Here is a 121,896-nt window from a genome sequence, read left to right as displayed (position 1 = left end):
AAGTTTAGACTTTGAAGTTGTTCACAAAACTGGCTAATCAGTTAAATCCTGTGGCAATTATATGGCAGCCAACTAAGTAGACACAGGCAAACCAAAGGACAATGAAAGCTTGAGCCTCAGCCCTAGCTTTCCTTCACAAGTCAAAGATACAAGGTAAATCACCAGAGCTGGCCGGATCAATACAAGCTGTATGGTTCAAGTACAAAAAGCAACAACAGCCACAATATCTGCCAGAAAGCAGAGCACCGTTCCTAGCTCAGACTTTAATGTGTTAATTTCTCAGCATAGATCTTGGCTTAAGCATTTTGAAAGAATTGCCCACCCCTACATTTTTCAAACAAAGAAGCTGAGATTTCCTGCAAGACTATCTTGCAGTGTGGTGGATTTTAACTATTTCATAGATTCTACCAAAAAAGAGCTTTAAAGAAGTTTTTTTTTGACATGTGATATCTTGAAAAACATCAGACTAGATGTGGGAGTGGGGGGGGAGCTTTGGAAAATATTGTTTTTACTTTTCTCATGTAGACATTGTTCTGTTTGATTGTCAATTTTGATGATTTCCCCTATATGACCCGCAGTCACAAATGCATTTGCAAAAAATACCCCTGAAAAGATCTCACCTGGCTTGAGTCATATTGGTGGAAGTTTGTATTTGATAGAAAACTGCTCTATGAAGCTGTGGTGGGAGGTTTGCAACCAGGAATGGTTTTTGTAGGCATGTGCTTTTAAGATGGTCGCTGATTAATTTCTGCATTTTCCTAGTATGAATATTTTCATTTTGAGGAAAAACCATACATACCAAACATTCATAACATTTTAGGCAAGATGTTGCAAAATCAACCCTAAAAGTAGAAGCAAGCAAATAATCTTCCTTTATTCAAAAATACATTTGAAGAACAGCCCCCCTATGTTTGTTAACAAAAGTAGCAAGTTATGCCCAACAACATCCATAATCAAATTAGGGTGTCGAACTTGGTAACTATGAGACAAAACATGCCTCCATGAAGTATGCCAGTTGCAGAGGAGAAATGCTCTAATACTTGTCCCTGTTTAGAATCTGATGTCCAAAATCTTGCTTATAAATAATTCCTCTACATTTTCAGAGGCCAGTAGATAACACAAAAACTCACTGTGATTTTATAAATCTTTAGAAGAGAACATTCACAGTGAATAACTGTGACCACCTTTTTTCAAATAAATCTAATGTATTATTTAAATTAAAAAAAGACTGACTAGAATCTTGTAATACTGGCTACTGTTGGTTCAGTACTTTCGTTTTTAAGAATTAACTTACTTTGGCCTGTATACATATAAACTATTCAAATAATTGTAGTGTATTACTACCTTTTAAAAGTACTTTGGCACCTGTCTACTTTCTGCCCCTTTTGCTAGAGTCTTCTTAATGGTAAGGCTCAACATCATCAATGCCAATAACTCCTTCAATACAGTAGTTTAAATTTAAAGTCGTAGGGCTTTTTTTTCCTTTCTTTCTTTTTTTGCTAGACTGTGCTACATTATAATTTCCATTGAAATAATTGCATATTTGATGGTAAGGTTTTTGTTTTTAAAAAAAGAGTCTGTATTTTTAATTTTTTAGTGACCACAAGTTAAACCTATGCATCACTGATCAATATTACTCTGACAAGCCGGCACCAAAAAATCAAGTGATGTGCAACTACAAAAGGTAACACATAGAAAGTGTGGAGTTCAGGGTAATGAAGCTTCCTGAGGTGATCCTGAAACAACAACACAGTGGAAATAGAGTTATGTCCAGTCCTAGACCCATGCATTGGGCGGTTGGAAACATTCTTCCGGCCTCCTCCTTCCCACAGCAGCCCCCAAATAGCTGGAAGAATCTCTGTACCGCATTTGCACGGAGCAGGAGCTGGGTTGCTGAGGGGAAACGGAAGGAAGTTAGCCTCCACCATCTTCCTGCATGTGTCTCTGTGTGGATCAACCCACTGTGTCCTGTTTAGTGAAATAGAAAATAACACCAGACAAAACATACATAAAACAGCAAAAGCTTCTTTAAAAGAATTAAAGTTAAGAGCTTTCCAGTGCCAGAGCTCAATAAAATAATAATAATAAAAAATCATGCTTAAATTTTCAAATTCCCATCAGACACAGCAAACCTAAATATTTAGTAAAATAAATGTATATGCTATTTTGGGAACTGGAGATAAAGCTTTTAACTAAAAATTGGGGAAGTTTGTCATTTAAAATGCAATACATTTTTAATACATAAGCTAGAACAAGGAAAGGGTAACACACCATTTTAGGAATGGCCATGGACTGTTGGCATGAAGCACAGCTTATAACCTTTAAAAAATACACCATGAATCTGTAATGCGTCATTTACAAAATCTGGATCAATTTATTATTTCAGTTTTATTAGTGTTGTCAATTCAATTTAGCATAGGTGGAATTGAGGTATACCTTGTTGAGGGAGGTTAAGTAATGCTTGGAAGCCTTTTTGCTAGATCCCACTTTGATTACATAGAACAGCAGCACACTAAACATTCACAAGCTGTGTCATATTGGCATTACAATAGTCATTTATATAAACACAACAGCAAATGCAATAAAAACAAGTTACCCTTTTTCTTAAATCTGAAATGAAATGTCTGATTTAAAAAAAATAGCAGTAGTTCATTTTAAGGAATTAGTCTGACATGTTAAGAAATACAATGTCAGTTTTTAAAATGTCTGACAAGCCGAGATAGGTCCATGTTCTTCAGATAAGTTTAACATTATCTTGCCATTTCCTCAGGCATATGCAGTAAGTCTCCTGGATCCATGTCTGGAGAAGTACAAGGAGGAATCTTCCTATTGACACTTCAGAGATAGACTTACCATATTTCACACTGAAAATTACTGACCAGAAACAGGCCAGTTGACTTGGCAGTTCCAGTGCTGAGTCTTATTGGTCAAGAAGTGTGACCAGTGCTACTATCATAGACTGGATTCTTTGGGAGGAAAATCCACATTTGTCACCATAGTGACCACAGTCACAATGTCTTCTGTTGTTATAATGTTTGTTAGTCTTTGCATCTGAATAATCCTTTCCTCTACACAGCCTGCTGATAATCGGGCTTCTGCATCATGATCCCAACACTCTTCTATTGTTTCACAGAGCATTGCCATTCCCTAAAAATAACAACAAGAAGGGATACAGTTTTTTAATTCTTATGCAACAGATATAAATGTAATGTCATGAAATACATAAATAGTGTCTAAGTTATATCAAAATGAAAACAAAAAGAACAAAAAATCAGGTGAGTGATATTAACACTTTCTACGTGACGCTGACATTGAGAAGCTGCAGCAAGTGCCTAATTGTGAAATCCAGAATCGCATTTGGAATTAGTGCAGGCTGAAGAGACCATCATACAGCACTTACTGTTTATCTGCCCTAGCTATCAGCCCAAATATATAAAATAGGTTCATGATTGTTACTTCTCTAGATACAGGACTAGATCCTGTATATCTGAAAGGCTACTTTAGTATAGTTAACAGAAATGACATTGTTTCAGTTTCTTCTCCTTTTCAAAAGTTGTACTGATGCAATTTCAAAAAAGTATTTTGTAACAGTTGACCCTGCTCTTCTTTCTGCCCAGAGACAGAGACTTTCACCTACCTTTTTTAATTCCTTCCACAGTCTTGCTAAAAAAACTATTACTGTAAAAATCTGTAATTTTACCACTAGAATGAGCAAGTTTCCTGCTAAAATGTGATGCTCTTTTTTTCATAATTAAACTTTGGTTTACAGTATTAATTAATACTAAGGAGTATTAGTAATTTAATTTTCACTCAAGAAGCATTCTTGCAGACATTACAGCTGGATTACTACAGTTTCTATTTATATTTGCCAGGTCCTTGTTTCTCTTCCAAAATATTCCAATGCAAATTTGTAAAGCTGTTTAAAATATGGCAAATTATATGAGAAATATTTTTTCATTCCACAAAAACATCAATACAGTGGAAAGGCAATGCTAAGTCACAGAATTTCCTTAACATTAACATTTATTAGAAACCTTTTCAGGTTAAGCAACTATAGTCAATATGTAATAATCAGGAACCTAATTTGAGTGTTCATGAAGATAATGATGCAGACCTCTACATATCAAACAATACTACTAGAGGTTTATCAGTATGAAGTCACAGGACATTAGGTTTGCACAGGTTTACAAAGAACATGTACAACACCGTCAGCCCCAGTAGTTAGACCGTACCAGAAAATCAACTCCACAGAAGACCAGAACTATAATTTATTGACACAGGCTATAATAACAGAATCTTGCAAGTCCAACTGTGTAATCTGACTGTATTTTTTTTCTTATAACCCAGTGAATCTGATATGCTTCTGAATATTCATCTTGCTTCCCAGGACTCAGACCTCTTTGCCTAGATAACTTTTTTGCATATTACTGTCAAAGTCATATCCCTTGTTGTCTAGAAATGATCAAGTTTTACACATTGTGGGAGGAGACCTGTTTTAGTCTATGGTGGCAAAAATTCAGGAGTCTGGTAGTACCTTTTCTGACTGACCAATTTTATTAAAAGACACAAGCTTTTGTGAGCTGCAGCTGACTTCATCAGATGCAGACTGGCTATACTGATGTAGGATTTAAATGGGGTAAGACAGGGAGGGGGAGGAGAGGAAGACAGATTGGCTATGCAGATATAGGTTGTATGTGAGATAGATTAAAAGAACCTTATCAGTTAATAATTGTAATGTGTTAAAAAGCCATTGGGATGTTGAGACCTTCTGAGATTGCCTGAAATCTTTTGATGTATGTGATTTCAGCAATCTCTCTCAATTGTGGTGTTTAGACTTCTTTTTTCAAAATGGTCATTGACGTCTGCCACAGGGTGTCCTGGGAAGCTGAAATGCTCTGGTATTAATTTTGAGTACATATCATGGAAATACTTTAACGGACAATTACCATGCCCTTCACGTAGTGGCCTGTAACCATAACAAATACACAACCTATCCTATTTTATACATGGAAGTCAAATAAGAAAGTATTGAGTCCTGTTAGATCTCAGAAGGTATGGAACAAGTAGCTAGCCACATCTGCATTAAATGCTTTCTTAACTTTTTTGACTATCCAAAGTTCACCACCTCAAATAGAAGCAGTGCAAAACTGGGATGAAACAGTAACAGATCACCTTAAGGATTTATAAGAGAAGCCTACACTGATTGACCAAATTTCCACCCAACAAAAACAATTAGAAAAGTGATTTGGTTGCAAAAATATCCTAATTTTGGAACCACCATTCACTATATATGAAAAATTCTGTTTTCAATAGTCTTGTAATATTAAAGACGCATGTCAATTATATTACATTATGTAGATACTGTAACTATCTGAAGTGAAAGTGAAAAGATCGAAAGTTAAGTTAGTATTATCTTTCCTAGATATAGAGAATAATATTAATCAAAATTCTCTTCACAATTTTAATTTCTATTAATAGAATCCATGTTCAAACTTAACATTGAAGTACATATAAATGTGTCAAGTTATAACATCTTAACAGATATTTTTAAACTAGCATATTGAACAGGATTTTATGGGTACAAGCCTCTCTTACATTTAGTGACTGCAAAAGTGTAACAACTTTTTGCTAAACAGTTGAGCTCAAATCTTAGAAATAGCACGTGAAATTGTATCATATGACCATTCATTAATCTTCCTGTGAATAATTATGATCACAGATAACTAATAATATATTTATTAGAAATGACAAAGATGGATAAAACAAACTCTGGAAAGTGCCCTAAAGACTGTATTAAATAAAAGCTTATCACACTTGAGAAGTTAATTTTTCTGTTAGCTAGAGGTATCACCAATGATTTCACTATCATCAATTGTGAAATGAAATAATTAAAAAATTATCAATGATACATTTCCACTGATTTCATAAGCAATAAAATGCCTCACATTCCATCACTGAATGCAGCCACCACTGAAATGCTTTTCAGGAAATATATTAAACGATTTATCTACATAAAAAATCCATTAAACCAAACAATGGATTAACAAACAACTCATCCTTTAACTTTCTGAACAAGAGTGTCCAGTGAAAAGTGGTTTCTATTTTATGCCATAAAAGTTTTCTCTTTTTGGACTACAGTAAAGCAAAGAGCTGAAAGTCAAATAAAACTCTGAGATGAGAATATTATTTCCAATATTTGGAACATTCATTCAGACCTTTTTGTACCTAGATCTCTGCAATTCCAACTGCTCTTAAGAGAATTCAACAGTTGAGTTTTCCTCTTTTATAGAACAGCATCTGGCAAAAGGCAATTATATTAAAATCAAAAGGATTTTAAGTTACCTGCAGCAATATTCTATTCATTATTTTAATGAAGAAGCAGTTTCACTGTCCATTGAAGGGAGGACCTTCCCACAATTCAAAAGGTTACTTTGAGCTAACAGAATCTCCATTCTAGAAAATTCCATAGCTTTGCTTCTTCAATGTCTTATTCCAAAGAATGCAAAAAGGGTATATTTTGGGATCAGAATGGAAGTAGTCTTGGATCCACAGAATTGAATTACTTCCCATACTGCCAACGCGCCTCTCACTGGTAGCAAAGCTATTGCAGTCAATGGGAAGAGGCAAAACAAGGTGGTGGTGGTATACTTAAAAGGCCACTTTTCACACTTCTTGTAGAGTTTGGCGTATCATAGAAACAAGCAGTTTTCTCCAATTCAGATTCTTCCTGCCCATGTAAGATTGAAGTGCAGATAGTTTTGCTGGATTATATTAATATTTTTAAAACATAAAAATATTTTTAAACAGCATGATCTTAAATTTCAATTTCTCCATTGGACTTTAAATGTATTTTTATAGGTTAAAAAAAGTTTTACCTTCTAAAGAAAAGTTTCAGTACTACCTGCATTATTTGTTACTTACAGCATGTTTCTGCCAACACTCTCTCAGAACAGGCCTCTTCTTTTTATGTACTACAACTTCCTGCATATCTTCAAGAGAAGGATGTTGACCCACTTCTTCCTCAAAAGGCAACATATACTCATCCACAGGTCCTGCATTGTAGGAAATAATAATATGTTACATAAATTCTATTAACTTCTAGTTTAATGCTGCTCAGGTTAAGAGACTAGAATGAAAGCTGGTAACTGGTTTATGACTGTCCAAATAGATTATATTGAACAAGGGTCAGATAATGGGGCACATCTAGTTTATTTCTCCTTATGTAAGTCAGGTCTAGGATTCTAAACTGTGGTTTCCAAGACTCTACACAATCTCCTCTCTGTATCAACTTTGCCTTTTGTCATAAAGGCATTTGTTTATTTACTCAAAATCAAGTAGAAAAGGAGTAGCAGACTAAAATATTGAATCTACTTCAATAGTATAGAGTTGATTAATCCCTATTAACACCTTCAATGTTAATAGGGGATTACACATATTCAATGAATATTCTGCATGAATTTGTTTGCTATGATTGGGCATATGATGTTTGCTGTATTCTGTACTAGTAAAACTGGATAGTCTAGTTTTTCTTTGTACATATTCTGTAGTATCAAGTCTATATATTTTGATATAACACTCTGATATCATTATGTAAGTTATGACTTCATAATGATCTTTCTTTAAGGCTAAATATTATTACATAAAGCATCTTCTTCAATGGTTGCTCAATAACAGATCTGTACACAAGGTACATATCAACAATGACTGCTTTTGGTAACTATGACAAAGTCTGACAAAACAACCATAAATATTCAGCATCGTGAGTTATTCATAATATTAGAAGAATTAACTCAACTGTAATTACAGTTCTTCAAGTAGCCATCTGTGAATTCACAAATGAGTATGTGCCTGCCCAGAGTCTCCTTTAGAACCTTCCACAGCTTAGATAAATGTTTGGCCAGAGACTTGTCCCACATGTACTGTGTGAGTAGATCTGGCTCCTGAACTGTTTCAGTTCCTAAGACTGCCACAGCAGATCTAACAGGATAATGAGGTCACCTGAGAGTAAGCAAGGTGAAGGGGCTGGTTGTGTGAATTCAGATGACTACTTGAATAGCTGCAATTACAGGTAAGGTAAGGAATCATGTTTTCTGTGATTCACACATGGGTGACTAGCACGTTTTTTACCTGAAGGACACTCTGATACACTGCAAGTGACCAAAGATACAACTCTTCTTCCAAAGGTTACATTCCTCTGGGTATAAATTACAGTCTAAAAGATGAATGAACATGGAAGGCTGAGCCCATATAACCTCCCAGCATAGTTCTGGTAAAGGAATGTTCTGGAGTAAGGCTGCATCCATCAGTGAAGGCTACATTGTAAGGAGGGCTAGCAAAGCAGCAGTACACTGAACTAATTAGCATACTGCACCCTTAACTATCTGAGAAGATAGTTGAATACCATGCTCAGATTCAAGAGAATGAACCATCATACCAATCTGTACACTGCAAGAAACAAAAGCCTTACAAAGAACAGCTGAATGCTTAATTCCCAACTTGTGCATAGGTGTCAATATGGAAGAAATCAAATAAACAGAGGCATCAGCAGCATAATCATTTGGTACAAAAAGAGCAAACTGTATTCTGCTTGGAGTGAGATGCAATTGTTCATGAGAGGCAGTGATCTCTGAGCAAGAGGGCCTGCCAGGCTAGTGCAAGATTTGTCTCTTGGAAATGCCTAGAGGTGAGAGATGAGATCTGGGAGCAAGAAGGTAATGTTTGCAACAGCTGCCTGTTACAGGGAGGTAAAAAGGATGTTAAGGGAGAGAATCCAAGAAGAACATGAAGTGTTCACTAATAATTCACTAATATGTGAAATGTTTTGCCTCACTGTATCTCATGCTGTTCTAGGGAGTTTGGGAATAGAATCATGAATAGCTTTGTCTTGTAGAGGCCAGTGGATTATTCTAGAGAGGGACAGCACATAATCAACAGAAACTGGGGAGACCACCCCTTGAAAACAGTGGACATGATGTGATTGACTAGGGATGCACAAAGCACTCAACTCTAAACATCCCCATCGAGAAGATGGCAATCTGGGGAAGCAGATCTTAATGGTCATCTATCCCAAACCTCTTTCTGAGAAAGATTTCAAGACTTAAAAATCTAATAAGCCATTCATGGATGGATGGATGGATGGATGGATGGATGGATGGATGGATGGATGGATGGCAGGCAGGCAGGCAGGCAGGCAGGCAGGCAGACTTCCAAGACTGAACAGGAACCAGCAAGGGCTGGACTGTATAAACTGGAGTGCCCATTCAGCAGAGGATTCAGAGAATGCTATCTTGCAGTTGAATTTAAGGCTGCTGGAGCCATAAACTTGGAAGTGACAAGGCTCTGCTCCTATTCTAATTTACCCTACCCTACCTTACCCGTCCATCCTTCTTTCTTTCTTTCTTTCTTTCTTTCGACCTGGTCAGAACTGAATGGAGCAGGCATTTTAGATGGCTTTCAACCCTTAATAGGTGATTTCTTCTCAGAGCCAAAAACAATGCAGCAGTGCAGTGAGGTTCCTATAGAAATGAATATGATTGACTGGCCTTTCAAAGAGACAACTGAGCTGCCCAACAATTTATGGGATATGCTTAGAAGCTGAGGCAAAGGAGCTACAATAACTCTGGAGTCTGCTGTCTTTAAAGCTTGTTCCCAGAGAGCACCTCACCAGCTAGATGAACAGTTACAAGCAGCCTGCTTTGTAAATGCCTAACAGTCTTACACGATTCTGTGGGGAATAGTGATATAATTTATGTAAATTTGAGGGGGGAATTTTGCTTCTGTAGCAGTGGCAGTTGCCCATGGCAGAAGGACAAGAGTCCTAACTCTTTTGTGTCACCTTAGAGATAATGAAAATCAATAGAAATACAGTGGGGCAAAAAAGTATTTAGTCAGCCACCAATTGTGCAAGTTCTCCCACTTAAAAAGATGAGAGAGGCCTGTAATTTTCATCATAGGTATACCTCAACTATGAGAGACAAAATGAGAAAAAAAATCCAGAAAATCACATTGTCTGATTTTTAAAGAATTTATTTGCAAATCATGGTGGAAAATAAGTATTTGGTCACCTACAAACAAGCAAGATGTCTGGCTCTCACAGACCTGTAACTACTTCTTTAAGAGGCTCCTCTGTCCTCCACTCGTTACCTGTAGTAATGGCACCTGTTTGACCTTGTTATCAGTATAAAAGACACCTGTCCATAACCTCAAACAGTCACACTCCACTATGGCCAAGACTAGCTGTCGAAGGACACCAGAAACAAAATTGTAGACCTGCACCAGGCTGGGAAGACTGAATCTGCAATAGGCAAGCAGCTTGGTGTGAAGAAATCAACTGTGGGAGCAATAAATAGAAAATGGAAGACATACAAGACCACTGATAATTTCCCTTGATCTGGGGCTCCATGCAAGATCTCACCCCGTGGGGTCAAAATGATCACAAGAACGGTGAGCAAAAATCCCAGAACCACATGGGGGACCTAGTGAATGACCTGCAGAGAGCTGGGACCAAAGTAACAAAGGCTACCATCAGTAACACACTACGCCGCCAGGGACTCAAATCCTGCAGTGCCAGATGTGTCCCCCTGCTTAAGCCAGTACATGTCCGGGCCAGTCTGAAGTTTGCTAGAGAGCATTTGGATGATCCAGAAGAGGATTGGGAGAATGTCATATGGTCAGATGAAACCAAAGTAGAACGTTTTGGTCTAAACTCAACTCGTTGTGTTTGGAGGAGAGAGAATGCTAAGTTGCATCCAAAGAACACCATACCTACTGTGAAGCATAGGGGTGGAAACATCATGCTTTGGGGCTGTTTTTCTGCAAAGGGACCAGGACGACTGATCCGTGTAAAGGAAAGCATGAATGGGGCCATGTATTGTGAGATTTTGAGTGAACACCTCCTTCCATCAGCAAGGGCACTGAAGATGAAACATGGCTGGGTCTTTCAGCATGACAATGATCCCAAACACACCGCCCGGGCAACGAAGGAGTGGCTTCGTAAGAAGCATTTCAAGGTCCTGGAGTGGCCTAGCCAGTCTCCAGATCTCAACTCCATGGAAAACCTTTGGAGGGAGTTGAAAGTCCGTGTTGCCCAGCGACAGCCCCAAAACATCACTGCTCTAGAGGAGATCTGCATGGAGGAATGGGCCAAAATACCAGCAACAGTGTGTGAAAACCTTGTGAAGACTTACAGAAAACGTTTGACCCCTGTCATTGTCAACAAAGGATATATAACAAAGTCTTGAGATGAACTTTTGATATTGACCAAATACTTATTTTCCACCATGATTTGCAAATAAATTCTTTAAAAATCAGACAATGTGATTTTCTGGATTTTTTCCCCCATTTTGTCTCTCATAGTTGAGGTATACCTATGATGAAAATTACAGGCCTCTCTCATCTTTTTAAGTAGGAGAACTTGCACAATTGGTGGCTGACTAAATACTTTTTTGCCCCACTGTAAATTAGCAATCTGTGGATTCCTTGGTGCTGTCTGAGCTTGGTTGGTTGTTTGCAGATGTTTCATTACCCAACTAGGTAACAGCATAAGTGCGTGTGAGTGTGGGGTTTGCTCCCTGTTTATATACAGTAGCTTGCCCTGCTAGTTTTGGAGGGGGTGTGGTTTTTCTCCTTGGTGGTTCCTTGATTAGGATATTATTTTCTGCTTGATTGTTTGTCTGGTGTTAATCTCTGCTTATCTGGATGTAGGCTGCTGGAGAGGATGTGTTCTGCTCTTTTTGTTTCTTCTTAGCTTTTATTATTGTCTCTTTTGAATGGTGTGTAAATGTAGTTTATCTCTACGTATCTATTGATGGCTGATTTGTATGAATGGCAAGCTTCCAGGAATTCCCTAGTGTTTATGGATTTGGCTTGGTCTGAGATGCTAACAGTTTCCCAGTTGAAACTGTGGTTGAGTCCATCCGTGTGTTGTGAGTTTTCATTGTGTCTTCTGATTGTTAGTTGGTGTTCATGGATGCACTCTGCTAGTCTTCTGCCTGTCTGTCCTACATAGTGGCTGTTACCATCTTTAAACTGTCACTGTCAATTGAAATTTGCTTACCATCTGATGCTGTACATCGTGATGCTAATTCCCACAGAACTAATCCCATGGCATACATGTCTATTCTCAAAAACGCATCCCGCTGGAAGTTTATAGCACCTTCTAACACTTCAGGAGCCATGTATCTTCGGGTACCAACCTTGAAAACAAGATTAACCACTAGGCTTACAAACATGAAAATTCAAAGTTTAAACAAATTACATACCAGGTATTCTAGAAAAATAATAAGTAACAACAATTACAGCCAAAATCACTTCGTACTTAGAATTTGGAGCCTACAATTTATTTTGGAATAGCTTACCATCAAAACCAAAACCACACTGAACAATATTTCTTAAGGAAGTCAATAGCCTTTGGAACATTACCTATTAAAAAAAAGTATTAAAATCTCTTGAAGCAAATAGTTTCAATAGCTTTCATTATTTTGAAATGGCCAAGGAACTAAAAAGCTTGAAAATTATTGGCAAGGACAACCCAGTTAAGACAGAGAGATGTGCTTTCCAGGCTTCAGTGATCAAGTCAGTGTTCACTGCCAAGTATCCTATATGAGTCACATTAGAAAGTAAATACAAAACACCAACCCTAAGATGTTACAGTTTCATACTTAGTAATATTTTTTCTTCTTATTCTGCTGTTCTATAATTTAAACTGTTTATAACACCAAGTGTAATAATCTGCACCTCATGGTCTTTGAAGTAATGGGATCTTCACCTGCATAGAAGAGCATTTTGGAAACTTTGAGAGCTTATTAGAACTTGAAACCTCTAGCATTAAGTAACACAGGGACAGGACCAAGCCCATCTTCCTGAACAGTGCCTGAATTGCAATGAATTGCACCGCACGCGGTGGCGCAAGGGCTTAATGACGCGGGAGTTGCCAGTCAGAATGATTGGCTCTCCAGCGGTTCGAGCCCAGCCCCGCGGGACAGGGTGAGCGCCTGTCCCTTGTCCTAGCTCCTTGCTCACCCAGGAATTCGAAAGCTATTCCATCTGCGAGTAGATAAATGGGTACTCCCGTTTAGATGGGAGGAACCGGCGGTGCTGCGCAGGGGAGCAAAATACCGGTGCTGGCCGAACTCCGAATGCAGCCGGCATGAGCGGCAAGGAAGATCTACGGAGGAGGAAAAAGCCCGGATGACCCCCTAGCGACCCCTGCCGGTCACATAACGTAATTAATTGTATAATTGTAATTGTATGATGGGATGCGGTGGCACAGCGGCTTAATGACGCTGAAAGTTGCCGGCCAGAAATGGTCGACGCTTCAGCGGTTTGAGTCCAGCCTTCGTGTTAGCAGGGTGAGTTCCTGTTTCCTCCCCAGTTCCTGTCAACCCAACAGTTCGAAAACTCACGTGAGTAGATAAATGGGTACTCTCACTCCGGTGGGAGGAAAAATGCTGGCGGCGCCTTGCAAAAAAGGAGTCGGGAGCAGTTGCCAGTAAGCGCGAAAAACCGCGCGTGCCCAAAAAGGGCGTGAAGCAACGGAAACCCCGCCTTCTGCGCTCACCAGCTGGGCTCTGCTCTAGGAAGGAGGCTCTGGCAAACCACTTCCGAAACAATTGCCGTGAAAACTGCAAGGACTCGTCCAAGCAGTCACTGCAGAGTTGGTAACGACTGAGCGCAGAAAAAAAAATAAAAAAATTGTATGATATGTACTTTGTGAGCCGCCCAGAGTTCCCCATTGGGGGGAGATGGGCAGACAATAAATCGAATGTATAAATAAATAAATATAAATAAAATAATGAGATAATGTATTTCTTCTTTACTACTCCTTCCTTAAGTGATATTGCCTCAGATTTTAGCTTGCTTTATTTCAGTCGTTTTAAAATTTAGGTTTTTGAGATTTGCTAAGTGGATTGAGAGCAATGTCAAGACTGGTCTTCAGGCAAGATATATTAATTAATTTTGAACGAGTGCATCTACTTGTATATGTAGTGATCACAATGTTGACTGGGAGTGGGGAAGCTCACAAGATGAATGGGCTTGTCACTCTCTTTCAACCTCATCTACTTCACAGAATAGTTAAGCAAAAATTTGAGGGTTTTATATATAAATCACCTGAAGGAAAGGTGAGATATAAATCTAACAAATGGTAATAACTGATGTCTATGTCAAATCATTCCATTCCAATGCTACTGGAATATCATACCAAAGTGGCTCTAAAGCTTCCATTATCCTACCCAGTGCTAGCAAAAAGTTCCCCGGGTGTATTTCTGCACCATCAGGTATGTTCTCCATCTACCTCAGTTGCTACATAATTCCAATAATCATTTGTTGATCTTCTGGCCTGAAGGATCCAAAGCACTCTCTAAAATAAATAATTTTCAGGGTTCTTCTATAACTGTTTGTCCATAAGATGCTCCATGTCCAAATCTGCCTAATTATATTCAGCCGCTTTTAGTATATTCTCTATCCATATGGTTTCTAAGAATCAATGGCACATAATCAATCAATCAAAACTTTTCAGTAGGTGTACACTGTAAAAATGGGGCTTCTGTAGTCTCTTTGTTCTTGTATCTCATAATCAGCCCTCCCCAAGATCTGTTCAAAAAAAGATGGGCAAATCCACTCCACTGGATACCATTCAACTAGCAGATGGATGGATACAACTGGATGGTGCGGTATGTACCTAATCGAGGGTTTGTATATGCATACATATGCATACATAAACACATATAACCTAACAAGCAAGAAAGCAGATATCTTTAATCAGGAATCACATGTCAATTATCCTGATCATAATTTCTTCTTTTGTTAGATTTATTAAATATTTCTCCTCCCTGGAATATTCTGTATTTACTAATTCTTTCTCAAGGCTCATCTAGGAATCTTAACTTTTACTTGCTGGGTACCTGTTACCACAACACTTGTTAAATTATTGTGCTACCATTTTAACCAATCAGTTCCAGTTATTTGTAGGCTTAATCATTAGTTACCATTTTCTTTGTTCAACTTATCCTTCAGTAGCATGATCTCTCCCCATGTGCCTGCATGATTTTATAGACTACAGAGGGAATACAAATTAATAATTTTACGGCTATGATGTCTCACACAATTTTTGGTTGACACATTCTCCATCTCTAAGTGATCAACCTATTACTCTTCCAAATATGGAACTACATAAAGACCAAAAAATGTCTTATCTGTACCTGTAATTTTTGAAATGATCTGTGCAGTCTTTTAAGTATAGCATCTGAAAAGTGAATGTTAATCTTGCTGTTTAATGTTATTATGCTTAGGGTCTCTACAAGAGTAGGGGCTGCTGAAGATTCTACGCTGGTACAGATCTGGTGCTATATGACTCAAATATCATATAATTAGTTATAGAAAAACAACTTCCCTTCATGAAGATGAAGTACTAGCCATTTTATAAGGAATGCTTTTAATGGGAAAAGGGAAAAAGCCATTTTATAAGAAATGCTTTATAGGGAAAATATGGCAATGTAGGTAATAAAAAGAAACTATTTTAATTTTATTTTAGTTTAAACTTACCTGACCATGGGTATCACCAGCTGACTTCCCAGCCTCAAATTTTAAAGCAAGTCCAAAATCAGCAATACATGCTGTAAGATTACTTTTCAATAATACATTCTTGCTCTTGATGTCCCTTTAAAAAATTAAGTACAAAATTTAAAACTGTCATATTTAAAAGTGATCAGAATAATATTTGGATGTGTTTAACCAACAGATATAATTTATTCTTTGATTATAGCTGGGGGATGTGAAGGAATTTTGGCTTGGTGACTGGACATAGCTACTATTTATAATTAACAATTATATTACCATTCACAGCAATATAGAGAACATAGAGAATGCTTTGGAAATGGAGGAAAAGGTGCAAAAGATTGATAGGTAAGTTGCACTTCTAGTGCTGCCTCTTATAAAATCCCAGTATGATGCAAAATACCCTTCTCTACCATGCTCTGTGGAGGATGAAACATGAGTATAAAAGTGATTTCTCTATTGTGATTTGGATTTTTGTATGAGGTGGCTGCTGCATCTAGCAGAACCATCATTGTTCTCTTCTTGACATGAATGAAGTAACAGATAATTTTTGCAGATCACAGAGTGTTGCTGGTGTTCTTTGCAAAACCCAAACTTTCAGGAGAAAATAATCTGTTTGTTTCTTCTCCACAGAATGACAAAAAAGAGGGGTGCCTTCTTTCCTACAGCCACACAATGTACAGGAAAGAACTGTCACTGCTGGGTAAATGAATGATATAGGACCCTAACTGCAAGGTACATCACACAGATAAAGCAAGTGGCCTATTGAAGTGCCATATATAACTATAAACCAATAAGTAAATCCTGCACTTCATGCCACTGTATAATTAAAACAACACTTTCCTTGATCCAGGTAAAGGGGGAATAAAAACAAAGGAATACAGTAGATGTATTTCAAACAGAGATGTGATTGTCGATTTTGCTTCACAACCTGCAGAAATTGAGGTGAGACCAGAAAAACTTGAAAGGGAAAATGCTTTAACAAATAGAGAATAAGCGTTATAACCCTTCAATCCCACAAGTATCTGTGTGAATGACATCTGAATAGCAGTCCATCAAAATTAGTATTGGTTTGTAACGTGTCACTTCTTTGCTTCTATAATGAAAACTGTATTACAAATTAATTTTGCATTCTGAACACTGATTACTTTTCTTACTTTTACAAAATGGGTTGCGTCCAAACTTAATAGCAGAGGTCTGATTTTGACAAGGCAGAAATGAGTGCTCCCAACTTCTCTACCTTGCAAGTACCTAAAAGACTGCTTTGGAGGACAGGAAAAAACTCAGAAAGAGCATGAGATGACCACTGTACCTGGGAAAGCAACCAGAACTATAGCCACAGCCCTTTTCCCTTAGATTCCAGCTTCCTCTGCTCTTCAGCAGTTGTGAATCAACTGGACTAGGATACATTATAATGGCTCATCAAGGAGGAATCCAACCAATTTTAAGCCTCCTATTACAATTGTTAATTCTATGTTCTCTTTAAAGACCAGGTTTGCTTGTTTATTTGTTGAGAGAAAGAGAGAAATGTACCTGTGGGATATAGCTGGTTTATGGCCATCTTTTAGACCAGGGATATCTTCATGGAGATAAGCCAAACCTCTTGCCATAGTTTCAGATATGTGACATAGTTCATTCCATGAAACTACATTAGCCTTCAGGAAGTCAGTAAGTGAACCCTAAATAATAAAGTTTTTTAAAATTGCAGTTTATTCCCCTTAAAAACTTCAAAAACTCCCAAGAAGTTTAAATAGATCTGTATAACATATTTTCCAGGTAACACAAGCTTTTCTGGATTTACTACATACAGTGTCAAAACAGTGCCATATGAGTACTCAGGGTGCATGTACAAAATAGTTCTGACTTGATATGACCCTATTTCTATAACTTGCTATAGCAGGCTTCCTTCCATTTCCATCTTGTTCCATCTTATTTGCATGCAGTTCAGGTTCTGGATCCTCAGTTAAGGAATCCTCTTCTCCCACTAACTCCAGATCCACATATCCTTGGATATGTTTAAGAAGGAAATAAATCTACTAATTCAATAAAGGCATCTGACTTATGGAAGTGGTTGCAAGCAAATGCAGTAGATTAGTAGGGCTGATTCACTATAAATCATATGAGTAAAGTTAGATGATATGTAGGTTTAAGCTTTTACAATTGTATAGTATTATTTTCATTATGATAGTAAATATATTCTGTGTAAATTTAACTCTGTTTAGTTCTTATTTGTTAATTTTTATTCTGGTCGGACTGCACCCCAGTGGGGCCACATAATTTTTTTTGTTTCCAATATTATAAGTATATGATCACATATTGCATATAATAATTGTGATTTTAATTGAATTAGATTACAAAATAATTGTTAAATTTCCAATTGTGATATACACAATTATCCTGTACCTACTCTAAGTTAAATTTCATACTTACTATGATATGAGAAATTTATAACACATGCTTTGGGGAGAATATTCCACCTGCTATTCTAGAATCAGGGATATCCAAAATTCATTGAAATGTGATCTGAGCTTGGAGGAGAAGAATGAAGACACAGGGACAGGTTTCACACATCTCCAGTATCAATTAAAAAAGAATTCAAAGTAATGTTATCATTACCGTGATAGAAATAATTCAGTTGGCATCCTTTTAAACAAAGGTATGGGCAGACAGTGTTTGAGGAGTTAGGGGCTACAAGAAGTTACCCAGTGCTGTGCTGTCATAAGGGACAGGGGCAATTTTTTTCTGTGTCTTGATTTTTTCTTTTTTCTTTTAATTTTACAGGCAGACATAGAAGAGGAAGGCCTCTGGTAGGCAAATCACTCCCATCCCCACTCTGAAAAGAGGCCTAAAATTACTGTCTTGTGTTGAATTCTGTCCCCTCTAAAATTTAACATTGGTGTGAAAATTGACCATAAAAATGAGTCTACTGTACTAAAGTTCAAAAGCTTAAAAAGTACGCTCAAAATCTGCTTCCTTTAGAAAATATTCTATTTATACACGGTGAAAAGTTCTAACAGTTAAGAAAACTGTATTACATAAACTGATACAACTAAGGCAATCACCTTTTCATGAAACGCTGTTATTAGCCACAAATCAACATCAATATTAGTGCCTCGTTTCTCAGCACCAATAAACTGTAGTATATTTTCATGCTTCATTCCTGGTAAGCTGTATATTTCATATTCATTTTGCCATGACTCTTTATCCTAGAACAAAAATCACATTAATATATTTAAAATAAATATTAAACAACTTGTCTGCATGTTCAAAACTGTTTCAATTAATCAAAGCCATGCCTCATATGCTAAGCCTGAAACTTGCCTGAATACATGAGGTATTGAAAAAAATAAAAAGAGTAAGATGGGGATTATACAAATCCAAGTCTTGGCTTGGAAAATTCTCATTAACAGAAAACTCTTGCTTCTAACTATTTCCGATCTGTGCACAGATCAGCCCAATTTAGATAAATTCCTTAGATCAACAACTAATAATAATACTTGGCAAGCTAGTTCTCTGGAGTACTCTGGAATGAAGATAAGGATTTTTCCTGATTTGCTTCATCAAATAATCAAGTGTAACAATGAAGTGAGGTTAACAGTTCAATGAAGCTCATCTGGCAGCAAGACAGAATTAAATAAACAGCTGCTTTTTTTTTCTTTATCTGGTTATTTTTCCCCAGATTTTGGACTGTTCTTCGTGTTGTTGGTATAGATGGCACAGCATTCATAAGCAGAAATAGCAGTGTGTTTAAATAAGAATTATAATTATTTACTTTCTGCAGTTTGACTCCTTTGTTTTATAAGTTTTGTTTTTATTTTTTCAAATTTTGGGATTTTATCTGAAAGTTTTAAAATGTATTTATTCCTACATTACTATAAGAGTTTTTTCTTTTGAATTTTTAAAACAGCCAGCCTCAGTTTATTGAATATAGTTTTTATTTTCATTATTATGGACTATTAAGTCTTCTTTTTTAAAAAAAGATACATGAAGGTTTTGTATTTATATCATTTTTAACCAGTTAGTGAAAAGTTAAAGACTTGAGATTACCATCTTCAGAAGAAGGCATCTGGGTAATCTAAAATCTAAAGCATTTTATTGCCAAACACATTGTTACTGACAAGGAGGATTTTTTTTATTAAGGAGATGGATTAGTCATATATGTATCAAAAATGGCTGGAAGGGTAGAAATTTTGATTAACAGGTCTTCAAATTTGGTTGTGGCACAAAAGTATGTGATATTGAAGGATTTTTAAAAAATATTTTGTGATTATATGTTTGAACAATCAGATAGCTTTTTATTGACTGCCACAAAATTACTAAGAGAGAATCCAGAATCCCTGCACAGATGCTTGGTTCATCCTTTTACTTTAAAGATAGCCTATATAATCATACTGGTGATTTTAATCAAATTTTGGATTCTTTAGCACTATTTCAAATAAATTTTGATGACACACATGAAAAATATTCCAGGACTATTTACTGAAATCTAATTTAATGGACATCTGGTAATATTTGAACCTACTGCCACAACAGAATATTTTTTTTCAACTTGTTGAACCTGTTCTCTATTTTTTAATATCTTGATACTCAGTCAATCAACGTAGATAAATGTAACATTAGTTCTATTATTATACCTGGTTGTGCCCCTGTTGCACTATTATTTAGCTTTAGGAAAATTTGTATTAAATAATTTACATTTTGTGTATTGTCGAAGGCTTTCACGGCCGGCATACAATGGCTGGTGTGGGTCTTCCGGGCTGTGTGGCCGTGTTCTGGAAGTTTTGTTTCCTAACGTTTCGCCAGCACCTGTGACCGGCATCTTCAGAGATGCCGGTCACAGAAAACCTGGCTACCAATCCTGAAAAATACAGCCTGCAAAAGGTCAACGAACTCAGCTCAACCACCAGGACATGTGAACAGTTCACACAATGAACTTGCTAATCACCCCCAGCAGCCCCTCGTTAACAATTCAATAGAAGAAAAAACCCTGCCTAATCTTCAGGAAGATACACACACACTCTGACACCAAAACAAGCAGCCACTCAGTAAACCAACCCCCCCCCACACCCCCCAATCCCCCCCTTCCTCCCCCCTCAGATCTCTATAAATACCCACAAAAGGGTCACATCACCCTGGGCACAGAGAGAACTGCTCCTGTCTGTGCTCCTGCACTCTGAAGATGCCGGTCACAGGTGCTGGCGGTCACAGGTGCTGGCGAAACGTTAGGAAACAAAACTTCCAGAACACGGCCACACAGCCCGGAAGACCCACACCAGCAATTTACATTTTGTTAACCAGTTAAAGCAACCAATTTTATTGACCATTTGGAATGCTTTTAAGGCAGATATCCAAAGTCAGATTTTTTTCTTCATGGAAGAAAAAAATTCAACCCAACCTGTGAAAAAAGTCAAAGAACTTCTAAATACTAATGTAAGAAATCTTACTTCAAAATGTTATAAAGCTTTTACATCTGCCAAATTGGAACTGGGTCATTTGTATGCTTAAGATATTAAATACCTATTCAATTATATATAACAGAACTACTGAGAACCAAGTGAAAAACCTGGTTAGATTAGCAGCCATTAGACTGAAACAACAGCAAAAAATATTATTCCTATATTCAAAGTTTGTAGCATTGATTCAATGGTTTCTGAAGAACAAATTGAAGATATTTTGCATGGGGGAAAAAAATCTCCCAAAGATCTCACAAAATCAAACTGCTGACTTGACAGCACCATTATCATAGAAATAAGTATGATTAAATCAATGACCAAAGAGGTAACTGGCCCATATGGTTTTCCTATAGAATGATGTTACATGAAGATTTTTTTTTGCTGCTATATGACTGAGATATATAAACAAGCTATTGTGAATAAAATTTTTATTTCCTCTTTTCATAAGGCTTATATAACACTAATACTGAAGTAGGCAAGCTATCGCTATTACTTTTCCCCCCACAATTTCTTTGTTAAATGTTGATGCAAAAAACGTAACAACTTTACACTGAAGGTTGCAAAGTATATTACCTCAATAATTCATCCTGGTTTTATAAAAGAGTGACAAGCTTTGGATAAGATTAGTATGTGAATTAATATTTTAGAAACACAGTAAGAGAAACCTGAACTGGCAGTGGTGTCTTCACAGGATGTAGAAAAAGCTTTTGTTATGGTACAGGTTAAATTTCTGGAACATAGGTTTACAGGTAGCCCTCACTTAATGACCCTAATTGGGAGCAGCAACTCCGCTAAGCGAAGCAGTTGCTAAGTGGGAAATTACATGACTATGCTTTCTGACTGGAAAGAGACAAGACTACTCAGTTTCACACCTTCGGTTTTTGTTTGCTTCCTAACTACACCCCCACCCTTTGGAATGCTTGACTGCTTGCTTATTGTTTTGTACACATTGAAAGCAATGAGATTGCGCTGCAGCCTGGGGCTGGGACCCATGGGTGCAAACAGGTTACTCTGTGTCTCCAATCTCTCTGCTCTGCGGGGGGGGGGGGGGAAGCAAGCAATTTCTAGCTCTCCTTTGCCTGACCTTTTCCCAGTGCCAGCACAATCACATTGCTTTCGATGTGTACAAGAGCAAATAGCTTACTTTCTTGCAATCCTTTTTTCTAACCTCTCTGCTCTGCAAGGGGGGAAGAAAGAAAAAACCACAGGTTAGGCATAGGACAAGGCATACTAACTGTGAGTACTGACTGTAATGGCGATCACGTGACTGAGGGATCACGTGACTGAGGGAGGCTGCAAAGGTCATAAATGGGCTGTGAAGTTATTTTTTCAATACCATTGTAACTTTGAATGGATGCTGAATGAATGGTTGGTAAGTGAGGACTACCTGTATCAGTCTGGGACTGTAACCAAATAATCTGATTTGAACATATTTTGATTAAAAAGGGGTTTTATTAGTATTTAAATCCCACAGTCTGAGTTATTACAAATGGAATTATTTCTTCACCCATCAAGATGTCTCACTGGATTCATTAAGGATGTCTTTTATTTCCTCTCACATTTAACTTGGTCTCAGAACTACTGACATGTTTTATTAAGCAATCATATGAGATTTTAGGCATGATGTCAGATATCACCTGATTTCCTTGTTCTATCAGTATTTTTAAAAACATAAAAAACTGTCTTTCATAGTACAAAACTTGGTTGTTCGTGTAATATACCTGCACTGGAAATATTTTCACAGCAACATATTCATTTAACAACTGAGCTTTCCAGACACAGCCAAACCTTCCTCTAGCTCTGATCTCTAGTAACTGCAACGGCTTTAGGCCCATCAATGGTGATGGAGGTGGTGGTCCAGGGTCCTAAAAATAATAATAAATAATAGTCAACAAAAGTCCATTTTTTATTAGTCTCATTCACCAATTCAAAGAAGGGGACAATGTATATTTAGGGAGCACATTCTGTCAACAAAGCTTACTAGAATACAAACAAAAATGTTAATACAGCAATCTCACAATTTTTTAGCAATTTTCAAATCTTTCTCAACAAAAATGAAATGAGTAAATCCAACAATTAAACTATATGATTCCAAACAATGCATACATACACAATAGGAAGGGAACTAAATTTCTTTAAATCGGTCCCATATCTTTAATCTCCACATATGGTCAAAGAAAATAGTTTTTTGCAGCATACACCTACTAAAAATGTTTCCCTAAAAATACTTTATCTAAATGAAGTATTTAAAAGGTATTAAATACTCTATATTTTAACATTATCATTCTTGTATAGGAAATTTGAGGGCTTCATGCAGCCTTGTGGTTGTTCTCTGTCCATATACAGAATCCCTGAGGATCCATTTCTACTTTACTCATCCAACTACTGACCAAATATCACTTGAAAGATGGGCAATCACTTTTAGTAGTTAGGTAAGACTCATCTTTATTAGCATTACAGGAGAGGGTTAAAGCCATCTATTATGGCAATTCTGATCTGGAAGCCTTTGTTTCACTTTGAATGCTATGGAGAATCAGCCATCTTGTCTTCATTGGGACCTTGCAGGCGAGGAAAAGTGAGAGGTACATATGTGTGATTATACTTCCTGGTCCCCACTACCTTCATCTACTTTTATGAATACTAAGGCATCTACAGGATGTAAAAAATTTCCATACTAAGCTACACCTGAAGTGAACAATGATGAACTGGCCTTAAAGTTACATGTGTCAGGGTATAAACTGAGGAGTCCTTGTGGTTCTCTGTACTTGGTTGTTTTCTTGCAAATCTTTCGTTACTTGGCTAGGTTACATCTTCAGTGCTAGAATGGAGTGGGGTTTGCTGTCTGTTTATATACAGTGGCCAGTGTTGGTGGGGGTGTTTCCAAGGGTATTATTTACCCCTTAATTGTATGTCTGGTGATAATCTTGGTGTTAATCTCTGATTGTCTGGGTGATGATTGCTGGTGAGGAGATGTTCTGGTCTTTTGTTTCCTTTTATTGTCTCTTTTGAATAGTGTGTAGATGTTGTTTATCTCTATGTGCCTGTTGCAACATCTACACACTATTCAAAGGAGACAATAAAAGGAAACAAAAGACCAGTACATCTCCTCACCAGCAATCATCACCCAGACAAGCAGAGATTAACACCAAGATTATCACCATACAATCAAGCAGTAAACAATACCTTAATCAATACCCAGAGGGAAACACATACCCCCCCCCCATCCTTACACAGTGCTTTAAATAAGGTATATCTTAACTTTTTCACAAGTTAGCTTCCCTTAAATATATATACATAACTATATCGGTCCCTTTGAGTAAATTTTGACTCTTGGCGACTGCTTGGACAAGTCCCTGCAGTTTTCTTGGCAAGTTTTCGAAAGTGGTTTGCCCTTGCCTTCTTCCTAGGGCTGAGACAGAGTGATTGGCCTAGGGTGACCCAGCTGGCTTTGTGCCTATGATGGGAATAAAACTCAGTCTCCTGGTTTCTAGCCTGATGCCTTAACCACTACATCAAACTGGCTGTCTCAAAATTATCTTATCTCATTCTTATTCTTAAACCTCCTAAAACAAAATCTAAATTTGTGTTATATTTTTACTAACATTAATCTCATTAAACTTGACTCTCTCTCTACTGTTCTATATCACAATGTAAATGTTAACAAACTCTTCATGCAAAAGACTCGACTTTTCTTTGGTTTTGAATGATATACTGAGGAATATACTATATCAATGAAACAATAAGATTAAATGCAAATTTGCCAAAATACTTGATGAAAAAGTACTCGGTGTTTTTTTAATTACTGTCTTTTTTTTTGTCCCAAAGTACATCAGATGTTAAAATACCTTAAAATCTGATTTTAACTAACCTGTTGAGTTCTACTTATCTTTCTCTTTTTAAATTAAATTTATATGTCTCCTGACTCCCAGCAACTCTGGGGAGGGTTTATAAATGGTTAAAAACAAGGAACCTCTGCCTATCTGGACAAGATTCTGCATAAAAGAGTATACAATACAACTTTTAAATCATGGAATTCTCATACAGAAGTACATTAAAATTTCGTGAAACAGAATAAATATTCATGGTTTTCTTTTGTGCAGCAACATTTTCTATGTACACTAAGGGGATATACAAACTACTTGGGATTACTGTACATTTCCCTTTAAAAAATTAAGTGAATTTCTAATTAGAAAGTAATTACTCTCACTAGCATGATACATGGAAACTAATAATTTACAGCAGCTATAAAACAGGAATAAATAATTAATACCTGAAAAGAAGGACTCACACATTTATTAATGGATGTAAATGGGAACGGAATAATTTCTTATTTTGGAAAGACTTGTACATTAAAACAGATTCAATTTCTTTACCTTCAGGTAATGTTTCATGATGAAAACTTTTTGGAGCTTTAACAAAGCTTTCTGGAAAATATGTTTAGCTAAATGTGAAAAATCTGTACAGGTAGTCCTCGTTTAGTGACCGCAATTGGGACTGGCAATTCAGTCGTTAAGGAAGTGATCACTAAGTGAAACATCACAATTTTACTTTAGTTTTCTTTTGCTTTACAGACCTGCGAAGATCATAAATGTGAGGGGATTGGTTGCAAAACTACTTTTTCATCACTGTCGTAACTGCAAACAGTCGCTAAACAATGCAGTTGTTAAACAAGGACTACCTGTAATGCTGTATATGTCAATTTAATCCCACCATTCCAAACATAATGTGAAATACATACTAGAAAAATGTATTTAACAAAGCAACAGATAAAGTATTAAATAAACAGTGCTCAAGATTCAAAGGGCTACCTGATAAACTCCACATATATAGTGGGTCTTCAAGACCTGTGCTTCCTAAATGGAAATCCACCATGCCAGCTGTTATACCACTTCTGATTTTGAGGAAGCCCTCAAACGCAGACTGTGATATAGCATGCAGGTTTGCTATTTAATATCCCCTGATATTCCCAAGTCCTTAAATATGCCAGAAGTAACTCTCTGAATCTTATAATGCGTTCTATTTTGAGAAGGAGAATACTGATTTTGAAACAACATAAAGTAAATGGATGTAAAAAAGTTATCATTCAAATTTCCAAAACAGAATCAGTGCAAAACATTTTTCTCCTGCATATGTAGATTCTCCATTTTAACAGACACCCATGATGGTTGTGAAGATAAGTTTTCGTGTCAATACAAAATTTAATTCTATGAAGTCCAGTATCTCATGTACTTGGCACAGTATTAGATTTTCCCACTCAAGCTAATGAAATATCACAATATTTGCCATGATAGGCCATAGCCAAATTGTTCTTTGACAATGACATGATACACTGTAGAAAATCCAACAAAGGAAGAAACTGATACTTCTGAACACGAATACAAAGATTTTTCCAAATGTTACTCCTACAATCTATAACTCCACAAATTCATGACCATAAATAAAACAGTGCATCTTACCTCTATCATTATATGAAAGGCGTGCTTGTAAAAAAAACACAGGCAAAAGGGAATTATTTCATATAATACGAAGTATAAATGCATCTTAGGAAAAGTGAGAGTTGGCAATACTGAAAAGTTATAGTTAAGATTCAGCAAAGATGTCTCAAAGAAAATATTTTCTGTACTGATCCTCTTTTGACAATAAAAGACAGCAATGTATATGATACACCAGTAACTGACTTATTTGAACATTAACAAATCTGTAACCAAATGTTCAAAATAGTACTGAAGCTTTCAAAAAATGACTTCCATAAGCATAGTGCAAGTACTGTAGAAAGCTCAGGGAAATGTAGTAATTTAGTTATTGAGCTATTGGTTTTATGCTATCAAGTTCTAGCTTTCCCAAAGATGTGTGCATAAAATATAAGTTGCTACATTACACAAGAGGGCAGTATTGCATCATCTAACCTACAAACTTTAAGTATAACTATGAAACAAAACACATGCACAACTACCCTCATCCTAATCTTACTTCATTTAATTATTAAACTCGCTAAACATAGTTTGCTTTTCATTAATACTTCTTTGGTAGTTAATTAATACTAGAAATATCATCCCTCTCTTTGATTTGCTACCTCCATTTGGAAATACCAGGATATAAATTAACAGTTAATTAGTTTTTATTTTAACACTCATGAAACACCTCAATTTTTTTATTCTTTTTAAAACTGAAGAAAGACAAACCTTATAAAAGTAACTAGAATATGCAACATGTAATTACTAATAAATTGTATTAGTTTACAAAGCATTTTCCTCAAAATTCACTAAAAAGAAGCAAAAAGAAAACCTGGGGTGGGTATTGGGAGGAGAGCTTTCTATCACCAACATTCATACCAGTCTATGATTGAACTCTACCCTCACACCCCCTGTACCTGAATTCTAAGTGTAGTTCTTTCCCAGGTACATACTTAGGCAAGTTGTTATGTTGCTGCCTTTTCTAGAATGGGGATTTGCCCCCATTCACCAGGAATCTGGTTGGGGCTGAACAGTAAATCTCCCTTCCCTTCCTTTTAAATAAATGGCTCCAGATTTCCCTTTCAACCCAACAAGGTAGTCATCAAGAAAAGAAGGACTTTTATTTTAATAAAAGCAATGAAGTAGGTATTTAAGAATAGTTTTAATATAAATTGCACAAGGCTGAGATCTGTATTTAAAATCCAGCGCTCAGTAATCTGCAAACAAATGTACAGATAACTAAAGCAGACACGAAATTACCTCCAAATCATGTGTGCATCACTGAGCAGAAATTAAGGTGCAGTAGTGCAATAGGGAAAATCATCCCTCATATGATAAACATTCCCTGTCAACCTTATTAGCTTCCATTCTCCCAAGGTTTTTTAGATTTGGGCAATCTCAATCCCAGTCTCAAAATCTCTTTCCTTTTGGTACTTCCTTCCTGCATGGCCTTTGGCTAAAACTCACTGAGAACAAAGCAATTCCTGATATTCTCTTCCCTTGAATCTTCTCCTCCCAAATAAGAGAATATTTAAAAGTCTAACCAGGAGGTCACTAATCCAGTATATCAACACTAACTGTACAAAATCAGAAATCTTCCATTTTATAAAGGTACAGATTCTCTGATGAAGAAAAATATACAAAATGAGAGAAAGAAAGTCTCCTTCCACTTTACTAGTGCAAACATCTGGATGTAAATAAGTCAATGTTTTTTCTAATAGTTTATATTGGTAATGAGACTATAAAAATAACAAAAAGATGACAAAACCTTAAAAAATCCAGAAAAAGAAGAAGAATCAAGAGCAAAATAACTGAAACAATGTTGCCCATATAATAAACTGTCCTGATAATAAAAATCATTTGTGGCCACATTGTTTTTCAGGTTTGTATGGTTGCTTTGGAAGCTACTTCCGAGCTTTATTCACATATGGATGCCAGTTTGCAAAGTGAAATAGTCACACAGGCATACAAATTGGGCAGGAACAGTTTCTAATGCAGCACACAATATTAAAAAAAGGGTACACCTGCTTTAGTAATTTGAAGAGGGGTGTTTGTTCCCACTCATTCCTAAGCTCCTCTTTCAAAGGATTTCCATAGCCCTATTGTACAACAAGCAATAAGAAAGTGCTTATCAGCCTAGCATATAACTTCTCATTCAAAGTAAACAGAAATTATTTCCAGTGCTTATCAACTTCTTGACGTTAGGAATGTCTGACATAAATTACCAAAAATCAACTTATTAAAGGATCTGCACTTGTGTGAACTTGGCTATCAAAATATGGTGTGCATATAGGTGTAAAATTAAATAGAAGCTGAGTAACTGTGCCAACTATGCCAAATACAAAAGGATGGTCAAGAAGTATTGAATCCATCTAATCTGGTAATAAGAAAGTTGTTAAGCACTGTAGTCGTTATACTTCTAATTTGGAAGATACTGCTTTTCAGTGCATATTTTGCAAACATTAGTGTGATATTACCATTTTCTGGGGAGCTAACCAGTTGCTATGCAATTCACAGATTTTGAAGTCTGTATATACTGTTTCCTAAAATATTGATAATATATTAACCAATACTGCTTGTTTGTGAAGAGGACATAATAATCACAACCAAATTAGGCCAAATAAATCAAACATTTATGCAGAATTAAGCTTTACAATAAATTTGTAATAAAACTATATAAACTACTATATAAGTAATTCTTACAACAATTAAAGTTGCCTTGCAGATTTATCAGCAGAAAGGATAGGGTTAAGGTTATATTTTAACTAAAATAAAGAAAGCAGAGACTACTTGGTTACTAGTTTTATTTAACATCTAGAACCTTGCTTACAGAAGAAAACAAAATACTAAATCCCTATTTGTATTACAAATCGTGCTGTCATAAATTAATAGCAATAAAAAATTATGGTTCATTTTTTGAGTAATTTATTTCTCACATCGTAGATAGTATTTGAATCACAAATTATTACCATACAATATGAAAACTAAAATACTTCAAGGAAATACAGTGTTCCTTCAGATTACTTCTACAGTAAAAAAAATTGAAGACTACATATGTATTCTCCAATATGGTAAAATTATTGAAAATTATGACATATTATGCAAGCAGGGCTTTTCTTGTACAGGAAGTCTTTTTCTGCCATTTCCCTACACTGTGGTGCTCTAATCATCCACCCAACTTTCTGCTGGGCAAGCAATGATCTTTAAAAGCCACCTGCATGGGACTGGAAAAGCAGTTCTATCATGAAAATATTCTGCTCATATGGAGTTCTTTGGATGAAAGAATTCACAGCACAGCAATAATATATTTGTGGGAAGCTGCGTGCAGGAGAGACAGCAATTCATTTAACAAGCCTGAGAGTGGGATGATGACAGAAGAGAGAGTTAATGCACAATTTGGGAAATGAGGAAGTGGAATATCTGACAGCATAATATGAGAAAGGCACTTCACCAAAATGGTGTTTCTAACAATTTCACATTGCAACATGCTTTAACAAAAATAAATGGAAATGCTGTTCTTTTAAATTAATAACACAAAGAATGCTGACTTATTATGTTGGGCAAGGGGAAGGAATAGGGATTTTAGAAGGAGGGAGATTTAGATAAACTGAAAATGTCCTAATCTAAAGAATGTCATCCTCAGGTGAATTTCAGATAAGATTGATTACAAACAACATATACAATAAATGATCAACTTTATCATTGTGGTGGGCAAAGCCATATGTTGATCAGCGTACTAGTAGATAAGGCCACTTTTCTTTCACATCATGTGATTGCTCGGTACTCAGTACAATTCTCTTTCCCTGATCAAAGCATGAAGACTGACAACTTATTTCTCTGCTACAGAAACAATAGGACCCTCCTTTCCCAGTCAAGGCAACAAGAAATACCTTATGACATGAAGATGACCAAAGATTTCTTGTCTAAGACTAAATGAACCTATTTAATTTTACCATTACCATTTTAATTATAACCATGAACCATTTAATTTGTTTCTACAAATACAAATTAGGAAACAAGCTCAGACACATTTAAAGGAACACTAAGCATACCACTCTCAGAAATAAACCGTAGTTGCTACCCCTTCCAGGTTTTTAACTTTTTTATTATCTGACTAGTAGTTGATAAAGAAAGACAGAGAGCTGCATTTCTATGTTGCGTACAGAAGAGGGGCTTTCCTTCCTCCAGCAATCAATGGCTCCTATGCTTGAACACATTATTCCTCTTGCATCAAGTACAAGAAATGCCTAGTATTCTAGTTGTCTAAATGAAAAGTTGAAGTAAATTTTGGTCAACTGAGACAGAGATTGCACATTACATTTAAATGGCAGATGCTATGCAATGGCATATGCAAGCAGGTTTTATCAATGTGCAAAAAGTTGAGTCATGCAAATATATTAACTGGTTATCTGGGAATGGTTTGAACCTGTTGGGCTTAATGAAGTTGACAGGGTCCTTAGGCATGTGAGCTTAGCCACCTGCTCTTTACATCCATGCCCCTCCTGGGTTGAGTGGGTTCCAGTGGTGATGAATTCTTGAGTGAGGAGGTTGTTCCTTTACCTCTTCAAGAGACCTTGGTTCGCCGCCTCCTCAAGAAGCCATCACTGAACCTCATGATACTTTGGATAATTTGTGTCCAGTATTTAACTTTCCCTTGAATGAAGTGGATTATCTGGATCCTTTTCAGTCAGGATTCAGACCAGGGTATGGGACAGAAACAGTATTGGTTGAGTTTTGGATGATCTCTGGCATGGACGGGATGGGGGTTATGTGGCCATCCTTGCCTTACTTGACCTCTCGGCAGCTTTCAATACCATCAACCATGGTATCCTTCTAGATCGACTCAGAGGACTGAGGATGGGTGGCATGATGCTGTGCTGGTTCATCTCTTTTCTCCAGGGTGGATTCCAATCGGTGGTGACTGGGGGGGAGAGATCCCGCCTTTGGTCCCTACTGTGTGGGGTGCTGCAGTGCTTTTCCTCTCCTATTCAACATCTGCATTAGACCGCTGGGTGACCCATGGGGTAAAGGTATCAACAATATGCTGATGACACCCAATTGTACAATTCTGCCCCTGGCAAATTTAGGGATGCCAAGGCTGTCCTATCCTGGTGTCTGGAGGCTGTGAGGGTCTGGATGGGGAACAACAGGCTTTAACTGAACCCTGGCAAGACTGAGTGGCTTTGGTTTTTGGGGGCCTCCCATTCTTGGACTGTGCCATATTTGGTGCTGGATGGGGTTACACTGCCCTAAACAGACCCCATGCGCAATCTGAGGTCCTCCTGGATTCATGACTCCTGCTCAATGAGCAGGTGGCAACTGTGGCTAGGAGGGCCTTTGCATAACTTCATATTGTGTACCATTTGCACCTGTTCCTAGATCAAGGGGGCCTACTCATGGTCACTCATGCCCTAGTCACCTCCTGGTTGGACTATTGTAATATGCTTTACAGGGGGCTGCCCTTGAAGAGTATCTGGAAACTTCAGCTGAGGCAAAATGCAGTGGCATGGGCAGTTATGTGTGTTTCTTATAGAACACAAGTTACATCTTTGCTCTGTTTTGACCTTTAAAGCCCTACATGGCATGGGACTGGGTTATTTGAGGGACCGCCTCTCCCCAGTCACATCTGCCTGTCCGATCAGATCTAGTAGAGAAATCATGCTACAGATTCCGTCATTTAGGGAGCTATATTTTGTGGGTCCTAGGCGGCGGGCCTTCTTGGCTGTGGTGCCTGTGTTGTGGAAATATCCTCCCCCCTGAGGTGAGGCTGGCACCATCACTCTTGACTTTCTGAAGGTCCCTCAAGGCAAGGTTGTGCCATCAGGCCTGGTGACCCCATGGAACTGGTGAACTAGTGAGGTGGCTCCATTATTATTAACATTCTTTCGCCCATTATTTTTTTAGCTGTGTTTTATAGTTCTTAATGCTTTTAAAATAATAATAAGAGTTGTTATTTATTAATTATTGTTTTTTATCTTTGTTTTATGCCACCTAGAGTCACTTGTTTTGTGAGGGGGCTGCTATATAAATTTGATAAATAAATAAATATTTTGCATTGACATGTTTTATTCTTCAAATTACATCCTCAGATTCTATGAACCTTTTGATTCATAGAAAACCACCTATACAATTATAATCACATACTATGGCAAAGAGAAAGCACACTTTGCTGGGTTTAACTATCTTTTCAAACTAGTAAAAATAGTAATTGATGATTTTTACTTCATAAAAGAAATAGGAGCCAGGAAAACGAGGAAACCCTCTCATAATTTTTGTGCGCATAAGAAATTAAATTAGAGCTGCTCACTGAAACATTTGGATGAAAATTTAAATAAGCAATTTCTCCATTATGCTTTTTGAATGGATACAGCCTTGAGTCATACTGTAGTTGCTGAGCAACTATATGACTCAAATTAGTTCATTTTGCAGCAGTTAGTACTGACAGCTATTTAATTACTTCCGTGGACCTAAAGAAATCTTCCAAGACTTTGCATTATGTTCTGCAGCAAGGTAGATGTGACTAGTATGGATGTGGATAGGATTTTTTTGGTAGAAAGCTATAGTGGTTAGCCTGCCCTACCACCCTTCATTTTTACAAAGTATTTTAATATTATCTACACTGATTTTCCAAAGTAGATGGCAGGACCTGCTCGATCTTGGCTGATCTTGAAAAGCTAAGGAAGTTCAGACCTGATTAATACTTGGGGGATCAAAAGGAAATCTCAGGACAGAAATACAGAATGGAAAGTAGAAAAAAAAAATCCCAGAGTAAGCCAATGGCAAAGCACTTCTATAATGTTGCCAAGGATATCCTGTAGGTATGTCCATGAAGTCAATGGGAGTTAAGCTCCACTCAAATGAGACTTGATTTCACTAGACTGATATATCAGATTTACTTTGCATTTCCTTTTTAAATTGTATTGATCTTTCATTACAAACTATTTTGGAAATTTTTTCTAGAGATGATATAAACATATGTTTAATTTAGAATAATTTGAATTATTTATAATCAGCTATTTCAATTTTATGAAAATGAGCCTTTGCTGATTTTCAAGGGGAATCCTTTCAGCTATAGGTTGCTTATAACATGAAGAAATGTCCTTGCTATCAAACATATGTATGCACTGCTTGTACCTACTTCAAATATGTTGATAATCTGGTTTATACTCCACATTCATAGGTTTATATTAGAAGTTCCTAATCTAGCCAGATCATGATTTTTCTGCTCAAAACTGCCTAGCTCTACATCTAGTGCAGAAACACTCATGAACCACATTTAAATACAGTAAACACTGGCACCAATATGTAATGATCATATTGTACATGTAAACTTTTCATACTATACTCTGAATCCATTGAGTTTTTACAAATAATCATGATTAAGGGTATTGACAAACATGGTAAAGCAACAATTACAATTATGGAATAAAAACAGAAGAATTTATGAAAAGGATCTCATATGCCTTATATATACTTCCTTGCAATGTTTGTATAATATGACTGGTCACAGCACTTTTCACACAGGACTTGAATCAAATGTTTAATTATATTCAAACCTCTCTGCAGTTGCTGTTGCATGCAAATTCCTCCCTGTAAAGTCAGGGGGACTCTTGAGCAGTATGGACCATGACATGAGGGGTTTGCAGTGGATGAAACCAGTTATATATTGACCTTCAACTCTTCAACCTTTGAATCCAAACTTCTGCTTGTAGTTACTTGTCATATTAATCTAACATAGACTATTCCTTCATTCCAGGGCATGCAACATTTAAATGCTTTAATGTTTCAATTAATGTATAATTTAATATTTTAAAAGATGCAGTAAAACATGCTTAGTTTCCAAAGATACTTTATCAGTATTCTAAATATACCTTTATCAAAAATAATGATCAGCAGAGATAGGAAAAAGATTAAATGCAAATATATTCAAGGCAATGTGTCTAAATAAATAAATAAATATTTCCACTGAGCAAAAATACATTCCCTAGTAGTACTGGGGAAGGTGACTTATGAATAAAACACAGTTTCACCAACACTGTCTCCTTCCTTGCTAGAAGTTCCTTTCTTATGAAAGAAATGGGATTTAAGACAGCTATGAGTATTTTTGTTTAATTTATTTAGCTCTGGGGATATCTATTCATGTACTGAAGTACATCAGAACATTTAAAATAAATTATAAAAATGTAAAATAACTTCTCCTATAATTATTTAAAAATCTAATCTAGTACAAAATGAGTGGTTCAGATTCAAATTATTATATCAAAGTTTTCACCATGTAAAAGTAACTTACTTTGATCTCACTTCAGTAAGCTTATACCTTAGCAAGCTAGTGCTTTTATATTTATTTATATATCAAATTTGTCACCACCCATCTTGTTAAAAAGCAACTCTGGGCAGTTTACAGAAAAGATAAACTCAATTAAAATAAAATATAAAATCTTAATAATAAATAAATTCCAAGAATGACAAGAATTGGCAATTAACTCAGGGAGCGTCATCATGTTTATGTTTATCAATTTACAAAATGCAAAGTGAGCGAACAGAAGAAAAACCCAAATCAAATCAATATTTGGTGTGACCACCCTTTGGCTTCAAAACAGCATCACTTCTTGCACTTGCACACTTTGTACACTTGCACAAAGTCAGGGATCTTGTAGGATTAGAGTCAGGTGTATGATTAACCAATTATACCAAGCAGGTGCTAATGATCATCAATTTCATATGTAGGTTGAAACACAGTCATTAACTGAAACAGAAACAGCTGTGTAGGAGGCTTAAAACTGGGTGAGGAACAGCCAAACTCTGCTACTAAGGTGAGGTTGTGGAAGACAGTTTCATGTTACAGGTTACACACCATGGCAAGACTGAGCACAGCAACAAGACACAAGATAGTTATACTGCATCAGGGCGCTAGCCATCCCCAGGGATGATGAGAGCTCTTATTACCCCATGCAAGCTGGCAGAACCAGGTCTTTAACCCTTTCTGGAAAGCTGGGAGGGTAGGGGGGAGAACATTCCAAAGGGTGGGGGCAACAGCAGATAAGGCTCTCCTCCTGGGCCCTGCCAGCTGACATTCTCTCACTGACAGGGTCCGCAACATGCCCTCTTTACCTGACAGGGTGGGATGGGTTGATGTGAAGGGGATGAGCTGGTCCCTCAGGTAACCTGGACCCATGCCATTTAGGTCTTTAAAGGTAATAACCGGCATCTTGAATTGGACCCGGAAGCAAACTGGCACACAATGCAGCTCCCGCAGTAAAGGTGTTATATGTGCCATCCTTGGGGCACCCAAGATTGTCCACGCAGCCGCATTTTGAACCAGCTATAGCTTCCGGATACTCTTCAAGGGTAGCCCCATGTAGAGTGCATTGCCATAGTTTAACCGAGAGATGACCAGGGCGTGAGTAACTGACCACAGAGCCTCCTGATCCAAGAAAGGGCATAACTGGCGCACCACACAAAGGTGGACAAAGGCCCTCCTGGCAACAACTGCCACCTGCTCCTCGGGCAGGAGTCATGAGTCCAAGAGGACCCCCAGATTACGCACTGGGTGTCTGGGGTAGTGCAACCCTGTCCAAAACCAAAGATGGTAAGTTCCTGGATACAGAGGGGTTTCCAAGACAGCCACTCTGTCTTACCAGGGTTCAGATGAAGTCTGCCCATCCAGACCCCCACAGCCTCCAGGCACTGTGAAAGGGTGGTCACAGTATCACTCAAGCCACCAGGGATGGAGATGTATAACTGGGTATTATCTTCATACTGATGATACCTCATCCCACGGTGGCGGATGGTCTCACCCAGTTGTTTCATACAGATATTAAAAAGGAGTGGAGAGAATACCAAACCCTGTGGCACCCCACAATGGAGGGACTGTGGGCTGGACCTCTCGCTCCCAATCAACACCAATTGAGATAGACCTTGGAGGAAGGAAGAGAACCAGCGCAAGACTGCACCACCCACTCCCAACTCCCTAAGCCAACCCAAAAGGATACCATGGTCGATGGTATCGAAAGCCCCCGAGAAGTCAAGAAGAACACGGATAGATGCACTACTCCCATCCTGCTCCCACCAGAGATCATCCATGAGTGCGACCAATGCCTTTTCCATCTTGAATCTGGGCCTGAAACCTGACTGAAAAGGGTCCAGATAATCCATTTCCTCCAGGATCCTCTCCTCTGGAGCTGCAACGCCACCACCTTCTCAACCATCTTCCCTAAAAAGGGGAGGTGGGAGACTGGATGAAAATTGTCCAATATGGTGCGATCCAGTGACAGCTTCTTGAGGAAAGGATGCGCTTTTCCTCAACTGATTTTCTAGGTTTTCACTTTACAGTTTTAAAACAAGTAAAAAAGACAGCATTAAATTTTGAGTGAGAATGTTTCTGAAGTGTGCATATACATTTCTGTGTAAGTTATGGATATTCACAAAATTCATCATCTTCAAAAATAAGTTTGAAATGGGCTTCTAGGGAAGCAATGGTGGACTGAAGATAGCTCCGCAACAGTAGAGCTGATGGCCATGGCAGAAAGAGGAGCTGGTGAATGGATTGGCTCCTCAGAACCCCTCTCGGGATCAAGGAAGGGACTAGGATCACCCACAGGTATGCTCTATACAGAGGTTCACATGCAGACAGACAGCAAAATAGCAATCTCTGGCGAGTTTGAGAGTTCTGGGAGCCAGGGGAAAATCATCCTGCCTAAGCTGCAGCTTGGCGCCTTCAAAAAGACACTCAGTTCACCCACTTCCTTTCTTAACTATCTTAGGAAAGTGCTCGTTATTGATCTTTTGGATGTTAAGAACCTTCTGAAGGGCAAGTTTCTTTATGCCAGGAGAGTTTCCTTCTATCCTGGATGAAAGAAGTTTCATGTAAGTTTAAGGATTAAAAAGAAAAGTTTTAATTTCTGGAAAACAGCAACAGAGGAACTAGATTGTTGATTTTGGAAAGTTAAGGGCCCAGATGGATGTGAAAGAATATTTCCTGTGGGTTGTTTAAAATTTTATAAAAGTATATATGAAGATTTTGAAATTAACTGTAAGAAATCCTCCCATGAGAGTTTGCTGATTGGAAAATAAGCATATCATAAGAGAGGACTTTGAAGATTGACTAGATTATCTGCTACTATAAAAATGGATTTAGCAGAGGTTACAGAAGAACAGATTTTACTGGACTTACTGGAAAATAGAGACTTGAATGTGGATTTGAAAATGGATTAAAAAATAAAAATTCCAGACTACAAGATTGATATGGAAAAAAATGTGGATTTGAAAACATTTAAAAATGACAGATTATAAGAGTGATATGGAAAAGGATGCCACAATGGATTTACAAATGCAACTGTTGATATTTAATAAGTAAAATATACAAATAATAAATCTCCATATCTTGAATTTACAAAAGGGACGTGTTAAACTACTAAAGCTGTTCCTGAGAGGAGACAAAGAGAAAATGATAAGAAATCAACTTGTGAGAAATTACTTGAGGGGATAAAGACCAAGCTTTTTAAAAGTAAACAGAAGAACTATAACATGAACTTATTTGAGCAGGGTTAAAATATATATGTTGTGGTTTCTGGTAGATATTAATGGAATTTCTTCTTGATCAGGACTGAATGACGAGGCTTTGAAGATTTGCTTATAAATGGGGAGAGATTTCTTTTGTTTTATTCCTCAGAGAAAGTGATAAGTTGGACTACAAAATGGATTTATTTGATTAAGGTTAAATATATATATGTTATTATTTCTGGTAGCTCTTAATGGATTTTTGCAGAATAGAACTGAATGATTTATACTTGGTTATTGATAAGAGATGAGATATGGGAAGAAGAGATTCTTTTTATTATTGAAATACTAGAGAAGGTGTTAAGTTACTGAAGTTGTTTATATTTGTCTAGAGGGAGGAGGGTCATTTTTTTTATATTTCTCCTTTTCTCCTTTTCTTATTTTTTTCCTTTTCTTTTTTCTCTCTTTGCAGTTTTCTTTTTCTTTACTTCACTTTTCATATTTCTCTTAGTTTGTATTAGTCTTTTTGTATTTGTAAACTTCAATAAAATTATTACAAAAATAAGTTTGAAATGTTGTAGCCAATTTCAACAAGGACCATTATTCCTAGATTTTCTAAACAATAGGATCCAGTTCAGAAACTCAAAAAATCAGAATGGAACCTGGCAATATAATTCAAATGCCAATGATTTCCTGCAGACAGTCACCCATGGTGCAAATGGCCGCTGAAAAATAGCCTTCATTTCTACATGCAAGACACTTCTCTCCAATATCAAGATACTGACTTACATAGACACCACTGCATGTAAAGCAACAGGCATGAAGGCTTTTCTCCCAGACATAATTTGAGTGATGGAAGGAGTGACTTGCTTTGATTATTTAGATACCTGAACAAAATTAGCATACAATTGAATATTCAACCCAACTGTTATTTCAAAAAATGATTTTTTCAAAATGAGAAAAATAAGAGTTTTCTTAATTTTAATATGTATACTTTACATCCTGTTATCATAGATAAGTAATATTAACACAATTCATTCTTACAACTTCAAAATATGTTCTAATAATATATGGACATTAGCAATGTTGCAAAGTTTTGAAGTTTAAATTACAGCATTACTGATACTAACAAGTTTTTGACTTTTAAAAATTCTAAAAATATAATATTCACTTACTGAAATAATCTCAGGGAAGAGTTATTTACTCTAAACTGCACCTTTTGCAAAATGTTTGATGCAAGATCCTGACAACCTTTTGATTAATTGTGGAACAGGGAAAGAAACCAATTTCAACTAATTCCTTCCTCTAGCTGCAGACTCTCAGATTACATGCCAACAGTTTCCCCAAAACCTTCAAGAGGTCAAATAGCAGCTGTCTAAAGTAACAGCAAAAAAGACTCACACATTCCATTAGATCCTTGTAACTAATTTAATTATTCAAGTCATAGTGCTTATATATTTAAAAATATACAATATATGCCCATACTTAAATAAAACTTCAATCTACTGTGTTAAAGATAACGATATAACATAATTTTATAACATGCAGGGTGTACTAGTTAAGATGGTGGACCAAGACTGGGGAGACCACCCACAGCCATGGAAGCTTACTGTATGCCTTTGGCTGAGTTATTATCTCTCAGTTCAATCTATATCACAGGGTTGTTGTTGCAGAGTATAATGTATATTGACTTGAGAAAGATAGAAAAAAGATGGGATATAAATCTAGCAAACAAACAAATCTACTTCCATTCAAAATAATCCACTTACTTGGGTTGGTACAAGTACTGGAGGATATGCTAATTTGTGGTGTCTGTACATCCAAAATGAAAAGAGTACAATCACTGCTATTCCCATTATAGGCCCGAGAGAGTAAAGCAAGGTACTAAACAGAGGTGGTTTAGTTGGGACAGGATTGGAAGTAGCTGCAAGGAAAAAAAAAATTCTTATAATTCAATATTAAAGCAGAAAATATGAGCAATTCTTAAAAATTAGAGAAATTAAAGTTATCTATGATGACACATTTAAAGTTTAAACATTTACATTTTAGATTCTCATTTAAGATACTTTTATTTTTGCCTATTGATTATAATTTAATCATAGATTGTCTTTATTGGATACAACCATATAGATTATTGTTGAGAGAAAAGGGAGATATATAAGGTTAAAATTTTCTTTTCCCATCTAATTCAACTATGGTTTAGTATTGTGTTTAAACAACGCTACTGTGTCCAGATCCCTTCCTATGCTTCCTCATTTACAGTGATTATCATTCAATGAGGATAATAGAAAAATACTTGTTACCTACAAGCATCTTCAATATTAAAATATATACAGTGAGATTTAATACAGGTTTTAAAATCTAAACATTTTTTTCTGCAAGACTCTAGGAAAAGTATATCACATACGTTGTGTGACTTCCATCTCTGGAAAGTAGAAAAAATGTTCATTGCACATGTTGCCCTCACAGCAGCAGAAAAACACTTCAGGGCTATCTTTCCTTTCTATACAGTCAGTTCTGAAAGAGATTAAAATCAGTTAAATATTAAAATATTACAACTATATTACAAAACTCCAGCGAAATTGCTAGCAATAAGGTAATACAGACTTTAAAAGGTTGGCATTCTGGTATCTACATTTGAATATCCTAGTAATTATCATTTTGTGCAAAAATGCATCAACTTTCATTTGGCTTCCATAATGAAAGGGAATAATACAGAAGGTACAACACAAAAAGCAGCACAAATCACTCACAGTGCATCAAGAGAGCAGTTAAGTGATACCAGCAGATATCAGACTGCCTATTGCTTCTTTTAATGTGGTTGCTAATCATGCTATGCATACTGTTCTGGGGCATCTCTTAAAATAACACTACAAATCTTCTAAACTAAGGTGTGAGCTTCTTGGGCTTTTGCTTAGAGAAAAGGTATACAGGAAATTGATAGGTAAAACATAGAAAGGACTGATGTTTCAGCTCACTCCCAATTTAAATTATGAGTCCAAATAGCATTTAGCCTGATTTTAATACTGCATTAGCTACAACTAATGCAGTTTATGCAATTAGCTCAGTTATGCAGAGAATGTCTCACCAGTCACATCTGTGGATCTGAAAAGAGTTTGTCCCTTGTCAGATCAGTCCAGCACTAGTCTGTTTCAATTTGATTACCAAAACAGGTTTGGAAAAATGGACCTTTACCCTATCTTTATTTATTGTGGAAAAAACAAACACTTGCTCATCCTCCAAAGTGGTATTGGCTATGATCCATCAGCAAAGCCTCACCAAAATTTACATAAAACTAACTAGCCAATCTCTACACAGAAGACTAAACAAACAAATCTGGCATCAAAATAGAAATACCTAAAAACCAGTGTGACATTATCCCCAATTAGTGGAGGATCATTCTGTCATTGACCTTAAGGTGACTCTACCTCAGAAAAGGAATTGTATTTTACTCTGTGTAAATCCTGTGTAATAGCCTATGCTTATACACATAATCAAATGCCTGGAGTTTTTAAAAAAAACAAACAAGCAACAGATTAAATATTAGTTTACACAACAGGAAATATGAAAATAGTAGTGTTTGCTTGCCTGTCATAACAATTAATATCATCCAACCAGCAACCCTTTTTCACAATTTCAATAGATCCAGAAATATTCTTCCATGTTGCAAAGCAGTGTCGTCTTTTATCTTTGTCACCATAGCATTGTTCAATGCCACTACGATTTGTCTTATCATTTTCCCAATTAGCATTGTAGAAGATGCACTCCTGTGTTTCTGATCTGCCTAGTATGGCACCTGCAAGGGATTAGAGTTTTTAAGAATTAAAATTCTGGATAATCTTGGAAAAGTTTAAATACTGAGAACAAAGCTGTATTTAAAAAGTCTTGTAATCTTTACTATATAAGTATTATGTTTGTATTTCAATTTGGCATGCATTCTAACAGTTTTTTCTTAAGGTAGAACAACAGTTGCTTTTATTTACTGCTTCTGATTTAGCAATGCAATCTTTTGGGATGCCAAAAACGAATTGTTTTTTAGAGCAAAGTATCTGTAATAGTCTTCCTCTTAAGAAACAAACAAAACATAATCCTGTGTCTAAAATTACTTGTCACTTGCCAACCTAGTAAAATCTCTGCTATAAAGGATGTTATCAAATGTTGATGGAAGAATATGGTGTTATACAGAAATATCACCTGTTAGTTTTACTGTATGATACTGAAGCATTCTAATAATTTCTTATGCCATGTAAAACAGGAAAGAAAATGTATGCTATATTTCTTGTCCTCTGAAATTCTAGCATAAAATCAATGAACATCTATAAATGTGGGCATAAGCTTAAAATGGTTGGCAGCTCTTTAATACTGAATCAAAACTATGACACTAGGTCCATAAACCTATATTAAATCATTCTGTGTTTCTCTCTTCTATGTGTCTTTATGTTTTACATTAAAGCATATTTGCCTATGGCTATCCTAGGACCAAAACCTGTCTCAGATGCTACATTTAAGTTTCTAGTCATCAATTTTCTTTCTTTTCACACAGCCAAGAGAGACAAATAACCAATCTCTTCTATTACCTTTACATATATGGATGACCTTAAGAGTCCTATAAATACTGTCACGTTATCTGAACTCACATTTGCATTTGAGATTCATTTAAGCATGTCTGACTAGACTTCATACTTCTAACAGAAAACATCATTAGCACACTGTATTTTATACTCAGAATTACTGCAGGCATACCCTTATTCTGCCAGAGAAAGGAAGAGAAAGAGTAGACAAGAGGAGGAATTGGATTTTGAGGTACCCACCTCCATTTGGCTCAACAATTTTTAAATGACCAAACAAAACCACATGAATAACATAAAAACAAACAAACATTTAAACAAACCAAAAAGCCAGGTCTTAACAGACTTCCAGAACATATCCAGAGCATTTGAAGAGTGGGAACCATACTGTACATGGAGGGGGGGGAGTGCACAGGTTCTCCTGTTCATTGAACTAAAGTAAGCTAATCACAAAAATATTTGATAAGTTCTAAGCAGGGTGAGGGCACATGAGAATGCCCATACTAGCAATTTGTTCAACTGAGCAGCCACGCAGAGTCTGATATTATTTGTGATAACATGCTTATGCACTTGAGAAATCTACTATAGTAGTGATCACTAACAGAAAACAGAATGAGTGAGAGGGTATATGTTTACAGAAATGGTAGGTGAGTAAGAAATACTAAGCTCTACTGCATCAATGTAATCTGGAAAGAGATGAAGAGTAGGTGACACCAAATATAACCTCATGATTTTCTAAGTTAAGGCTGGGAGAGCTAAGTGAAAATGAGGAGGTAGTCCAAGGAAAGGATGCTGAAGAAACACTGAACAACTAACTCTTCCCTTGGCAGTCATTAATATTTACTCAGTTTGGTTCAATAGACAAGAGGAATTTTTGTGCCCTATTCATCAATTTCTGTACACAAATCTTTTTGCCCTAAGAGAAGCTTTAAAATGGCTTGTAATGAAAAAAAAAAAAGACAATGTTTAAAAGAAGACCTACAATCATTTCTATAATAATTTTCACCCTTCTGTATTTGTTGTCTTTGTCTTTTGATGTTAAATTCAACATTCTTCTAAATAATCCAAAGTCAAAATTAAATCCTGTAAAGCACTGAACCTTTAACGCAAATTTTACATGCTTTAACAGCACATGAGCACTGTTTTGCTCATATTCTTCATTTTATGCAAAGTGATAGTAACTTTATCCCATTTTTACAATCTTTCTAGACAGTACTTGAGCAATTATCATGAAATATTTCAGGGTTGAAATATTGATTTGATTTGGGTTTTTCTTCTGTTCACTCATTTTGCATTTTGTAAATTGATAAACATAAACAATTATAATATATATTTTTGAAAGCATTCTTACTTTACAGCATTTTTTCACACCTGCCTAAAACTTTTGCACAGTACTGTACATTTTTACTTTTAAACAGCTAGTCCAAAGGGAAAGGAACATCTTTTTCTCTAAACATGGAAGACATTTTAGAGATAGTTACCTGACAATTACTCTACAAGGTCACTATGAAATTTGTTTCTATGTATTATGAAGTGCTGAATGCCAATATGCTTTCCATTAGAGCATTTCAAAAATAATCTGCAAATAATTACCAAAAGATAATCTAGGTTGCATCTAAATGTGGATCCAATTTTTCTTTCCATGCACTCCGAAAACTGTTCAGAGGGACTGAGAGATCCACTAGAACAGATTTCAGAGATGTAAGCAGTGATGCAACATTAGGTCACAAATTACAAAGTTTACTTCATAATAATCTGAAATGGGATATAGTACATTTTTCTAATCTATATGTTATTTTGATCTTGTATAAAATCAATATATCACTGATATATTTTTTTAAAACAGTTGTTTCAAATTTGTGCTTATGAAATGTTTATGTACAATATCTACTACTGAATTTAAACTCCATTTGATACGCTTAGACTTAAATCATTTTCCCATTTATACTGGTATCTTCCATAGCTTCTGTTCTATATATTTTAATTCAAATTTCTTTATTACGGTCACAGACCAGAGTTACAAATAAAAGTACATTAAAGATGTATTAAATGCATTAAGAATACATTAAAATGAAATGAAACAAAACATAAAAATATATTTACAGATTGGTGGGATCATCAATGGGCAGTCAAAGTCTGCCTAATTTTACAAACAGTATAACAAAATTTAGCTACATTCAGGGAAACTAAATCATTCTGATCAGATAGCAACAGCTGCACATAAAAAAGATCAGAATTTCCTGGGTATTTTACCATATGAGGAGTTATTAAATGGGTCCGTGAGTCCTTATAGAAAACACAGTATAGCAGGACATGTGCGTAGTTTCAATAGCTCCTTGTCCACAGGGGCACAATCTCAGCTCATATGGGACTTTTTTGTATCGGCCCTCCAAAACTGCTGTAGGAAGAGCATTACAGCATGCTAGAGTTAGTGGCCTCTGAAATGTGGAGACAGTTATGTAATTTAGGTATCTTGCTGGCTTATAAAAAAAGGCTTGACTGCTCAAAAAAACACTCTTAGGTAGAGCGGATTGGTCCTGCTGGACTTCCAGGTCTTTGATACGCTGTTTGAATTCACTGAGTGCACGCTCATAGCCCATCATTAGGAACGCCTCCCTAGAAAAGCCAAGATGTTGGAGTTTTTGTAAGATAGTCCTGGACCATACTGATTTATAATTATTCTTAATAAGGAAAGAATCCAAACCTATATGGAAAAACAGTAGTTTCAGCCAATGTGCTATAATACAAATCCATGCACCTCTTTCAACTTTGGACAACCCTGCTTCCCTCCTTAATACTACATTTGGAATGCAAGGGGCTACCTGAAATATGGCCCTTAGGAATTTGGATTGAACCCTTTCCAGAGGAGTAAAGGAAGGGTAAGGTCCTAGCTGGGCACCAAAGAGTAATTGTATGCGAACCTTAGCTGAGTATAGCTTCAGTGCTGCTGGGATATGCTGTGCTCCTCTGGTAAAATGAAAAGATTGGATTGCAGCCACTGTTTTTTGAGCATTTTGTATAACGTAGTTTTGGTGCACACTGGGTTTAGTGGAGCCATGAAAAACCATGCCCAAGTATTTAAAGGATTTAACTTGTTCAATATTCTGGCCGTTTATCCTCCAGATGTGCAGTTTAGGTCTCCCTGTAAAGGCCAAAATCTTGGTCTTGCTATAATTGATTTCAAATGCTTCCTCAGAGCAATAACTGGCCAGAGCACTCATGGCTTGTTTAAGTCCAATTTGCATTTCTGATAGGAGTATTATGTCATCTGCATACAACAAAGTTGCAATATGCCTGTTTGCCAATTTTGGAGGCTGATGTTCTGATTGATTCATTTTGGCCACAAGTGGATTTATATACAGATTAAACAACAGAGGAGCTAAAATACAGCCCTGCCTCACTCCTCTGTGAGTTGGAATCTCATTTGTGTGATAGCCTTGTGTACTGCATCGAACTTTGATTCTAGAGTTCTTATACAGATTATGCATGAGCAACAGTAACCGTCTATCAATGGTAGTGTAGAGGAGCATAGACTAAAGGTTTGCTCTGGGAACCAGATCAAATGCAGACTAAAATCAATAGAAGTGGTGTATAGTGTTTAACCTGTTTATATTTTAATAGATTAATCATCTTTACAATCAAACTCTTACTAATTAGTAATGCTGTATTTGCCCAAAAGAAAGGTGACCCTAATTCTGATTCCTACCATTCCTAAAAAAAGAACAATAGACAGGATTCTGGGAAAGAAATGCCAGACTGAAGACGGCTCTGCAAAAAGTGGAGCCGATGACTGCGGCAAAATGAAGAGCCAACGAGTAGACCGGTTCTTTGATAATTCCTCTCTGGACAAGGAGAGGACTTGAAATCACCCACAAATGCTCCAGATAGTTGCTCCTCATGAGGAGACCACAAGACAGTGGTCTCTGGAGGATTTAGACCTCTGGGAGACAAGGAATAGCCATCTTGCTCAAACTGCGATTGGCACCTTTGAAAGGACACTAAGTTTGCATATTTCCTTTTCTAATCACTTTTGGAAACTGCTTTTCAGCTATTAGGAACCTTTGGATCAACAAGTTGTTACAGCACCAGGGAAGTTTCCTTCAATTCTCACTGAAAGAAGTTTTAAATACAAGTTTAAGGTTTTTTTTTTTTTTTTTTTGAGAATAAACAGCAAAAGGATGATTAAAACTTTGATTTTAGAAAGTCACAAACTGACTCAGGGTCCAGATAAATTTGAAATAAGATTTTGGAATTAATGATAAAGAACTAATTGTTCTTTGCTTTTGGGAAAATGCTTTTCTTTTGAATTCTTTTAAAACAAACATCATAAATTAAGACTTTAAAATTTTAATACTAGAGGGAACTAGAAGGAACTAAAGATTATAACTGAAGGAGAAGAACACTCAAACTCAACTCACAATTACAGAATGAAGCAAAGTATTTTAACACTGAACATATTGAAGGATATTTCTAAACGATGGACCCGGAAGTTAATTTTAAGAGTATCTGCCACTATAGATAGACTATGTTTAAAAGACATTACGGAAGAGGAACAAGTTTTACCTGACAAGACCAAGACTGATTTGAAAGTGGATTTAAAAATGGCAGGCTACGAGAGTGACATGGAAAAAGATGTTACACTGGACATGCAAAAGAAACTAGCTGATGCCTTATTAATTAAAAGGGATATACAAATAACAAACCAAGAGAGTGACCTGGATAATTTTCCTATATTGGATTTACAAAAGAAACTTGTAAAAAACTTTTGAAGAATTTGCAAAAAGGGACAAATGAAAAATGAAAAGAAATCCATCTAGAACTTGATTGTTAGAAGGAACTAAAGATCAAGATTGTTAAAAGTAATAGGAAGGAATATAAACTTGGTTTATTTAATCAAGGTTAAAATAGATATGTTGTTTTTTCTGGTAACCCTTAATGGACTTTTGCTGATATCAGGACTGAAATGACAAGGCTTTATGGATTTGTTTATAGATAAAAGATGGGATATGAGATCTTGAGGTAGCTCCCTTGCTGATCTAATCTCTTTACATTTTTAAAATATGACTGTTTGTCATGTTTACTGTTTTATATATTTTGCTGTACACAGCCTAGGGCAGGGGTTCTCAAAGTACGGCCCACGGGCTGGATATGGCCCGCCAGGGTCATTTATCCGGCCTGCATGCCTGATTGGCCGCCGCTGTCTGTCAGAAGCGGAAGTGTCAGGGCTGTGTCGGGATCTGCAGGTGATGCACAAGGAGGGAGATCGCAGAGCCAGACTATTCTACATGATAGGTATACCGGGTCATGTTTTTTTCAAACTATAGTCCGTCCCCCCAACATTCTGAGGGACCGTGAACTGGCCCCGTTTAAAAAGTTTGAGGACCCTTGGCCTAGAGTCACTTCTTGTGAGATGGGCAGCCATATAAATTTGATAAATAAATAAATAAAATATGGGAAGAAGAGATTATTTGTTGTATTTTAAAAGGTGATAAGTTACTAAAACTGTTTATACTTGTTGTAATGAAGGGGGAAGTCACTTCATATATTTTTTCTTTTCTTTTTACTATATTATTTTTTCTTTCTTATTTTTCTTTCTTTCTTTTTACTGATTAAAAGTAGGTATTCAATTTAATTAATTTTCAGAGGATGATCAGCAGCAAGTTGGATGGGCCCAGTTACAGTGGTGATGAATGCACCATTGGAAGACCTGAAGGACCACGTTAGAGACAGATTGTCATGGAGAAAAATCTATCTATGTGATCACTAAGAATTGATACCAACTTGATGACAAATAACCTATCTATAAACAATTCTCTCTCATACAAAATACTGAAGATATGTAAACACACATGTATATCCATGAAAATATAGATGCCCTCCGCTCTTTTTCCACCAGAAAGAGCAAAAAGAAGAAACATGGAGATGTAATGAAAGGAGGAGTTAAACAGGGAAGGAAAATTAGTAATAAAATTTTGTCAGTGATGAGATTTCTCAACAATATTATTCATTATCTTGTACTCTATCTAGAATCAATGGAAGTCAGTGTAGTTCATGTAAAACCAATGTTATGTTGTTTCTACTCTTTGTATCTAATAGGATCTGCCACATTCTGTTTAGGTGCAATTTCTAAGTCATCTTTAAGGACACCTCCATTTAGTATGCATTACAGCAATCTAAAAAGCAAGTTTCTACAACATGAACTACTGTAGTTAGATTATCTTAAAGTAATAACCAGCTACAAATTCAACTCCTTGTTAAGCAGATAGTGTCACTCAAGACTATCAAAAACCTGCTTTCCATCTATGAATAAAAAGAGTTTTCCTTGTGTTTTATTTTTGTATTTTATGAACAGCATCATTTTCCTTACATTATATCATCTATTTCCCATGAATACTGCCTCATATTTACCTATTATCTTGAGGGACGGGGTAATTGTTGTTTGTTTTATCATTCCAAGAATGCAAATATTAGATTAATGAAGAAATTGTGTGATTTGTCATCATTTCAATTATATTTTAAAAATTGAAAGTGTAGTTTATTTTATAGAATTGAGAAACTTGATAAACTTCTTTTTCAGATCCTTGAAAGATGACATAATGTATTTGAAATACATTACTTTTAATATAACAGATGAGTAGTTTTACATTTCTTAACAGGTTATAGCCTAATCCCCTCCCCCATTTTCATCCCTACCTAAAAACCTGTCAATTTTATTTTTTTAAGTGCATTCTCAAATGCCTTAATTATTCATGATTTTCCTCAATATTTATAAAGTTTTATTGTTATAATTCATGTGTAAATTATATATGCAAATATTGATTTTCTGGCCCTGATTTTTTGGTTTCAACTCTAGCTTCCTGTTATTTCTGCTTGTTTCCTTTTCCCAGAAAACTAGCTTTCTGTGTGCAGTTCCCCAAATAATGGTTTTTATCTATTTCATAGCCTTTTAAAATTGATGTCCTCTTCAAACAAAACATATTTATAAGCAGACAAAATAACACAACATACTGAATTTTAGTTCAAGAAAATTGAAATCATTTGCATAGTTTTGTTTACATAGCTCTTAGTTCCAATGTACAGCTACTGCATGATCAGCATATAAAACTGAATAAAACTGTGTTCTAAGTATATTTGAAAGAAAGATGGGGATTTCCAAGAGTAAATGAGAGAGAAGTCCTGCTACATGTATAACATTGGATAAAACTTAAAATATCTTGTTTGATGAGCTATTTTGATACTGAAAAAGAGAAATTATTTAGTAACATTAACGTATATACTTTTTTCATTCTAATGATACATAAACTTGTCAATTATTATCTTCAACAAAATGATGTAAAGCTGAAAGGTTTTTAAAAATATTTGATGCTTATTTATAATAGTAAGATTTTGTCACTTTATTGATCCTTTAGAGACTTATCTATCTTCCTTGTCCCTGAATGTCTATTCAGCAATTTAAAACAAGCATAATGACAAAAACTCAGTGTTGCCACTCTCTACTAACAGAATGAAATATGAGCAATCTATCCCCAAAAGTCCCTCAAGTGTCATTATTCTGCCCCAACAAGTCCTTAAAACTTTAAAGGAGATTTTGAGGCTGTATCAGGAATTGCATGTGGAGGAAAAACTAGCATTCACAGATCATAGTTCTAATGGGCTATTTAGTACATAAGGTCTAATTCCTTGCTCTGAGTAGAAATCCAAAGTAAAAGATACCTGACAGATGGCTATGCAGCCTCTGGCAGAACACATAGAATAAAGGGAAGCCTATTACCTCTCTGGCAACTGGTTTTATTTTAAAATTAAAATACCCTTTAAAATTAAAATTAGCCTATTAAAAGGAAATTTCAAGGCTGTATTAGGAGTTATTGGTTCTAACAAAAGTTGTGCCACAATAATAATCATAATCATAATAAAAATGCCTTTGAGACAGCGTTGATTCCTGGCAACCACCTGGACAAGTCCCTGCAGTTTTCTTGGCAAGATTTCGGAAGTGGTTTGCCCTTGCCTGCTTCCTATGGCTGAGAGAGTGCGACTGGCCCAAAGTCACCCAGCTGGCTTTGTGCCGAAGGCAGGACTAGAACTCCTGGTCTCCCGGTTTCTAGCCTGGTGCCTTAACCACTGCACTAAACTGGCTCTCCATATATAATAGTAACCAATATAAGTTGAGTTCAATTAAAATTAAATTCCAATTAAAAGGAATTTGCCAAATATATAATCAATCCTCAATTTAGAGAAATACAATATATACAACTGCAGAATAAATTTATCAAATATTAAGCAGAGTTCAAGGTGCTAGTCATCAGCTATAAAGTTCTCCTTGGCATAGGGCCAGGCTACTTGCGGGACTGCCCTTCTCCTACTGTTCTTGCTCATCTCACCAGATCTAGCAGACAGGGCATACTCCAGGTCCCTTCTATTAAACAATGCCATCTTGTTGGACCCTGGAGTCATGCCTTCTCAGGGGCAGTACCTATCCTGTAGAAAAGCATCCTGCCGGAGATTTGGACAGCCTCAACGATGTTAGCCTTTCACTTGTTTTCCACGCATTTGGGTCAAGCAGGTAGATAGCTCTCGTTACTGATGTGTTTGTTCAGTTGTTGTTTTTCCTTGGGTGCCAGGGTTATATATGGTCAGTTTTCTGTGTTTTAATCTTCGTAAGACACCCAGTGTCACTTGTGTGACGTGGGTGGAGCCACCCAGAGTCACTTGTATATATAAATAATATAAACAAGCAAATAAATAATGTACCATATAACTCTTTCAAAATTTTGCACAGAAAAATGTTGTGTGTGACCCAAATTCGCTGAAATGAAGCGCATCTATGCATAAAGGTCAAAGCATACTCTCTTATTTGAGCAGAGGGAAATACTTGTAATAAGTTAGTGATTCCAAAGTAAACACAACTCAAATTCTGTAAAAACAAGGAGAAGGATGGGGTGTCATTTAAGGCACCATGAGTAAGTCCAATTCATTAGGACCATTAAGGTTTGTTAGGCATTTTAAATGAGAATTTAAAATTCTAACTTTATATTATGTTCTTTCTATGTATTGAATTACAATAGAATGCAATAAATTTATGTTACATTCACCTTAAAGTTGTACATAATAATTGTGTACAGGACGTATTTAATATACTGTGTCTAGATAACAAGGTGAAGATTAATGCTAACCAAACAAATGAAAGCTTAGCTTGTTTATATGATGAGAGTGTACCCCAAATAAAACTACCCTAACACAGTGGTTTAAAGAATTTAAAAACACGACTTAATTTTTCTTGAATATGATCCAAAATGTGATCAATCCAAGTTGCAGTCAAACTTGATAAAATGTTGCTGTTGGGAATTACTCCTGGACAAATTTCTAATGGAAATTTTTACATTTTAGGAGGCTTTCTGTTTCAGTATAGACATAACCTTCCATCACCATCTTCATAGTATAAAACGAGTGTGATTGAATCAAAAGCAGCAATAAGGAAAAATGAAAAAAAGAAATAAATTATTCAAAATAGTCCTGGAAATGGAGAATTCATATCCAAGATCCTGAGTCTAAATTCAAAGCACTAGTTCTTCCCAATAGAACTATACATTTCTATATAAATTACACAACACTTTGATCACCCCAATAATAGAATATACCTAAGAACCTTTCTCCATAATTTGCTTAAAGTTTAGATTGCAAGATACATTTATTCTAAGACCAGAATGTTTGCAGAGCATCACATGGGAAGAACAAATTCTTACAATATTTTGGTATATGTATAGTCACTACACTAATTACAAATAGGGGGAAAGTTCAATGAAGGAGAGGTCATATTCTATATAACATGTTTTCTTCTTCTTCTCCTTCCTCCTCCTCTGACCACCACTCAAGGGTGGTAACAATTTGGGGGTATTCTTGGACTCAGCTCCTGCTTGATGAGCAGATGGCAGCTGTGACCAGGAAGACATTTGCACAGCTTCATCTAGTGCACCAGCTGCACCCTTTCCTAGATCGGGGGGTCTTTCAGAGAGTCACTCATGCCCTGATCACCTCATGGCTTGACTACTTCAATGTGTTCTACATAGGCCTGACCTTGAAGATCACCCAGAAGCTTCAACTGGTCCAGAATAGGATGGCATGGGCAGTGATAGGCATGACTCAATATGCCCATGTAACATCTCTGCTTCATGAGCTGCACTGGTTGCCAGTTTGCTTCTGGGTGTGATTCAAGGTGCTGGTCACTACTTATAAAGCCCTACATGCAACAGGAGCTGGTTACTTGGGGGACCACCTCTCTCCATAGTATCTGATGGGCCTATCTGATTTGGCAGGATTGGGGCACTCCAAGTTCTTTCAATTAAGCAATGCCATTTACAAGGACCCCAGGAGCACCCCTCTCTATAGCAGCCTCTGCCATCTGGAGTGAAGTCCCCCCAAAAACTGAATGGCCCCCACTCTACTAAACAAGCAGTGCCAAAGAAGATAAAAGTAAAAACCTGCTTAAAAAACAGAAAGCAGTTTAAAAAGGACCCCAACATAAACACAGTAAATGAGGAAAGTTAAACTGCATCACACTGATCCTATTACCTAGATGGGTAATGAAATGTCTGCAAGCAAACAATCAAGCTCAAGAACTCCACAGTTCAACCCTGAGCTACGGATATTCTCTTCCATTGAAAAGTTAAACTCCTAAGCAGACTATAAACTGAAACTGGTCTGTTACCTAAGTCACATAATTATAGAGCTTGCATAGAGAAAAAATAAAAGAGTAAAAAATTTCAATCTATTTAAAAAGGAGCAAAAATAGGCATCAGGGAAAAATATGAAGAGGAAAAATGTTCTGAGCCCTCAGATCTTTAGATGACACATATTAATATACTATGTACAAATATCATGCAAGCTTATGACTGGCAAGGTTTAAGAGTCAACACTGTTTACAGATTTATTTCCATTGTAAGGCAGTTAAAAACTAGCTAAATAACACCAGCTTATATGAGATATGTATGAAGGAACATCACATGAGATCACAACTTCATATATTAGACATAGCACGTATATCAAATTTATAATTTATTCATCTATTTGTGGGTTTCTGCTAATTTTTCCAAAGAATGGTACAAGTCAGCTAATGATAAGAACAAAATTTAAAAACACAAATTTTAAACAAAATAACAACGTTTAAAAGAATAATCATGTAAGAAATCATTAATGCAAAAATCTAAATTAAAAACATGAGCATTTACATCAGTTCCGAAATCAGAGAGCACACAGACCAAAAACATATCCAAAGTAGATATACTTTTGATTGGTTAATTTATTTAGACAGTTCTCACAGTCCATCAAACTAAAAAAATTCTAGGCAGTTACTAATTAAAATTATAAGCACAATAATAAAATAAATCAAAATTGCAAGGACAACAGTAACAACAAATCAACAGTAAACCAAACCTCCCCAAGATGGACGCAAATAAAATTTAGCTAGAAAAAAACCTGCATTTAAACATCTTCTAAAATTCATAAGAGAAGAGAGCTTTATGAATCTCTGGGGATAAAGAGTTCCAAAGAGTGGGGGTATATTTAGAAGGGCCTCTGAAATCCTTTTAATACTTCACTAGTTGCATTATACATTGATTATGTGCTATCAAATTGGTGTCAACTTCTCGTGACCACACAAATAGACTCTGTCCAGGATGATCTGTCCCCAAACTGGCCCTTAAGGTTTTCCAATGCTGCACCCACTGGTGCTGTAATCAAGTCCAGTGACCTTACTACTAGTTCTTTGTTAGACTGAATTCCTCCAATATGAAAATCACATCAATCTTCCAATCCAGTCTCCGTCAATACATATTCAGCATATTGACTGAATAAATAAGGAAGAGTATGCAGCTTTGTCTCACTCCTTTGCTGACCTGGAGCCAATCTGTTTCATCGTATCCAGATTGTGGCTTCATGTCCTGAGAATAAGTTTGGCATGAGGACAATGAAGTGTTCTTGGATTTCCATTTCTCCACAGCTTGACAATGGTTGACACAATTTAAGGTCTTTCTATAAATCAATGAAGCACATATTGACTTCTTTTTGGTATGGTGTTGTTCTCCAGATTTGCTGACAATTTATTTTTACTGATTCTACTTCTGCTGCTCACCATATTTGTCGATACTCCATCAATTTCTGTAGCCTTCCAACTTGGTAATGATTTGAGTGCTGATCTAGCTTCATCTTCTAGTACTAGAGGTTCTTGTAAATAGATAGTATTGTCTAAGGTATCTTGGATGTTGACATTTCTACTATACAGAATTTCAGTATATTATTTCCATTTTTATTTGATGTTCTTTGAATTGGCTACAATCTGTCCACTGGCATATTTTACCATAACAGTTCAGGACCGGAACTTCTTTCTGAGTTTGGACATCTTTTGTAAGACTTCCCATGTTTTTCTCTGTTTCCATCTTCAGATATCATTGTAAAACTGCTCCTTGTCTCTCCTAATAGCTTTCTAAAATTCTTTGTTAGGCTCTTTCCTGGGATCTCTCTTTCCTGGCGTTGGCTTCTCTTCTAGGCAATTTCTACCATCTGTTTTGACATCCAGTTTACCCTCTTCTTACCCCCTTCTGTTTCTTGATCTTTGGCAGTTTCTTTTTACATTCATCCTTAATAATTTTTAAAATTTCATTCCATCCCATAGTTCCCTATCAATGAGATTTAGGACTTGATTGATTCCTGGTGTTCTCCTTGCAAATGGTGGCTATATGCTTAAGACCATATTGTAGAAACAGACTGGCTTTATTCTTACATTTTAGCCTGACTTGAAACTTCCACATGAACAATTCTCGCTCTGTTCCACAATCACTTCCTGGTCATGTCTTTACTGTTGTAACTGAGTTTTTCCATCTCCTCTACCATTAACATACAGATGTGGTCAAAAATATTGGTATCCCTCCACTTCTTCCCAAAGAATCCCAATTTGCCATGAAATTAATTGAAACTAGCACAGATAAATGGCACCCACCATTCTTTATTCCGTAGTCCATAGAGCAGGCACTTTGCTTTTGATATATAACTTAACATATTCTTGTAAATAATAAAACAAATGAAAATGGCATGAATGTAATTATTGGTAGTCTTAGAAGTTAAAAGACATTATTGGATTTTAGTTCCCTCTCAAGCAGACTATTTACTTTAATTAGTATCATAGGTGTCTTCAATCTCATAATCAGTCACTCAGCCTATTTGAATGGAAAAAAGTACTCAGGTGTTTTGTGTCATTGTGTGTAGAATAGTGAACATGGACAAGAGAAAGAAAAGCAGAGTGTTGTCTGAGGAAAGTAATAGCCAAGCATGGTAAAAGTAAAGGCTACAAAAGAGCTTCATGTTCCTGTGACCATGGTTGCTAATATCAAGAAGTTAAAGTCCCTAGTCAACCTCCCTGGACATGGCCATAAGAGGAAAACTGACCCCAGACTGAAACTTCCACCATTATTTGGAAAACTTGAAAAGAGATTCTGGCTGACCTCCTAGATCAAGGTACAATAGTATCAAGCTGCACCATCCGTCACTGTCTTGAAGTGGTGTCCATGGTAGAAGACCCAGGAAGACCCCACTTCTGAAAGACAGACACAAAAAAGCCAGACTGGAGTTTTTTGAAATGCATGTAGACAAGCCACAGTCCTTCTGAAGGAATGTCCTTTGGACAGATGAAACAAAATTAGAATGTTTTGGTAAGTCACAGCAGCTGTATGTTCAAAGAAAAAAACAATGTTTTTAAAGAAAAGAATATCATCCCTACTGTAAAAGATGAAGTAGGCTCTCTAATGTTATGGAGTTGCTTTGCTGCCTCCAGCACCAGGTGCCTCAAATCAGTGCAGGGCACAATGAAATCAGAAGATTATCAAGGCATACTGGAGCAAAACATAATGCCCACTGTTAGAAAGCTCTGTCTCAGTCACAGATCCTCCAGCTGGATAATGACCCAAGACATACATCTAACAGAACCCAAGAATGGTTGAAAAGCAAACACTGGACTGTTCCGAAAGTGGCCTTCTATGAGTCCTGATCTGAATCCAATAGAAGGTTATGGAAAGTGCTGAAATTTACAAGTTAGAAGAAATCCATCAAACCTAAGTTAATTGGAGCAGTTTCCTCAAGAAGAGTGGGACAAATTGCCAGTTGATAAGTGTAGAAGTCTTATTCAGAGCTACAGAAAGTACTTGATTATAGTTACTGCTCCAAAGGGTCTGGTGAAAAACTATTAGATCAGGGGTACCAATAATTATGCGCATGCTCTTTTCATAATTTATTTTTTTATACAATTTGATTCACTTATTCTAATAATCTGGCCCTCTTGCTTCGTTCCAGGTGGCCTTCAAAACCTTTTTCATGCCTTTTTTTGGAGAAAACAAGATTCCTGACCAAAAAAGTTACAGCAATTTCAACAGAATAATTTGCACAACTACACATGTACAGACTGCCAAAATCTCTGAGTATTTCTGTAGTAAAATTGTTACCACATTTCCCCCCCAATACATCTCAATTCAGTCAAGGCCTATCCTATTAGAGTAAATATCTGTTCATCTGAACTTGGTTTTGAAGGAGTTTTGAAGCCAAACAAAGGTTTGAGGAGGTAATCCAAAAGATCCGCTAATCTCTCACTGGGAGACAAAAGAATGAACAACTCAAACAATGTAATATTTCCTAGATTATATATTTCAGTTTAACAGCTTGAAATGGCAAAACATTTTTCCCCCCAATTTGGTTTGGTAAAGAATAGGCAGAATGTAACTAATACAACTTTGTAGCTCACAAGCATTTTATCTGCCATATTTGATACTAACTGCAGTTTCCTTTTTCAACAATCTAACCTAAATGTAGTAAAGGGATCTGACATTGCAGCTAGGCATCTATAACTGAGGCAAGCTAATTAAAATTCTCCTAGAAATCAACTACCATTATGTTATTGGATAATGTCAAGTCCAGGAAAAAGTTGTAGACTGTATACCCGGTTCTTTATTGTTTTCTGAATTTATATCCTGCCTTTCTGTCAAAGAATGGTACTCAAGGTACCAAGAAAGAAGGAAAAAAAAAAAAGATGTCCAAAAGTTATTTTATGAAATTAACAAATCCAAGCCAAAAACATTAACTTTCTGAAGCACATAGTAGACATAGTTCTTCAAGCAATTTTCAACATTCTATGGCTGCAAAAGCTGAAAAGTATACAAACTGTAAGTATAAAACTGTGTAATGGCAAAATCCATTTAGGATTCAGTCAAAATTATGGCACAAAACCTGTGCAGTTCTGTAAAATGTAATGCAACATGATCATAGTAAGCTTTTGTGTCTTTCAAGGGATGATTGATTAGGTCTCTACAAAGTAAACCCCGAACCATGCGAAACAGCTTTGCTAGCTGACATTAAGCAGAGGCAGTGGGAGTGGATAAAAAATCTTTTTTTCACTGTCAGCATTACCAAAGACTAGGCCCATTTAAGGCAATATACTGTACAAGTTGTTTCTCTACAAACTATGCAGTAAGCTGGTACTGCATAATAAATCTGACAAATTTTAAATAGTCATCTTTGGGGGCGGGGGAAGGATATGAAAATGTTTCAAATTTTATTCCAGTTTATTTCTGTTATCTGAAATTGCCCCATCTCCTGAATGTACTAGCGAGTATATATCATGCACCAGCACCATTATACAATGAATTAAGATTACAATGATATTGAATTCAGCTAAGACAAAATTTAATGAATATAGAATCAGGACAGATCTACTTGCTCCAGATAGGATTTCAACTTCCTTAAGATCAGGTACCAACTAAACCAGAATGTATCTGGATCAAGTTGTACTCCTGGATGTTTAGGCAAGCAATGATTATGACTAAATATTTTATCCATCCACCAATGTATAATCTCATAAAGACAAATTGGACACCCGAAGAGTCCATTCCCAACCATTATCTCCCAATGGGCTAAACATTTTCAGGCAATCTCTTCCTGAAATATCATCTTGGCTTCCTATGGCTTTCCAGAAGATCAGGAAGCTGGGCTGCTACCTCCATCCCCTCAAATATGGCCCATCCCAACCTAAACAAATCTGAGGTATACAAACAAGTCCTGATGAAATACATACTTTAATGGCAATGCATTCTTTAAAAAACTGCATTTACATTTGTAAAATTCCATCTTTCCAACCAGATGCATAGGTAGAAAAGAAGATACCGAGGTAGATGGTGTATTAGCAACATTTTCTAACTACCATTAACTTAGTAATATCCAATTCAGCCTGCTTCCTTTGCGCTATCACCAAGACAACAAATTTCAGTTTTAATGTAAAAGAAGGAAATAATCTAATATGCGGAAATTAATTATTTTAATTGTACCAAATTGATTTTAGTTAAATTTAAATTATATCAAGTTGATATTTTGTCCTGGCATCCATTTTTTGGACCGTAGCTTTAGCCTAACACTCAAAAATAGCTTTCAGCCCAAAGGAGACTGCACACATCAGCGTTAGCTGATTTCAAGTTGACAGGGTTTTAGTAGTCATGATATATTACTCTAGTATCATTCTATATGTTCTGATTACCACTTCTGTCCAGAATCCAAATATCTTAATGGCAAATTCCATCCAAATAAGCTAATCAGAATGCTTTTGTAAAGAGATTTTTCCTCATGTTTTTGTCAGAGTATAGGGGAAAAGACACGAAGGTTACAATTTCTTCAGTTACACAACTGCATTTGCTGGTAAGCTCTCCTGAAAAAGCCTATTTCCTGCCCATCTAAAAAAAGTAAAATAAAATTAGCATTTTACCACAGTCAGTAGAGGTCCTGTTTTAATAATAACTTACTTTGAATCCTGCTGTTCTGGTAGTACCTCATCTCCTGTGCTGATCATTTTCTTCAATATATATAATTATTCTTTTTTAAAAAAAACTGATAGCAATCTTTTTTTCCAAGGCACAAGGGTGAGCTAGAATTTTAATAATGCTTTGCTATGCTGTTATGAGTGTCTTCTGCAGTTTTTGTCGTATCATGTGATTTATATTGCTCATTGCTCTGGGCACACCTAGGATGGTAGAGGCTTTCTTATAGTGATTAAAATGAAAGTTGAGGGTAACTGACAGCGTTTTTAAAAATGAGTTTATGAAGCAAAACCTAACTTGGTCAAATATATAAACTTGCATATCGAAGGGTGCCTTCAAGACTACATCCTCAAACTAGGATCTGAGATATGGAAGAAACTCTTAGTTGTGCCCCACTTTCAGGAGGGGCTGAGGCTCAGAGGCACTGTTTTTCCATTGTGACCTCGATCCTCAAGAATGGCCTCTCCATAGAAGTAAGACTGGCTCCATCATTAACAGCTTTCAGAAACTAGTTAAAACCAAGTTATTCTGGAGGGATTGGGAGTGATCTGTGACATCACTGGGGTTATGCTTTGTGATTTTAATTTAACTTAATTTTAATTTCAGCTTACTGTTGTATTTTGTCATGAATCATCGAGAGTTATGAAATGTGGTAGTAGAAGCCTGTTCATCCTGTATGTTCAAGTTATGAATCAAGAGCCTCTATCAAAGAGCCAAAAGAAAGCATTTTTAAGGCAACTGTTTCAACAGCCTTCAACCACTTCTTTCATGCCTTTCTCTGTCAGTGCATGAAAATTTAACTTCCCCTCCTGCTTGGACTTGAAAGAGATTAAACTCCAAAAGCTTCAGAAGCTCAGTTCAAGCCACAAGTAAGATCTTCATCCACCTAGTTCCAACTGAAGAAGCAACTCCTTATATGTGATTGCATGGTAGGTGAGGAGTTCTCTGGAAATTTGTTCATTGCATAAACAATTCCCATCCTTTTTCTCCAGTTCCAGAAGTGAAAATAGGACTTATTTCTGAGTAGACACATAGGTGATATTGCAGTGAAGGGAAGGAATAACTTCTTGTAAGCAAGCATTGTTTACTGCTATTCATGCCAGCCAAAACATGCAGATTTCCAATTATGATTCAAAATAGAACATAAACCCACATAGCAACACACACACTTGGGACCTTATACGGAAATAGAGGCTAGCAAATCATCTCAGGCATTGGGATCTAGTCTTGTTTCAAAGATTTATCCCATAAGTCGCTAATAAAATCAAGCATAATGCACATCTGGAATTTTTGTGCATTTTATTTTCCTCTGCAAATCTTCAACAACTTCAAGCGTGAAATCTACAAAATTAGAAATATGTCCTCTTAACAAATACTGCTTTCATCCAATAAGTAAACTGCTTTACTCAGGAAGCATTAGCCTCTCTGGAAATTTTTGTGCCATTTGTGTTCTCTCTACATGAGTTGAAATTTGCAGGTTGAGATGCTAGCTATTTATACAGTAAAATCTTTTTAGTCATAAATTAACAAACTTTAATTGGAAAATAAAGTTACATGTTTTAAGCTACCAATGGAAAACTTAATTCTTAAACTAACTGCTATAGTTCATGATTTACCAGCTAATATATTTGTAAACGCTGGACTTCTGGATGATACCATGCAGTGAAATCTATAGCTCATAACTTTTTGTTTTTCATCCTGAGGCAATCTGCTATGAAAATAGGTAGATTGATTTGGAAAGGGTGGACTGTTCCCCCCGCCCCCCGGGGAAGGTGTATATAGATGATGTCTGAAACCAATTTTACCCATGCACATAATCTACCACATTATTCTATTGTACCTTAGTTGTACACTAAGTTTTAATATGAAGCAATAAACAGCTAGCTTCCATAATTAGAAAACTAGACTGGGTTTATAAGAATAGGGCCTATTTAAAACTTCTAAATATAATACAACTATGTTATAGTCTATACTCATAATACCTTAGAACTGAGTTCACAACTATTTATGAAACAAAAATTCAGTTCTAAGATCATGCCAAATCTTTAAGCTTCTAAAAATACAACAGGTTTAGACCTGCTTTTATTTTCTATTCTTTCAAGGTTCACATTACGTTTACTAATATGTCCAACGTATACAGGTAGTCCTTGCTTAACGTCCACAATTGGGACCAGAATTTAGGTTGCTAAGCAATGCAATCATTAAGCAAATTATCACGTGACTGGACCTGATTTTATGACCATTTTTTACCACGGTTGTTAAGCAAATCACCACAGTTGTTACACAAATTGTGATTGGGGCTTGCAGTTTTCCTTCCGTTGTTAAGTGAACAGTGCAATTGTTAAGTGAAACAAGAGGTACTGTACAGTACTGGGGGGGGAACTGTGATAGTCATATGTTTTCCCCAAAACAGTTTAAATTAATACTGTACCTTAATAAAAATCAGATTTATACAGTAACAAAAGCTGCAAAGTTTACTACAGCAGAAAAAACAGTTAATAGCTGTACCTTTAAAGTTACCACTGTAGAACACAGATTCCAATGAAGACCTTAAACATTTTTAATGATCAACCACTAATATTAACTGAAAATAATACTGTAGCCACAGAAGTATTTCCAGTTTAGCATGGTTCTTTAAGAAGAATATTAGAATTGTGCTATAATGTGCAATATAATGAGATCAGAAGGAAAACTCAGAAAGGTATCTGAGATTACTGTACTGTACAGTATATGGTTGAAAATGTAAGATAGACAAATGATCTGTACATATGACTGTATTTACTGTATAGTATGTACAGTACTGTACTGTATTTTAGAATGAAGCATCCTACATTTTAGGTCTTTGAGTGGTGTGCTAAGGGAATTTCCAAAGGTTGATAGGGCCAGAACCAAGAAATAGAGATGGCCAGATCAAAAACGAAATATGATCCAATACTGTATGTTATTAATATTAAATTTAATTACTATTTGTATATGTAATTTTACAGCTTTGACACTGTGACACAATTCAGCAGCAAGTTGTGGAGGAAGACTGCATATTGTCCAAGGGCTTCAGGCTGTGAACCTCTGCCATATAGCCAGATGTGCCCAGGAAAGTTATTTGCACTTACAGTACTATATAGTATAGGCTCAGATTTCAATGGCCATGCTCTTGATGATTCAGCATGAAGGCATTTAATTTAAAATGTGTATTAGCTTGCTTTCCATTTGGTGTACTGTAGTGGCTGAAGGTACCAGGCTAGAAACAGGACACCATGAGTTTGAGTCCTGCCTTAGGCACATAGCCATTTAGGTGACCTTGGGCCAGTCACTCTCAATCAGCTCTAGGAAGAAGGCACTGGCAAACCATTTCCAAAAAGTGTTGCCAAGGCAACTAAATAAACTTGCCCAGGTACTGAGGTCACCAGGAGTCAAGACTGACTTGAAGTTTTGGTTTTTTTTAAAAAAAGCTTGCATTATCATCTGAAGCCACAAAAAAGTTTCTTTTCCCCCTTTAAAGTACTGTAAATAAGCCACAGCTAGGAGAGATATGAGGACTGACAAAGTATAGCCCATCCCTAAAATTAGGATGTCTTGTACTGTACTGTACCTGTAATATGAGTTAACAGAATTTTTTTCTCTTGGTGGCACAGAGCTGCCATTCTTCTTCACAGTGGGAGCAGGGAAAGTATATTTCATCAACAAATGATTGTCTAAAAAAACTGTACAGTATCTAAGATTAAATACAGTACTACAGTACAGTACTTCACTGTAGGTAAGGTGAGAAATTAAAATGGCAGCTGAAAGCCATCTTTATAGTTGTTATTGTCAGGCTAGCTGGAAAAGGCATTTTACTTAGCTCTCCCAAACCCAAGAATTGGCCCTAACAATACAAGCTTGCCAGCTACTGCTTTTTATTGGCAGTTCTGATTACAGTATTATTTTGACAATAAGCTGTAATCGATATGTGGTTCCTTCTGTTGCACAGAATCCCCCTTACCAGGTGAGGCTGGTACTGTATGTTAAATGTAAATCTACCTGGATCCATCTGTTAATGTTCAATTTATACTACTGAACAGTACTCTAATGCAAAAGTTCCCAAAAATGTTTTTGGTTCATGGCACTATATTTCCATGAACTGTGTAAGTGTGATGTGAGTGAATGTTAAGGAAACTATTGTATTGTAATTGTTGATGTTATGTACATATAAAATGGATTACTATACTTTTTTAAAAAAAAAAGTATAATAGTTGCATTTTTTCCTAGATTGTTACTGTATGTTTTTACAAGAGACTAATAAAACACTCTCTCACATCCAGAATGCTTGTAAGGAACCCTTTTCCCTCCCTTTGGTATGAGAATAGGATTGCAAACAGCCTTTACATGGATTTAGCCCACCCTTGAACTGAACAGGACTTCTGAGTCATTCATGCAGTACAGTGAGGACAGTGCTTAAATGACTACAGCAAGACTGTTATGACATATTGTACAGTACTAGGGAATATTACGCATTGAGCTCAGTCAGACATGCATGTCAATTGATATGTTTGGAACTGCAAGTGCCCAGCTTTATGATTTCCATGTACTGTACTGTAATGAACAACAGAAAAATGAACAGTTCCCTAAGGAGGATATCTGGCCCCAAAAGTTAAAAAGCACAATTATATAGTATTATGAAACTGCGGTTGCAATCCAGACATGGTTGCAGACCTGGGCCATGACAAGTAGTGAGATCCATAATGGCTAGAAATTCTAGGACTTGAAGACTTCTCTGGGGGGGCACCAGGATGGAGAGGGCTGATCTGAACAATTCAGAACACTTTTCCCCCTTAAACCATCTTTAATTCACTAATCAATTTATGTTATCCTTCAATGAACTGAACAACATTTTTAACATTATAAAACATTTTAATAACAATACATTAGTGACGTAATACATAACATAACAATACTTAATATAAGTATTATTACTGTGTAGGCATAATACAATATTGCATTACAGTACAAAAATAAAGTGCCTACTGATATAAACATACAGCAAGATTAGTATTTTCCTGTGTCTTGAGTACAGATGATGTTGGATAGGCTGGCATAGCTGTTTGATGGCTGAGGATCATCTGGGTCTTCTGTTCCTGTGGATGAGGAGGGAAGTACAGTTGAGGAAGGAGTAACTTTCCTAAAGAACTCAGTAAGTGTGCTCTGCACAGTTTTTTTCGTTTTTCTTCATATATTTCACAATGATATCTCATCAATTTTCCTACCTACTTTTCCAACACATTGCACATTTGGATCCACACTTTCTAAAATCAATAAAGTTTTGTTCATGCTTGAGAAAATTCAGCCAATCCTTTCAGAGTTAACTTTTTAGGCTGAACTGCTACATTTTCTCCTCCTCCTACAAAATCTTCTTCCTCTTCCTTTTCTCCCCCCACAACCCCTCGTCCTTCCAATTCTTCTTGCGGCTCTATTAAATCTTTGTTTGAAAGCTTTCCCTCAGTGCAGGCTATCAAATGTTTCACATCCTCAGCATCAACTTCTAAATCAAGGGATTTCATGAGTGACAAAATGTCCTGATTTATTTCTTGTAAATCTTCATTGTGGTCAAAACCTTCAAAATTATTTACAAGAGCAGCAAAACGTTTAAACAGTTTTTCCAAATGCCTTGCATACATTTTGCAGTGACATCCTGCCATGCTGATGCAATGGAGGATACTGTAACCTTTCCAAAAGTCACACAACGTTACTCCCTCTTTCTCCATTGTAGCTATGGCTCTGGCAAACGTTGCATGGAAATAGTAGACCTTGAATGTTGCAATAGCTCTCTTGTCCATAGGCTATAGCAGAGGTGTGGTGTTTGGGGGGAGATAAAACTACCTGTACATTTGGGCAGAGATTGCCGAGATGCAAGGGATGTCCAGGTGCATTGTCAAGGAGGAGAATCTTAAAAGGAATTCTGTTTTCCAAGCAACATGTCTTTACTTGGAATGCAAAACAAATCATAAACCAATCCTCGAAGAGGATTTGCGTCATCCATGCCTTTCAACTGGATCGGTAATAAACAGGCAGAGTATGCTTGCTGATGTTTTTGAACACACAGGGGTTCTCTGATTTGCGGATCAGAAATGGCTTCAGCTTGAATCTAGAGACATTTCCGCCCAAAAAGGTTATTCTATCCTTGAACGCTTTATATCCAGCCACTACTGTGGCCTATTTGCATATGTAGGTCTGCTCTGGCATTTTCTTCCAAAATAACCCAGTTTCATCCATGTTGGATATCTGTTCAGACAAACAGTTGCCTTCTGCTACGATGTCATCAAGTTCATGAGAAAACACTGGGCAGCTTCTTTGTCAGTGCTTGCGGCTTCACCTGGTGTGTCTATGTTGTGATAATTAAATCTTCGCTAAAACTACATAAACCGGCCATGGCTGACAGTGCATATCTCAGTGCACTTCTCACCTGCTCTTTCCTTCAGCATTGTGAAGATGCTGCATGCCTTTGCCTGAATGAGAAGGCTAATCTTTTGGATCTGATCCTCAATCCAAAGTACAAGCAGTTATTCTGTTTTGTGGATGAGCCCTACTTGGTGTCTTGTTATAATGGCATCCATTGCTGGTGCTCCTTTAATCGCCTCTCTGATCCTTTCCTTATCCTTCAGGATAGAGGAGACGGTGAAATGGGCCAGCCCTTCTTCTAGCGCAATAATGTTCACCTTCTTCCCCTCATCATGCACTTTGATGATCTTCATCTTCAAATCCATATTGATGCTTTTTCTTCACTTCTTGACTCCTTGCTTGGCTGAAATGGAGCTCAGTCTCTTTCCCTTCGAAGACATCACCAGCCAAACTAAGATATGATTGCAGAGTAACTGTCCTGTAATGAAAGAAAGAGAGAGAGAGAGACTGGTTCAGAACATTTTATCTTCAGTGTTAGGGTTGGGGGAGACAGTACTGTACAGTAGCGCAAGAATGTGTTTTTTCTTGTCTATTAAACATTTCTTTCCCTGGACAAAAGCATATGAATGGTCACTGTTAGCAGCAACATAGTTTAAATTCATTTATTTACTATATTAAATATTTGTTTATACACTCCATCTTTGTTCTTAACTGGCTCCCAGCCGCACTCCTCTTGATCATTTTTTTCTTGACAACTGGAGAGAGTGAACTGTGAAGGCCAGACTCTACACATAGTCCATTTTGTGAGGAAAAGCCAGGGTTCATAGGAAGGGATAAAAACCTCATAAAAATAGTTTGCAAAGTTGAAAATCAGGAGTGTAGGGAAGAGTTAGACAATACATATTGCTTCACCAGCATTTTATTCTCAGTCTGGGTCTCTGCATCTGCATGATCCAGTCATTTTTTCTCTTACACAGAAATCACTGCCACATATGCAATATGTGTAATACACTATGTGTGTAATTAAATAAAAATAAAATTATTTTTATTTTCCAATACTTTGGAAAAGTATTGGTACTTTGACTTCTCTTTATAAAAGAGGAAGAGTGATACAGTACTAGTAGTACAATGTGCAAAATAAACAACTTTAGGAGTCTTCAACACATTCCCATCTGCTTTCTTTGTATTTTCCAACAGCAGCAGAGGACCAAATACTGTACAAGGCTATCTAGCTATCTATGAAAAATACAGTACAGTAAGCTAAATCCTGTCCTGGCTGATACTACTATACTGTATGAAATTAGTTTTGATCAAAATATAAGAGCTAACATAACTGTCTGTATGCATCCCTCTTTTAGTTTTCTTTTTATCGTCTTCTTGCACTCAGTGACCTTTCTTTTTTGCATGGAAAATAATTTTAAAACTTAAGAAAAAAATTCTGGCAAATTGTGACTTAGCATCACGCATGATCCAAGTCAGTGATAAATCACCCTCTTGTTGGGTGCCTTTCAGACAAGAGGTGAATGCATTTTTATCTTGCCAATTTTTTAATGCATCTTAACATTGTTGGTGAAGGAGTTGCCCTCTCTGCTTTTTTGAGAGTAACTGGATTGAGATGTTGGAAGCTACAAGGGCTGTGCGTGGGTGTGTATCTGCATCCCCTTTATCCTAATGCAGCATTGCAATTACATGCCTTTGTCACATGTTGATGGATGAGATGGCATGGAGACAGGAAAAGGCTTAACCAAATCTGCTGATGGCCTCTGTCCCCAATCAACTATCCTCAATTGTTTTAAAAATCAGCAATTCCATTCCTTCCATGATTGTGGTGGTCACCAGAGCAGAGCCTTTCAGATGCAATGGGCCACGTGATTGGCAGCAGCTTGTGTCCAGGCAGCTGTTCCTTAAGTCCCACCCCCAAAGGCCAAAATCAAATAAAAACTTGATTTTTATTTTCTACTGTTTTTTGGGGGGAGGGAAAGAGAGACTGGCAAGACAGTCTCCCTTCACTTCCATCTTCTTTCTTTTCTCTTTACAGCTGTTTTCCATCTTGGTGCAGGAAGCATGTTTAGAAGAAGAGAAAAAAAAAAGCCATCCAGTTGTTATCCTCCTGGAGTTTGCTTTATGAGAAAAAAAATCTCATCCAGGATGCTGGGGTTGTAAGGGGTGGGCAGGGAACAGCCTAAACCAGGAGGAGCCTAGGGTTGACTCTGCAATGGAGGGCTTGCAATGCCCTCCTCCCCTGCTTCTTCTTTCCTTCCCCCTCTTCCTGGACCCACCCCAGCATTAGGATACTCAAGGCAAGATACTTTGCGAGTTTCTCCTTCTCCCTGCTGCTGCTCCTTGAAACCATCTTTTGACAGCATCCCACTGCAAGTAGAATGAGAGATGTGGTTTTCTAATTCCCTTTTTCAGTCCTCCCCCCACCCCAATGTGGGAAAACTCAGGAAGACAGCTGTAATAATGTTAAAGGATGGGGCTTCTTTCAGGGCTTTTTTTTATTTGGCTGAGGTCTTCGATAAGGTGATCAGCATTTCAGGCAGTTGATTAACGCAGCTTTGGATTATTTGCACCCAACATTGATTTAAGTTTCCACTGAAAAACTCATCACCTGTACAGTATTTAGGCAGGTGGCAATTTTGGCTTGCTATACTGTACTGTACTGTCTTAGTGGCTGTGTTGATCTAGGTGGTTTATTTTATTTTATTTTAATTTTAATTTGTTTTATTTTATTTTAATTCTTGTTTAAATAAAAATAAAACAAAGAAAAATAAAAATAAAACAAACCTCCTAGATCAATAACAGCCACTAATACTAACACACTAGTGTAAATAAAATGCTTACCTTACAGCAGTAGAGTATGCACACACAAGCTTTGCTCCGCTGGCCCTGCACACAACAGAAACGAGGGGAAGGAAGAAAAGGTGCGCTGGCTGCAAAGTCCCCAGATGTCGCTTGCTCACATGACCGTGGGAAGAAAACGCACGCCAGCTGCACAGTCCCCGGATGTTGCATGCTCACGTGAGCCTGAGAAAGAGAAGGTCATAAGCGCGGGTGGCTCCCGGGTACCAAAGGTCAATCACGTGAGTACAGAGGCCTTGAAAGGGCTGAAAATGGCCTCCGCTTCCAAAGTGGCTGAATCTTGGTCGTGTGATTGCAGAGGCCTTGCAGGAGTCGCAATTGCAACTCCGTTTTGGGGTGCCATTAGTTTGAACAGACATTAAGTGAATAGTCGTTAAGTGAGGACTACCTGTAATAGGTTCTGCAGAAGGCAGGCTGTACAAGATGATTGCAAACTTTCTTCAAACTACTGTTCTGACTTGTAGGTAAACAAATGATTGTAAGGCATTTTTAAAAATTTCATATTTGGCACTATGTCAAACTATAAATTTCTAGCAAAACTTGAAATACCTAAATTAAACAATTTATTTAAATGTTGCTTTTCTAAAGTTAAACAAAGGGCAAAAATATTACTGTTGATGCACATTATAAATATGATATAGTAGGACAGCTACTGTATTATCTGCCAATATTAAGTTCTCAATAGTACAAAGTATTCCTAGATTGTGTAAAATGTCTAGGAGCTTAATAAGTAACCCAGCATAACAACTTTTATTTACACAGCCAAAATACAATATATAATTTTGTAGTTGTTACTCTTAACATTCTATTAAAAAAGAGATAACATAAAAAACAGGGGGCCTGCATGACTAGGAATTTTGTACTAAATAATAACAGCAATTATTTTAGTTGCAGTTGTGATAGCAAATACTTAGAATGCATGGACACTCAGAAAAGATAAGTTCAAAACTTGTACACAAATTTTAATAATATAATCATTATTTCAGTTATTTACAGTGCCTTGATTTAACTCATTGTGTGTATGCTTAGATTGGGTTTATACAGAACTATTAAGTATTCATTAACCTACAGCATTATCTTATGCTTCTATTCTCAGAAAAAAAGTTATATTGCCCCCAGTGGGATTTACTCCCATAGTAGTATAACAACTACTAAAGAGCAGACAAGGTATTAGTAAGTAAAGTACTTTATTATGGTCTTAGATCAAAACATTAGTAGTTGTATTTATACCAGGGAGGGATGCACAGAAGATAATAATGGCATGTTGTTTTAGGACCTCTCTTCTTGGTTCATAAGCCTTCAGCTTTGTATTAGTATGTTTTGGAGCTGCACACACTTTGAAAATGATTTGGAAGAAATGTTTTGGCTCTCTTACAAGTAATGCATCCCTTTGTTATTCATTAAAGCAGGTCACCTTTTTTAATACCTCTGTATGAGCCTGAAAAAAGATGTTAAGCTTTAAGGAGTCCACTTACAATGTATCCACAACTATTTTTCAGACTTGCTCAGATACTGAAAAAAGTCAGACCTCTCTAATGAATAGCAGAGAAATGTGCTTGTAAGATATTTGGAGTCTATATGTTACTATACGAAACAAGCCTGCATGTTCCTTGTATTTAAGAGATCTAGGCTCAATCATACATAAATTTAGCATAATTTAAATTGTTCTGCCCCATTTGTCAGAACATAGGTAACTTTTTTCCCTCAACTGGAGTTGATAGTTTCATTTATTTAAAATGTTAATGCAACCCTAAATAAAAGTGCCTCTGTAGATCATCCAGAATCTGCAGAATGAACTGCTAAGGCATGTTTTGTTGTGATATTCCACTGTGCTTCTGAATGTGCAGAAGCCCACTTATGGTGTACCACCTAAAAATTACTATATGCTGAAACCCATAATAACGATAAATATGTAAACTTTTAATTTGCTATATTTTAGTTACTATTTTCACAAAAAGTCCTATCAATTTCAATAACAGCACAATTAATTATCTTAATCTGCATAAAAACAAAGCTAACCAGAAAGAGCAACATGTACTCATTGAAATCTTAAGGAGGTACTGAGAACTAAACAGTTTACCAATGTAGCTTGCATATAAGACCATCTCTGTGCAGTCTCACCCAACAATTTCACATGGATGGAAAGGTACAAGATAAAATTTTATGGAAGCTATAAACCAAAGACTCTAAAATCAACTCTCTGCAGCTCAACACTCTCTCTTCCACAATCTACCTAGACAAAAGAACAAGCCACTCAAGGACAGTGTCCAACATATCCATTGCAAGAAGGCATCCCAGAAGTATGCTATCAAATGCAACAGGGCTAGGGTCTTCTAATGCAAACAACACATATAGGCAAAGAATAAAGATAAATCAGTTTATATAATCATTCTGATCTGATAAGACCTGAAGCTAAATTATCACTTCATGCTTAGCCCTTATCCAGCCTATAATAATATTTAGGCACTCATTCAACAGACGGAACCAATGATCCTGGATTTCTTGAAAATAGCAACAGTAATTAGCATCAACATGATAACTAAGACCATGCAGCATTTCAGATTTAATTTCCAAAAGGCACTTGGGAGTGTGGGTTAGTGCCTGATTACAACTCCTTAAGATGGCTGTGCCAAGTAAATAAAACAAGTGCTACATTCACACTCCCATATACTCTGAAGCACTTTTTGGAGACTGAATGAGAAGTGCTGTACAGTTCTAATAGTGACACAGCAATTAATGATAACAAATGATCTCAAACAGGTACATAAGGAAAAAGAAAGAACCTTGTGGCACTGCATTATCTGCACTGAATTAAAAAGAAAAATTACTCCAAATAACCCCTAAGTTGTGCTGTGTCATACACAGCTATAAACTAATGCCACAAGCCAGATTTTATTCTTGTTTAACTGAGTTCTCACAACTCCTACAAGCTACCATGTTTCACAGATATCAGTTAAGAAAAAAATCAAGAATGATTATACAGTACTAAAAAGTTTGGAATTGAATAGTCTGGATCACATGAAATAGCCCAAAACTAAAATGTTTCATAATATCTATCAAGGATTGCAGAAGAGTCTGAGGCCAAAATACTGGAAGAATAAAAGGTGATGCTGCCATTATGGCAGATGTTTTCACAATACTATTAACATTATCCAAATCACCCCTGACTTAATACCAAATAATGCTGTGGGGGTTTTGCCATATACCATATATAGCATACTCTATCATTCTGTATTTCTTCCACAAAATCAATTATAGCAATTAAATTACAATGGAAATACCATAAAATTTCAATCCATGGATTTTGTTTATTAATTAGGCTTATATATTACTTCAACCATAACTGAGTCAGTGTTTTTTATTAAGAACTATATCAACTGTCATACTTGTTAATATGTGACCAGACAGAATACTCTCATATAAATGTATGAGATTTCTCAATTATATCCATCATAGCAATGGATTTTTTAACCCTACAAATATCTGTATTTGGTGTGAAAAGAGAAGATTTTGAGTAAAATCTCATGTGCAAATTAAAAATCTAGCAAGTCTAATTTTTTAAAAATCACTAAGTCACAACCCTATAAAAAGTGAAGCCCACGGGGAAATCCATATAGGATTGTAAACTAATTCAAACTTATAAAATCTTCCAGATTTATTCCCAAAACAATTTCATGTTGTCTAACAGTTTCTGGGGGAGATGCATCTGAGGAAAGCAAACACCTTGTGTACCTAAAACATATCTTGACAATTAACAGCTTTTTGCAATGACCAACCTAAGAGAAGAAAATATACAGCTACCTTTCTTGCCTGTAAGAACATATTTCAGGACTAGGTCTATAATGGAACCAAGAGATAGGGGTAAATTCTGTGATGAACTTATGCTTCCTTAAAGAACCACAGACCTCTCTCGGAATAATTCTTCATACTGATCATCATTATATAGGTTCTCCAAAATCATAATTGGGGTCTTTGAAAGGACTTAACAGTTATTTGCTGCCAGATTACTATAAAAAGCTGATATCATAAGGAAGTCATTTGGAAAAGGCAAACATCTTTAACACAAAAATCCCCTCAAAGCGGACAGATAGATATGTTACTAAAACTCAAGTATTTCAATGAAAATATGCAAAACTATGTTTATATTTCAATAAGTTATTTATCCAGCATAATTACCACTGATAATAGTATTCACTACTCAATTTAAAAAAATCTGAATTCCAAATCTATAGAATCAAATGTAGTATCATACAGGCTTTCTTGAAAGATCAAATGTAGTAATACTTACTTCATAGGAATCTCACACCCCCTCTAAAAGCCAATCAATATATTGATAGACACAGAAAAGGAGAAGTTATTCCAGTTATAAACAGTCACAGTTTCATCAGTTTGTGACTAAAGATACTTCATTTTCTTTAAAATCAGCATATTTTGAGCACTAAAACATTGAAAGTGCTACTGGAAAAAAATCAAAGCAGCATTACTTGGCAATTGCTGTATTATTGTTGAAAACTATCAAATGTATCACAATCCTTTATCTCAGTTGTTCATAACAGGAGAAAGAAAAAAATGGGTAAGCACAATACAAACATATTGTTTATTCTTCCTAAATGCATACAAATAATAGCTCAATTAATATAATATGGATTTGACAGTCTTTGTGTTCAGCAACTTCAAGTTGTAAGGAGATCCTACAATTAATAACTAGCAACACTGGCATTACTTTTAAAGTTCATGACAACTACAGCCAAGTAACTATGCTCTAGGGCTTCTGATATAAATCTTAATTACTGACAAAGTACACAAATAGCTTTAATAAATATTCCGGGGGGGGGGGAAGGATTCCATCTGCTTTATTTTCTTAGCTTGATCAGTTTGACTTGACTGAAATATTATACGAATTCATATACCCAACTATTGTTTCTGTAGCAAAAACACATTCTTTATCCACTATGTCACATCAAGACTATATAATATACTGTAAGCAGTTCATTTTCTTGTAAGATTTTTTTCTATACACAAGATATTCTCAGGAATGTTTCTCTAACTTTGGTGTAATGTAAATAGATTATCTGTCAAAGCAATTTAGTGTCTTAAGGGATTATATACAAAGAAGCTGTTAGCTTTTACAACTGATATTCTGCAAAACAGAACAAAACCTAAGTTATAAATAAGAGTGATTATTATAGACTATCCATATTTGATGAAAATTATTATAGACTATCCATATTTGATGAAAAGTTTTATTCTTATATACTTCAAGCCAACAATTATAACATTTTATAACAAACAACTCTATATTAGATGAGATTTTATTTAGAAACAGGCATTTTATTAAATTAAAACTTCTGAAATTAAAGCTAATTACACAATGTACAATTGTTACCTTATGTTGTGACCACTCCCAATATTTTACCCTTATTAATTTTTAGAGTTGCCTACTATAAATGAGCATTCTAGTTTTTCAATAGTTTCTCAGTATGTGTACGTTTTCAGTAACTCACTATAAAAGTACTGCAGAAATCATTCCTAAATTTACTGTAAAAATATCATCCACAGTGATAAGTAATTATTCTTATGGTGCTTTTTCAAGCTAGTTCTGGTTTCTGAAAATTATATTTACTCAAAAGTAAACCTTATTTACTAGATTTTCCCAGCTTTCTAAGCCATGTCATTTCTTGGAAATGTGTGAAATTCATGATGTCGTTATGATTGATGACATCAGATTATGGCTTATTCACTAAAACTATGATCATAAAAATCCCAGTTTAGCATGTGTGAATTCAATCTATTGTGGCACGAGGCTAACTTTCCATCAATGCTTAAAACTTGGAACAGCAGTGTAAGATGATTTTTTTTCTTTATATTTATAAAACCCAAATGACCTCCATTACTACAACAGCAACACACTTAAACCAACAGGGAAAGAGAAATTCTAGAAAACAAATGGGGAAGCTGGAGAAAATACAGATATTATCCCAGTAGCTTATTTAAGAGACATTTCTCTATAGAAGTTTTCCATTTTCATTTCTGCAAAAATAAAAAATTAAACATAGCAAGGAACTTAATATGTTGGCCTAAATTTCAGTTTGCTTGGAACAGGTCTAGGACACATTCACCAAGCTTACTGAACAATAGAAGCATTATTTACTCTCTGCAACTTTATAATCACTACATTAATTCATGTCTAATTCTATAATAAAGCTAACATGAACATATTGTATTGTTTGTGCAAATGTATGATTTTTCATATGAATTATAAAAACTTGTAAGCGATCTGATATTTATTATCTTTAAAATGTCATCTCTCTCATAATCAGTATTATTAATTTTTACCAATAGTAAAAAATAATTGTACTATTTAAAATAATTTAAATAATTAATAATTTTAAAATTATGTACTAGAATAATTTTAGAAATAATTTAAAATTGCTAACTGTCTTGAGCTGCTTCTCCATCAATAGTTAAAACACATTTTAAGGGTAGATCTTGACTGAAATTAATAAAATGCAAACATAAGCAAGAAAGCACATAGGAAGTACATCTCAAATCTTACTGTCAAAAAGCAGCTGAAGAAACTGAATATCCTAAGAAGTATTTTACCAGAAAACTAAAATGGTTACAAGTTTACTAGTATCAAAGTTACTAGTATCACTTATATAAAATCCATTATAACTTTGACAGAATTATTACCCAAAACCAAGATTAGCCATTTCTCTCTAAGCAAACTTCAGCCTGTTCAATTTCTCATAGTGATCGCCATTTCACAGCAGTCAGCCCACACTGAACAGATCAATAACATTACAGACACAAGACTAGACTGCATCCATTTAATAACCACAAGAAAAGTGTACCATTCAGCAGAATCTTACACATAGCCCTCACTAGCAGATATGCAATATGAAACCATAACCAGGTGTATCAATTCATTTATAATTTTCAATTAACTTAGAACTGTTCTGGTAAATGAAATAAAACAGAACAGATATAACATTTTAAATAATGAAGAGAAAACCCAGGGTGATAATGTCCATTGATGACTTGTCCCAGAAAACAGTAAGTCTAACTAGTTGCTGTCCAGAAAAGTACCTCCCTGTGACTACAAACCGATTTAAAATGCAGATTTTCTGCTGCAAAACTCAGGGTTTATTACAATATACACTCCCCAATATTAAAAGGTTTTTAAAAAATTCTAAACCCGAATGAAACTATATTCTAATGATACATTTTTCATACCTCATTTAAGAATACTATAAATATAAAAAAAAGTTGATCTCTTTTAATTACTATAAACCTGAAAACAGTTTGGCTTATTTGTATAATTCTCCAAATAACTAGCTTGCAGAGGTAGTTTACAAAACATGTTTCAATACTTCACCTGAAGTAGTACTCAACTTAATTGTAATATTCCAACAATAATTACTTTTGTTGAAAGTACTATGTAAAAAACATAAATCTGCATTTGAATCTAGTTAGATTGTTATGAAATAAAACAGATATTCAAAATGAGGACTAATAGAGGGGAAAAAAGCATATACTTGCCTGAAGAACAAGATATAAGAAAAACAGCAAACACCAGCTTTGTAGCAGCTCCCATTTTCCAAATAGTTGGAATCAATAGGAAAAAATTCTATATCCAGCTTCTAGGATCTTTCAAACATGAAAATCCGTCTTTCACTTCCTTAAAGTGATCTATAATAATGCATTTGGAAAATAATGCATCCATAAGAATGAAATCCAGCTTCTATAATATAGTGTCTCTAGCTCTTTTTCAATATACCCTCCAGTTCAGTGGTGTATATATTTGGAAACACGCACATAATTTGGCTTCCGTACTAACAATGGCAAAAAATCCAATTCATAAGAGCATGTTAACTATCCAGTTTAAAAGATAAACAATGCAGTAGTTGAATGTTAAGCTAATAACTGTCCTGAAGCACACTATATTTTCTTCAGTTTGAAATCGTATTTCCCATGAGTCCTGGACACAGGCAAGATGCACAAATATTAGTAAACAATACTTTCTGTCTTCACGCTTCTTTTACACAACATAGTATCTGGATGAGAAATAGTTCCATCTTAGTTTCAAGTGTCAACATAAATATGCCTTCAGTGGAACAAACAATAGGAAACCAATCCATTAATTTGAAAAATTTGAAGAAATTTATGAAACACTGATGTTTCCTATTAACAAATGCTGAGAGCAAACAAGAAGAGGGCAGAAATAAGAGGTAATCCGTCCTCTTGACACCACAGATCTAAGGAAGGAGTGGAGAGTCCTTATCTAGGCAAGGAAAAAATGCATACTTCCACTTGTTTACTCAATCCCTTTTTGTTTCAGGATCTTTTCTCATTTGACCAACAGACTTCAGACACTCCCCAACTGTTAAAAGAACTCCCCCATCCTATTCAAGAGCCCAGACTATACTGAAAACACCTTCCTATTTGGTATTTAAAATCACATGAAATTGATGAGGAAGGCGGGAAGGCAATGTTGTTTCCAGCTGTTAAAAGGTGAATTTTTTTTTTCATGATTCTAAAAATACATAAAAAAAAACTCAAGGAGCTTCCGAGAGGTTTCCCGAAGTAGTAGTCTGAAAGGTCTCAAATATGGGTGAAGTAGGTGAAGCGATGCTCTATAACCACGGAGATCAAATACGGGTACATCGGTCTTTTTGAGTGGCCAGGCGGGTGAGTAGGTAAGATCTTTACTCCTTGATCAATAAAACCCTCTTCAAGCTTGTCGATACATGTGTCAGCGTACACTTCTTCTTTTTGCCCTCCGCTCTAAACCTTCACGGGCTCACCATTTCCCACCAAGTCCCCTTCGACCTGTTTAGAGGCAGGCAGATTTTTCGTACGCGGTCCAACTTGGCTTTTGTTTGCTTCTCCTCCCTCTTTTTCCTTCTCCTTTTCCTCCTCCTCCTCCCTTCACACCCGCAGCGAGTGGATGAGAATGGGGCGGGCGAGGGCACGGAGCCTGGTCAATCCTTGCTCGCCTTTTTCTCTCCTCTTGTGCCTCCCATACAGCGTAGACGAGACGAGCCTGTGCGGTGAGAGCAAGGGAAGGCAGGCAGAAAAGCGGGCGAGGAGCCCCTCGCCTTTCTTCTCTCCCTAACTCTTCCTCCCAGACTGCGAAAAGCCTGCTGCTCCTGGGTCTAACCCCCTGGTCTCCTGGCTGGCGGCGAAAACGCGGCTAAGCCCAACTTTGTGCTCTAGGTAGCGAAGTTGAGGAGCCGCCGAAGAGGAGGAAGGGCCCTGCCGAGATTTTCCCTCGGGACGGCGTCGGAAGCAGAAGAAGAACAGAAGGAGGGGGAAAGAACCGGTTTTATCGTCCCCCAGGCCCGGCTGGTAGCGCTGAATAGCCCTCCGTACCTTGCTGCGCCCCTGTGGTAATTTCATAGCTACCCATTCACTTGCGTGGTGGAGAGAACGGACCCAAGATGGCGGCGCCCGAGCGATTGTTTTTGTTTCTTCTCCACCTCCCTTTTTTTTATCTCCCCCCTCCCCCAACAGCTCCCTGCTAGCGCACGCGCGGACCTACTCCCCCGTCCGCTAATCTTAAACCGCTGCCTCTTCAGGGACGTGCGCGCCCGTGGGCTGGACTTTCTCTTGATTGGCAGTTGGCACTAGCCATTTGGAACAAGGAAAAGCAAAATCAGGCCGAATGGGTGGGGTTTGGCTCACGCCCTTCTCGCGACTCGCGGGGTTCGGTGGCGGGATTCTTCCTGTTTTATGTTCCAGGTGTGGTGGGGGAGTTGAGTTGGTAGCTGAGCTGCTCGGTTTTTTGCGTAGTGTAAACGTGACTTGAACTCCTGTTCTTTGGGGCTATAGGATCTTTTCTCAAGAGCGACACGGTGTCTGAATCTATGTATGTTTTTGTTTTAAGGAGCGGAGCTCACGTTCTTAAAGATATGCGCGTGTGTGTCTGTGTGTGTGTACACACACAGACACACACACAGGATTTTAGTCTTGGGGGTATTATCAGGCGAAGGCGGAAATTATTCCTCACACTTCCTTAGAAGTAAACCCTATTGAGTTCCGTGGGAATTACTTCCGAGGACGCGTGTTTCGGGTCCCTTGAGAGGTCGAAGTTTGGGTTTCCTGCGATAAGTCGTCCCCAACCTCAGGACCGTCGTGTTTTCAGTCGAGAAATTGAGAACGGTTGGGTCGTTCAGTGCTACTTCATTTGGCTAAATTAACTGGAAGTGAAAGCATGCTTGTCTGTTTATATTATTTTAGCTATAGTGCGGATTAAAAAAAAAAGTTTTTTTTGAAAACACTGAACCCTCTCAGGATTCTGATTTGGAAATATTTGCTATGTTCCAGTAGAACATTTTTTGGGCTAGGCGGTGGGGGGAATGCTGAGAGTGATTGAGATTTTACCCGACAGTTCTGTCCTTGCTTTAAAAATTGACATTACAGTATGAATGGATAGCAGTTGTATCTTTTGGACACAGTCACAACTTCTGTTCCTATTAGGTGCTCAAATCTGCTTACAAAGGAAAAGTTTGTTCTGTTTCAGAATTCCTTAACTCCAGAATAAATATATAGGGTTGTTAAGAGTTTTCTGCAACTATATTAATGTGAGTGCTGCAGGATGAGTGTCCTACTTACTTCAAGTTATTATGATGGACCCTGACTGTACAGATTATTATTATTCCTTAACATGTATCCCATCAGAGTTGTAATATAGCAATTTTTATTGTGCAAATTTCATAAATAAAAGTAAATCTATACTTTTGAAAAGTGTACTTACGTTACACTTTTCACTAGGCAAAATCAGATAAATTATAGCACAATTACTTGACAGTGATTTTTTTAACTCATTGAGACTGAATAAATATACCCATTACTTGATAGTATGTCCATTAAATTAAAATAATTTAGTTGATGGGATTGGACTGTAACATTCTGCTATAGAGAGAAGTTCAGTAACTCTGTATAGAGAACCATTTTAGGTGCTTCAGAAAGATGATAATCAAACGTCTGTTTGGACTTGATGTGCAATTACATGTATAAAACAGTTTGCTCATTTGAAAAGTCAGAATCTGTTCATTAACTTCCTTATATGATTAAGGATCAGGATGCTTCCCAGAAAGTATATGTTGTGATATCATTCAGTATTACAAGCATTAAATCTATTTTTCCTTGTGATTTGAACTAAGACAGAAATAATATTTTTTCCACTAGTAACCATAATTCAATCATTCTTAAACTGTTTTTTTCAACAACAACAAAAAGAGGTGATGGTGGAAAAGCAAAAAAAAAAAAAAAAGTTACAGAACAAGATCTGTTCCCTCTGACTAATAATGTCATACCTTTAAGATCATATATCTATATAGTCATATCAAGATACTATATCATGAGGTAAACCTCAACAAATAGAAATAAATCCCAGGACAGAAGCTTTTATTCTGAATATAAAGGGGCCTGAAATGTTATACAATCTTAAGACAGGGCTAAATGTATGAACTTACAGTCTTTTATAAATTAAATACCCTTCTGGCACATGACATCTGAATTGGGCTTTTAAAGCTCTGCATGAGCTTTTGAACTGCATTTTGAGAAGCTGGCATGCAGATTTTCAAATCATTTTACGACTACTCTTAACAAAAGACTCATCTGGTATGCAGTTTTTGTTTCTGGCCACTCTTACATTCTACTTATTATCACCTTTGTGAATATTACAGATAGAAAACAATGGAGAAATCTAAAATAATAGTGTAGATCCATTCCAAACAAAAGGTGACAGCAAAGACAAGGCTACCTGAATTTGAAATGTGAACCCCAAAATGCCTTCCCCATATACAGGATGAGTTACTTTAGTTTTATGCCTCTTCAACTTCATACTTGTCTTGAAAGTTTATGAGCCCTTACTGAACCTTTTGTTTTTGAGACCATTACTTGAAAAATGATTATGGCCTTTTCTAACTAAATAATGACAAATGAAAAGTCCATTCCTTCTGCACTTTGCTGCAAATGTAGTAAATATTCTGGAAATGTTCCAGTTGATATTAGTCACAGCATAACTTTTGAGGGCTGTATTTACACGAAGGCAATTGGAAACACTACTAAAACTTTCTAAGTAATGTGAGTTATTCATCGGGTGAATAATACAAATAATAATACCAGGTGGAACAGCTATTCTATATATGTCTTTTAAACAGCTTTTCATGTGTTAGTTGTAAAGTAAGAATCCACGCTGAACAGAGAGTGATGTCCTGACAAATACCTCAAAGTACTAATTATGAACTGACTTTCCCTTTTCCTGGTGCATTCATTTTTATGATAGAATACACAGTACAGTATTTCAGAAATAGTGCACAAGGAAATGAATTTTAATTCAAAAGGCTGTTGACAGTCTTAGTGAAAGATGCAACACAAGTAAATGCTTGACTATAGAAATATAGGAAAACAGGTTTGTTCTGCAACAGTGAGGACTTAATTGCGCTACTCTATAGGCATTGTAGGGTGGGAATACATGGCAAAACATGCACCATGAAGGGAAAACAGCAACTTGTGTACTTGGTCAGACATTGAGATGCAAGTACGTAAGGAAGAGGTTGTGTTGTGATGTCACCATATGTACAACATTTGACACCTGCATTTGTTTTGGGTATCTATGTACTTAAGTACCTTCAAGAAATTCCTTTTTCTCCTTTGGCAAAATAATGTTCCTAACAGTGATGTTGTGAAAACAGTGAATAGAATCCCTCATTGCTTGTGGGTTTTTTAATGTATATGCTTGCCTCTAAAATATTGGCATATGCTGAAAGACTTAGTAGCTGTGGGTAGTGAGGTACCATGACAGGGAAAAAGGGTGGCAATACTAAGGAATATCTCTGGGGAAAAAGAGCCTGCACAAAAAAAGAAGGGAAGGGTTGAAAATGTATAGGAAGATGTTATTATATTAATGAATATTTAGACTTCTATTGTCAGAAGTGGCTCAAAACAACTTAAGAACTTTTTAAAATGCAAACATTAAGTACTGTACTTTTATTACAGTTCAGATAATGTAAACATAATGTTTGTATTCACATTTGCAAACATGTCACAAGAATTCAAACATTAAGAATTTGGGCATGGTAGTCCTATTATTTCTCTATCAGAATATTCTACACTTGGACTGCAACCACATTTCCAAAATCTTTTAAAAATCTGCTCCTGTTGTTTGCAGTTGGAATTTATTAATGTAGTGTTTGAAGAAGTGTCTGAAGTGTTTGGTGAAGAACTGGGTCAGTGGTAGGTATGTTCCACTATTGTTTCTTTTTCTTGTTATGAAGTTGGTCTGCCTTTATGCCTCAGTTCTAGTTTTTGCTACAAAAATCTCAGAAAGTTAGCAAAAATTTGCTTGGAGGCTTTAAGTTTATTACACTGTGTAACAGTATAATCCTATACTTGAACTAGTGCAAATCAAAACATCAAGCAATTCATAGGCCTTTATCACTATTAAATCTGTGTTTGGAATGTGCTAATAGAAAATGGACTTTCCATCTTGTTGAGTTGTTACAGGCCCCTAATCACAAGCACTGGCTTGTCATAATAGTACAATAGTATATTAATCCACAGTTATGCTCAAAGCAATAGTACAGATCAAATACTGGTCATTCCCTCTGGACTAAAATGTATGTAATAACTTATGAAATGATCCTGCAATCCCAAGTCTGTCATGTTTAAAAAGCTGTACCTTGCCCTTGCTTTCCTTCCTTTGAATTAGAGTATTTGACATTTTGTTATATAGTTATGCAGTTCGGGAAATGGTAGGATATACTGAAATACTTTGGCTGCTGCCATTTCTGCTTGCTGATTTGGATTGAATTATAAATATTAATTAAGTCTTGCAACACCTTGTTTAATCTGCAATTTTTAATATACTTTATCCCAACATGGAACCTCAACTTGTTCTACAAGTTTATATATAACTGCATCAGGTCCAGCTGCTTCTGAATAATCATCACTTTCACTTTGGGTTAAAATTACAGACAGATTTATCAGTTATTATCAATCCCAGGTATCATTTTTTCCTACCCTAGTATGCGCCAAACATATTGACTTCAACTCCTGTACCTTCCAAACAGCATGGGAGTTCTGGGAGACTGGGATATGAAGTCTATACATCTATAATCCTTAACCTGCATGGCCAGAGCATGGCTCTGCTGGTTAGGAATTATTAGAGTTAAAATCCAATACAGTTGGAGGGTAGCATATTGGGGAAGACTCAGCTGCCATACATCATTTTTGCCATATAGTATTGTTGGTCCCTTTAATGTCTGTTTGATATACATGTATTAAAAAGAAAACGTGAAGATGGAATTTTTAAATAGATATAATGTCTTTGAATTATACTGAAATAGACTTATTCTGGACGTTAAAAATATAAAACACAGCTTTTCACAATTCATTCTTGTAAATAAACTCATTTTTATGGTTTTTGCCGATATAAAATACTTGCTCTTCACAAGGGTATCTGATATTTGTGTTGCAGAAACAATATAATTTTATATAAGACACTTTCAATAAATTAAAACATACTCAAATCTATCTTAATGGAAATACTTCCTTTAGCAATACAGTACCAGTTTTGTTTGATGAATGAATAGGCACGATGAATTCTTTCACAAAGCAGCTATCATATATGGCAAGCATGTTTGCTAGTGTATGGCAGTAGCGGATATTGTCAAATGCCTTGCAAAGTATCTGTCAGATACTATTTCATGTCCATAAACAGAAATTATCCAGTGCCAACTACTATATTGTAGTTGTTGTTCACAAAATATTATGCAACTCTGAGTCAAGTTGTAGTCAGTCTTTCCTCCTAAAAAGTTGCTATTGTATCTCTGGTCAGATACTGTAAAACTGTGAACTCTTGCAAAATCTTTGGATATCAGCTGATGATGCAAAATAGCTGCTAAATAGTAACGCATCAGGGGTGGGGGGATATTCAGGTAACATGTCATCAGATTCTGCAAACAATTATTTAGAACCCATTAGCTTCATGTTAAAATATAAGGAACTTTTGAATATATATGAATACCATTTCACCCATTAGTTTTAGCCCAGCTGTATAGTTTGTTTGAGATGTACTTTTAGACAGGCATGCTTTTTATCATCTTTATTTACAGGGAATTGGAAGCATGAATTAGTCAAAAACATCAAGAAACCTTACAAGCAAAGTGAGATGTGTACAGTTTTGTTGTGAGAATCAAAGATTTTAAAATGTGAGTGTGCAGCTTTGCTACTTTACCACTGCACTACTTTTGTGTCATACTTTTGGCATTGTTTATCTAGGTTGGATTGACTTATTCCAAGTCTATGATCTGGAAATGCAGGGGTCTAGTGAGATCAAACTACATTTCAACAGGACTGGTAGGTTGCTAGATTCAGTGTAGTGTGTAGTGTGGGAGAAATGTGGTTTATATGATCTCATTCTTAATTATAGGTAGTCCTTGACTTATGATCATTTGAAAAGTGACTTACAACTGGTCCTCGCACTTATGACCATCGCAGTGCCCCTGTGGTCATGTGATTGTGATTCAGGCACTTGGCAACTGTTGTGCATTACCACAGTTGCAGCGTCCTGCGATCAAGCAATTGCCATTTGTGACCTTCACCGCTGGCTTCCAACAAGCAAAGTCAATGAGGAAGCTGGCAGTGAAGGTTGCAAGTGAAGTCTCACTTATCAACAGCAGTGATTCACTTAATGGCTGTGGCAAAAAAGTCGTAAAATTGGGTGTGGTCATGTGATGCCTCACTTAACAACTGCACCGCATAATGAATGTTCTGGTCCCTATTGTGGTCGTAAGTCGAGGACCACCTGTAAGTAATTTCTGGTGAGAGTTGCTGTAATAATTAGCTTCATTATTTAAGAGTTCATGGATTTTATTTTCCAATTGACATCAATCCATCCACATATTTTTTTTTCCTTCCTGGAAATGTTACCTTTATATTTGGTCTTGCTTAAAATAGTTCAATTTTTCTCTCTATCCCTCTCTCTCCTTCAGCTGAACTAGTTGAAACCTAGCATGATCATATGATGGTCAGTGTATATCTCAATTTCAGCAATGGTTCCATTCCATCTTTGGGTTAATAGGAAAATAACCCCAGCCATTTTATAAATGAGAGTTTTGGATTTACATTTCAAATAAGCATATTCTGTCACTATAGGCTTTAATTAGGAGGCTTGAGTTCTAGTGTATCTCAGGAAGTGGTAGCACCTGGCTGAGTTTGTGTAGACTCACAAACTAAGGATCAGGCCTGATTAGTACATTCTGGAAGAAGGCAGTGTCCCTACCGTTGTGGAGGACATTGTGTGGATGCAGCCAGGACTTAGCAGCAACCATAGACTGCTGGAGGGGCAGATGATGAAAGTAATGTCACCCTGTCACAATCAAGCTCTGCCCCTTTGTATATCTGTTGCAACATCGCATGCACAAAATGGACCATGCTTGCAACACAGTGATGCAACACTCTTATTTTTGACAAAAGCATCGTATCCTGCAGCTGCTTCTTCCAGGAGTCAGAGTCAGTGCAAGGGTGCCTAAAATCCCAGCCAGGCTGATCTCAAAAGGCTATGCACTGCCAGATTTGATTCATAGCTATATGGGTGAACACAGGAAATTCAAGGGTGGTTAGGTAGTCTTAAAAATTGGGGGGAAAAAAGTCCTAGAAAATGAAATGGCAAATCCTACTGGTGTCTGTCTGTCTATCTCACACACACAAACTCTCGTGTACAGTGGTGCCCACCGGAATTCGCTGTATTTGCCACAACAATGAAAGCAGTGTTGTGCTGCAAGCTCCACTCCTCCACATAGAAAAGGGGCAAAGCTTGTGTCCCTATGCTGCTGACATTAGTCTGGCCCCCCTTGCCCGCTCCCCACCCCCATGGACAGTGCCACTCATACAGTTACTGGAAATCAAGCTTGGGTCAAAGACTTCTTGTATCTTAGTTGTACAATGAGCAACCCAGAGATTCCAGGTGGCATCCAGGCTCCTTTTTTAGTGGTCTCAGTCTCTTCAAATTTTGTACCACTGAAATTCAGCAATAAATCACCAAGAAATGATGTCATTGCCCACTACAGTGGAACCTCAGTTTACGAACTTAATTCGTTCCGTGACTCTGGCCACAACCCGAATTGGTCGCAACCCGAAGCAAATTTCCCCATAGGGTTCAATGTAATTACCGTTAATCCGTTCTGGCATGGAGGACAGGGAGGCGGCTATTGCTTGGAGGGAGAGTCCCCCTCCCTATGACCACATGTCAGGGGCGGAAAATGGCCGCGGACCACATGTCGGGTGGAAAAATGGCCACGGACCACGTGTCGGGCAGAAAATGGCCGCGGACCACGTGTCAGGGGTGGAAAAATGGCCGCGGGCCACGTGTCAGGGGCGGAAAATGGCCGCGGGCCACGTGTCGGGCAGAAAAATGGCTGCGGACCGTGTCACAGGAGGGAAAATGGCCACGTATCCTGCTCGTACCCCGAGGCAGAGTTCGCAAACCGAGGTAAATTTTTGCGGCCGGAGCTGGTTATAACCCAAAAAGTTCGTTAACAGAGGCTTTCGTAACCCGAGGTACCACTGTATTTTCTTTCTAAGGAAAAAAAATAAAGAAAACTTACCACCCTTTTTAAAAGTTTAAGTATTCATTAAAAAATAAACTTACAGAGTTCCCAGGACAGGTAAAACTCCTGAAAATCCCAGCAGTATCCATTTGCACAATATGATTTCCCTAGCCACTGTGGTCTTTGCCCCTCACCCCACCCCCAAAATAGAGATTATCCACCCCTGCTTTCATTAGATGAATATTGTGGCCAGAATGTTAGGGAAGAACTGCCATCCCCACCGCATGTTGCTGTTGTCAGCTGGTCTCAAGGTGCCTCTGCCCATCTCACAGAGGCTATTAGAACTGATTTTCCCATGAGGAGGAGTGAAAGGCCGGCAGGCTCTGAGGGTGGGAATGTCAGCAGAGTCTTCCTAAGCAGCCTGTTATTGTAACCATAAAATTCTCACCTCCCTTACAAATTATGCTTGAACCATGCAAGGCAGATTTAATCCTATTGTTCAGATCTGGCTTCTGCTTCACTGCTCACAGGGAAAATACTAGAAGAATAAACACATTATCACACGCAGACATACATGTGGGCACACAGAGTTTTAGATCTGCCTGGAAAAAGACATGCTGACAGATTTTACTCAGTGCTTACATTTTGTTCCTGAGCAATTAAGAAGAATAACATTTTTCTGGCACATGATGAAAAACATGGCAGTTATTTTCTGCCTGGTAAAAAAAGGTGATATGAGAAACATGGATGCATAGATTTAACCAAGGCAGATATAATGCGACATAAAGAGAATCTTGTTCCAATGAGCTGGAGAAGGGCCCTCCAGCAATACTAAAATGAGAGGAAAAAGAAAACCCTAAATATCAGAATAATGTTTATGTTTGTGTCATCTCTTGTAAAAATCACTAATCGTTTCTGATTAGCTCACCTTCCCTATCTGAGATGTGTTAGGATCGCAGTTCACAGCATTCTTGCGAATGTTGAGAGCTGTAACCTTGGCACATCTGGAAGGCACTAGGATTGGATAGAATATCTATGTTTTTATGATACCGCTGGATGAAGGTTCTATCAATAAAGAAGTTTCAAAACAAGTTTAAAAGCCATGCTTTAGATATTGCAAAGCCATACCTTATGTATGTATTGGATTTAAATCCTATATTTTTATTCAAAGAGGTTGCTGTTAAAATAGTGGATCAGAAATACTATTATTCATTCTCTGCAATGCAAGAAAAGGCGCAGCTGTTTAAAAGAGGTGCCAACAGATACAGCAAGGACATCTACAGCCTTTCCAAAGTTTCATTTCTACTTTGAATTCAAATAGCTACACACTATGTAGCTTGCCAATGTCTGATGAAAAAAAATTATAAATTGAAGACTGCCAAGTTTAACTGATTTTCTTGTAGTTAGTGACCACTTTAATTGCCAAGTTTAGTGTAAAACCCTTTCAGTGTAGATGGGTCTGATTATATTCAGAAAAACTTCTAAATATTAACATTTCCACTAGACAGATTTTTCCATGGTTTATTTCCACCAGGATTGTTTATTTGCAGGATTGATTTCTTTTTGTCTAAAAAAGAGGTATGTATATTTTTGCATATTTAAATAATGACAAACTCTTTTCAGTACTCAAAGTTGCCTTCATGTGCTCCTGTTTTATTTGAAGAAAACTTGAATAAATTTGAATATAGACCCTCTCTAATTGTTTACTTTATTGGCAGAAAAGATACTAAATGCTGAAAAAGTTACTTTGTATACAGATACCACATTGTTATTTTAAAAGAACTTTTTTACTGCTTGTATTTTTTTTAATATTGGCAAATATGAAGTTATGTAAAACAGATTTTTTAAAATTTATTAGTTGACAGGACATACACCACAATCCTAAAGTGCACTAGAATGGGGAAGGGTGAAATAGATGTTATAATAGTTTTCCCCAATCTGGCAACTTTTGGTTGTTTTTCACTTTGATTATGTTTGGCAGGAACTCTGGCAATTGTAGATCAACACACATAGAGAGCTGTGATTAAGAAAGACTTATGTTGGGTTGTAGGAGTTATCTGAGCTGTTCGTTTGTTTTCATTTGCTGACATTTCAATATAGTTCGTTATAGCCATAGCATAGATCTTACCTGTGCAGGTAATGAAATAACCTGCAAATAAAAAACCAAGCTCAGAAAACTTCTACAACCCAACAGTCCACCCCTGAGCTACATGTATTTTCTGTCATCTGTTGTGTATGGAATTGCTAATGAAATTTTTATTTATTTTATTCAATTTGTGCATTGCCCAACTCTCAACTACTCTGGGAAATGGAAAAATGGTATACTGTACATGTGTCTACTTCCAATTCTCTGTAACATTTAGAATAATTTACCTATATATCCTTACATCACAACATAATGAATGTCCCTTTCCCTCTCCTGTACAACTTGCTATTATTGGTGAGATGCATAAAAATATGCAATGTCATGGTATTTAAACAATGCAAAAGGGGACATTATTTAAAATAGACACATAATTGCCTTATGTAACAGCCATGTGTACTGTATATGATACTGTAAAGTCTGTTTCTTTCCTTATATTAGTTGTCTGTTAAGTGTTAACTATTTGGATCTATTTGAAAAAAAAAAGAGTACATTAAATGTAGTACTTAGTAATGCAGTTACCAGCTTGTTTTTAAAAATTAAAATCTTGTGTCCAATCTGTTCTTGGAACAGAAGAAATCAATACATTGAATCTCTACACTTACTTTTTAAACATTTATATTTTGTGTATTTATGTATTTAAATATGCTTAGTTTTTAAACTCCTTCCTTGCTAGTGAACCTATTGAAAGAATTGTGATGAAATCAGTGCTCCCAACATTTTTGAGATGGAGAAAACAGTGCATATGTAATATACATTTTTGTTGCACAAATAGACAGTGAAGGAGGAAGTCTAAGACAGTTTTCCAGGCTAGTTTCAATGTATTTTGGAGTATATTAATTGCTAGTAATGTTAACTTGCCCAACAAGTATCCATAGTTCAGTGATACATTGAACAGTACGCTTTATATGCATGAGCTCCAAGAATCTTTCTTATTACCTCTAGTTCCTTGATTGATGTGTACCCATTGTTGTCTGTTTCTGAGATTGATAACTTACCCAGGCTTAAAGGAGGCCATTAGAAGAAAGGTATTTTACATATTATTTCAGATGTCCTACAATCAGAGGATAAATACACCATTCCTTTTTAGCTTGCACTAGATTAAATTCATATCTGTGTTCCTACCTCATATTTTAGCCAATCTTTTATATCACCCAGCTAGCAAATGCCCTTGGAATGTTTGTCAGCAAAAAACAATTAAAAACTCTATTATTGTCTAATACTGTAGAGGCAACATTCTTTTTTAAACCATAACTAAAAACTCAAAAAAACTAACAGCAACAAAATAATACTGTTCTAACCCATAGATGATAAAATCAACAATTTATGAAATATTTACTTTAAATAATAACATAATCTATACAATTTGCTTAGTTTCTGTCACCTTGTTCTAGCAGCAGTAGCCACAAACAGGGCTGTATTTACTGCACAGTTTTGGTTTGAAATACCTGATGGAGGAATACCTACCTGTCTCTGCATAGGTGCTGAATATAGGAAGTGAAGTTAGGTCGATTTCCCTAAGGAGACCATTCTGTAGAGAGGAAGAAACTAGATAATGTTCTTTGTGTGACTGGCATCCACTGCATTATTAAATATTAGGACCCAAAAATTATAGAGTTGGAAGGGATCATTTTAGGCCATTTTGTCCAACCCTCTGCTCAATGCACGGATTCAAAGCATCCCAGGCAGATATCTAGCCTCTGCTTGGGCATTATCAGTGAAGGGGAAATTAACACCTCTCTGAATAATAGTTTTCAATATTGAATAGCTTTTATTGTTAGGAAGTTTTCAACAATATTGAACTGAAATCTGTTGTCCTCTGGAATGATAAAAAATAGGACTTCACTTTCAGAAGAACATCTGAAGATGATTTGAATAATTAGACAGCAATTTTTGAAAAGTGTTCCTTCAGGTACATTAGAATTCAAATTCCAGAAGAGAATTGCATAATAGAAGACAAAAACAATGCTGAAGTACACATTCTAATTCAGGTGACATGAACAAAACTGTTAATCTGGATACCTGGATACATGTGATTTGCTTAACACCGAATTGAAGCAGAACTTATGACAGACTGAGTAGATGTTGCATAACTGTTTACACCCACAAGCCCATGATTCATGTTGAAAATTTGAGGAAGTGTGTGCAGATCTGAGGTTTTATCCTGCATTCCCACCACTTACAAACAAGACTTGTTCACTGCTCAGAAAAACATTCCTGGACAAGAGAGGCTGGTCTTGTGGTCTTTCCATGTCCAGAATGCATTGTGTCAGAATTCTCTTAGCTTGTTCGTATCCCAAGGAGAAGAAGGCCTCCTGTGAAAAGCCATAAAAGTGCAGTTTGTCTAGAAGATATCTCTTCCACATAGCAGTAAAAATATCTGCTAGTGTGTGTGTGGGGGGTGTTAATCCTATGGGGAAAGAGATACAGTGGGGCAAAAAAGTATTTAGTCAGCCACCAATTGTGCAAGTTCTCCCACTTAAAAAGATGAGAGAGGCCTGTAATTTTCATCATAGGTATACCTCAACTATGAGACACAAAATGGGGGAAAAAATCCAGAAAATCACATTGTCTGATTTTTAAAGAATTTATTTGCAAATCATGGTGGAAAATAAGTATTTGGTCAATATCAAAAGTTCATCTCAAGACTTTGTAATATATCCTTTGTTGGCAATGACAGAGGTCAAACGTTTTCTGTAAGTCTTCACAAGGTTTTCACACACTGTTGCTGGTATTTTGGCCCATTCCTCCATGCAGATCTCCTCTAGAGCAGTGATGTTTTGGGGCTGTCGCTGGGCAACACGGACTTTCAACTCCCTCCAAAGGTTTTCCATGGGGTTGAGATCTGGAGACTGGCTAGGCCACTCCAGGACCTTGAAATGCTTCTTACGAAGCCACTCCTTCATTGCCTGGGCAGTGTGTTTGGGATCATTGTCATGCTGAAAGACCCAGCCACGTTTCATCTTCAATGCCCTTGCTGATGGAAGGAGGTGTTCACTCAAAATCTCACAATACATGGCCCCATTCATTCTTTCCTTTACACGGATCAGTCGTCCTGGTCCCTTTGCAGACAAACAGCCCCAAAGCATGATGTTTCCACCCCCATGCTTCACAGTAGGTATGGTGTTCTTTGGATGCAACTTAGCATTCTCTCTCCTCCAAACACAACGAGTTGAGTTTAGACCAAAACGTTCTACTTTGGTTTCATCTGACCATATGACATTCTCCCAATCCTCTTCTGGATCATCCAAATGCTCTCTAGCAAACTTCAGACTGGCCCGGACATGTACTGGCTTAAGCAGGGGGACACGTCTGGCACTGCAGGATTTGAGTCCCTGGCGGCGTAGTGTGTTACTGATGGTAGCCTTTGTTACTTTGGTCCCAGCTCTCTGCAGGTCATTCACTAGGTCCCCCCATGTGGTTCTGGGATTTTTGCTCACCGTTCTTGTGATCATTTTGACCCCACGGGGTGAGATCTTGCATGGAGCCCCAGATCAAGGGAAATTATCAGTGGTCTTGTATGTCTTCCATTTTCTATTTATTGCTCCCACAGTTGATTTCTTCACACCAAGCTGCTTGCCTATTGCAGATTCAGTCTTCCCAGCCTGGTGCAGGTCTACAATTTTGTTTCTGGTGTCCTTCGACAGCTAGTCTTGACCATAGTGGAGTGTGACTGTTTGAGGTTATGGACAGGTGTCTTTTATACTGATAACAAGGTCAAACAGGTGCCATTACTACAGGTAACGAGTGGAGGACAGAGGAGCCTCTTAAAGAAGTAGTTACAGGTCTGTGAGAGCCAGACATCTTGCTTGTTTGTAGGTGACCAAATACTTATTTTCCACCATGATTTGCAAATAAATTCTTTAAAAATCAGACAATGTGATTTTCTGGATTTTTTTTCTCATTTTGTCTCTCATAGTTGAGGTATACCTATGATGAAAATTACAGGCCTCTCTCATCTTTTTAAGTGGGAGAACTTGCACAATTGGTGGCTGACTAAATACTTTTTTGCCCCACTGTAACTTCAGCCAGTAAGTAAAGAAGAGTAGCCAGATCTTTGACTGGATCTTAATCCAGTTTCACAGTAGAGAGCAACATTAGATAGATTTTACTTTTTGCCAACTTTTGTCTTCAAATCTTAGTTTTATGTCACTAATATTAAGTAATGACACTCTGTTTCCTAGCTTTAGAGAGACATTTTATACTGGTAACAATAGTGGTAATAATATTCTGTTCTACCCTTTTTGGTAGTGTTTTATATCTGGCCCTCCTCTTCTCCTTTTAAACAGTTTGTTGATTGTTTTTGGTCTTTGACTGAAATAAACTTTGAATTGAATTGAAATACTTGTTCACTGAGGTACAAACTGCATGTAGGTATACAGATGTATCCTTTCTTACTCTCGCCAGCATCTAACAATAAAAAGTAAGAGTACTCTTTCCACTGGAATAGTCTGGAGATTCACAGGGCTGATTTGCAGAGAGTAGATGAGGAAAGCTGCAACGATCTGGAAAGAGAAGCTGAGCTTCATTTTAATTGAAATAATTTCTCTTAGAATGTGTGTGAAAAGGTTATTTGAGGTGTCCCATTCATTGATAACCACTATTGTAGAAACTGTTGTAGTGAGGAGGTAGACTGACTATCCTCTCTTGCCTTCTTGCCATTCAGCTGCCCCCATTGCCCCTGCAATTGAGAATATGGCAACTGATTGTCTGAGGTTGCTGCTGTTCTCACAATGGGGAAAATCAGTGAAAATGGTCCATAGCTACAGCCTTGGCTATCACTTTGCTTTGCAGTCCATGCCAGCTCTTAGGAGCTCAGCAAGCCTGCCAGCGTAGCAAAGAGGGAGGAGAAAAGAGTCAATCCACAAAGATTGGAAGGAAAAAAGAAGGGCAGTAATGTTAGAGGAAAGAATAGCTTTTTCCCCATTGGTGACTAATGCTCAGTGACACTGGTGGGGCAGAAGATAGTCCTTTAATAGGTAGAATCATGAAATCACAGTAGAGTGAAGAGGCTGCAGTAGATGGAACCAACTATTCTTTCCCCCTCCCTTAAAACAGACCAATTTGCACAACACTGACATAGCATTTCACTTGACTGAAAAATAGTCTTTTACTGAGAAAGGTGTGTGATATTTATCACATCTAATCTTTCCTGACGAACAGTTAGGTAGACTAATCCTTTGGACAAGGAATCTGACCGCAGAATTTTCAGAAGCATAGCTTGTCCAGGTTTAGAAATTATGCTTCTCAGTAAAACAAACCCTTCTCCTTCCCCATCCCTTTCCCCTTGTATATCATGTCTTTTATACTGTAAGGCTTATCACTAATAATCACGAACTGATTTGAGAACTTTTTTGGGGGGTTAATGAAAAGAATAAGAGTGCTAATGATAAACTAGCTAAAATGGGTCTTGGAAAGGTATTTAAGGTAGTTATTGTTTAGAATAAAACAAAAGCTTACAAAGAAGAAAAGACAAAAATTCATGCCCAGAATACAAAGCAGTTACCCATTGCCCAGAAAAGGCTAACTGAGAAGCAAACATCAAACTCATGACTTCAGTATAGAAGGTTGGTGGGTGATCAGCATATTAAAAATTGCCTTCAGAACCTTTTTTTTTTTTTTTGGCATTCCAGCAGCTGAGAAGCACAAGTGAAATGGCACAGAAGAAACTAAAGCAACCCTGAGTTAAAGCTGGGGGAGGAGCATGGATAGGAATAAGCAGTTTATTCCAAGTTCTGTTTCAACCTCAAGAAAAGAGAGTTGGTGAAAAAATTATTTACATACCCTTCTGTATGCCTGCCTTGCCATGTCTTTTATTATTCTTTCAAAACTTCCCTGAGAAAAGCCAAGAAGGCTATTCATTCAAGAACATAACTGCTGAGGACATGTGTATCTAGACAAGCACCTCTGATCCCTGCTATGGAGACCCTACGTGCAGCACTCATTTTGTTTCCTCAGAAGCTGCTCGGTGGCCTTTGATCTATTCTGGGAGTTCATTGCCAACAATTTACAGGAATAAATGTGAGGAGTGCACTGTAGTGTTGCCTTTCCTCATTGCTTATTGGATTTCAGCACACAAACCCATTGTGTGGTGTGCATGCTCAAAAGCGGGGGGGGGGGGGGACTAAGAGCAGACAAGGTCAGGGGCCTCCTTAAGAAAAAATTCTGCAATGCTTACAAGTATGCCCTTATTAAGAAATCACCTTCGATTACTCCTAAGCAAAAGCAGCAACAACAAAAATAAGGCAGCATTTGGGAACATGGAACTCAACTTTTGAGTCTTCTCAACTGGAAGCACCCCTCAAGATGCTGTTGCTCCCTCCCCACCACTTCTCCTGGTTACTTTCTCAAATGTTTGTTGCAATGGAAGTTAAATGTAATATTTGAAAACAGGATGGCAATGACAAAGTTTTTTTTTATTGGCATAATAATCCTTAGGGGCAAACGAGTGACTCATGCAAGTGAATGAAGCAAATGTGATAATCTCCATCAAAAACCAAGATGATCCTGCATGTGAATAATGCATGTCTGTCCACAGTATCTCAATGAATAGAATGAAATATTGATCATGCAGAAGACTGGAAGGTACAAAGACTTACTTCAGCGCTAGAATATAATCAGCAAAATGTGACCTTAAAATGAAGACAAAACATCGCTGAAAGACAGTATCTCCATAATGTAATTATACTTTAGATTTGCTTTGTCTTGTTGAAAGTTAAATTTAATCGGAGTCTTGATTAGACTTCTTCTTAGCAGAACCATTGTAGGTTATACCTTAAACTGGTAGGGCAGAAAAAGTGGCATGCCTTCAACCCTTCTCTTGCATTTTTTTGGATTTGGGTGAGGAGATGAAGGACAAAATGGGACTTTAAATCTTGCTCCCCAAAAATGTATGTGGCCGTATTTGAGTGTGGATCTTAACATGCCACACAAACTTGATATGCCCTTTGAGTTATCAGACTTTGCTACCCCTACTTTAAATATCCATATATTTGGGTCATCTTTCACAACATCCTCTTGATTAAAATGATGGCATAAGCTTGATAAGAATTCTGTATAATTCCTTTTACTGATGGGTATTATGTTAAATGTAATTATCACACAATAAACATATTTTTTTACAATAAATAATTGAGATATTTCACATAGTTACATTAGTGGGTTTGTGGATGTATATCTGTGTATTTTACATATGGTAACAGTCGCGCTCTCTCAGCTCCCAATGTCAGGCTCAGGCAACAAGCCAGTTGGTCAATTCCTGTCGCAACCAACGGATCAACATTCGGTCAAAGAAAGTGGATCCCACGCATGCAGGAAAAACACTAGGAAAAAAAATAATGCAAGTGATTGAATTGGTAACATTCCTTAGTATCAATTATTTATACACCTTGCTCACAGTAAAACGCTAACCTTGACACAAACCACATCATGAATCCATAACATGCACCAAGGAAAAGGAGAGTGTGGGTGTCCAAATTTAGGATATTGTTAGTTCAAGGCAGCTTTCTGTATCTAAGCTAGTAGATCCCACTTAAGCAATTTGTTATAAAAGCCCTTTAGCCCTATGGAAGTCCTATGGAAAATAAGAATGAAACTGGCTACTCAAAGATATTTACAATTGTTTGAGTGGCTGGAACCAGCTTTAGGGCTGATGACAGGCTTTTGTTTAGAATCATTACTAATACTTTAAAGACATTGTGAGGATAATTCTCCCCCCCCAACCAAAAAAGAGGTATAACATCTTCCAATTCATAAGCAAACAATTATATAATTGAAATGGTAACACTCTAAAATATAAGCAGGATATTTTGCAATGAAGTTCCGCCCTTTGACAACAATACTGACAAGAATTGCCAGATTCCTGATAATCTGGATTTTCCTGGAGGTTAGTCAGCAACCTCATTAGATCCTGATGCTGTTTTGACACACACATGCTATTTTTCTCACAAAGCCAAGAACAGATACTCAGCTGCATTAAGAATTTCCTTCAGTTTTCCTCAATCTGAAATGTAGAAATGACATTCTGGTTGAACAATGTTTTTCATAGACTGATGATAGCTTTATCTTAACATGTGCACTCAGCCATTTAAAACAACTATTTATCTTATTTGGCAATCAGAAGAAGGGTGCCAGAGTGTCTAGTGTTTCAATATCAGGCTGGATTAAAGTGTATTAGGGAAGCTTATGCAGCTCTCAGGAGAGAGAATCTCATAGTTTGAAGAGTTCATTCCAACTAAGCAGTTGCTTGCTTTCAATTTGGGTTGAACGTATAGGGCGACTCTTCTAAAAATGTTTGTGGTGGCCAACGAGTGGATGGAACACATGACCAAGATGGGCAAGCTTCGGAAGAGGCGTTATATATCAGATATATGATAGCCTTACTACTCAGGTTTGTAAATATTACAAGCCAAAGTGCAATTTCCCCTTAACAATTTAGGTGCTTCAAGATTATGTTTTACAAGTTCTGTTTAAAGTTATTTGATGCACATAAATGACTGTCTTTTGCCACAGTCCCAAGTGAGTGGATTTGGCACGATTGATTGATCATCTTTGTATAGCTGCCCATCTCACAACAGAGTGACAATATTTCCTGAATGGAGTAGATTTGGCATAATTTTTAAAAAGGATTTTTAAGTCATTGTTCTTCCTACCTGGAAACTGCTATGGACTTCGTGGGGCAAAAGATACAGGTCTCAATGTGATGATTGTATGTGTCGGTCTTTGCAAGTGAGGATTCTGATTGGGATGGCTGATCTTGATCATCCACCTTTCATGATTTGACCCTTCATTTTCAAATTATTATTATTATGCCTCCCTTTCTATTAGGCTGGAAGTTCATATATGAAAATTAAAGAATAATATTATATCTTTTATTCTATATGATTTCCTAAAGATTGCTGGATCCAGGATTGATCTGTTGTGAACTACTCTAGAGTGGTCATACCCCTGAATAATATTTCCATTCCGCTTTCATTTTTTCTGGTGAATGCTTTTAATAGATCTGGTGGCATATTTCTCCTGTTTGTTTGTTTTTTCCTCATTGGCCTTGTAAATTCTTCCATTTGGTTTGCTGGGTGTAGATTGTTTTGGTTTGCAAATATTTAAATTAACTATTTTGCCACAAAAGGCAAACTAGAACTTCAAAAAGTAACCCAATTGAAAATGAAGAATTTGGAAATTTAACCAATAAAATAAAATAACCAGTAAAGCTTTTTGCTAAAGTTTTCTAAACATTCTTCCAATTTTTAGGCATGCTACATGCTACTCTTTTTTTAGAAGACCAGATTTAAATTATTTAATAAATCAAATTAACCTGTAAAATTATTTTTTCTGATACAGATTCATAGAGTTTGCCTGACAACTATCTAAATAGTTTTTTCTGTTATTTGAAGAAAAGGAAGAATTAAAAATAAGGCTTTGGAATAAAATGCTAAATCAACAGGGGGGGAAAAAAGATACACATTGAAAAAGTCTTCAGCTTATGGAAAAACAACTTAGCATATTTTCAGGCAAATCAGGAAAACGGCCATCACCAATTATCTTTGTGCAGGTAAGGCCAGTTTATGGAGTCTTGTTAAACTTACTTCCCCCTTTGCTTGATCAACTTGCACAAGAGAAGAGAGTTTTCACAGATGGTTAAACCTGTTCTCTCCTAGGCAAGGTGGGAATGCATGTCTAACCATCAGATAAAACTCACTCCTCCTTGGCCTATGCAGGCAAAATAGGGAAAGGGGGGGAGAGTTGTGACTAATGACTAAATCCACAACTCCCATTTTTGTAAGTTGGTCAGGATGCCTGGACAGAGTGCAAACAGAGACAAACCCTGTCAAACCAGAATATAAGATAAGCCTAGGTTTGACAGGGTATCTAGGATGAAAAGAAGAACTGTCTAGCCTTACACTATCTAATAAGTTTACAACTTGAAACATGGGAATGGGAATGGACTCACCAGTCTCATGTCAAAATCAGATATACAAGCCAAAAAGCTTACCTATAAAATATATTTCATACATAATTTATTCTTTACATGAAAGAAAAATTATCCTGTAAAGCTATTATTTATATTATAGTTTAGACTTGTTATCACAGCTTTTTGCTAACACATTTTTTAGAGACAATTCCTAATACTTGCACAAGAAGCAGCAGGCAGGGTAAGTGTCCTGCATATGGTCAGCTGCTGCAATAAACTTCCAAGTAAGCATTGCTGTTTCAACAGCATCGTTTATTCAAGAAATTATCTGGAGATAAACAAAGAACTGCTTTTGTTTCATACACAACTGGAATTACAGCATATAGAACTAATGAAACAGCATCTCTGCTTTGCCAGACTAAAGCATTTTTCTGTGCTCTGTAAGCAGCTTTACCCAGAAAGATGAGACGGGGTTAGCTTCCCCATTTTAAATTGGGAAAGGAATATATTGAATATAAAGGAGCCTTAGCCATTGGAAGACAAGATGGAGAAGGCAGGCAACTCTGGAATCAGCAGCATGAAGCTGAGCAGCCACCGGTACTATAAGATCTGGGCCGGGGGTGTACAGCCTGGGACTGGAAGCTCTAGAACCCAAATTTCTTACAAGAAAAAAAAAAGTAGAAGTGTAATCATGCTGCTTCCCCCTCATCCTTCTCCTGCAAGCAAGCAAGCAAGCAAGCAAGCAAGCAAGCAAGGAAGGAAGGAAGGAAGGAAGGAAGGTTATATTGCCCAATTGGTGTGTGGTAGGGGTGAGAACAGAAAGAATTTAGTGCAAGTGTTGAAGTCATGGAGTCTGTTTTTGAGAGAGAAGAGATTAGAAAGAGGAGGCTCCTTTCCATTTTGTTTTAATTCTCACCCAGTTCTCCTTAATGCGAAATGAGCACCAGTGAAACCACAGGCATGGTAAAGGAGAAAAAAAAAATGCTGATACTTTAGAAGCATATCTAATCTATTACACCTCTTGCAAAAAAGAATAGCAGCCATATATTTGGTTTTGAAATCTGAAAAAGTCTACAGTTTCCCATGCTTCAACAATCACCATTGTTTTATTGTTTCCTTTTTTACAAGAAGAAAGAAGTGTTATTAACATTTATCTTCTGAAACATCAGATCCAGTGCTTCATTTCAAATAAATAAATATGCAAGTGCTTTATAAATTATAGATCAGGTGCTTCCAGGCTTTGCCTGAAAAACTGCAAATGAAGAATTAGGGACATCTCATCTGGCTAATTTGGCTTAAGTTATGTCCTTCCAATATCAAACCCGATTCCTACCCCCAAGTAATCTGAAATCAACAAACAAATCCAACCCCCCCCCCAACATACCCATTAAAGCGCTTCTGACAGATACTCTAATTTAAAAGTACATTAAGTATCCTTGCCTTGCAAATTGTATTATTGATGTTTCCAGAAGGCAGCAAGGATAGATTTGTTCAAGATGTGTAGCCTCACATCTCTTTCAATGGGTTACTTAGTAATTAGTATGCAGGTGATGCCCAGAAGCAATACATGAAATTAAATGCTAATGCACCTTCATTGCTATCTTAGGAACATCATTATGACTTACTGTGCAGTCCATCACTGGAACGATTGTCTATGTATGACAAGTTGCGGTATCTATGTTCACTTTTCCTTATGCTCTTGCCTCACAATAGGTTGAAGGTCATGAATAAGGAAAAGGGGGATGAATTAATATATGTCTTCAGAAGGATGTCTGCAGTTTTTCTCTTGTTTCTCATGCTCTTTCAGTGGAGTAGAAATTTTAATTGGCAACCCTGGAGGCATTTCTACAACACCATCCTTTCCACCCCCACCCCGCAATTCCTCAAAAGCAGAATTGTCACTGCCATCAGCTTTACAACAGAGAGAAGAGAGTGTAGAGAATCTCTGCCAATCTCAAGCTGCCTCATATCCTAGAAAAACAAAAATCCCTTCACCTTCACCCTAGAATTGAATAGGAATTATTCCTAGAATGGAATCCCTTCACCTTCACCCTAGAATAATTCTAGGAATTATTCCTAGAATGGGAATAATTAAATATATATATATATTGCATACCTCTCCCATTCTTACTGCATGCTGGGTGCATTTTTTTAAAAAAGTATTTGTAGCCCACCTACTTCTGCTTCCACTATCTACAGAACTTTGTGATCAGCTACAACCCAACAAAACAAAAGCCAAGGGAAATCAAGGAAAACAAATGACAGTGAGAGAGGTACAATAAAGGACAAAAGGCATGGCCAGGCTGTGGATACTAAGTTCCATATGTAAGAGTAAAGTAGCAAGCAGGTAAGATAGCACCAGCCTGGCCTCCATTCCAAAGGTAGGATGCCCCAACATAGAAGATTTCTCCTGCACTTCCCTATAATGTGCCTTCCCACCCATGGTTCACCGAGGAGGTCCTCCTGAAGATGTTAACATTAGGACAGGCACTATCATCAGGGCCCTAAACTGCTATGGGCTTTAAGCATAATTAGTAGAATATAGAAGTCCAGTTGGTTATGTAAGACAGCCAGGACAATTCTTTTAGGATCAGTGTCATATTCTCTGATGATGTCCTCACTGCTGCATTCTACTCTAGGTGTAATTTCAGAGTTGCCTTCAAAGGCAGACTTATGTAGACCATGTTGCCATAGTCAGATGTTACAGAGAATAGGCTGCTATGATCAGCCCATTCCACTCCAGAAAGAGTCATAGCCACCAGACTCCAGGCACTGATATCAACTGTGCCTCGAGTATAAAGAAAAATGAAGGTATACAGTAAAGCTGAGTGCCTGCTTCTTCAGGGTGAAGGTGACGGAATCTAGAGTTGGAGATCTACTTAATTTCTGGCCCAATCCATCTTTCTGAGGTTCAGCATCCGTTTATTGGCTCTCATCCAGCCTGTTACAGCATCCAGATATCTGAGCACATCTCATCCAACACTGATGACAGGGAGAAATAGAACTAGCTGCAGTGAACCAAAGTCTAGGGTCTCTGAACCTAACATTCAGAGTTGCATATTAGACTAGATCCAGTATGGCAGAATTCCTATTTAACTGTATAAGGCTGGAAGAGGAGAAGGACTGTTACAAAGTAGGCAATATATTTGTTTTAACATATTTAGGGGGCACGGTGCCATTATCATGTAATATATTTTCATCCTGCTTTTCTGCTTAAAAAGTACTCAGAAGTGTCTATAGTTTAGAGCCGTGTTTTTCAAACTTGGCAGCTTTAAGATGTGTGGACTTCAGCTCCCGTGCTGGCTAGGGAATTCTGGGAGTTGAAGTCCACACATCTTAAAGTTGCCAAGTTTGAAAAACACTGGTTTTAGAGGTATACTCTTTTAAAGAACCTTGCACGGAAGAAAAGATTCTGTAATGCTTTGAAGTATTCAGAAACATTCTGTCTCTGAGGGAATGGACTGACAAAAAATGAATCTTCACTTAACAGTTTAGCTCTGAAAAGGCAATCAGAACTCAGTTTAGCTATGAAATAGCCCCTTTAATGGGCTAGAAGATGTACAAACCAAACCAAAACACAGTAACATTTGCTGAACACAGGGAATTTAGGTTCTAGGAGTTGGCGAGCTGAAGGCTGGAAGCACAAAATGATGAAGGAGAAGACAACAGCCTAAGACACCACTACTTAAACATGGATGTACGTAAGACTTTTTTTTTTTTTTTTACAATTCAGTTGCAGAGACTGCAACCTGAAAAGAAAGACTGTTACAGGAAGATGAGCTTCTTAACAATTTAGCCATTATGTATTTTTTGTTTCAAAGTTTGCTTTCCTGCTGCTTTCTTGTGAGGGAGAACTACACACTGTAGGTACGACTGTGACCATTCATCCTTTCGGGGCCAGATGAGCCTTATCTTATTTCCCTGTCCTTCTTTTTCTTACGGAGAACACTAATGTTCTTGTCCTCTGGGCTGGAGCCTAGGACTTCCCCATGGCTCAGTTAAAGTGCTCTCCTCTCTTCTGCGTGCTCCAGCAAAAAGCTAAACCAGGTTAGAGTCTGTGTCCCTATTGTTAACCCCAGTTGGCCAGACAGTGGCTTTCTTCATCTCCCATGCAGGGAAGGCTGTCCTCCCAGTGCTTTTTCAGTGTTACAGCTGCCCATCTCAGCTGTGCTATGAAACAGTTTTGACAAGTGGCCAGACCCCTGGATTTAGCCATGTGTCAGAAGTAACCCCCCACATCTGCCATTGGCAGGCTAAGAGGTGGAAGGCAAAGGGGGAGAAGAGGCTCTTTAGCTCCCAGGTTTCTTAGCTAATACATGGCTTGTTGATCTGGATCAGGTTGAATAGTTGACAGCCTGAACAACAGCTGACAGGGGTGGAGAATTGCATACAACTGGCTCTTGGCCATTTCACAGCAAAATGACCCCTGCCTGCCAGCTCTTGCTTGGGCTGTTTTTGAAGATGGATTTGCCATTCATCCAGAAGAGTGTTTAATTTGTGGTCTTTTGAATGTGCTTTAGCATAATTCTGAAAGAGTGGAAACCCAGTCTTCAAAACAGCCAGAATAATAGCTGACAGATGCATTAGGAAATGCAACGAGTGCAATAGGAAGATTAGGAAGAGTTGCAGCAATGTGGGAAATTAGCATTAAGCAGTCAACAAGGGACCTCACACTCTGGCCAGACAAAGATGCAAGAAAGAGATATAAGGTGTATGGAGGCAGTATCATGAAATTCCATAAGTGGCAATTGATTGAGAGGAATCTCATAAAGATAGCCCAGAATGCCACCTATTTGAGTTCTGCACTTACAATGGATCAAGAGCTGTGCATTTATTTCTTTTGCTTTAAAATAATCTCATATCTCCTGATGGCTTCACTCTTGCATAGTGATCACTGTGTAGTGGAAATGGATTTATACTTGTATGTTTTTGTTAGCATTTAATACTGAGAACATCATGGGAAACACAGCATAAACACTTTAAAACTGGACTGTGAATCACTAAAAAAAATCTTTGTGTTAAATTTATCAAAGTTAATGTGTTAAGGAAAAACAAGCTTTTTAAGTTAGATGTCTCTTTTCTGGAGAAAATTATTATAATAGTTACTTTTGCTGAAATGCAATTACTGTCACTGTAACAATCAATCTATCTCTTTCTCTCAGTCTCGCTCTCTCTTTTTTTGGTAGAAAAAACTTAACTTATTCATGAGTGCATTAAAGAGCCTGATATCAAATGGCGGGGTATCAGTTTTAGAAGAAAAAAAAATCATATACTTTTAGTAAAAAAAATTAAAGAAAATAATACACAAACTCTTGTCCTTCAGGTCATTGCAATTCAGTTTTGAAGATTTCTTTAAGCTTCATCAACAGTTTCGTCTGAAAGAATGAAATTAACAATTATACACTGAAGGGCCTAGCTGAATAGGAGTGGTCAGTACATTAGAGAGATTGCATAACTTTACTTTTACAGAGCTATCACGAAATGCATGTGTATTGAATCCAAGGTCATTTCTCCACTAGAGACACAGCATCTTCCTGAGTCATCCAAGTACCCATGTATCAAAATAATAGTAATAAGGACAGGCTTTATACCACTTGGCTAGATAATGCTACGAAGACACATGCCACTAATGGGAAAATGGCCCAAGTCAGGTTTTCAAGCTATTTCACCTTGTCCTTGAAACATAAATGGATCATTTTCACTGTGTCATGGCCTTCAACCCTATAGATTGTTATAGTGTACTCTTACCCATTGCTACTCATCATTTCCCCTAACTGCCACTGCTAATGGAATAGAATCATTACTAGAAGAAGACAAGAAAAAAACTTTAAATGAAAGGACCCTTTTCAGGATATTCATTCCCAAATAGCCAACTTTTCATCTCTTCTTGATCCAAGCCCAAAACCATCTTAACAAATTATATCCCAGAAAATGATAGGAAAATCAGAAACTTCTTATACACTGGATCATACAACTGAACATACAAACAAAATACTGGCTTGGTTGCCTTACTGATTCTCAATGGAGACTTTCTCAGGTCTGTCTGGAGTTGCAAGAAATTGAGCCTGGACATTGCCAGGCAGATCATGTGTGCTAACTACTCAGCAACGTTCCGTTCATATAAAACATGTAATTAGTTCTATGACATAAGATCAGGAGTCTTCAAGGATTTTGGGCCAGTGGGCACATTTGGAGTTTTGCAAGTATGTTATGGGCACTCTCTCAAAATGATCATCGTAGTGGGTGTGGCCAATCCCAACATGCCCACATACCAGAAGGCAAGCAAAGCATTGGGCTGCAGCCACTCATTGTTTGGGGGACCCAGAGACCTTTTTGGAAGTATAGGTTAGGGCTGATGCTGATGCTTTGCTTTGTAATGTGCTAGCTTCCAATAGTTGTTTTTAATTAAAAAAAAACCATTAACAATACAGTTAGGGCAGGGAACGTAGTGAATATATTTCACCCCTTGACACCATGTTGAGAACCCAAGGCATAGGATATGGAGAGAGTCCTCAGAGCTGAATGAATGCATGGCTTGATGTACAAGTATAATATTAATGAAAAATGATACTATCCCATGTGAGCAGAAATGATGGAATAAGGACATTAACAATCACTGAGATGAATTTTACATATACTTGGCTGCTGAACTATACAATCCATTGAGGATGAACTTCTCTTATTCACTGGCTTGTCAAGCTCCAACCTAGTATATCTATGTGTCTCTTTCTTATTGAACTGTCTTATAGCTGTTACTTTACCCTGAGTCATTCCTAGTTAATCCCTAATATAGATTCCTAACTGTTAAATATTAGATTAACCCTGGTTATCTTTGCCTTTATGTGATTTTTGCCAAGAAGTGCTCATTTTAGTCTCTCTCTCTCTCCCCCCCACCCCCTCCACTCCATGTCAGTCAAATCAAAGCTCATGGAGCATAAAGATTATGCATGATATCTGTTTAATCACAGTACACATTTCTATTTTCATACTATTTCACTGCTATAACCCTTTACATTACATCATCATTTTTGGTCTTCTGACATATGTTGGATCTATGAACATTGCATAGCTATTTATAATGTTATTTCCATTGTCCTGGGAAAAAGCAAAAAGAGATTGCAAGAGAAATTCATAGATTACGAAAATGTAAATACTCTTGTCATATGAACACATTCCTTTTATATTACATTCTAACACAAACAGAGGTTAAGCCCTCTGCCATAATTATATCATGCAATTACTGTGTTATTTAATTACCACTGAATGCTGCCACTTTCCACAGAAGCTGGACACACCTCTGGCGGCACATGGTAGTACTTAAAAGGATTTGTCAAATCACTCCCTGAAGAACAGCCTGTGGGAGTAAGGGCAGAAATTAAATAAACCCTGGTAGGGTCAGAAAACCACTTCAAGATACTGGCCAGTCTCCAAAGGACTAAGCACACTAAGCATAGGGCAATACCATACTGACATACCTTTGTATCAGCAAAAAATCACTTCTAAAATTTCTGAGAGCTCCATGCTTTCAAATGCTACATGAGGATTTCTTTTTTATCTGGAGGAAGAAATACCCAACTCCTCCTTGCATGCTAGGTCACAGAATCATTGGGTGGAAAAGGGCCATTTAGGCTATTTTGTGCAATCCTCTGCTCAGTGCAGGAATCTAGATTATAACATCCCAGACTAGTATTTCTCAACCCATGCTGGCTGGGGAATTCTGGGAGTTGAAGTCCACACATCTTTATGTTGCCAAGGTTGAGAAACACTGTCCCAGACAGATGGCTATCGAGCCTCTGCTTGACTGCCTCCAATGAAAGGGAGCCCACAACCTCCTTGTGTAGTTGGTTTCACTATTGCATGGCTCTTGTGGTTGGATGGGTGTTTTCTAACATTCAGTCAGAATCTACCTTCCAGTAACCTGAATCCATTGTTCTGCGTCCTTTACTCTGGGACAAGAGAGAACAGATCTTAATATGGAGAAGCATGTTAAATAAAACAAAATGAATCCAGTAAAGTAATAACTTGGCAAACATTCAGGGGAAAAAAAAACCAGGTTGAATACCTACCAAAAATGCAGTCCTTTAAATGACATCTTCCCATGGTTCACCAGCCTTCAGAGTAACAGCATGCACAACACAGTTTATATAGCATAAAAACTCAGATCAGAAAAGCCAGCTGCCTTGAATCCATCTAGCTGCTAAGTAACAAATATGCCAAATAGCTAATAATTAGATGTGTAACCTAGGTGACCCCCATCAGTAAACATTTTTCTTTTTTAATAATGTGAGAAGTCATCTGTTAGTTTGTCCTTCATGGTGTGGGTAGTATTCCAACATTTGCCATATTTGCACATTTAACACAATTGCCAGTGTTTACATTAACTCACAACTTGGTTTCCATTCATTGCAATCCATGAGGATTCAGTGGAGCTGGCAAGCTTATAGTTCAGCATGTCATGTGAACACAGCCAATGAGACCTAGTTTTGAATATGGAATATTAACCATTAAATGTTTATTTAACTCAATCACACACACACACACACATCTAAGGTTAAAATTAACTAGGTTTAACATGTGCATGTGGCTGCTAGGTTTTCAACTCATGTGGTTAAGCATCTTGTGTATGAACATGGCCAATAATAACCCTCAGCCTCTACAGTAGATCAAGATTTAATTTCTCTGTTTGCAGGCACTGTCTAAAATACTGTTGTTTGCCTGTAATGTTTGTTTATGCAAAATTGTAGCCTTCCAATTTTTGTATTTGGTTCATTCCCATTAACTCAAAGCTTCATTGTCAGCCCTGCAGATCTGTGGATCAAGTGACACAGGGATCTTACAAATAAGGGTTTGGAAAGGGGCTCTTTTAAATATGCCAACAGTCCCTGCCTGTTATGAGCACAGAAACATATATTCTGATTACACATCTCAATCTTTTTCTTTCTTAGCCTGAATGTATCAATGTTCATTCATATGGCTAAATAGATTTTTACCTTTTCTATCACTTGTTGATCTACTGTAAAAACAAACAAATAAGAAACATTCATCAAATATCCATAAAATTCACCAAGAAGTCATTTTGAGCTAGAAAATATATATAAATTAACACTTTTTTGGTAACTTGTTAATTATTGCAGTATATATTTTAGTGGCTAATTTTTGAATTTGCTCACGTAATTAGATGATGCTCTGAAAAACTTTAGGGTAATATGTTTCTACAGTCCTTTAACTATTATAATTTTTAATTGTTATCATTGTGAAATATATGCTGAAAAAAGCTAATTATCTTGCTGATGTAGGAAGAAAAATAATCCATTCCAGATTTATTACAAACATGGAAGCCTAATAACAATGACATTGTTCTAATTAGAATTTAAAAGATCTAGTGGGCTGATTTGCTGGCTCTCAGCCTAATCTCATTAAGTTCTTTTTAACTATGAAGAGATCCCCAACACTGCACAAGAGACAAGAAACTTACAGAGAGGCAGAGGAGGTCAGGACAAATCCTTTAAGCACAATATTAAAATGTTTGCAGAGCCATTAGACTAGAGATAAATATATGTGAAGCCATCTCAATTTCTTATTTAATGTAATGGTTAAGAAGTACATCAGAAATTGAAATGTGTTTTAGAGGCAGCAACTTCTGCAAATGGATGGGTTGTTGACCAATTCTAAGATGCATAACCTTGTAAAATATGGCAAATGTGTTGGATTTTAGCCACGCCAAGTTTCCCAGATGTCATACAGATGTTTAAAGAGATGACAATATTGTGTTTAGAGATACGTGCATACCATCCATACTTTGTGTGTTAATATGTGAGAAATATCAATGAAGCATCAGTTTTCCCACATAAACTATCAAGTTTTTCATCATCTGGAACAGGAAATGGGTGTACATCTCCCTGTACAATTCCTTCCTTTATAAATTGTATGTTAGCAGAATAGCATATTCTGAATCTTGGTTCAGAATCAACCTCTGAGATTGTATTCCAGCACCGAAAGAATAAACCAGCCTTCTTACAAATCTAGCACTTGTTAGAAGTGCTAAGAAATAAGATAATAATTTAGCAAAAAAACATAACAGTTCAGAATTAAAATTGTGTTAGGTGATACCACATTTTGTCAAAATAAACAGACAAAAAATTGCTACTGGAATTACTGTTACATAATATGGACATACTGCAAAAATAACTTAGTGGAATTCAGAATGTAAGCTAGACTGATCTAAAAAGCAGGTGATATTCCAAATATTTTGGGATTATTCTACCACTGTGAAACCATTTCACTGTTCAGTGTATGTGTTTCTGCACAGGGTCAAGGTTCATGGTAAGGTTCAAAAATAATTTTTAAAAACATTGCTAATTGCATAGTTAATTGCAAGGAGCCTATTTTAAAAGTGATTATTTCCCCTTAAGAAATAGTTCCTTAAGAATATTTGTGTTAAATACAGAATTTAGATAGAGGTGGATACAAAAGCTTTTATTTTACAGCCTAATTAACTTCTGCTGAATTCTGGATTGCAACACATACCTTGGAAATAGGATTGTATCTGTGATATAGCAGGCAAAAATGCAGCTTCTTGCTCAAAACTCATGTTGGCTGGCCAACAAAACCCTAGCCTGATCAGCTTCAGCCACTGTTCTCAGGCTGAATTTAAGCAACTGAGTATAAACTCCATCCTTATTAGCTGACTTTGGTGACTGAGCATTCTGGGTCAATCACGGCAGCTCTGTGACATCTCTTGCTGGCTTGTCCTTACTTTATCTTACATGTCGACATGTTAGTTCCCTAAGCCTTGGCTCTGGTTGACCTGTGAATCGCTCTAGATAAACATTTTCAACTATTAAATGAAGCACATTCTGACAGAGGCTGTGTTCAGTTGACAACTAAATTACAAATTAGCCATCTACATTTTAGCCTAGTGTGTGGTACCAACTCAGACCATCTAGGTTGTTTATGATTCAGCATGAAGCGGTAACCTTGGCAGTTGGATTAAGTTAACCATGGATCAAGCAAGTCATGCAAAGATATCAGAGAGACTAAACCTTTAGCAGTGTCAGCCTTGCGAGGTAGTCCAGACAAGAAGCACACCTAGAACTATTAGCTTTAACTTTATTGTAAGGTTACATTAACAGAATCTTGCAGGTCTGAAAGTGCATGTCTCCCCCCTAACCTATACAGTCCAAGAAACTAGGGAGAGTCCCTTCTGAGATGTTTGCCACACTCCCCTTCCTTCTGTGGGCTCAGCTGTCTCTTATCTGACCTTCATCCAGTCTGTGGCTCTTCCTCCTGTCTCCCAAGGTCATTCCCACATGCCATTACAAGCAGCCCCTCATGCTCTGCATGGCAAAGCTCTGCTTCCTCAAGGTTTTCATTTCAGTAGTTTAGGTAAGCCACCTTATGGATTCCAGATTTTTTTTTCATTTCTACTACAAACAGCAAGCGCCTTGTGAATTCAGGAAAGCAGCTGAAGAAAATGATTCTAAACTTTTTTTCTTTCTTTCTTTCTTTCTTTTTGGTGCCTTTGAGTCTGCCTTGATTCCTGGCTAGACAAGTCCCTGCAGTTTTCTTGGCAAGGTTTTTTGGAAGTGGTTTGCCATTGCCTTCTTCCTAGGGTTGAAAGAGAATGACTGGCCCAAAGTCACCCAGCTGGCTTGGTGCCTAAGGCAGCACTAGCAGATTTGCTTGCTTCCACTCCAGAGCCTTAACCACTAGACCAAACTGGTTTTCCACATGCGTTTGAGAGTTAAAGCTGAGCCACTGCCCTTTCAAAATGTTGAAAAAATGAGCAAACATAATCATGGATTAAATAATTGAGGAAGATCTTATCTTCAGGCTTCTGAACTTCTAAATTAACCACAGTAAATACTAAAGCCATTTTCCTTACAGTAGGAAGGTTAGCATAAAACAATTTCAATCATAAGCTGGCAAGCTATAATTCCCTGAAGAGTTTCCAATTGCTCTCAGGAATCCCCTTGTGTTAGTACCTTGTAAGTTGAGTAAATGAATAATAAGTACAGTACTCCCTCTGTCTATTTATTTGCAATGAACTGGTTAATTGAGTCTAACTTTTTTGAGATAACAAATGTGGAAGCACTACTTGATTTTTAATAGATACCATTAGTAGTATTGGAATAATGAGTTCCCTGATTTTTGCAGTAGCATTGAATTATATCAAAATCAATTCCTGTATCAGTTAGTTAGATGCTGATTTTCTGCATTCCTCTGAAAACAGAAATAATACAAGACCTACAATTTACTTTCTCCAAATGGGGGTCCTAATTATAACTAAAAAAGCTATATATGTATGTATGTATATATGTATTTGTATATATACATATATACACACACACACATACACACATATATACATGCATACACACACACACACACATACAGACCCGGTGTGCAATTTGGAGGTCCTCCTAGACTCGCAACTCTTGCTCAAAGAGCAGGTGGCAGGTGGCTAGGAAGGCCTTTGCATAACTCCATGTTGTGTGCCAGTTGCACCCCTTCCTGGATCAGGAGGCTCTGCTCACAGTCACTCATGCCCTAATCACCTCCAGATTGGACTACTGTAATATGGTCTACATGGGGCTGCCCTTGAAGAGTATCCGGAAGCCTCAGCTGGTGAAGAATGCGGTGGCGTGGGCAGTTATGGGTGCTCCTAGAAGAGCACTTATTACACCTCTGCTTCACAAGTTGCCTTGGTTGCCAGTTTGCTTCCGGGTCCAATTCAAGATGCTGGTTTTGACCTGTCAAGCCCTTCATGGCATAGGGCCGGGTTATCTGAGGGACCGCCTCTCCCCAATTACAGCAGCCCATCCCATTAGATCCGGCAGGGAAGGTATGCTACACGTTCCATCGGCCAGGGACTTGCATTTGGTGGGTCCCAGGAGGTGGGCCCTCTCTGCCATGGCTCCCTCCTTGTGGAACATTTTCCCCCCTGAAGTTAGGCTCACCCCTTCCTTGCTGTCATTTAGGAAGTTCCTCAAGACCTGGTTGTGTCACCAGGCTTGGGGTTCTTTGGGAACCAGAGACATTCTTAGATGGCTCCACTGAAATTGATATTTTGCTCTCTCCATGGGGTTTGTATATTTTTAAAAACTTAAATTTTTAAAATTTGTGGTAATGTTTTAATTTTAATAATAACTGTTTATCTTTTTATATGCCTGTTTTTATTCACTTGTTATTTTATTGATTGTACGCCGCTCAGAGTCGCTTTGGGTGAGATGGGTGGCTATATCAATGTGATGTATAAATAAATAAATAGTTCAATTTTTAAAAAGGTGAGGGAGAAGGTATCAGCAGGCTTGGTGGAACTCCAAAATTTGCTGAAGGTCTAAAAAACATAGGGGAAAAATGTGCAGAAAATCCTCTCCAAAGATTATTGAAGGAGGAATAGGACAAAGGAGGGAGGAATGGAATGGAATGTCTGGAAGAGCTAATCATGAATACTACCTATTGCAACTATGTGGCAGATTTATATATATATATATAAACCATTTTGAAAAGACAGTTAATTGTGTTGGCATGGATTAATAAACTGATAGGTAAAACAGAGATGTGCTTCTGGCTATTAATTCTAATTGGTCAGAGTATGAAATGTGTTTCTTCAAGACAGGCCCAGCTTTTAGTCTAGGAATTTGTGTTTCCGCTGGAAGATATTACATGTTTATGAGGATATGTAAAAAGAAATATCTGAAGAAAGGAAAAGGAAATGTATGTATGTATGTATTTATATATTGCTAGCAGCATTAAGTGTCTCTACCTTCAGTCTTCCTTTCCATTCTAGCATTCTTGGCTGCTTGGATATCACAGGTGAAGAGTCAATAACTGGAGACCATCATTTTAGCAACCTTGCCTGAAGTCTTATAAACAAGTTGGTTGGAAATCTTCATCTCCTACAAATCCGGTATCCATTCTAGAAACAACCAGTAACCTAGCAACGTAGCTAATACATTCAGTCAAAACTTTCTTTCTTTTCTTTTTCTTTTGGCCTAAACTTTTACAGGCATTTGAGATTTGTGCCATAACTGGTGTTGATATAGATGTGCATTATAGATAATTTGAAGTTTTATTTTTATTCTCCAAAGAATATGTGAGAGGATTGCTAGGGATGTAAATGTAGCTGCTGTCCTGAATGCAAATTTTGATGTATATGATGCAGCAAAAAACCCCAAAACAAACGATATCTATGCACTCCAAAAGAGTATGGATGTGGCTACATCTTATTGTCCAAAAAAAAAAAAAAAAAAAGTAAGTGCACCCTGTTCTCTTCCTAGTAATGAAACCACTCAAGCTATGCTGACAATATTCATTTGTTGGATTATAGCCATAAGAAAAGCATAAAACAGATTTATGTTTCCTCCTATTTTAACTATGGCTATTAAGATGTTGCAAAAATATAAATATCTATTTTTCTAAATCCAGTTAGACTTCATGAAATTTAATTGTCTTCCCTGCCTGGTTATGTAAGCATCCTTTCCATTTTATCTTCATCTCTGTTTATAGCTTGAGAGGGTTGATTTGCAAGCTAACTTTAACTCTGGATATCATGTACCTATAATGTACAATACTTGAACCTTACTCATAGAAGACGGATGGCCTTCATACACAGTAGCTGAAGTAGGATTGATTTTTATCTCTTCTGCTTATTTTGCTTCTACATCGGGTATTTTGCATCTAGAATTTCTCTCTCCGGTGTTATTCCATAGTTGTTTTTTTTCTTTCCAAGCGATTGTCTAAATTGTCATTGCCATGTGAGGCTTGTACTCTCCATCTGACAGCAGGCTACTTTTTCTACATAAACAGCTTGTGGTGTGTTGATCTTTGGTAGATGAACTCACACAAAAGGGAGATTGCCTCTATGTCCTGTTTTCCATGCCTGGGAAAACTCATCTATCTCCCCTTCCCCAATGTCAGAGAATCCCCACATCCCAGGCTTCTCTTTGTATCTGGTCCCATCATCACTCCTGGCAGGATTGTTTTGGAAATTCAGGATTTGCGTCAGCCTCTGCTTCCTCTAGGCACATCACATCATTATATTCCTCCAATTTGTCTGAATGTTTGTTTGCTCTGGAATACTAGGCAGAACTGCAAATGTCGTCGTTTACCTACTCTTTTCTCAGAAAATACAGCAAAGTGGGAGTCTTAAATTAAATGAACTCCTTTAAAAAAACATAAACATGTCAAACTAAAAGGAATTAAACTTCCCCGTCTGCCAAGGTATTTTGTGCTACTTTCTTAAATCATACCTGGGACGACCTACAACTACTCTTCCCAACTCAGTGCCCTCTGGATGTATTGGATTAAAACACCGGAACTGAAATCCAAAATCAGATGACTCAGAATTATGTGTCGTAGTCCAAAACATTTGGAGGATATCATATTAGCATATACTCTTCACTTCCCCAGATTAGCCCTATACGTGATTTTGCAGCACGGTTATCGTAATTTGTGTGCGTGCCTTTGAGTCAGTCTTGATTCCCGGCAAATGCCTGGACTAGTCGCTGCAGTTTTCTTGCAAGATTTTAAGAAGTGGTTTGTCATTGCCTTTTTCCTAAGGCTAAGAGATGACTGGCCCAGAGTCATCCAGTGGCTTTGTGCCTAAGGCAGAGCTGGAACTCACAGTTTCCTGGTTTCTCACCTGGTGCCTTTAACCACTACACCAAATTGCCTCTCTTAGAATGAGCATAATCAGATCTAGGCCACAATTCCAAACATACCTATTAGGCAGTAAGCCTCTGAATTCAGTGGTACAATTCATACAGCATGCTAAGCCAAAACCAGACAAACCATACAAAGCAAACCAACCTTATCAAGTGGCATTGCACCCAATTGTGGTTTATTTAATAAACCATGGTTAAATAAAACATGACTTAGTGCTATGTACAAATGCAGCCCATAAATTTTACCCCAAGGAAACATATATAGTTCTACTACCACATCACGTTATCCCCCCTTTTTCTGGGCTTCTTCCAGGATGGTATTTCATTACTTCAATAACGGAGTAAAGGAGAAGAAAATCTTTGATCATTACTACGTATCAAATGCAACATATTGTCTAAACCTAATTTTATTTCTTATTCTCTGAACCTAACTCCTGTTTCTGAGGAGTTCAAACCTTGTTTCAGCTAAGCCTTTTGAGCTGCATTCATAATAGTTTTAGCTATTTCTGTTAGGTTATTATCGATTGTTAGCCAACTTGAGCAGCCTGGGTGTAAAAGGGGTGTGGGTGGGGGTGGGGGTGGTATAAATCGACATAATAAAAACTGATCAAATAGAATTTTATTTATTTTAAGTGCAGTCCTAGACAAATTTCTTCAGAAGAGAGTCCTACTGGGACTGCCTTCATGGAACTGTATGCAACAGCTTCCTCTAACCTAAATGCCCTGCCAGAAACACAGATCTCCAACAATGGTTATTTAAGGAGTATTTTCTGGAACCATATTTATGAGACAATTATATTGTTTATGCAAATTCCTCCCCATTATTTGTAAACCATGGTTCCTTTCGTGGTTCCTTTCTTGGGTTGGATTCATACATGCTGCAAAGCCCAAAACAAACCAACCATTTTTATGCCTTAAAATGGTTTGTAATGCATCAGAAAAGCTGTTAACTGAGACAACAGGTCTAAAAATTGCTCAGAGCTACGTGTCTTTCCAGGAGAGAGTTCTTCTGAGACACAGTCGTACTAGAAAACTGGTTCCTGGACATACCTTTAATGCAATTAAATATAGTTGAATTAATATCAGCAAGTTGGATTTGGCTCTGTACTAACTGAGAAACTGCTCCAATAAATAATAGGTCAAATTAATAAATTTACTGGAAATAGACAATCAGGCAGAATTCTACTTTCTTCAGAAATTATACTAAATGGCAACCATTTGCTACTTTGGTCTGTTAAGGGAATTTGTAAAGCTAGGGAAGGTCCTTGGGCTTTAGGATGCATATGTACACACAGACACATACACTATATTTGCCAGAATATAGAATAAAATCCTTTTTTTATTGCATAAAGCTTTGACAGATTATTTAAACAGAAATCACATAAGAATAAAGAATAACAATTCAGAAGCAGAAGATAAACAACTACTAATAAAACGTATTAAGTAAAAACACTATGCAAAAAAAGTTTGGCAACATGTTTTCCCCTCCCATTTATTTCCCCAACTGCTAACCACTACCTAAATATTTGTGCTGTACTTTGAACCTTAAACACTGGAAGTTATTGCTATTATCTATTTAAATAATTTCATCTCTTGTTTTTGATTGGTCTCTTAACCAATCAATGCAGTTATTCCAAATGTCTGAATTTGCCTTACTGTGCAATGAGTCGTATATAAGAGAGCCATTCCTGCTTTAATTTGGTTAGGCTTCTATTATTAATACATACTGCATGTTTTACCATTGCTGCACATTCTCCAATTTTGGTCTCCTAATCTTGTGTCATTAGCAAACTTTCACTTTTCCAGTGTCCTGCCACATTCGTTCTTGCAGCTGTCAACATATATCTTAGTAAATTGTGAAGCTTTCATTTACATTTTATGGAATTATTCCTAATAAAAATATTTGTGGTTTTTAGTTCAAATTTTATTTTTCAAATTTTCTCAATGTTTTGATGTAGTTCCTTCCAACACTTTTGAGGGTTTTTTTACATGATCACCAATGTGGTAAAATGTTCCTTCTTTGTTGTAACATTTCCAACATATATAAATCTGATAAAGAAAGAAATAAAATGTGTTGTTATATGATTTGTCATTGATGGAATTATGTACCATCTGTAAAACATTATATACCAATTTTCCTTCAAATTATAGCTTGGAGTAAATTTTATTGATTTTTTCTATAGCTGTTTTACATGGTTCTCCTGTGATTACTTTATTGATGTTTTGCATCTACTTTATCGGGCAGTTTTTAAATGTGATCATTGTTCTTATTCATCATACTCATTCGCAAGACCATCTCACCAATGATTGTAACTCTAATGATAAAGCAATATCCAATATCCATATATGGATATACCCATATCCATATATGTTTGTGTGGGTGGGTGTCTGCATACACGCACACACACACACACATACATATTTGGCAAGTCCGAAAATTCATGAAAAAAGCAACATTCTAATGGTACTGTGAATGAAGACTGCAGACTCTTCAAGGCATGGTACAAATTTGATAAGGGATTAAGGTGAGCACCCTGCTGATCACATGGCAACATGACTGGTAACTTACCAGTCTTTGGAGGTTCTCCCCATTTCTGGCAGTGAATGCCACTGAAGGAGCAGGAGTGTTTCCCAGCCTTCAGTTCCAACTGTGCTATTATTGGAATGCATGTCTCGTAGGCCTTGACTCTCAGTACTCATTTCCTGAGATCCTGATGTGCCTACATGATGAGGATCTTCATACTAGGATAAAGTTTTCAAGACTATGAAGTTTTTTTGCCAAGCAATTCCTCATGTTTTAAAAGAATCATTGAATTTTAATAAGCTATTGGGCCATCAAATCCAACCACCTGCTTAGCACACAAATTCAAATTAAAGCATCTCCAATAGGTGGTTATTCAGTCTCTGCTTCAACACACCCAATGAAAGGAAGCATATCAGCTCTCTAGATAATTAGTTTTACTGTCAAATTGTTCTTACTGTCAGGAAGTTTTATTTAACGTTCAATTGGAATCTGCCTTCCTGTAACTTAAAACTATTGTTCCATGTCCTGCATTCCTGAATGATAGAGAATAGGTCTTGACCTTCTTCTGTATGACATCAGAAACTTGAAAAGTGCTATTATATCAGTCAACTTTTTTCATCGCTAAGTATACTCAATCCCCTCAATTTCTCCCTGGAAGGCTTAGTTTCCAGTCAATTTTGTTCTCCTTCTCTGCCCATGTTTCTCTGAATCTTTCTTAAAATATGCTGCCAAGAATTGAACATAGTTCTCAAGGTAGCATTTGGCCAGTACAGAATATACTAGAGTCTAGACTTGGAAACTATACTGCTCTTAATGCAGCCTAACATTGCATTTGTTGTTTTAGCACTCATGCCACACTGATTATTCATATTCAGTTACTGATTAACTATAATTTCAAAATCCTTTTTACATACACTGTTTTCAAATTAGGTGTCTCCCCTAGCTATGGATTTCATTTTGATTTCAGTTAGTTATTTTCATCCCACTCCTTGCCTAACATTTCTGAGAATGCTACCTTGGCCATCCTGGATTTCAACCTGCTACCTAACAATCTAAATTTCATTTCCAGGACTGGCTGACTACATTTCCTAATGACTTTGGCGCCCGTATGGGCACCGCCTCCTCTCCAGCACTATCTAACAGCTTATCTAGATGATGTGCAACATCTGCAGCCTTTCCATTACACAAGCAAGTAGATGGGTGATCTACATGCCCATCACCACCCTTATGTGTATGTTTCTAATGACTGCATCACTTGTAATTAAAAAATTTATATCACTCAGAAGAATAGCCTCCGCATAAGAAGATATGGATGAATGACTCTTGAGCTTGGTCCTTCCTATAGGAACACCTCCCTTATTCTCAAAATGAATTTCTCCTTCCAAAAGAACCTCATTCTCCCTTACAGGAGCTGTCACCCTGTGAGTGGGACAAAGAAGGCCAGAATCCCAGAAAGCTTCATTTACATAGTTGCCTGCCAGTCTGAGTATCTCAAGTTAAGCCACCTTGGTTTCAAGGAAATGGATTTGTTCTTTGACAGCCAGAAACTCATTGCAGTGAGCACAAACCCACACTTTATGTCCAACAGGTGGCTAACATGTACATTTGACACTGTACGCAATAAACTAGAAAACACTCACTCTTTTGTTTGCTTTCTACCTTCATACTAGTTATGGTTAGTAACTTTGCATTTTTCTTCTTTAGGAACTGTTTAACATAACACGGCTTTATACTTTTACAGAGTGTGGAGGCTTGCCTACTTTATTCAGTAGATATATTTTTGATACATAGTCTCTGCAGATGAATAGTTAATGTAGTCTTCTGCATGATTAGTTCCCTACTACATTCCCTAGCAAAATCTCCTATTCCTCTTTGCCCACCTGTTTGCTCACTTTTGAGCTACCAGCTGCCTTTTTTTTATTATTCCAAAGAGTGCCTTTCTATTATTTTTATTCTTTTTGAACAACCTGTACTTTTCATTTTCTGTATTCTAATCATGACAATGTTCCCATCGGTTCTCAGAAAGACCTATCAAACAGTATTTTCCTTTCCATGGGAAGAGTTCAAGCTCATATTGTTTCTTTTCCCCCCTTAGCATAAAGCAACAAATACTATGAATCAGTGTTGTTCCTGATATTTCAGTTTAATAGTCCCAGTTTACTCAGTGTATTAGGAATTTGGGGGGCATTGGCATTTTAAAGGATTAAAATATTTGTCTACATTAATATTTTGTAAATAAAAGACATAGGGTTCTTAAGGATGAAGATGAGGGGATGAGTCTAGGAAGAAGTACAACCTAATATGTTTTAGTGGCCTTCTACCTAAAATATGTGTTACTAACTGTAAACTCCAATGTTTTTGTTTCCACCACTTGTATCAGTTTTGAACATTTTTCCTCATCAACCTACATCTGAAATATCCTTTAAATTATATTAAAAAGTTTCAATGGGGTACTATAGAGCATTCATTATATTCCAGTTGTAGTGTTATCAGGAATTAGATTGCTAAAAGTTCACCAAAGACAGAGTTAGGCTGGCAAGAAGAATTATTAGAATCAATATCAAAGTGAGAACTTAGTTGTGGAAAGAGAATGCAGAGTAGAATAAAAATTTTAGATAATATATTTTAACCCATTCCTTTGTAATATGTGAGCCCATGTTGAAAAGTATTCTAGAGCTTATGGATTTTTTGGGTTGCAAGAGAAGTTTCAGGAAATGCATGCCCAGCATGTTGCATAGAAATCAACCACAGATACAAACCACCTTTTGAAGGGACAGAAGTCTACCCAAAGAACAAATGCTTCAGTAATAGCACTGTAATGGCTTACGATGTTGTCCACATTTGTGTACTTCGCAGAGTGTAATATCGTGATTTTAAACTTAGTTAGGCTTGTTCTGACTGAGCATACCAGCTGAGCAACAGTAGTAAAATATGCACTTAAACCAGATTCTTCTGCCTGTTGCCAAAAATAACAGGCCAACAGGTGTTAGCAGACACACTGTGTAGCCAAATATGTGACAGCCTACATTATCTTTCTTTGGTCAGGCAGAATGCTTTTGTTATACTTCAGTGTTGGAAAATAAGTATACAATATTGCGAGTAACTTTGTGTTTTAGAATTCTGCTATCTTTGCATTTTACTGTAAGAGTTTTACAAACCTGGAAGCCATACAGCTATTTCAGTTATCATTAATGATGCCATTAAAATTCATAATTAGCAGGTCTAATATTTAATCTATTAGTAATACCAGGATATAAGATGAATCCTGCATCTGAGGTGCTACAATTATAATCCACTTATAACATGAAATAATTTTTCACGAAAAATGAAATAAAATAAAAATTACTATGATCCTATGATCTTTCCTCCCTCCCTCCTTCCCTCCCTCCCTCCCTCTGACTCTAGTTCTAATTGGGGATCTTCGGAACTATACATAGCCAGAGGGTAGGGATGGAAATTAAATTTGATGTTTTTACTTTCACAGGATTTAGGGTAGGATGAATACTAGTAAGCATTACATTTAGCTAATGTCCATTCATCCCTTCATGGTGGTGGTAGGATGGCATTTTGCTTATTCTAGAACTGGGTTTCTCAACCTTGGCAACTTTAAGAGGTGTGGACTTCAACTCTCAGAATTCCCCAGCCAGCATGGGAGCTGCAGTCCACACCTCTTCAAGTTGCCAAGGTTGAGAAACCCGGTTCTAGATTATGAATGATAAGACCAAGAGGGTCCTTCTTCCTTATCATTTACTATTGAAAAAACCTATGATACCAAGAGCAGCATCAGGTCCTTTAAAGAGCAATTTCATCCTTGGGCACTTCATGTGATGGTTGCTGGCCTGATTTTTAATTTAAAAAATCAAGATGAAAACCAGCCAAATTGGAAATCTATCCCTAGATGTGAAATTGACCATGAGACCTGGTTCTCATCGGTACTGGAGGACATCAGGTTGGGAAACAATGCTCTAAAGCAGTGTTTCTTAAGCTTTTTTCTCTCAGGACCCCTTCCCACTTTTAAAAATTGTGGAGGACCCCAAAAGAGCTTTTGTATGTATGGGTTATATTTATTGATATTTACCATATTAAAAATTAAGATGGTAAAATGCTTAAATGAAGAGGCTTCTCCATCCCTGAATTCTACACCCATTTTATACAGCTTTGATTCTTACAGCTCACATCCTCTTAGCTGTAGCACGAAGATACACCAAGGCAGCTTAAATGCATCTTTAGCTCTTTCAGCTTAAAAGTATCATATTCTTTTTTCTTCTGTCATGCCTTGTACGATGGTTCATGGATACTGCTCCTGCTGATATGATAAGGGGGTGGGTTCTGCCCACCTCCTGCTAAGACACGTCAGCTACTGCAGGAATACCCCATCGCCACTTGTTACTGGAATCTTCCCTCCAGAGCCATTTTGTTTTGCGACGCTGGACAGACTGGATATCTGGCCTCCACAAAGGCTTGTGCCTGTTTTGTGCCTGATACGCCCTTTTGGAAGGCTTTGTCAGTTGCATTTATCACGCTTTTGAAAGTGAAGTAGATTTTCATCCTTTGATGTGTGGGTGCTTGCATGAATGCCTATGTGTGTATATCTCACTTGTTCTTTGGAGAGATGAAGGTGCTCTCAGTAGCAAATATCCTCCCACCTGTCACATCTGCCTGCTCCTTCCGCTTCTTTATTCCCTCCTTTTTTTCTTGTCTCTCCCCATCTCACCTCCTCCTGCTGCTCTCTGGATGAATGTATGGGCATCAATATGTCCATGCACTTCTAGACTCATGTCCAAAACTAGCCTGGTTGTCAGGTCACAGGCAAGGGCATGGGATGCAGCCTGTGACCCATCAGCTGGGCTGTTTTTGGAGACCTTCCCAGGAACCCACCAGAGATCACACTGTGGAACATATTTGCTAGCAAGAAAGTCCCATTGTTTTCAATGGTGCTGAGTTTCCAGTAAGCATACTGAGGGGAACAGCCTTGTTTTAATTTCCAATTTATCGCTCAATCATAAATACAATGTGAAACATGATTTTCATCCAAGTTAGCTCAGGAATTCAGCTACTTGAGGATATTGCTTACCTCCTAGTCGAAGGCCCTGTATTTTCTGCACACAGGCTTGTATCTAAGGAAATAGCTCCTGGGTTTCATCTAACTTTCTAGCTTGTTCTATCTCTGATCTCCTCCACCAATGCACACACTGAAGACCCTATCGAGTTCATTCTCCTCCTGGGAACCTAACATATCAACACAATCAGTAATTTTTCTTCCTCAAGGCTATTCCCACCGTGGGATGCTCCATAGCTGTCATAACACACAGAATCTACTAAATATCATTAGCTTAGCTAGCAGCAAGCCAGCTGCTTTTTGTTCTCACTGTCCCTCCCTTCAGGACAGCCCTACTCACGGGGCAGAAGAAGGCATGGCAATGAGGTGCAAAGTATGCCAGCACGTGTTTCCGCAAGCATCAGGAAGAGTCCTTAGTGAGGCTGAAGTGA

At 37.0% G+C, this 121,896-nt stretch overlaps 1 protein-coding gene across 1 annotated transcript; it reads right to left on the bottom strand.

The window, feature by feature from the left end:
* Positions 1-383: 383 nt before the first annotated feature.
* ACVR2A (activin A receptor type 2A) lies at positions 384-78,044 on the bottom strand. Its single transcript, XM_007422635.4, has 11 exons — positions 76,143-78,044; positions 41,549-41,756; positions 40,368-40,477; positions 39,730-39,884; positions 22,730-22,873; positions 18,618-18,761; positions 17,089-17,234; positions 15,544-15,658; positions 12,056-12,194; positions 6,922-7,052; positions 384-3,147 (listed from the first exon to the last, which is right to left on the bottom strand). Exons 1-11 carry the CDS (start codon positions 76,195-76,197, stop codon positions 2,953-2,955), a joined length of 1,542 nt encoding a protein of 513 aa, XP_007422697.1. The 5' UTR covers positions 76,198-78,044; the 3' UTR covers positions 384-2,952.
* Positions 78,045-121,896: the final 43,852 nt, after the last annotated feature.

Source organism: Python bivittatus, unplaced genomic scaffold (genome assembly GCF_059951505.1).
Source record: "Python bivittatus isolate LINGU-HERP-01145 unplaced genomic scaffold, Pbiv_v1 ctg000480_np1212, whole genome shotgun sequence".
In the NCBI taxonomy this organism is placed as follows: domain Eukaryota; kingdom Metazoa; phylum Chordata; class Lepidosauria; order Squamata; family Pythonidae; genus Python; species Python bivittatus.
This window is presented reverse-complemented; position numbering and strand designations above follow the sequence as displayed.

Coding starts and splice junctions, on each gene's coding strand:
- ACVR2A (XM_007422635.4), bottom strand. CDS start 76,197: ATGGGAGCTGCTACAAAGCTGGTGTTTGCTGTTTTTCTTATATCTTGT. Junction 39,885..40,367: donor AGAGATGGAAGTCACACAAC/GTATGTGATATA, acceptor TTTTCCTTGCAG/CTACTTCCAATCCTGTCCCA. Junction 22,874..39,729: donor CAGTACTTGTACCAACCCAA/GTAAGTGGATTA, acceptor TATTATTTTTAG/GACCCTGGACCACCACCTCC.